At 37.3% G+C, this 144179-nt stretch overlaps 4 protein-coding genes across 12 annotated transcripts; 2 read left to right on the forward strand and 2 right to left on the reverse strand.

Moving 5' to 3' along the window:
- Nucleotides 1-15347: 15347 nt before the first annotated feature.
- On the reverse strand, nt 15348-54565 carry LOC136829462 (malonyl-CoA decarboxylase, mitochondrial-like). 5 transcript variants are annotated; one of them, XM_067088161.1, is made up of 12 exons: nt 53748-54106; nt 50809-50940; nt 44345-44609; nt 41634-41768; nt 38732-38887; nt 38273-38428; nt 31571-31769; nt 27457-27548; nt 23982-24126; nt 23282-23503; nt 22670-22775; nt 15348-16106 (listed from the first exon to the last, which is right to left on the reverse strand). In XM_067088161.1, the coding sequence occupies exons 2-12, from the start codon at nt 50838-50840 to the stop codon at nt 15896-15898; spliced, it is 1719 nt and encodes a 572-aa protein (XP_066944262.1). In that variant the 5' UTR covers nt 50841-50940; nt 53748-54106; the 3' UTR covers nt 15348-15895. The 5 variants fall into 5 exon arrangements, with proteins under 5 accessions (XP_066944262.1, XP_066944263.1, XP_066944260.1 ...); XM_067088162.1 differs by lacking the exons at nt 50809-50940; nt 53748-54106 and adding an exon at nt 54305-54565; XM_067088159.1 differs by lacking the exon at nt 50809-50940 and having other exon boundaries at nt 53748-54309.
- Nucleotides 54566-61982: 7417 nt separating this feature from the next.
- LOC136829465 (pentatricopeptide repeat-containing protein 1, mitochondrial) lies at nt 61983-88794 on the reverse strand. Of its 3 annotated transcripts, none has more exons than XM_067088170.1 (11): nt 88678-88794; nt 80634-81487; nt 80218-80355; nt 79777-79951; nt 74262-74410; nt 67146-67603; nt 66601-66724; nt 65633-65737; nt 65263-65393; nt 64865-65039; nt 61983-64666 (listed from the first exon to the last, which is right to left on the reverse strand). In XM_067088170.1, the coding sequence occupies exons 2-11, from the start codon at nt 81465-81467 to the stop codon at nt 64511-64513; spliced, it is 2445 nt and encodes an 814-aa protein (XP_066944271.1). In that variant the 5' UTR covers nt 81468-81487; nt 88678-88794; the 3' UTR covers nt 61983-64510. The 3 variants fall into 3 exon arrangements, with proteins under 3 accessions (XP_066944271.1, XP_066944273.1, XP_066944272.1); XM_067088172.1 differs by having other exon boundaries at nt 88693-88792; XM_067088171.1 differs by lacking the exon at nt 88678-88794 and adding an exon at nt 88092-88415.
- Nucleotides 88795-92346: 3552 nt separating this feature from the next.
- Gas41 (YEATS domain-containing protein 4 Gas41) lies at nt 92347-100233 on the forward strand. Of its 2 annotated transcripts, none has more exons than XM_067088166.1 (6): nt 92347-92649; nt 93931-94090; nt 95101-95244; nt 96507-96644; nt 96869-97067; nt 98507-100233. In XM_067088166.1, exons 2-6 carry the CDS (start codon nt 93935-93937, stop codon nt 98683-98685), a joined length of 816 nt encoding a protein of 271 aa, XP_066944267.1. In that variant the 5' UTR covers nt 92347-92649; nt 93931-93934; the 3' UTR covers nt 98686-100233. The 2 variants fall into 2 exon arrangements, with proteins under 2 accessions (XP_066944267.1, XP_066944268.1); XM_067088167.1 differs by having other exon boundaries at nt 92370-92653.
- Nucleotides 100234-109909: 9676 nt separating this feature from the next.
- On the forward strand, nt 109910-120765 carry LOC136829464 (RNA-binding protein squid-like). Of its 2 annotated transcripts, none has more exons than XM_067088169.1 (6): nt 109910-110341; nt 114938-114978; nt 116049-116176; nt 116303-116756; nt 118421-118519; nt 119961-120765. In XM_067088169.1, the coding sequence occupies exons 1-6, from the start codon at nt 110172-110174 to the stop codon at nt 120026-120028; spliced, it is 960 nt and encodes a 319-aa protein (XP_066944270.1). In that variant the 5' UTR covers nt 109910-110171; the 3' UTR covers nt 120029-120765. The 2 variants fall into 2 exon arrangements, with proteins under 2 accessions (XP_066944270.1, XP_066944269.1); XM_067088168.1 differs by having other exon boundaries at nt 118421-118517; nt 119948-120222.
- The last annotated feature ends 23414 nt before the right edge of the window (nt 120766-144179 follow it).

Consider the following 144179-nt stretch of genomic DNA (forward strand, 5'->3'; position numbering starts at 1 on the left):
AATCACTACAATTGTTAAAATGTGAAATTAAATCAAGTATGCAGTGTTAAATTATTAAGAAACACTTAAGATGCTAAGTGAATAAATGTTAAGTCACCCCTATATAAAACGTGAAAAACCAAGAGATTTTAAGCACAAAAAGCATCAAATTCAAAAAGAATTAAATAATTCAAATGACACTAAGACACTAAGAACACACTATTACACAAAACATGAAAATGAAATGTAATTTATATTTACTAAAGCAAAAGTCCCTTAATATATTGACCCATATTATAGCATGGTATAAATTTGTAAAATTCACTTTACCTTACACAAGCTTTCACAATGTAGAGATGTTGTTCACAAAGTATACAATAGGCGCTGTTACCAAACACTGTTATAATTCTGTATAAATTTCACAATCAATCACTAGAGTGGCCAATATAACAACAATGTACATTACTGTAAAAAAAATTCTGTTAGATGGATCTAAGAGAGAGAGAGAGAGAGAGAGAGAGAGAGAGAGAGAGAGAGAGAGAGAGAGAGAGAGAGAGAGAGAGAGAGACTCTCCTTTTAAATCTATAACACCCGGTTATCGGTCTCACAATGAAAAGGAAATTTATCCTCAGTCAAAACAAGACTCCCATACATTATTCTAGCAAAAAAGGATGATGTCACTAACAGAGCAAAACGTTTGGGGCAAAACTGACGCGATCAATACAATACATGAACAGTGTTTGAATGACGTAATAGCTATGTGCTTTTGTGCAATAACCTCTTGATCATAAAACAGAACAATACATGTAACATTGTGAAATCATTCGTCTTCTTCTTGCATGAGACAAAATCTTACGTGACTCGACGCCCAACTGTTATCGCTTGTCATGCTCAAGAAGGTACCAAAAAAACCACATGAGAGATACCCACTATACTAGCATCACAAAGAATGCAATAGTGGGGAATACAGAAGTAACCAGAAAGGCCTCCGACCCAAGGCACCTATGGTTGCTAGAGGCACTCTTAATACAGCAGGAGAAGCCCTTATTAAATATTACTCAAGAGGTGTTCCTCCTGCATAACAGCATTAGGTGGTCTATTGCTCATGTAAATGATAGACCAGCGCCAGACACCGTGAGAAGCGGCAATTCTGAACGAGAGGGAGAGACTCACAATAATGTCCGAGGTTCTGCGAGCCGCCTGGCGACCAATCAGAATAATTGCCGGGTAATACCAGAGAATGACGTCTCACACCGACCCCACGGCTCAGCAAGGCTGCAGCAGAGAGACCATCAACGATAAATATTTGGCTTATTACAAGGAAATCTTGCCAGCCAATTAGCAGCGCGAATTTTCCTCCTCAGCCAATCAACGGTCAGCCTGCATTCAACCCTTTACTGACCATCTCACATTTAACGACCAAGACACCATGAATGACAGTTTACTCCTGTCTTTCGGCGTGATCATGCTCCATGGAAAATGAACTCTCGATTTCAGTAACCACCATAATGTATTCGATAACTGATGTAGTGTATTCATCTGAAATATAACTACCTAAGTTTGCAACCTTCTTTACTCTCCAAGAATGGAAGCATCGGCGTATTACTGGCAGAATGCAGTAACCCAGAAAAATCAATTATCTCAAAAATTGAGAAAACTATACAAACTGAATGCTTCTGATGCAGCTATCACCTTCAACACCACATGTTTAAAAGAGGGTCCACTACCTATTTATAATAATAATAATAATAATAATAATAATAATAATAATAATAATAATAATAATAATAATAATAATAATAATAATAATAATAATAATAAAAATAATAATAATAAAAATAATAATAATAATTAGTTTCATTATAGTACTACTGAAGTTCAGTAATAATAGAGATAAACTTACCAGAAACAGGTATTTACTGATGATAAAAATTAATTTATGAGAAAAAATTACAATAACGAATATGCTGTTGAAAAAAAGAGAGCTGTGTGTTTCAGGTGTATCTGGTAAGAAATTCGAGGATAATTAGAAGTGTTGGAATCCAAAGAACACAGGACTCCAGTAGTGGTCAGATCCTCAAGGGACAGGTTACAGCCTAGATGTAGACTCAGAAATACCAACATAGCAAGGTTATGAGGAATAATAGTGATAGTAATAATAATAACAGGAGACTCTGTAATTATTGTATATTGTTCAACAGTATTACTGTAATTTTCCTGCATTTTTCATTTTAAAGTTTAGCCAATATGATTATTATGAACATTTAATCTTATTAATAACCTTTTCAGTTGTCATTTATGATACCTCCCATTTCACAGCAGAATCTCATTGAAGCATGTGTACATTACAGGTACTTCTTGGAAGATTGTGAAAATGACACACGCACTTACCTAGAGCCTATGACTATTATTTGTTCAGACGAAGTTGGAGCTCTCGCAAAAGATGCATCAGAGATTATAAGCCCCAGTTCAGACTCCCCATGTCTGTCGCCACCACTAAATAGTCCCCCACCTGTTAGCCCCCCTCCAGCGATTACAACTAAGCCGGATTCAAAAATGTGATATTGGGCTAAGTCTTAAAGATAGAACTGTGTTATGTATATAAGTGAATGTAGTTTTTGTTATGCAGCAGAGTAATTGTTGCTAATGTTATATGTATAGAGCTCTATGGACAGTCAGTCCAAGGCACTATATCAAACTGTGATGTATCAAATCCTCATGTACAGAATACCTGACCTTTAGCTAGTCAGTTTTGGCTGTAGATAATTATTGAAAGATTGTTGATATAAACAGTTGTTGGAACGCACACAGAAACAAGGGTTGAATTGAAATGCAAGCCAGTGGTTGTAAAACTGATGTGCATGCAAGCTGATATTAGAAGGTTGTGCAGCATTGTACAAAAATTCAGACCATGCAAGCTATTTATTAAAGTAAGTTATTAAATATGGGAAGAGCTATTATTATTTTTAAGTCTGTCTTGACAATAAATGATGGGCATCATCAATGCCCTAGTTTAATGTACAGTATTTTAAGTTTTGCACAGTAGAAAGTTTGACATTCTTGTCATTTATGCAATAAAAGTGGAATGTTAGCTGTATTCATGCTCAGTCATGATGTTGATCTTTCATTGTCCTCTTTAGTTGCCAAATATCTTTTTAAAGTAACATTTTAGACTCCTTCGCAAGGAACAAAGTAAAAAAAAATATGGTGGCTTTCCATATTGTGTTCCCCCTTATTGACCCTTTGTGTACTGATATTATATATATATATATATATATATATATATATATATATATATATATATATATATATATATATATATGTAATACTGGAAATGTGGATCTTAACCCTTGAAGTTTTATTTATTTATTTATTTTTAGTGTGGTGGGTCCAAAATTCGTGTAGTAAAACACATGCTGGCTTACCCCCGTATAAACTTAGAGGTAATTTTCTTATTTTGGTTGCTATAAATTTTTTTGTTTTTAAGAGACTGCTTATGTTGGTTTCATTTTTTAGCCAAATAATTGTACTTTATTTTGGTATCATTAAAAGGAAAAACAATGCTAATCAGTCAGTCACCTATGCTAAGTGTTTTTATGAGTGAAAACGGGATCTAACTTTCTTTTTTTGGTAGATTCCCATATCAGTAATTTTGTAAAAACAGAGCTACATTGGTAGACATACGGAACGTGAAAATGCACCTAGTTCAGTTAACATTAGCTGGGTAACGTATGAATTCAAAAGTTTACCAGATTAATTATAGTCAACAATGCAAAGATTTGTATCACTACTATAAAACACCGTGTGTCATTACCATTTTACAGATTGTTTTTTCTGTTTTTCCATTTCGTAGATGTTTGTTTTGAAGTTAAAATCCTTTTAGAATCATAAAAGCATTAACATAATTTTTTGGCTAAACAATATAGAAAACACGGGGCGTCGTGTTTAGTACCACCCCCTCTATGATGAAAGAAAAGAAATAAACAAAAGATGGTACATTTCTCGTTGTCTCGGTAAATTTCTTTAATTATCTCATCTTACTGCATTACATACATCTTATATTTTTTTGACAATTGTTGTGAATTAATTATTTTCATTGGAGAACTGCAATGAATCACTATTTTTCATTTGGCAACTTTATGATTTACGTTTTTTGTTGGGCTATTGTTATGAATTAAATTTTTTCGACAGAGAATTGTTATGAATTACTTTTCTTTGGCTGGGCAATTGTTTATGAATTACTTTTTTGGGCAACTGTCATGAATTACGTTATCTACTGGGAAACTGTTGTGAATTATATTTTTCATTGGGCAATTTTTATGCATTACTTTTTTCATTGGGTAATTGTTATGAGTTACATTTCTTTTCTTGGACAATTGTTATGAATTACATTTTTTGTTGGGCAATTGTTATGAATTACATTTGCCATTGGGGCAATTGTTAGGAATTACATTTTTTTCGTTTTGTTCGTCATTTGTTATGAATTACATTTGGGGGCAATTATTATGAATTATATTGTTTGTTGGGCAATTGTTATGAATTACATTTTTTCAATAGGCAAATGTTATGAATTATATTTTTTGTTGGGCTATTGTTGTGAATTATCTTTTCTGGTTGGGCAATGATGACGAATTACATTTTTCCATTGAAGAATTGTTATGGATTACATTTTTTACACTGTGGCTGGTCAATTGTTATGAATTATTTTATCGGCTTCGTTGGAAAATTATAAGGAATTATATTTTTGGGGCAATTGTCATGAATTACATTCCTTAAAATGGGGCAACTGTTATGAAGAACATTTCTCGCTGGGCAGTTGTTATGAATTATATTCTTTTTGGCTGGACATTTGTTATGGATTATATTTTTCATCCTCGCGTATTGTATGAACCCATCACAACTTAGGACGGGAAGATTTGTGGTTCTGATATCTTATCGCGTTTCTGAGAAGACTGGTTATCGTGTAAGACAACATAGATTCTCAGGTGTTATGGAGAGAGAGAGAGAGAGAGAGAGAGAGAGAGAGAGAGAGAGAGAGAGAGAGAGAGAGAGATGTTTCAGAAATAGACTACATTTTAGCGACATTTTCTTTGACTGATCAATGAAAAATTATTTTGAATGGACTGGGATTCAGCCTTGATTCGACGTGTATAAAGAATGAACATGATATATATATATATATATATATATATATATATATATATATATATATATATATATATATATATATATATATATATATATATATATATATATATATATATACAGGGTGTATAAAGAATGAACATGATATATATATATATATATATATATATATATATATATATATATATATATATATATATATATATATATATATATATACACACAATTATTCCTATGTTTTACTTATGCATGAGTGGAATCTATTTGTGGCATTGCGTCAAAGCTGTTACAGTCGGTCTCCCGTTTTCTTTTATTTATTTATTTATCTTTTTTCTTTTGCTTTACACTGATATTTTATTTTATCATTCGCACTGCTTTTTAGGTCAGTGTGTGTGTTTAAAGTTCGATCATTTAATTAACCTCAATAGAAAACCACTTCTTATCTAATCAATATGCAATGCAAACATTGATTACAGGTTATTTTTAAAAGCACCAGTGACTACAGAACACAGAACAGAAAGCCAAAATCGTTACCTACCAAATAAACTATTAAAATACTCTTGACGAATTAAATCAAATTTAATCAGGAACATAGACAGTCTTGAACTGATGAAACGAGAAACCTCATTAAAGGAGAGAAATGAATCTCATGTAAAAGACGAGAAACCTCATTAAAGGAGAGAAATGAATCTCATGTAAAAGCAATTACGAATCACTCAGGAGGTAATTAGCCTACCGCAGGAACTACGGTATACTTAACAAAAGGTTGGAGTTAAAGATTCCACATTGCTTTTATTAATTTGTTAATTTATTTATATATTTTTTTTAATATTAATCTCTTCTTTCTGTGTTTCCTGTTACTTTCTGTTATTTCTTTCAAATGATCGCCATATTCTTCGGAAGCTTGAATTTCAAGTCAATGGCCCCTGTGGGCTTGTTCCATACGAATAAGGTTCATCTTCTGAATAATAATAATAATAATAATAATAATAATAATAATAATAATAATAATAATAATAATAATAATAATAATAATATTTACAGATACCTTACTCATTATCATAAAAAAAATTAAGGTGACGTTTGAGAGAATAAAGTTTCTTAAATATAATCAATATATCATGGTCAGATCAGTTCATTTTCTTGCCAACAGACGACGAGTTCAAATATTCAGATATTCCTTGAGGCCAAGGTTTAACGTAATACAGTTCAAAGAACGGCGCGGTTAATTCATGGCTGGCTTCTCCAAGTCAAAACCATTGGTCTACGTAGGATTACTTCCACAATGATGAGAAAATCAATACCTTAATGACGCAGAAAGAATGATAATTGAAGAACCTAAGATTAAAATGTCCTATATAAAAGAATCATCCAGCGAACATTTGAAATGAACTTTAACCATTAACCCGAGACTCTTCCCATGCATTTGTAACATTGCTCTGGATATTACTTTGTGGACTGTAAGGACTTACCTCAGAATAGTTCAAGCCTCATTCGAAGATGCTGGGTCGTCGGTTCTGTTCGAATGTTATCCTGATTATGATAGTGGAACATCACTTTACAACGCCTCTCCCGTGGCCTCTGAAGCAAAGTTCAAAAAATGATATTTTGGAGTCTCAATATGTAACGGTGAGTATGTTGCTATTGTATGGGAATGTGGCTGTCATTAAGGAATCTAACATATCCCTAAAACCCATAAACTTTATATACCTATAATTTCATGACTTATCTAAATGTGATATCCTATAACACAATGAAGGTTTTGAATCTTGAAGAACATAAGTAATTTCGGTAAATATAAAGGAGACAGCCGCAAGAAATATCGCTTATTAATATAACTTTTGGGTTAAAAAATATAGACTAGGGTGTATGTAATGCAGTACAGATGAGATCATTTAAGAAATTTACCGAGACAACGAGAAATGTACCATCTTTTGTTTATTTCTTTCCTTTCATCCAAGAGGGGGTGGTAATAAACACGGCGCCCCGTGTTTTCTATATTGCTTAGCCAAAAAATTATGTTAATGCTTTTATGATTCTAAAGGGGTTTTAACTTCAAAGCAAACGTCTACGAAATGGAAAAACAGAAAAAACAATCTGCAAAATGGTAATGAAACACGGTGTTTTATAGTAATGATACAAATCTTTGCATTGTTGACTATAATTAATCTGGTAAACTTTTGAACTCATACGTTATCCAGCTAATGTTAAATGAACTAGGTGCATTTTCCCGTACCGTATGTCTACCAATGTAGCTCTGTTTTTACAAAATTACTAATATGGGAATCTACCAAAAAAGAAAGCTAGATCCCGTTTTCACTCATAACAACACTTTAGCATAGGTGACTGATTTAACGATCGTATCGCCGAATACTTTTGTTTTTGCCTATTCACTGCGATCGTTGTAATGCGACCTACCTTTGCCAAATTACACGTAGCAAGTAGGGATTGCTGATCATCAGGGAAGAACGCTTAGAACAACTAACAGTCCAATTCTCATTTTCAGCAATTCGCATCTTCTTGCAAATCAGCTTTAAAATTATGATCATGTGCTTATTCAACACAGTTAATAAAAAAAATATACACTATTTAAATATCAATGGCATATTTTGTGATCTTAGTCATTTCTATGTTGCTTTTCTTTGCAGTTTTCCAAATTCCCAGTAACTAGCCAACTAACTAGTCAGCAGTTGAAGTTTAAACCACTAATTTGAATTTATACATAAACACCTGAACTATACCGTAACATAAGTAGCAAAAGATGTCCTGTTACCTGTGGCTCTTAAACATTCATGTATGAGTGATCACCTACTTGTTACATAAACAATCCTGAAATGTTTATTGACACTGCATAGGTAATCTCGATTACTCTCCGCTTCTGACAGGAATGGCTGGACAAAGATGGCCCGCTAACTTGGATCATCAGCTCTTTCATCAGAGGTTGCTACCCAACAATCTTTTATGAAGGGAAGTCAACTGCAGCAGCAAATAAGCTCAGAGAAGCACTGTTTCCTGAACCAGTCAGGGTAGGCATCTATCCTCTTTCATTCCAGGAAGTAAATCTTACTGTCTTCTTCTTCTTCTTTAACGTGCTTTTTTTCCCATTTTTGTAGTACTGTAGCACAAAAAAAAAAAAAACACTATGCCTAAGTATACGGTGCCCAACATCCCCTCCTCTTATTGTAGAGGGCATCCGCACTGGCATTGTGATAGCCGAATCATCATGGACGCCACATTTAGTTGGCTGGGCCATAGCGTCTGCACCAAGGCCCTCCACAATCTGCGCTGCTAGTTTTCATGCTCCTGGCAATTTCAGGTTTTATTTTCTTCTTCAGTTATCCTGCTTCCCAGACAACAAGAGTGGTCTCCAAGTTATATTATAGTTGCGATAGCACTGCCCTCGGAGCATCAGTTGATGTACCAATTCTAGATTATGAATTTTCCTTGAATGGCGTACCTGCCGTTTCATTTTACTACCCGCTTTTCAGACTGCTTTAAGACGTTCTGGTATTTTCTGTTATTGGTGTCCCTGCTGTTGAATGTATCGTTGATTCCATCTTGAATAGTTTCATTTCATTTTGCACAAATGAATACAAATAACTGATCCCAGACCCTAAAGACTCTAATGAAAAGATATGAAAGGCGCTTGCTATATCAGAAAACAGGCAATTAATCCCTCTTTGATCAGTCAGTTTGAATGTTATTTGACTCTGAAGAAGACATTCGCAAACGATGGTTTGCGTCTGTTGGAGAGCAAATTCAGTCCACAAGAGGAATACAAATGTTCTATAAGAATCAAAAGTAAAGATGCTCAATAATGCAAAATATCTAAAATAATGTGCACAGTGACCTGTTCTGCAAAAGTGTTAACATTCACCAGCAGGCTGAAACCTGCTAGTCAGGCAATGGATTTACCTTTAGGAGTTACCGGCACAAAGTACTGATAAATTTCAAAAATTACTATCTTCTGAATAAAAGTACCGTAACTCGGAACATTGTGCTGGCATACATAATACATAAATATTTTTTGGTAATTATACTTTTTGGGGTCTTGATAAGGTGTACAAGTAATAAAAAAATTCAAAATTTAAACACGCTTTTATTAAAATGCACTAAAAAGTAAAAAAAAAATAATAATTTTTTGAGACACACCAGGATTTTCTCACAGTTAGTCATGTCTACAAAAATAAAAGCGTAGGCACCAAGCATGGAAGGAAATGCTACAAGAAAAATATTTTTTATTTCTTGTAGCATTTCCTTCCATGTTTGGCACCCACACTTTTATTTTTGTAGACATGATTAACTGTAAGAAAATCTCGGTTTGCTTGGAAAAATAATTTTGTACTTTTTAGTCGATTTTAACAAAGGCATTTAATTTTTTATCTTTTATTTTATACTTTATACTTTTGACAGAAATCGCAACTGATTTTTTATTGTAGCTAACGAAATTGATATCCTGTCGAGCTAAAGAACGTTTGAAAAATCCGTAGAATTATTAACTAATTCTACCGAGTCAAACAAGGTATGAAAAATCTGAAGAGTTTCATACAAATACTGAGATGCTGGGAGAGATCACTGCAGGGTCACTAGAGGTCACTGCTGACCTACTGATCATGTATGGTTGTAGTGTCACCAGGATTGAGCAACCATGCAAAATTTCAAGTCCATTGGAAGAAGGGAACAAGTTGAAAACTGAGTTACAAGATTTGACCCAGACAAAAAAGCAAGCTAAATAAAGGCGTATAAAATAAGATATGTTTATGTCGAAGAAACCTTAGCCTTAAATTTTTATGTCGAAGAAACCTTAGCCTTAAATAATCTTCCATACTTTATTTTGGAGGACATAGCTATGTACACAATTAGCAGAAATGCAGTCTGATAATCCCATTACATTTAATGGTAGAAGAACTACAGTACATCTCTCACCTAATCATCAGTATGAATCTTTGAGCCATTTCTGTATGCACACACTCCTTCCCAAGCTTTCTTCTTATGCCCATTTTCATTAATTTCATCAGGTTAGTTTCCCTCCTCCTTTTCTGCTATGAGTTGCTTTCTCGTGTGCATTTTCTTCCTTATCATTGTTAACTACGAAAGGGCATGGAGAATCCTGCTCTGAATTCTTCATCGTGGACTGGATCTTATAAATTCGTCAAAATTGAAGTATTAGTATTTTATTCAGAAACTTGACAGAGAAAATGCCATCGCAAGTTCCCTTGTAAACGGAACCTTACTGTTTTCTTCATTGCCTCACAATGTCTACCGCTTGGCTACTAGAAAAGAAGATACTATGAGACCAGTTATTAAAACTGTCTTCTTTCTGGGATTCATATTTGTTGAATGTAACACTCAGAATTCTGAAAAGCTACATTTATGCTACTGACTCTGCTATTTCCCTCTGCCGAAATTTCTTTGTCACCCATTCACCTCCGAATGATCCTGTTTCCAACAACATAGTCCTCTGGTTAAAGAAGCTCCTAAAAGTATTGTTTTGTACAAGACAAGAAATCACCGTCTCACAAGTTAGAATTCATGAAGTTTGTGCCATGACTGCATATACACTTGTCAACTACAATACTGTACATGGTTTGGCCTAGTAAAGCATGCATAGTTGAGAATGCCAGTCTGTCTTCTCTTACCACAGGGATGCCTCCCATAAATATTCAGTTGGTTCTCCTTTGACCAAGGTGGCCACTTTTATCCATTTCGAAATGAAACCCTTCCAACAGTGTCCTTTCTAAGTGATCATCTATACATTATTCCTGTTAATTGAATAGATAATTTGTTCTTTTTTGACCAGTCAGTCAGCTTCTGGATCCGATCTATCAAGCCATTAGAGCCTGAGACACAACGTAAACTCTGGGTGATCTCATAGGAAACTTCATGCCTGTGGTATTACCTTAATCTGAGAGCACTGAATACTGTACTTCAATCATCTTCCCGTCTAAGTAGATATTCAGCTACCTACAGGAATGGTTGGTTTGATAAGATCACATGATAATTTTTTATTTAAAAAAAAACACATACACCACTGCATAAAAGTAGGGTCCACTCTCACTTCTTCCATTCAAACTGGGAGCATACACTGTACCTTTATTTGAAGAACATACAATTTAGGTTGAAAGCCAAGCGCTGGGACCTATGAGGTCATTCAGGGCTGAAAAGAAAATTCAGTAAAAGCTTATAAAGGTGTAATGGGAGGAAAACCTCACAGCTGCACTTTGAAACAAGTGTTAGAAGAGGGTGGAAAGTAAGAATATGAATGGAGGTACAGTAAAATGAATGAAAGGGGTTGCAGCTAGCGGTTGAAGAGACGATGCAAAGTAATAAACAATGCCTACAGTCCACCGCGCTTGGGTTGCACTGACGGTTGATGAGAGATGTAGGGGATATTACCCCTATTTTGAGGGTTCTCTAATCTTCTCTTGTAACAGGATTTGCTTATTTTAGTAACCTGTATACTGTACACAATATCACACTTCAAACCAAATTGTAAATCATCTAAGGCAATGGTTTGTATGTAAAAAACAAGCTTATTTTGAAAATTGTTATTTCTAGTAGCTGGAAGTTGAATGAATTGAATCCCACTTGTACTGTTCTTATGTTTACAGATGTATTTGCTAACCAATGAAATCCTATCTAGACAGTCTACATGGAAGAGGTCTGAATGTGATGTGTACATCTTCCTCCTCAGCAATGGAGAGGCCCTCATGGAACATGCATCAGTGAATCATATTCGAGCAGTTCCATACAATGAGGGATATTATCCACCAGCATTATGGAATTACAAAGGATATTACATTGTTTTTCTCCTCAAGGCTGATAATGCACTGCAAATTGCTATGAACGTGGTAACACTTTATAATTTCAAAAAGACTGAAAACCTATTGCTGCTGCAACCAAGCAGAAAGTATCTTTTAGCTTTCACACATTCTCTATATTCGGTTAGTACAGGTTTGACATTGCTTGACTTTTGGTCACACAAAAAGTTTTACAGAGGACAAAATTTATTTCCCAAAAAACTTGATGACCTAAAAGGTGCAGAACTTACAGTGGCTACATTTGAGCATCCACCAAGTGTTGTTTATGTCTATGATGAAAATAACAACCTTCGCAGTAGGATTGGAGTTGACATGCAAATAATACATGGTCTTGCCAAAACAAAAAATTTTACAGTAAATTTTAAAGAGGTTAGTTCTGTTGAAAAATGGGGATTTAAATATCCCAATGGATCTTGGGATGGCTTAATGGGGGAAGTCATTAAAGAAACAGCTGACATTAGTGTTTGTAATGTCTTTAATGAACATTTCCGATGGAATGATGTTGATTTTTCATACCCCTATAATTTTATGCCAGGATGCTTTATTGCACCTTCCCCTAAACCCTTGGTAAACTGGCTTTCACCAGCACTTCCTTTCACCTGGGACACTTGGGTATCAATTGGAGTTTCACTGATAGTTGGTGGCATTCTACTTGCTCTCATATCAGCATTAAGTATAAATAAAGAATCCTCAGAATTCAAAAGCCTGACTTACAATTACCTTTACATTCTCACTTCATTCACAATGCGTTCTGTGACCATCATCCCGTCATACGATCCAACACGTATTTATGCTGGGTTTGTGTGGTTGTTCTCTCTGATTATCTCCACAGGTTACTCTGCCAATCTAGTAGCTTTTCTTTCTGTTACTAAAACTACAAGTCCAATCGATACTTTGAGTCAACTGGCAAGCAGTGGGCTGCGATTTGGAGCACATTCCTTTTGGAAAACACAGTTTTCAGGTTCAAGTGACCCAGCAGTTAAATATATTTTTGAAAATCTAGAGACTGATTTAGATATTCATACATTATTTGAAGAAGTTGACAAAGGGAAATTTGCCTTAGTGGAAAACAAACAATACCTTGAAGTCAACAGAGATGCCAGGTTCACATATGGTGACAAAGCAACAATTCGTATTGTGGGAGAATGTCTTATCCCGTACAGCATTAGTTTAATTCTTCCCAAAAACTCACCACTTACACCAAATTTGGCTACTGATCTCCTGCATTTATTCGAGTCGGGAATGATTAAGAAGTGGCAGAAGGATGTGGTTACACTTTACCGCAAGCAGTTTGAGGAAAAGCGCAAATTAAAAGCCTCACTTGTTGTTTCTGGTACTAAAGCTCTCAGTCTTGATCACCTTCAGGGAGTCTTCTACATAACTGGTGTTGGATATATAGTAAGTGCCATATTATTGTTCTTTGAACAAATTTTCAAACCAACCACACAAAACCCAGTGACAATGACAGAAAACTAGTAAACTATGGACTTGTGCATTTTTTATGATTTACATCTGAATAACCAAGTAATACCTACAGTACATCCAAGAGTTCCCCACCAACAAATGAAGACCTACGGATTGTCCAAGATATTTGAGGCTTTAATGAGCTAATAAAATATATAAGATTTTACCCCTTTTTTTGGGCATTTGGAAAAATTTTTGACTGATCTGAATCACTACTGCAATACATCATGACATATGAAAATACTTTTCTTTAATTGCACAAGTCATATCCGAGTTTTTGAAAAACGTAAAACACCATCCAAGGCAGCATCTGCTAGATGCTTAAACACAGTACCCATAAAAGTGCTTAATAAATAATCAAGCATTATTGTTTTCTAAAATAAAAAAGACCTGTGCTTATGTTGTTTCTCTAGGATTTTTAATAATGGAAGTACAGTACTATAATGAACTTGTACGTTGAGAAACTTTTTTTTTTACCTTTACAGCACAGCCTTGTAACTGATGTTATCTTAGCATAACTAATAAAGCATTGATATTAATGTTTTCTGTTGTTCTCCTTTTATATTGTGTGTGGGATACTCTTACCAGTCTTTACATTCCAGCGGTATTACAACTACTAAGATCATTAATTACACATATTTTTCTTGCACAAAAATGGCTCAAAATTGTCAATGAAAACAGTACAAATTATAATAAAATCACTACCCTCTGTTGCTCTGCAAATACTCTTTCAGCAGTCTGGAAACCCAGGAGGAGAAATTTTGACCAACACTAAGTCTAAATAATACTACAGTACAGTACTTGACAATCTAACACAATGTAATTTTGCCTGGAGTCTCTCCTCTAATGCAATTCCAAAGCCTAGACATATTATGAGAGGGTTAACCATGCAGTCAAAAGTCCTGCCATATGACTACCAAACATCAATGAAACTTGCAACAACTTTATCTAGTGCAAGTGGCAATAGGTCAAAACAATGCTAAAAACTACACAAACTAACCTAATGAAATTAAATCTTGAAGGGAATAAGTTGAAGAGGTAGGGAAAGAGAAGGCTGTCTAATGCAATGTAAGTGACAAAAATGCTGCTTAAATGGGAGAGGCATTAATTGTTGTTAGCAGACAATTCAATATACAAGTAATGAGTATAAAACTGAGTAATTGAGCACTCCTGTGAAATGGAAAAAACTAGATCATGCCCAGCTTTTTTCAGGTAGACGTTTATTAATTTTTATCTATGTGTTTACTATTTTTCTCTGTACTTTTATAACACATATGGGCATTGTTGTGTGGAATTTTTCTTCATAGTTCAGTTACCTTACAAGTTTGTTTTGTATTAATGCTTATTCAATCTGAATTACAACAATGACGAAAAAATATATGTACTTGATTCTGAAATTGGAAATTTATCATACTTTTTCAGGCACAAAAATGTTAATCTCCATTATGTTTTTAAAAACTATTAGTAACTACAAAAAGTAAAGAAATATTCATAATCACATAATGTCAGTGCATTCTGACCATATATTGGTACTGTTTTTCTTTTAATGATACCAAAATAAAGTAAAATTATTTGGCTTAAAAATGAAACCAACATAAGCAGTCTCTTAAAAACAAAAAATTTACAGCAACCAAAAATAAGAAAATTACTTCCAAGTTTATATGGGGGTAAGCCAGCATGTGTTTTACCACACCAATTTTGGACCCACCACAAAAAAAAAAAGAATATATAAAACTTCAAGGGTTAAGATCCACATTTCTAGTATTGCAAAAAATATATATATACTGTATATATATAACCAATACACAAAGGGTCAATAAGGGAGAATACAATATGGAAAACCACCATATTTTTTTTTACTTTGTTCCTTGTGAAGGAGTCTAAAATGTTACTTTAAAAAGATATTTGGCAACTAAAGAGGACAATGAAAGATCAACATCATGACTGAGCATGAATACAGCTAACATTCCACTTTTATTGCATAAATGACAAGAATGTCAAACTTTCTACTGTGCAAAACTTAAAATACTGTACATTAAACTAGGGCATTGATGATGCCCATCATTTATTGTCAAGACAGACTTAAAAATAATAATAGCTCTTCCCATATTTAATAGCTTACTTTAATAAATAGCTTGCATGGTCTGAATTTTTGTACAATGCTGCACAACCTTCTAATATCAGCTTGCATGCACATCAGTTTTACAACCACTGGCTTGCATTTTAATTCAACCCTTGTTTCTGTGTGCGTTCCAACAACTGTTTACATCAACAATCTTTCAATAATTATCTACAGCCAAAATTGACTAGCTAAAGGTCAGGTATTCTGTACATGAGGATTTGAGACATCACAGTTTGATATAGTGCCTTGGACTGTCCATAGAGCTCTATACATATAACATTAGCAACAATTACTCTGCTGCATAACAAAAACTACATTCACTTATATACATAACACAGTTCTATCTTTAAGACTTAGCCCAATATCACATTTTTGAATCCGGCGTAATTGTAATCACTGGAGGGGGGCTAACAGGTGGGGGACTATTTAGTGGTGGCGACAGACATGGGGAGTCTGAACTTGGGCTTATAACCTCTGATGCATCTTTTGCGAGAGCTCCAACTTCGTCTGAACAAATAATAGTCATAGACTCCAGGTAAGTGCGTGTGTTATTTTCACAATCTTCTAAGAAGTACCTGTAATGTACACGTGCTTCAATGAGATTCTGCTGTGTAATGAGAGGTATCAAAAATGACAACTGAAAAAGTTATTAATAAGATTAAATGTTCACAATAATCATACTGGCTAAACTTTAAAATGAAAAAAGCAGGAAAATTACAGTAATACTATCGAACAATATACAATAATTACATGGTCTCCTGTTATTATTATTATTATCACTATTATTATTATTATTATTTATTCATCATAACCTTGCTAAGTTGGTATTTCTGAGTCTACATCTAGGCTGTAACATGTCCCTTGAGGATCTGACCACTCGAGTCCTGTGTTCTTTGGATTCCAACACTCCTAATTATCCTTGAATTTCTTACCAGATACACCTCAAACACACAGCTCTTTTTTTTTCAACAGCATATTCCTTATTGTAATTTTGTCTCATAAATTAATCTTTATCATCATTAAATACCTGTTTCTTGTAAGTTTATTTCTATTATTACTAAACTTCAATATTACTACAATGAAACTAATTATTATTATTATTATTATTATTATTATTATTATTATTATTATTATCATTATTATAAGTGGACCCTCTTTTAAACATGTGGTGTTGAAGGTGACAGCTGCATTCAGTTTGTATAGAGTTTTCTCAGATTTTCTGAAAACTGATTTTTCTGGGTTACTGCATTCTGCCAGTAATACGCCGATGTTTTCATTCTTGGAGACGAAAGCAGGTTGCAAACTTAGGTAGTTAAATTTCAGATGAATACACTATATCAGTTATGGAGTACAGTATGGTGGTTGGGTACTGAAATCGAGAGTTCATTTTCCGTGGAGTTGTCCTTCTTCAGTGTTGATTGAGGCCATGTTTCACTCAAGCTCCACTGAGCATGATCATGTCAAAAGACAGGAGTAAACTGTCATTTATGGTGAGTCTTGCTCATTATATGTGAGATGGTCAGTAAGGGGTTGAATGTAAGCTGACTGTTGATTGGCTGAGGAGGAAAATTTGCACTGCTGATTGGCTGGCAAGATTTCCTTGTAAGCCAAATATTTATCGTTGATGGTCTCTCTCTTGCAGCTTTGCTGAGCAGTGGGGTTGGTGTGTGATATTCTCTGGTATTACCCGGCAATTATTCTGATTGGTCACCAGGTGGCTCGCAGAATCTCGGACATCATTGTGGGTCTCTCGTTCAGAGTTGTCACTTCTCACAGTGTCTGGCACTGGTCTATCAGTTACACAAGCTATAGGCCACCTAATGCTGGTATGTAGGAGGAACACCTCTTGAGTAATATTTAATATGGGCTTCTCCTCCTGTATTAAGAGTGCTTCTAGCAACCATAGGTGCCTTGGGTCGGAGGAATTTCTGATTACCTCTAATCCCCACTATCGCATTCTTTGTGATGCTAGTATGGTGTGTATCTCTCATGCAGTTTTTTACGGCACCTTCTTGAGCATGACAAGAGAAGGAAGGGGAGCTAGCTACTGTTACAGAACTAAACCATGTAGCTTAAAGAGCTGCATTCTAGGAATGTGCAGCAGAGCATTTCTAATTCATTCTTGTCCTTGGCCTGTACAAGTATGTCATCAAGAGTCACTCGGGCCCTCCTTGAAATATACACAAAGATGGGCCCTTTCTCCACTCATAAAGGCCACCAGTACAGGCAAAAAGATGGTGTTGCGATGGGTTGCCTTTAGGCATGCTTTTCACCAACTTTCATATGGGCACAGTAGAGGACTGGGTTTTTTCCCACATACATAAACGGCGCATATATGCATGTTATATTGACGACACATTTGTGCAGTAGAAGTAGAAATGCTCTGCTGCAAATTCCTAGAATGCAGCTCTTTAAACTACATGATTGAGTTCTGTAACAATGGCCAGCTCCTCTTCCTTGATGTCCTTGTCTGCAACCAATGACGGCCTGAAGACCTCCGTTTACACAAAGAGGACAAACCTCGGCCTCTGCCTTAACGGAGATAGTAAATTTCCTCCAAGATACAAGAACACCACCATAAAAGCCTTCATAAGAAGGGCTTTAATGCACTGCTCTTGGCAAGGCACGCACCAAGAATTAGACCGTATCGCTCAAGTACTTCTAGTAATGGATATTTCAATAAACAAGTCAAGAAAGAAATGAGTACAGCACTGGATTGGCGGCACAACAACCGCGAGCAGCTGCAGCCTGATCCTCAAGAAGTGTTAGATTTTACCATAAGGCGAGGATGCGCTCTAAGTACAATACCTGGGAGACGAATGTACCATTAAGAAGATCATCACAGACAACATTTTCACCACCGACATTGACACGCTGCTGGACCTCCCCATTTATCATCAACACAGCCACACAAGAAACCTGATTATGAAGAACTCAGCCCAACTAACGAGAGATCCTCTTACACAGACTAATGTGGTATACCAACTCAAATGCCCAATCCGTATATGTCCTGGCTCCTATATTGGTATGAACACCATGAAACTGGCAAAGAGGATCTCTTGTCATGTTCAAGAAGGTGCCATAAACAACATGAGTGATGCCCATCATACTGGCATCACAAGGAATGCATTAGTGGGGAATACAGAAGTAATCAGAAAGGCCCCTGGCCCAAGGCGCTCTTACTACAGCAGAAGCCCTTATTAACCCTTAACCCTTAAGGAACGGGCTAAATATATATTAAACATACCCCCCGACTGGGCAAACTTTAAGGCTGGCCAAATTAAGAAAAATACACTTCAATGGAAAGAGGAAGATATGCAAATGCACAAGGTGTAAGAAAAAAATTCAAAAAATTTTTCCCTACCTTCCATGGGAAGTTGAAAGTGACTATTTACAACCCTATGTGGGGCCTCTTTTACAAGAGACTCGTAAAAATACGCTAATTTTACAAAGTTAAACATGTTTTTTTAATGATTTATTTTTATTTTATTTTGTAAAATTATCATTACAACTCACACAATGTCATAACAGATACGAACTAAATTCTGTAACAAATTCTGAGTATATTTGTTGTAAAATATTTACAAGATTTACTGACATGGGGGAGATGCCGTAACTTTTTGTGAGGTATACATGATTTTTAAAATATTTCTTGGCACTTTTCTTTGCAAAATTACAATTATAGCTGACATACTATCAAAAAAGATAAGAACTAAAACCAACAGCAATCCCTGGGTATACTTATGAGCATATAAATAAGAAGACAGCATGGGACAGAAAGGGGCAGTACATTCCCCCATCAAGTCTCAAGGCACGCTGATCCCCCTCTCTCCTGTGCTGAGCTACTACAGTTGCCATAAGTCGTTTATGGACCACTGAAGTGATATCAACATCTTTCCCGCTAAATTCATCCATATCATATGATGAGTAATATTAATACTCATATATAAGTTAGCCCATCCATCACTTAAAACCTGTAGTAGATATTAATATGATTATGCTTGTCCATTAAGGGTTAAGGGATGGGCTAAATACACTGTATATATTAAGCACACCCCCACACCGGGCAAACTTTGAGGTTGGCCAATTTAGGAGAAAAAAAAAAAAAAAAAAAAACTTCAATGGAAAGAGGAAGATATGCAAATGCACATGGTGTATGAAAAAATCTTGAAAATTTTCTGGACCCTCCACAGGAAGTTGAAAGTGAATATTTACAACTCTGTGCAGGGCCTCTTTTCCAAGACACTCGTAAAAATATGCTAATTTTACAGTTTTACATGTTTTTTCTAATAATTTATTTCATTTTATTTTGTAAAATTATAATTACATCTCACACAATACCATAACAGATAAGAACTAAAATCAGTAACAAATTCTGAGTATATTTATTATAAAATATTTACTAGATTTACTGAGATATGGAGATGCAGTAACTTTTCGTGAGGGGTACATTTTTTTCTAATATTACTTTGCAAAATTACAATTATAGATGACATATTATCATAAAAGATAAGAACTAAAAGCTACAGCAATCTCTGTGTATATTTATGAGCAAATATAGGCAATCCCCAGTTATCGGCAGGGGTTCCGTTCCCGACGGCATGACGATAACTGAAAACCGGCAATAACAATGCTGATCCCTGGTTGTCAGCACTGATTACCAGGATCAGCATTGCTGTTAAGTTGGGATCGGCCCCGATAACCAGAGATTGGCGCATATCGGTGCCGAAAATCCAGTTATCCTCGTCGCTAGACAAGCACCATAAAACCAGATCGCTGATAACCAGGGACTGCCCGTAAATAAAAAGATGTCATGGGCTAGAGAGGGGCAATATATTCCCCCATCAAGTCTCAAGGCACACTGATCCCCCTCTGTCCTGTGCTGAGTTATGATCATGCCCATCCATTACAGGTTAAATACCACTCAAGAGGTGTTCCTCCTACATACTAGCATTAGGCAGACCATTGCTCATGTAACTGATAGACTGGCACCAGACACCATGAGAAGCAACAGTCCCAAATGAGAAACCCACAATAATGTCCAAGATTCTGCTAGCCGCCAAATGACCAATCAGAATAATCACTGGGTAATACCAGAGAATGACGTCACACACCAACCCCACTGGTCAGCAAGGCTGCAGCAGCAAGACCATCAATGATAAGTTTTTGGCTTACAAGGTAATCTCACCAGCCACGGAAGATGAACTCTCGATTTCAGTAACCATTGTACTCTGTAACTGATAAGTGTACTCGTCTGAAATAAAATTACCTAAGTTTGCAACCTGCTTTCCTCCCCAAGAAAGAAAAACATCAGTGAATTACTGGCAGAATGCGGTAACCCAGAAAAATCAATCATCAGAAAAATTGAGAAAAGTCTATACAAACTGAATGCTGCTGATGCAGCTATCACATTCAACACCACATTATTATTATTATTATATACAGTAATCACACTTTTTCTCATCAGATCTTCATGAAATTTGGCAGAATAGTACTCTATGCTTCCCATATTATTTAGCCCAAATAGTTATTACATAGGCATATGTTATCATTACCATTATTATAAATACAGTATCCAACAGAATTGCATCTTGGCAGACTATGGATCCTGACACTGTAAGCGAGCAGTGTGCACAAGTTCTTGGGGGCTCAGGTACAAAAGGCACTAATGTAGGTTTCCTTTTAAATAGAGGCTTTGAAACTTTTCCAAGCATGGTACATTTTAGGAGCAGTCAGATTAATAATCACCATGATTACTATAAACAGGCATACCGGTAGTTTTCTTATATCCCTTGCTGTAAATTTATGTTTTGCACTATAATGCTTAATACAAGGTCAAATTGAAGCCGAATATTTTCACGTTATTGAAGTACATACACAAATTGGAAAACAACAAACGTAAAAGGTCAAAATGATGATTAGAATTAGCCAGAAATTTTATACAGATGACATCATTGGATGTCATTGGAATCTCAATGGTTGAGAGTACGATGAATTCAACTGATGTTAAATGGTATCTTGATAGGTTGATCAACTTCTTTTATATATCAACAAATGTTTCTGGCACTGTTCCAGGACATAAAATGGATCACAAGTAAAATGATGAGGTTTAGACATTGCATGGACCCCCCCTTATTTAAAGGATATGAATGGTCCTCCTTGTTTTCTTAATATTCAAACTTTGACCCAAGTACCTGGTTCATCTCACTTTTAGATATTCATCAGCCACAACAAACACACTGTATGTATCACTACACATCACTAATACATAGACCTATAACATTAAATTCTCAGCCTCAAGAAAACTCACTGGAAGCGTCCACAAAATACAAATGTATATGTGAAAGAAAAAACAGAGCCAAGAAAAGATAAATATAAAGAAATCAAAATCAACACAACATAAGTAGATAAATGAAAAAGAATATTTAGAAGATGAACACTGAATAAAATACATTTCAAAACTCCAAAAGTAAACAGATCAAAATGGTGGAGCCGGTCAAGAACACCTGGAAAAAGTAACATCAAAGACAGTCACATAATCCGGGTGGGAACAATAATGATGGGTTAACAATTCCAAACTAAAAAGAAAGCAGTAAGTAAGATTAATATCTGATGGTTAACAATCTAAAAGTAAAAAGAAAACTAGGGAGAAAGGAAATCATTAAGAACGTAATTGTTTGATAATCATTTGCAACTTTTTTTTTTCTAAATACTGTCAAACACCTGACAACATCAAAACAAAGCCAAAACTTGCATCTGAGAATATCAAGAAGGGGATCTCCTACTCAAACTGAAAAACTGTGGTTAAAAGGATATAGAATAGTCCACATTGTGAAAACTTGTTCATGTGGCCCTTGTCTAGCATGCAGCTAAAAGTGACACCCAGAATGACCAAGCAGCTACAGCAACAACTCTGACAGTTCCATTAACTATGCACAATATTAGAACTGAATTTGGAGCACCCCACCTATCTTGAGAAAGTATGAAATCATTTTAAAAAGTTAATTATTTCACAAAAAATCTGTAAGAGGCTGATCTCTACAAACAACCATAAGATAAATCGATATCTCCCTACAACCACAGAGTGCATAATAAACAACTGCTAAAATAGGTATGTTATTCTAAATATGATACTAACCTGTAATTCACCATAATACCACAGGAATTACTAAGGCCACGAGGAGAACGGTCAGCTAACCAATTGATGCGCCACAGAACAGCCCCGTTCTTCAAGTGGAAATTTGCTGAAAAGACCAGTCATCAGAATACTTTTTACTCAGTACTTCAAATTATGCTAATTAAATATTGAATTTCCTTATTTGGAACATGTCAAATTTCTGGAAAAATATGTATGCAATACTTTCACTATAATTTTTTAATTTCATACTGGATTTTAATTATGTGTTGTTAATTTCCTTCCTAGCCTGCATATCCACTAAAACTATATACAGTAGTTATGATAAGGCGTGAACATGGTACCCTGCTTTGAACTTAACTGCACAAATGAATAGATTTCCTTTGAAGAATAGCAAGATGCCACAGACATTATTGAGATGCATGATGCAAAAAAACTCAAAGAAAATGATAAGAGCTAAATTGGTAAACAAACAGTAAATCACAAATCTTGGCAATACGAAAATCCCTTTCAAAATTGTTTTAGGATTCCTCATAAAAAAATGGACTAATCCACAAGTTCTCTGGTTAGTGTGCCAATAAAATATGGTACTCATATCAGCCTCATTTTACTCACCAACACTGTCTAATGCGTACGACCGTCTTTTTTCTCTATAAAGATAGTATGCACATAATCTCATAAGAGGTGTTTCTAGGCCACTGACGAGGTCACTATCATCTATCCAACCATTTGTTGTAAAAAGCTTCTTTAAGCGGTCATACACTTCAGACTCCGAATTAACCTCCAGAAAAATCTGAAGTGCATTAACTTCTGTTGCTGTGAATACCCGAAGGTCTCCTGGAATCATAAATGCCATGAATATACATCAATTACCTAGTTTGGTCAGCATCGTGAAACCTCAAGATCATTTACAACTTTCCAATACCAACATCGTTGGTCGAAAGTAATAACTTAGCCCAGTGAATGGAGACTACTTTGAATAAACACCTCCTTCTTCATAAAGTTTTAGTATTTATATTCAAGAACTGCATTTCAAAATGTTAGTGCTCTTAAAATTATTATTAATGTTTAAAGAAGACAGCACTGCACACCACTAAAGAGCAACAATAAACAACCTTAAAGTCCTTGTGCAGTTCAAAAATCTACCTATAAAATCATTAAATTTTATGAAAACTGTATATCAGTAATTCTTTAAGTTTGGTAGCTCCTGTTATAAAACCTAAATTTAAATTTCTTCAGCATGCCAAGGTAACAAACTTTCAACTTTCTTGATGTGAAATTTGGCAGTCATCATACTACATGGCAATAAGCTTACCTCTTTGTGCTCTTGCAAGCATTCCAGTGAGCCATTTTGCAAAACCAGGAATTGGGGATAGAGTAGAAAATTTGGTCATATATGGGAACTCGGCCTTTAGTTCTCTAACTACTCGCTTTATGAGGTAATTTCCAAGCTCTATTCCCTGAAAAGGAAGAATAAGTGACATAAAATACCAGATCAAAATTATATTCTTCACAATATGACCTTTAACATACATAGACTTTTTGTCTATTCATCTCATCAATATTCACAGTCCAAAGTTACTGCATGACACATTGTAACAGTACTAAATCCCATATGCCATGCCACTTTGGACCCACCTATAAGGCTTTGTCTATTACTTTTGCTGTTTTCACTACCAGTCAAATCTTTTGCTGTTTTCACTACCAGTCAAACTCCTGAAAACATTCCCTGCCCTAGTTTCAGCCTAACTCAAGAAAAAATCCTTTGAGAAAACCATAGGAATGTTGGGAAACTTGGCAGTGGTTTGACTAAATTACCTTACACCCTGTGATAATAAAAATATTTTCTTACTAAAATTCTCTTTGCTGATACTCAGCCACCCAGTGACACTATCCCTGTCCATTTCAAAATTTATCACTGCAATTTATGCAGTAATTCCATTCCTGTTACTAGCATAGCAACTACTCAGTGATCTGGTTAAACTATCTAATAATACAATAATGTCAAATATATATAATAACCATGAATCATACAACAGTGACCGAGGACAAAATTTGTCAGAAAATTCTTCCAAACTGTCTATATTCTTTGCTCTAATCATTATTTTTAACCATCCATACTTCAACACTGGCTACATTGCACTTACCACATATTACAAGAAATGGTAACATTTTACACACACTGATGTGGTAGATAATGAAAACCTCTCATGGCTATTTGTACGGAATAAATCAAAATTCAATATATGTCCTGATTTCCACAAAAATGCAGCCAATATTTCTTATACAGAACCTGTAATAGATTTTCTTTAACGCTACTATTTCTACAAAATTTCTTCAACTTTTAAGAGTTCTCATAATTCTCTTGCATCCGTACCTTCGTCCAGTGCCTATATATTACCAATTCCATCCTCCAAATAACTATGGTATTTGGAAAGTCATATGGAAGTTGAGAGCTTTAGACTATTCAGAGCAAGCCATCATGTGGTTATCTCCTAATTTCCTGTGGATTGATTATTATTTGTTAAGCATTTTATCAGCAAGCTCATGATCTCAGTGACTTGGGGTTAAGAAAGGCAATACAGTAATGTTATTTTAAAGAACCATTCAAAATCACCTTTCTTTTACTCACTAGTGTAACTGCTTTTTTAAAGATATATTTGTTTACAAGCGAATGCCCTTTCAGGCTTGATTCATGTGAAGAAGAAGAAGAAGAAGAAGAAGAAGAAGAAGAAGAAGAAGAAGAAGAAGAAGAAGAAGAAGAAGAAGAAGAAGAAGAAGAAGATTCTTGTGTATAAATTGTTTTCTTGTAAATATTTACATATTACTTGAATCTTGAGTACTTCCTAACTGTGACCCTTTTTCAAGAGATGTGAAGGTGGTCAGGCTAGTTCAAGGCCCAACAATCTTCTGGAACTACTTCTCCCTGTGCTGTCATTTATATAATGGCTGTCCTGGTTTCTATTCTCTTGAGAGTTGTTAATCCCCGCCTCGGTCTGATATCCTGACCTGATGGTCAGTGGGATTAACCCTTGTGGTGCGTGGGTGGTCACCATCGGCCTGTTGGGCGGGACACCTAACCTCCAGGTCAGACGGGTCGATCTTAGCTTCTTTTAATGTTAAAGCTCAGTTTATGGGATCTTCTGAGGTAAATCCTTTGTTTCCTACTATCACTTTAATCTCTCTGATGAGTGCCCCTTCCACTACCCTCCTATGACTGATGTTATTGCTTTTGTATATAAGCCTACTGTTTTTAAAATCCATCCTATGGTCCTTTTCCCAATGCCTAGCTATAGCACTCCCCTGTGAGTTGAGCTGTACTGCCCTTCTGTGTTCTTGGATTCTAGTCCTTATTCCCCTACCTGTTTCACCTACATATTTGTCTCCACAATTGTTGCAATTAATTATGTATACCCCCCTATATCATCTGCATTACCGTCTTCTCCTTCCAATTTATTTTTACATACTTTGTTTTTAACGGTGCTGTCAAAGGTCTACACAAATTTATATTTAATTTCTTTCATTTTTTATGTAATTTGTTTCATTTTAGGCATATAAGGGAGGGCAACTATTTTCTTGTTTTCTGTATTCTGCATTTTCCCTGTAAAAAATCCTCCTAGCTTTGTTGAGTGCCCTTTTTCTGAACCATTCCGGGTATGCTAATGTATCAAAGCTTTTATCAATGGGTTTCTCTTTCCATCTTCAGAAGAAAACTGAAAGAAGTTTTTGTTTGGTTAATAATAATATTAATAACAACAACAACAACAACAACAACAACAATAATAATAATAATAATAATAATAATAATAATAATAATAATAATAATAATAATAATAATAATAATAATCAAAACACATAAAGGTTAACAAATTTAGTGTGGGGTTCCGGGTTGCATCCTGCCTGCTTAGGAGTCCATTGCTTTTCTCACTATGTGCACTGCTTCTAGCAGCACACTCTTCTGCATCTAGTTTTTCCAGTATTTAGTGATGATCATGCTTCCACATCATTCACAGTGTTGGCAAGGACATACAAGGTCCCAAATTTCAAACTACTTTGCATCAAAGTATACAGTCAAAACTGTAGCATCCAGCTTATGTGATGGTATAGGGGTAGCGGTGGTTTATATTTCCTTCCACAGAGTACAACTATAATGGTGTGAGGTAAGCTAATGTTTTAGAGAATGAACTGGTTCCCTATAAGGCACTATTAGGTATGCGAGCCTTTATGCAAGATGGAGCACCTTGCCACCAATCACAAGACACCAATGAGGTATTAAAGGAACAAGATATCCAAAGGTTAGAATAGCCTGGCAATTCACCGTACTTAAATCCTATGGAAAGTTCCTGGGCTTACACGAAATCACGACTGAATGCCATGGAAGGAGAAAAAACATGTGCCCAAGTTAATGGATGCTATTCAGAGGTCTTCATTTAAAGTTTGATGACCAATATTTCAAAGACTTGTCTCATTCTATACCAAAAAGAATAAAAGAAGTACTTGAAAATCATGGAGAAATGTCATAATATTGAATAATGTAAACTGCAGGAGCAAACTCTGTTCTTTTTATTTCCATATTCTAATAACAATAATCTGATTTTATTCCTATCACGTTGGTGTTAAAAGTTTTCTTGTGGTGACTGTATGTACATAAACACCTTTGCTCATACAAAACCTGTGCTGATACACCCTACTACTGTGTGTCATAGAGGACAATCTTAAATTACTGTGATAACAAGGATTCCATTATATTCCCTATCAAAAAAAATTTCTTTCTGGAACTCACGACTTACCTGGAGACCTTTCTGTGTTGAGGTGATTGAGTAAAAGATAGCAGTGTTAATAGAGGACGGATCTTCACTATTCTTGCTCATACTGTGTTCATCTGCAAGGATATACAAAACAACTTGTTCAGAAGGTACAAAACAATAAACATTTATTTTCTTTTACATTAGAATAGAGCATACTCTCATTCTACAGATGCACAGTAATGGCCCTTCTCTCCAAAACAAGCAATGTTACATATTATTTTCATAACCTAATACTACAGCTATCAAACATTACTACTCATGGTGTACAAAGCTTATACCGTCTACCAATCCTCTCCTCACCACACCTCTATAATTTCAAGTTTGAAAGCCAAATGCTTACCAGATGGCAGGGGAAGCAGTATTCTCCTGCTAGGAAAGCTACAAGTCCTTACACACAACACTGTGTTCATCAGGATGTGAGAAAAGTAGCATCGATAGGATGATACTTTGAATACACATAGTAGATTTGTATGAAAGCAATTATTTTTCTATAAATACAGTATACTTAAATTTGTTTCACAACAAATTTACTACTAAATTTATGAGGGATGGATTGTGTTGCTAAAGAAAACCCTAACCTGACTGAGACCTGTAAGATCTGCCTGTGAGTACCTAGAATTGATACATATATCAGAGGCCATAGCTCCAAAGGATAAATGGGGAGTTAAGCTCAAGAGTTAAACACAGCAATATTTGACGAAAATCAAGTGGTCTCAATTTGAAAACTCCGAGTTAACCTGAGTCCTTTTGCTTAAGACCTGTCAGAGAATCATGTAAAAAAAAAAAAGAGGCTGGTGTTGCCAAGGGTACTCCTAGGAGTGATTTATGAAATGAGGGATGAATATGAGTCAAAACTAGAGCTTTTAAAATTGTCTGAAATTTAATTTTCAATTTTATTCAATAATACAGGAATGCAGCTTCACTTCAAGAATGCTTGTTCAATGGAGTCTTACTACTGTCATTGCTAGCTATGTTGAATTAGTTCTATGGCATTTATTTCCTCTTCACAATATTTTTGTAAGCAAAGATTTCTTCAATAAGGTTTCCTTCTACTTTCTTTTGCCTTGAAGAAACCATTAATTTCCTTAGTTTTTGACTGTTATGACCACTTTCTCAAAAATATATCTAACACAACTTTTGTCAGGCAGCATGTTTGCAGTTCTTAAAAATATAGCTACTACATCATTTATCAGAGGCAGCATGTTCTTCTGCAGTTTCCATAATTGTATGTAACACATTTTGTCGAAGGCAGCATGTTTTCTTTTGGTTAACATACTTACAAAAATTTCAAGGTCTACATACTCCTGGCTTGACTTTTGTTTTGTTTTGGCAAGATGTATTTATGTGGCCATATGCTTGACAATGAAAACTTGTCAAGGGAATGGAATATATAGCCTGCCTTTAACCTTGTGCCATGCTGCTGGTACTGTCTCAAGGAGCCCGAACCTGACAACATTTTGGCTTTTAAATTCTTTTAGCACTTTTTTTCTAAAAAAAACTATTAATTCTTTAGAGTAAATGGTACCTGTACTAAGACAAGGTTTTATGAGGTTTACAGTAGCTTTGTTACCACTCACTGTCTCTACGTCTTTTAATCTATTGCTGTCAGATGATGATTTTACCTCTGTAGTACCTAAAACAGTGCCAACCTAAAACCTTGAGGCAAAACTGATGCTTCTATAGCTCCTTTGCTTCCCCTTTTCAATTTTTCCTCTTCCTTCCAATCCCCAACAGGTTTGAACTTGGCAAGGTATAAAAGGGCCATTATTGCTAGTAATGAGCCTCCTGTTTTATCTAGCATTATACTATCTTCAGATGTGCATCAAGTTGTCAACTGTGCCAGGGTAACATCATGTTGCCCTTCAGTACTAGGTCAATTTCTGAATTTCCCATCTAAAAATACATCTGCTTGAAAAAGTTTAAATGATACCACATATACTTTTCATGAACTTCAATTCTCTATCAATGACAAATTAAGCACTGATAGGGGTCATAACAATTACTATCAAAATGTCCCCTGCATACCCTTGCCCAAACAGATGGCAACAACTATATCTAGGTGAATCCAGTATGGGCTACACATGTCTGATGAGACTAAGAGCATTACATAATAAAAATCTGCCCTCTAATTATCCTGGTGAGCAAACCAGACAGAATGTTGAGAACAATCCTTCCCCCTAAAATTCACAGGCCAGTTACTTGTGGTAATCCTGCCTTTAGGATACCAATATTACAAGCACATATTGATACCTCTCAGATCTAAAAAGTAGAAAGTGGTTGATAAGAATACTGTACCACATTTCCTGCTCTTGGCTTCAAAACTAAACTTCAATCCCAACAATGGCATTCATTCTTGATAATCAAGACTCTGGAAAGAGGGAGTATGTAGGTAAGCAAGGGACAAAATAATTTACATGTGTAATAGGGGGGCCAACTCTACAGCTCAACTAAGAAATAATTAAATAAGATGAACAGCAATACAGTATGTACCCCATAATCGTGGGGGTTAGGGACTACAACCACCCTCGTTAAGAAAGAATTCGCGTTAAGTTGGTATCCCCCTCTACAAATGCTTATAACTGCCTATTTTAATAGCTCAAACACCAAATATACCTGAAACTATCATCCTAAAACCCTTTCAATATAATTTCAAAGTCATCTTACAACCTTACCCTTAAAAATATATTGCTTATAGCTATGTGAGAAAACTATACTCAAGTTCCACCTATATTCAAGCACAGCCATTTTCTCTCATATAATAATACAGTACACATGGATTCTGTGAGTGAAATAAAGTTTTATTAAAGGATGTGTATACTGAGAGAGAGAGAGAGAGAGAGAGAGAGAGAGAGAGAGAGAGAGAGAGAGAGAGAGAGAGAGAGAGAGAGAGCTGATATTATGTTTACATCAGTAAAAATAAATACAAATGTTGGTACGATCTTTTTTTTATACATATTACAATGATAATATAGATCAATATAATACAGTATAAATGGATTCTGTGGGTGAAATGTTTTATTGATATTTTGCTGTGCATTTTCATTAAAGGATATGCATACTGAGAGAGAGAGAGAGAGAGAGAGAGAGAGAGAGAGAGAGAGAGAGAGAGAGAGAGAGAGAGAGAGAGAGAGAGAGAGAGAGAAACTGATATTGTTTACATCAGTAAAACAAATACAAATGTCGATACGATTGGTGTTTTATACATATTACGATGATAATAGATCAATATAATAATGCAGTACAAATGGATTCTGTAAGTAAAATAACATTTTATTGATATTTTGATGTGTTTTTTTATTAAGGATATGTATGTATATTGTGAGAGAGAGAGAGAGAGAGAGAGAGAGAGAGAGAGAGAGAGAGAGAGAGAGAGAGAGAGAGAGAGAGAGAGAGAGAGGTTGAACTGAGGTGTTTACATTGGTAAGATGTTTTGTGATGTTGCAGGATTTTATTTTAGCATTTTATTGATCATTTTGCTGCGTTTACATTAATATTAACATCTGAAAATTAGTAAATAATTTTTTATCATAAAAAATGTATTTAGTCATGAAAATAAAATGAAAATACAGTAATTAGTGAATATTGCTCTACAAAAAAATTCGTGAATTAGTAAATTTTCCGCGATATATTTAAAGATAAGTTCCACAGAAAAACTTGCGATTAACTGAAGGCGCGATTGCTGATCCACCATCCAGCGGGGACCCACTGTATAGTGAAACACTAATAAAATTAGAAATAATAACAACAAAGATGGAAAGAAAAGTGCTGGCTACCAGCTAAACCAAAACCAAGGAGACAAGGCCAGGTGAGACTACATAAGAAAGGGAAAGCCACCAGGCATCAAACCTAGCTACTAGCTCCCATGCATTCCCCTCAATCATTGAAAGTCCTTAGCTCTATCTATCAGTGTTTATCGAAGACAAGTAATGATAACACTCTGTACACTATCACTTAAGCACAAAATATTCTTTAAGGGAAGTTTTTACTTGCATACTATTCAAGGAAAAAAATCTTAGCTACAATGAGCTGTAGACACAGCCACAAGATTTTATGAAATGTTCAGAAACAGAAGAATATGAAGACAATACAAACTCACCAAATGAAGAACTTTTTGAGCCCTGTAATATATTTTTCATAGATCTGCAAATTTCATCGGTGAGGTAAATATGTAAGACAACTAATGGTTCATCTGGCATACAGGAATGTGTGAATATAAAGCACCTTCTGTATGGCCCTACACGACGCTTCAAATCAGCCCAGTTGCGTACTGGATGAACTGCCTCATACTCCGAAACCTGCCATAAAAAAAAATTGATTAAAATAACAGTAAGGCATATACACTCATGAAAACTATAAAAAACATTAAGAAATGAAAATTTTAGTAACTGTAGAAAGATTTTGTCAGAGAAAGAAAAGGTTCTACGGTCAACAGTGACACTTGAACCACAGCAATAAAAAAATCTAATTTCTACAAACAGCCTTTTATATAATGTACTGAATATTTTAAAGACTTTTTAGTGTGAAAGAAAGGAGATGCACAGCTGAATGATATGAGTAGAAAGGGTTAGAGTAAGTTTGAGAACGCTTGTGGAAATAACTATTGAGGATGTTAAAAGGGCAATGACGAGGTTATAGGATGGAAAGACACCAGTGATGTAATTACTGGTGAGACAATGCGTTACAGTGGTGAAAGCATGACTGTGGTTGAAAAAGGTATGTAAGGTATACCTGGATGAAGGAAACATGATATTTTCATAATATAATTAATTTCACATATTGTATACTTACCTAGTAATTACATAGCTAACGTTTCTACTTCAGCAGCAGCCTTTTTAAAAATTCGCGGTAGCGACTCTATTGTTTTGTGTAGGTGACGAGCCCCACCCACTATCAAGTAACACGAGAAACAACCTGGACAATAAGCTCACTTTGTTTGTGCCCTTATGTCCATAAGAGGGGAGGAGGGCAGGCTCCAATTCTGTAATACTTGGTAAGTATATATGAAACTTAATTTTATTATGAAAATATAATTTTCATATAAGTAACTTACCAAATAATTACATAGCTGAATCCCACATTAAATGAAGGTGGGATACATGGGCATATTCTAATCCAAAACATTAAAGCATGGTAATGACTTTGAAATAGAAAATTTGGCCACTGTTGTTTCCTTACCTGATAAGATAGCTACCGCAGGTGTATACTGCCTCTTGTTGGTGCTCAGCTTAACCTGTAGTGGGGTGGCGGTTGAGCAGTGGCGCCTCTACTTCAGTGGGAGCTTTGCAGTGGAGGATAGCCTGATGGCCAGCAAAGCATACAAAAGTGCCCTTGCCCTGGGTGCAGTATCAAATTAAAAACAACCAGATAATGCCACATCAACCCATCCACTAGGACTGGTCAGTACCCCATGCCAGGCCACTGATAACAGTCCCAAGGTGCTGCAATTATCAAACACTGTTTCCACTTCCTTTAAATAGTGAAACACAAAAATAGATTTGCACTTCCAGTAGGTAGACTGAAGAATGGAAGATACGGATATATTGTGCCCGAAAGCTAAATGAGTAGATACTGCTCTGACATCATGACCTTCCACTTTAAAAGTAAGCAAAATGTCCTCCTGAATCCATGAAATGTGCCTCAGAAATTAAGTCCCTCAGGAAGAATGAAAATGCATTCCTAGTTAGAGGAAGAGAGGGGTTCTTAACTGAACACCAGAGGTTACTGGATGGACCCCTCATCTTTTCAGCCCTGATCAGGTAATACCTCAGAGCTCTGACAGGACAAAGTACGCTCTCTTCTTCCTCGGAGCCAAGGATGTCCATTAAGTTCTTAATGGTAAAAGAACGTGGCCAGGGCTTGGACGGGTCCTATTTCTTGGCTAAAAAAAAACCTAGGGTAAAGAAGCAAAGTGTGTCTCCTCGGGAAAAACCTACCCTTTTAACGATGGCTTGAATTTCACTAATACGTTTAGCAGGCTAAAGCAACAAGGATGAGTATCTTACATGTGAGGTTCCTCAGAGAGGTGGAATGAACAGGTTCAAAAGCAGGACCTGTCAGACACTTCAATACTACGTCCAGGTTCCAAGAGACCAGATCGTCCTTCCTCTGCTTGGACATATCAAAGGACTTGATGAGGTCAGTAAGATCCGAGTTTGACAATAGATCCAGGCCTCTATGTTTAAAAACTGAGCTATGCTTTAATGGTGGAAGAAGACAAATTTCTGGAGCTCTTCAAATATCAGAGGAAATCAGCAATCTGTGATATAGATGTCTCAGAATAAGAGACATTATGGTTGGTGCACCATCGACAGAAGACTGCCCACTTAGCCTGGTAGACGAGGCTAGAAGAGTTATGCCTGCATCGTGCAATAGCCTCTGCAGCTCCCCTTGAAAAGCCTTTTGGTCTGACAAGGTTGCTGACAGTCTGAAGCCTGTCAGAGCAAAAGCGGACAACCCTTGGTGATGTCTCCTTAAGTGGGGCTGTTTGAGTAAACGCAGCTTTTGGGGAAGAAGTCTCGGAAAATCCACCAATAGCCGTAGAATGACCGGGAACCACGCCTTCAAGGGCCAAAACGGGGCTATGAGGGTCATAGTTATGTAGTGATGAAGCTCTTCGTTGGATGAGTCGGTAGAACTGTGGACTGGCACTCACTGGGCCAGAGTTCGAGTCCCCGGCCGGCTGATGAAGAGTTAGAGGAATTTATTTCTGGTGATAGAAATTCATTTCTCGCTATAATGTGGTTCGGATTCCACAATAAGCTGTAGGTCCCGTTGCTAAGTAACCAATTGGTTCTTAGCCATGTAAAATAAGTCTAATCCTTCGGGCCAGCCCTAGGAGAGCTGTTAATCAGCTCAGTGGTCTGGTAAAACTAAGGTATACTTAATTTAAGTAGTGAGGAGTTTGAAATTTGTTTATCACCTCCCTGACCATGCTGAAGGGTGGAAAGGCGTAAAGATCCAGATTGGACCAGTTGGACCAGTCTTCCAGCATGGCGTCTATTGCCCATGCAAGAGGGTCCAGGGCTGGAGTGCAAAAGAGAGGAAGGTGATGGTTCCTGGAGGTGGCAAACAGGTCTAATGTTGGCCTACACCACAGTTTCCAAAGACCCAGACAGACCAAGGTATCCAGAGTTCATTCAGTAGGAAGGACCTGCTTCTGATGGCTTAGCTCGTCTGCCAAAACATTTAATTTCTCTGGATAAACCGGGTGACCAGTTACTTGATTTTGATCCGCCCACAGAAGTAGATCTCTTGCTGCCTGGTAGAGAGAGAAGGAATGAGTGCCGCCTCGTTTCTGGATATAGGCTAAGGCCGTGGTATTGTCCGCATGCACTACTACTGTCTTGTTGTGGACTATGTTCAAAAGATATACAGAAGGCCTAGATGAACCACCTTCAGTCTCTGACATTTATCTGTAGACTTTGTTGCTCTGGGGTCCATGTACAGTCCTGGATACGTCCTGATTCTCCAGTAAGGCTCTCCAGCCTATGTCCAAGGCATCTAATTACAAGTCTAGGTCAGGGCTCAGAGGTTGAAGGGACTTCCCTTCTAATAGTCTTTCTTCAGACAGCCACTGCAGGTCTGATTTTATATCAGGGGTGATCGGAAACATGTAGGAGTCCAGTTGTGTTTTCCTGCCCCAGTTGACCTTTAAAAAGAATTGAAGAACTCTCATGTGCAATCTGCCTAGCTTGACAAATGTCTCGATGGATGCTAAAGCCCCCAGAAGGCTCATCAACTGTTGAGCTGAGCAGGACAAGAGGGCTAGAAAACTGGACTGTCTGAAGGCAGCTGGAAATTCTCTTGGGAGACAGAAAAGCCTGAAAAGTCAGAGAGCTAAGAGCCATCCCCAAATAAAGAATCTCTTGCGACCGGGTTAACTGGGACTTCTGGAAATTGATGAGAAGACCCAGTTCCTGGGTGAGGAGAAGAATTTTGTGCAAGCACTTTTCCTTTGACAGGGATCGAAGTAGCCAGTCATCCAAATACAGACTGTTGTTAGTCCATATTAGATGGAGCCATTTTGTGAGAGCAGTAAGGGCTTGGGTGAACACTTGAGGGCTGCTGCTGGAGTGGAGAGGTCATTTTAGGAGCAAAGGAAGTCAAATCCTCATTTTAGGAGCAAAGGAAGTCAAATCCTTGGGACATTTGGAGGATTGTGCCAACAAATCCTGCATCGACTTCTTTTGCAAATCAGACGCAATTTCCGTAACCGTGTCTTGAGGGAAGAGGTGGTGTTGGTCCAGAGGCGAAAAAAACAGAGCCGACTTCTGTGTTTGTGTGACAGAAAAAGAAAAAGGAGAGGCAAGATCTAGAGAGCCATCCCTAATGGCCATGTCCATGCAGGACAGGACTCCCAGCCAGTCTGAGGCGATATCTGACGATAATTCTTGAAAATCTTCAATCTTCTTGGCCAATGTAGCTGAAAGCCAATCTCCAATCTCCTTTAGAGCCTTCTTGGAAGATGAAGAACGTACCATCTTGGGGAGCCTAGTCCTGTCATCCAGATGAGACCTCAACAAAAAAGTTGAGGCAGGCGAGGCCAGGGCAGCTGGGGCGAAAAAGCGGGGAAAATTTGCCAACAGTTACTGCAGAAGAGCTGCATAGACAGACGGAGAGGAAGGTTCTTGATTGACCTCCTCCTCTGCTGAGGAGACCGGAGACAGGGTAGCATCAAGAGAAGTCTTGAAAGCAGAGGGAGCTTTCTTCGGCAAGCTCATAATCTCAGCCAATTGTTGCTTAATGGGAGCCCACGAAGGTTTGTCTTGAACTAAAGGTGAAGGCGACAGAGACCGTGGTCCCTAAGCAGACTGAAGAGTAGCAACATGTCTGGGAGCGGGCACTTGGCACTCAGAGGCAGGTAATGGGTACTGAAGAGTTGGCGCCGGGTGCTCAGGTGGTGCTGAGTGTTCAGAAAGTGGCACCGAGTGCTTGAGAGGAGCAAGGTGTTGAGACACTGACGTGGAGCACCTGAGAGAGTTCGAAGGTGGTTGGGGGCCAGGTGAAGATGCTCAGCAGTTGGGTGCTCAGGATAGAAAGCCTCTGGACTGTCCCATGTTGAAAGTAGAGGATGCTGGACCTGGGCAGGGACAGAAGGGTCCACAGTGTAACTACAAGAAGGCTGTGGGTTGAAAAGCTAGTCTTCTTAAACTGCTTAACAGGAAGTGGATCAGAACAGTGACCAACATCACCTGAATGGTGCTTAAGAGGATGTGATGAATCTAGGCATTGTTTGAAGCGCCTCCTGTCCACACTGGAATCGTCAGAACTTGAAGACAATTGATGGACATCCAATGAGACTCCTTTCCAATGGCAGTCTGCCGATACCTGGGATTGTGCAACAGGCTCGACTGAGGGGGTGACTACCCATGGGCAAACCCCACCAGCCTCCACTGGACTTCCGGTAGTCTTCTCCCAGGTTCAGGGGAGCAGGACAGTGACCTTCATCGAGGAGAACCAGTGGGACGAGTAGCCACCTCCTCCACTTGCACAACACTGTCACTCATCAATTTTTCGTCGAACACTTTGTCCATCATTAATTTCAGTGACACTCCTAATTCTGCCACTGTGTTCACTATAAGATTAATCTTCTGATCAAACCTAGATTCTAAACTGGTAATGGTATTAGGGTTGGAAGCAAGGGAGCCAGGCACAGGAGTAGGCGGATGAACAGTGGGAGCGCCAGTATTAGGAGAAAAAGCAGGAATAGGAGTAGAAGGAACAGCAGGAATAGCTTCTAAACTAGGTTTAGAGGTGGTTTCTAAGCTAAGTGATCGTTTCTCGGCTCTAAAAGCCGCTTTCCTCTTCCTATCCCTTTCTAACTTATCCAAGTGAGATCTATGTACTTTCCACTGTTTCTCACAACAATCAGAACATCCATTACATGTTTGCTCCCTGCTACATTCTTGCCCTTTACATTTGCTGCAAATCAAATGCAGATTGTACCAAGATTTTGTCAACCTAGTTTTACAACCTTCGCTGCAACAGCGATGACTAGAAGATCTAGAATCTGGCATGACTCTAACTAGGAACCTGATCCAAAAAAACTAATACGCTGACAGAAGCTCTGAAAGCTACCAAAATAAAGTAATAATACTTCACCAAAATCCAGCAAATACAAGTGAAAACCATGAAATAAGCTGCTGCAAGAAGCAACGATGCATACATCAGAGCCAGCAGAAACAAAGTGAGCTTATTGGCCAGCTTGTTTCTCGTGTTCCTCGATAGTGAGTGGGGCTTCTCACCTAGACAAAACAATAGAATCGCTACCGTGAATTTTTAAAAAGGCTGCCACACAAGTAGAAGCGTTAGCTATGTAATTACTTGGCAAGTTATTTATAAGAAACTTGTGGTTTACCCAAGCCAATAGATCACACCTTTGACCAGAGTCCATTAAGCAGAACTTATGTGGAAAAAGGGTAGGGGATTATTATGTATATAAGAAGAATTAAAACCTCCAAACCACAGTTCACCTACACTTTCAAGAATGAGGATAGTGAATCCCCAAGGTCTTAGGCTATATCTGAGAACAATATACAGTCATCAAAAAAAGTTATACAAAAAACAATGAGGTCAATTCAACAATAAATTAAATTATTAGCAGCGGTTTAACTAGATCTGTTATCACTTGAGACTAAGGCATTAACATGACTGGAAGAGTGTAAAAGTGGGGTGAACTTCCAAAGTAAAGGCTTTCCTCATCCTTCTGGAACTAAAAGTTTTCCCTGTGAACTTTAGTTGGTCTTCCCTTGGCATACAGAAGTTACAGTTCTAGGGTGAATGAATAATTTATATCTACCTTTTGCAACATACTGCATGATGACTCCCAAGTGATCCGCTGTACATCTAAAAGCCCAACAGTGAACCAAAGTGACAGCAGATCTCGAAGAGTAGCATCCAAAGTTTTAAGAACAGCAGAGTTTGTCGGATCAGATGTCTTCGTATAAAGAGTACTCTGAAAAATATTTTCCATTCAATATACTGTACAGGTACTTCATTCAATTCTAGGGCTACAATCTTTTGCCAGGCATAATAAGTCACCAGTAACAAATAAATACCAATGTAATTATACACTGAAGAACAGATAAGGGATCTAATAGGCAGAAATAAAAAATAATGTAAAGTAAAAAGCTGAGCCTAAATAAACATTTAAATAAGCTAAATAACTCTGATGACGCAGTATATATGTTACAATTGAATGACAAAGAAAAAATACTATACAAACAACAGGTCTATACAGAAGACTAAAAATGCTAACAAGTAAATCTTGACGCATATCTACTAAGAATTTGACTCCCCCAGAGAGTCGTGAAACTTGAGAGGCAACCCAGTAGTGAGGAGGCTGTAATGCCTGCCGTAGACGGTCTTCCCAACGCATGACGTGAGCCTCTGCATCTGGACTTCCGTTTTCAAACTTGGAAGAAATAAAAGAATGGTTAAATATTATGTTGTTCTGTTAATCACTCTGAAAAAAAGGTTATCATGATTCTGCCTTCAAGATCTTATTAATTAGCCAGTTTTTTAATCTTAAAAAATTACCTAAATGCCATATATTTTTTATAGAAACTTCCTGCTTCTACTGGACCTTTATTGCCAATTTAGGGCACACAAACCAAGAGCCAAATTCCTGATTAAATGAGAGAACCAAATAGTTAATAAGGGTTGAGATATATGCCATTAATAATGGATGGGAGAAAGGTAAACATAAAAGGTTTGTATACAATTAGTAAATTGTTTTCCAACTTCTTATCATATTCACACACATTATAAACTTTTTACTTTCATTACAGTCTAATGGCTACCAGGAGATCAGAATTCATTAGTAATTACTGTAGTACGAGTAGACCATCAATTTTCCGGTATTCGCTGGTTCGGAACCAATTTTACAATTTAAACTTCAAAATGCCCTTCAAAACTAGTTTACTCGGTGGCCAACAGATGGCGCTGAATGTTCCAGCACTCATTCTTTTTGTTTACTTTGTTAGTGCTGGTTGTGATTGTCAAATATTGTTACATTATTCACTAATTTTGCTTATATTTTTGGTAAATCTTAAGAAAAAGGATTTGGTAAGAATTGCTATAAATAAGCATACAGTATACAGTGGAACCTCGGTTTTCGTACCTAATCCGTTCCAGAAAGTCTGACGAAAACTGAATCGTACAAAAACTGAAGCAAAAATTCCCATAAGAAATACAGTAACGTAAATCCCATTAATCAATTCCAGACACCCAAAAATATTAACAAAAAATACATTTTTTACATAATAATTATAGTTTTACATAAAGAAAGCAATGAGAAATAAATATAAATGACTAATGAAATGGATAAATGAACATTTAACATAACTTTTACCTTTATTGAAGACTCTTGCTGGCGTATGGAAGACGGCGAGGAAGGGAGAGGGAGGAGGAGAGGTTATTGTTTGGAAAGGGATCCCCCTTCCCTAAGGACTTCAGGTATCAAGATCGGCCACCCAGATGCCACTTTCAAACTTTGCTACGAGTTCTTTCTTGAATTCAATCGCGTTTCTCATCTTTATCGAAAAGCTGGCACTTGGAACTTTCTTTGGCCCCTGGAGGCTTATTTAGTTAGTTATAAATGATTTGTTTAACCAGACCTCTGAACTCTTAGAAGTTGCAATCAATCAAAAAGCACAAGAAACAATGGATTACAGGCAGTCCCCAGTTATTGGAGGGGGTTCCGATCCGACAGCGTGACGATAAGCGAAAATCGCCGATAACCTAAAATCAATAATTTTCAGTTATTGGTGCCTCTGCTAGGTATGTATCCAAGTGCCAAAAAACCAGATCACGGATAACCAGGGACTGCCTGTATTACAAAGTTTGGGATGAACGCACGGGGTAATGCTCACTCAACGAGAAACAAAGGCAGACTGGGTCACAAACGCTTGAGATGCTTTGTGAAGCACGCGGTCAGCTGGACAAGTTTGGGATGGAGCATTTTCAAATGTACGATAACCAAGCGGATGTACAAAAACTGGGGCACAATTTTGACGGAAACTGAATTGTACGAAAACCAGGGCATTCCAAAACCGAGGTTTGACTGCATTGTACATTATTATCAATAGAGAACGTCTTGCTCAATCACATGATATAAGTCTACCATTGAGCAAACGATTACACTTCATCTAAAATCCATGTTATATGTCACATGTAAAAATGACAGCATACAATAGTGGTCAATTTTCCATAAAAAATGGGCATGGACAGATGCATGAAAACTAGTACATAGAAGCTAATTATTCAAAAGATGCACCCCTACATAGATTGTGTTATTTAATCTTTTATACCTATATTTCATTTAATTATTTAATTTATATTTAATATTTGTTTAATGTGTGTTGACAAGAGGGGAACCATCGTTGGTCCAGAAAATTGAAAATCAGGCATGGCCTACGAACCAAGGGCGCCAGAGAAGTGATGGTCTACCTGTACCAATAATTCAATTCTGATCTCCAGCCATTTTTTGTACTGTTTCTGTAGAGTTCTACATAACTTTACTAGTGACAATTTCCTGTTCCAACTACTTGTGTAATGACAGACAAAGGATTACATTATTGCATTATGCTAGAGACAGTGTTAAAACCAACAAAACTAAATAATGTGAGCTCAGTTCCTCACAGAGGGTTACTCTTGATGGGAAAGGTGTCATTCACCCTCTAATTACTCATTTAATCAACAACTGGGTACTTGGTTTGTCCATCCCAATTGGGTATTTAAGCTTTGATAGAAGTAAGAGATTTGTAATTCACATGAACATATTTCTTCCTGTATTGTGTACAACATCCTACCATAGTAAGATAATGCTATCAGAATTTTTCTTGCAATCTTACACCTGAAGTCCATTGATGGAGATGATGAAACTAAAAGGTTACGGTACTGATTCTAAATACTGCCATATATTTCATTCAACTTTTCAATACTTAAGTTCTAATACAGGCAAATAATAGCTAAAATACATTCTAGCAATTAATCAAGACAACACTGACATCTCTTCAATTAGTTTTAGTTCCTGTAAAGTAAAACAAAGAAAACCACAAAATAGTGCAAATTTAGCCGAAACTCAAGCTTGAAAGCTACACAGCCACTATGCAGCCTAATCTACTAAATATGTTAGGGAAAATAGGTGGTTGACATACCTCTGGATTATGTTTAATTAGCTCTTGAACAGCTTTATGATCTATTGATAAAGACGTAGCCATGTGGATTAGAAATTCTGAACGCTCTTCTGTGCCCAACTGGGTATAATAGTAGCACATGTCTCGCATATCTTCCTGTAATATATGGAAAGATACTTTTGATACTTGACAACAAGGTATTCATTAAATTTATCCCATTTGAGCATTTCCAGTGACAATAAGGGCTTAAAACTGGCACTGGAACCAAATATATTCAAAGTAAATACAGTAACAGTAACAATCAATCTTTAACTACTACTAACAAATAGGGACTATGAATATATATTACCATTTTTACTGAGGGGGAGGATCAATTCACAATGTTAGAATAAGGAACAAAAAAACAAAATTACTGTAGTGCTCCTTTCTCTTATTGAAAAGAGGGAACAAATTATTAACCACTCCACAGATGGTCCTGATTATAATGACCATGCACCTAACACCTGTCTGTTTCTTTACCTCAAACCTCTCTTAATATTCCTAAAAAAGTTCTTCCCCATCACGAATCATCATGCAACAGTCTATTTCTCTTGCTTCAACCTTCACCTCTCTCTAATTGATTCCCTTCACACAGCGTCAACTATAGAACCCAACAAGTTCCCAGCAAGCTCGCATTTGAGCCTTTGTCCTGGATTTGCAGTGAATTTGAAATAAGACCCTATTAAATCCATGGAGAAGAGAGCATAATTTGGGAACAGTCTAATAAGAAAAACTATCCCATGCATGATGATTAACTGCTAGTTTTGGCACAGATGGCACGAGTTACACAACTTACGTCTTAAACATTCTAATCATACGGTATTATTTTGAACAAGTAGCTTAAGATAAGTGCATCAGCTATTTGTTAAATGATTTTTTTCAACACATACCTTTTCATATACTGTATTCAGTGGCTTGATCAACTAGGTTTAAGAGAATGAATGTATATTTCTGATTTCATCTCTTAATATGATAAACTGTAATTGATCATTTTTGTTTACATTATCACAATAATACAATAATTCAAAGAAGTTTATTAGAAGTTCATAATATCAAGGTATAAGATTCAGTGTCTTGCAAGACTTCAGTGTTGTAGCAACAGCATGGGATGTTGCAAGTAGAAGGGATCAGTTTGCCTTGATAATTAACTTTTACTATTACGGCAAGTTATATTTCATTATGATGTACTAAGAGTGGGTAGTGAACAGGTGGAAAGATGATGAGTACAGCACTGGAAATTCTTTCTGATAAAAACCACAAAACAAGAGTTTGTGATTTGCTTCGCAAGACACCAAACATTCATTAAGCAGAGAATAGGGACATGTGAAGAAGGCTAAAATGTTTAAAAATGACAAAAAGGCTTTGTGCAGTACAGAAAAAACCTATTTCGAACATGCAGCCCCTAGGCCAATAAGGTTACTGCCAGTTCAGCAGGTGGAGCAAAAAGAACTCGGGATCAATCAACGATGCAAAAGTCTGTCAGCCATAGATCCTTTAGGAGTGCTTATCAACTGCAAACTTCATGATAACAAACTTCAAAAAATATATAAAAAGCTTCTTGAAATAGCTCACAAAGATCTTTTTGGCAATGATACCCACCTGCCACCCTTGAGGGCCTGTTTCCCCTTGAAGTGAGATCTTTGTATTAAGATATACTGTACTAGACTACAATCATCCTGAATTCATGCCTTTGACTGAAGATTTCCAGTAGTATTGTACAGTATGGAAAGAGCTTGTTAAAAGCAACTGTGCTTCAAGCAACCCAGAAGAACTGCCCACTGACACTTTTCTTGGTCAGATGTTCCTCTATTGGAGTGATTTACTGATTGATTAACTTGGCCTCAAGTCACATCATTTCTGTTAGGTTGTTATTCTTGCTTGTTTGGGCATGGGAAACAGCAGTATGAAGGTAACTCTCCATCACTGGTTGGCCTTAATGTGGGAAGGTAGAATGAACAGTAATTAATCATCATTTATCATAGTATAGTATCTCTTCCTGAGAAAAATGTGATTTTTTTCAAAAACAAAATACGGCACACTCTTCCATGCAAACCCTCAACATATAATTATCGTACATTTGTGGTCTTCACATATCCCAAACACTTCATCCCTGATGAAAAAACAAACTGTCTGCCCACTGCCAACACTAAATATGGGCCTCACAAATTCTGAGGTCCCACGTAGCATGGAGCCTTACATTTCATGTAGTCTGAACAATTAGCTGCAAGATAATACAACAGGATGAGGAAGCAGGAACTCTAACTTTACGTAAGTGGTCTGTATGAATAAATGAATTATTTCTAAAAAATATTTGTTTCACAACAAACCTATTACAGGTAATAATTTATTATACCAAATTACAATTTAGATGGGAAGGACTGATCTGCTCAAAAACCCAAGATATGGCTGACTGGGATAAGGATTCATCTAAAAACTCCTGGGAGTCAGATAATCAATAGACCCAAGGATTTTTAGGAAAAAAAAAATTACTTATATCTGTGGAGATGGAGCCCTTAGAATCCCATTCTCTGTATCACTATCTTAAACAACACATTTGTCACGCTGATGTTTTGGCCGATACCCTACCTTCTACAACAGAAGCCTACAACTTCACATATGAAAGCTACCCATGAAAAATACAATACACTTTCACAAATCTACTCAAAGGAATATATATAAAAAATTTAACTCACGTCGATGGTAAGTACACTATTTTTTGATCCTCGTTTTGATACAGCACGTTCCAGGGCATCCTTCGTTGCTTGTAAAAGGCCAGAAGGTGAACTCAGTGGTGGTGGAGAAGATGGTGGTGACGGCATTGGAGACGGGAGAGGTGAAGGAGTAAAGGGACGATCCTTACTCAGTGAAAAACTTGATGCACTCAAGGAGAAGGGAGTGATTGTAACCCCTTTTCGAACTATAGGGATTGGAGCTGTCATTGTTCTGTCTCTAGGACTCCTGAAATAATACAAAAGAAATGGAATTTTTTTGTTAAAAACACCTCTATTTAACCTGCAAAAAAAAAAAAAGGGTTAATTACCATGCAAACTGCACACTTAATACTACTTCAGACAGCAGTTCTTTTTATTAATCTATTTCCTAATAGTAAAATCATACTAAATTATTGGACTACTTAAATTTGCTAGACTACTTAAGTAAGCATGTGAAGAGTGACTTATTTTTAATGATATAGTTCTAAGAATGAAAGAAATATTCATTACTATATTTACATAAATAATACTAAAGTACTTACTAAAGCTACTATCAAACTATGTATTCATGTGCTCTATAACTAAATAATGATAATTTCAAAGTTGGGTAGCTCCTCAACTTACTAGATGCTTCAGAGTATAGCTTATACTTGAGCATTCAAGATACTGTAATTTCTTATCATTAGCAACCTAAAATATACATTATACTTATCATTCCGTTCAAGATATTTATCCACAAAATACATTTTACGTTTAAAAAGTTTAGAGTAAAAAACCATCCTAATAATGTATATGGAGAGTGAGTCTTAAAGTTGAGGGGCTAATTATTATCTTGTAACTATTTGGCATGCAGTTAAAAATGGATTAAAACTGTTATCTACCACACATTGTTAGTCAGCTTCCAAGAGGATAAAGACAGGAAAGTACTGTTATGAAGACTATGTCTTTTTTTATATACTATACCAGAAAAAAAAGACACCAAGTTATTCATCACCATGAAGTTCCCTAAAGGGAATCTACCCAAGCAAACTTGGTACCTGTAATAGGTAATAAAGAAGCCATGGTTCTAACCACTAGAGAAGCATAAGGCAGTTTTAAAATTGGCCTACTCACGTGGAAAACTTTCCAGGCAAATATATTAGTCTGATATATTCATCACGTGTGTCTACAGAGCCAAGCACCTACAGACTACACAGGCTATAATCACCCATTATAGTATTCTCATCGCTTGTTTCTGTCACAAGGTTAAAGCTTACTCTTTACATTTATGTACTATATAGTACCTGTCGCCAGACATAGCAGGAAATTAAAAATCTCTAGGTAATAAGGTGACCCTACTGGTGCTAAGAAATACTTTCCTAGTGGTACTGGCTTAAATTCCTAAAAGACCTGCCATTAATTCTACTCACAAATATTCAAGGTCAATGGTAATCTTCCCCATTGGAACATCCCTTAGTCTCTAGCTATCTGTATATCAAAGTTGAGGCATATGCTCCATGAAGCACATGCTTCTATCTTAAGGGGATCGGCTGCCTAAAAAACCCAAAGAATATGAAACATATTCGATTTGCTGAAAAAAATTCTAAGGCTTCGTAGAGCATTTAAGAATGTGTCCACGAAGTATTATGCTAAAATTCGCCTTACTTTTCTAGTTATGGCCTCAAATGTAACAATAACTCTATACCCACAAAACACCAGTAGCGCAAATGATTTAGTCTGGTATAGTTTTTGTGATATATGTTACGAAAACTTCCTTTGAAATGAAATATATAATGTCAATAATATCCTAATTGGCACCTTCTTAGTTATTCCTAGACAAGACAAAGCACGCATCGTCATGAGGCTCAGCGCGTGGCCACTGGCCAACAGTTGCCTATAAACTTGCACTTAAAAAGGTGACGTTTTTTCACGCTCGCTAGCCTTGACTGAACTCTGTGTTTTCTGCGGTGTTTTTAGTTTTTCACCATGCCTAAAAGGTCCAAGACTTCACTTCATGCCTCTAGAATGCGGAAAAGCCAAGTGGATAAGCACATCGAAGAAGCAGAACAGAGAATTCAGGAAACTAGTGCCATAGAGGGGAATGAAGCGATGACGAGAGAGAGGCCTGCCGCGCAGCAAATGGCGCACGCTATGATCTCTGCTGACCAGACACCAACCACATCCACCCCTAATTGTCCCTTTATTCGTTCATCACTGCTAAAGGGCAAAGATATTTTAGAAGAAGAAAGCAGTAGATCGGAGGCTGATATTATCAACGATAGTGAAAATAAAATGATAATAATAAGTGAAGCAAGACTTGAAAAATTACTTGAATCACGAATACCGAATTGTGGATGCAAAGTAATTCCGAGGATCCATTTGGCAAGGGATGGATTTGAGACACTAGTAAAAAAGATATGTCCTAAATGCAGAGGGGAAATTATTTCAGAACCCGCAAAATGCCCACCGATTTCTACAGAAGGAAGGAATGCTCCAATTTACAAAACCAATGTGGCAGTAATCTATCATTCTTTGTTGGAAGATTATGGATTCGCGGGACTGAAGAGATTACAAGGAACGCTTGGTATAAAACCAATGGGAAATAGCAAGTATTCACGCCATCTTAGATATCTTTATGATAAAATGAATACATATTTTCAGATGAAACAAGAGAAAATCTTTGAAAATATACGAACATACTACAGGAAATATATGGGAATTGTATCTGATGAAAATGGAATACTCAATATTGACGTATCCTACGATGGGACATGGATGAAAAGAGGCCATGTTTCTAATGTAGGTATGGGAGTCATAATAGAAGTGTGCACAGGATATGTGATAGACTTTGAAGTGATGAACAAAGTTTGCAAAGCATGTGCTGCTAAAACGACTGAACTAAAAGAAATGAAAATAACAGAAGAAGATTTCAACGTGTGGAGAACCCTTCATGATGAAGATTGTAATATAAACTATGAAGGTACATCAGGAGGGATGGAAACAGAAGGCGTCATAAGGATGTTCTCAAGGTCGCAAGATTTGGGATTCCGCTACGCCGCCTTTGTTGGAGACGGAGATTCCAGCGCTTATAATAGTGTTTTAGCAATGAACGGTGGAAATGGACCGTATGAAAATTTAAAAGTGGCGAAAGTAGAATGCATCAACCATGTAAAGAAAAGAATGACTAACAGAATGAAGAGACTAAGAGAAGATGAAAAAGAAGAGAGAGTAACAAGAACTGGAAAAAGAAGAAAAATTTGGAACAGAGCACACAAGACTAAGTTTGCTGGAGCACAAAGAGTAAAGTTTGTAACACAAACAACTGTGCTTGACCATAACTTTGGATACAGAAACGCAACACTCTTCCAAGAATTTGGCATATCTTCTGCTCTTCAACGAAGCCTAGAACTTCAAGATAAAGAAAGAAGAAGATTGAGTGCCAGAAAGAAGAAATTCCCAGAAAGAAAGAAAATACACAAGAAAATTCAAGAATATGAAGCTGGAGGATTTTAAATAACCACATAACCTGGCGACAATGAGTAGCGTAGGCAACTATGATACCCTAGAGTAATACCTTATGACAAGATCAGACAAGGGGGGACCAGGAGCCTAAAATTTATAATAATGTGTCTTAGGCACAAAGATAATCAATTAATATTCCTATTCATAATAATTTTGCATTAATACTCAAAAATAAAAACTAAAACCATAAAATTAATGGTAACACAGTCTTTTACCTTTTTTTATGTACCTAAAACTTTGAAGGCCCGTTTCTCAAAACATAAGTTTTTCACCTTCAAAATGTATCTCCTCCCTTAGTATTGGACCAATCTAAATGAAATTTCATATATAATATGGGGAAACATGGTAGATTAAAAAGAAAACGGGGATTTTTAATATTTTGAGTTTCTGATTTTTGGCAATTTTTTTCTGTAATTTTTCCTGGAAAATTTCATAAAATAAAAAAAATTCATATCTCGAAAAATAATTGAAAAATCAAAAATCCCCGGCTTTATATCGAAGGTCCATATGTGTTCTATACGTGGTTCAAATCTCATCCCTTAAAACCAAAAAGCAAAGGAGGAGATGCATTTTGAAAATGGCCAATTTCGGCCGAAAAATGCTCTGGCGTCACAAAACCTAAGGTCACTGAACAAAAGTTTTTTCCCCAGAAGTTCCACACAATATCCTTTAACAAACCCCCTATATATCAACAACCTGTCGTTAAAAAAGTCGGAAACCAGCCGATCCCCTTAAACTTCCCTTCTATGATGTTTTACTCAGAATTTACATTTTACTTCTATTAATCTTTACTTCATATTCAACAAATTTTACGAACTTTATTTCTTTCTTCAACCACTTTGAGTCATAAGTTTCAACTGTGAACATAACAAAGAGAGGCATTCTCCTATTTTCTTGTAAACCTGATGGAAACAGCTATTCAGCAAGTCCCAAGCCTCTCCAGATAACTATGATGGGCTTGCAATAATGCTGTCTACTTTCATAAATATGGAGCAACAAAGATCTAACAATGATATTTAAATATTTCTATGGATGAATATACTGTATATGAATGAAAATGTTCATTATGTTGACATCAAAAAGTGCCAAGAGGACCTGCACTGCCTGCAACACATCCTTAGAATTGGTGACTATTGGCTTAAAAGTGTGGGAACTAAACTTCCTAATTCGTAAGAGTTCATGATTTGTCTGATGTTAGCAAGTGACAGCCATACTGCCTCATCTATTGAGTTCTGATTTGGATACTTTACTATAAATATCTGCTGTCAATCTATGAAACTTTTGCATTTTTAACTGGTAAAATATGCTAGAAATTTCCCAAGGAACTCATCTGAGGAGTTACTGTTACTCTTCTTGCTCTACATATCCAATAATTTCTTCATTATTAACTATATATAGTTCTCACAAAGCTCATGACAGCTTTTACAGTACCAGAATTTCAAAGAAGGTATACTGTCGCATTAAATCAGGATAAGAAGAGCTTGGACTCACTCAATAACAGCGATCAATATTATAAAGTGAGTATCCTCTAACAAAAGAACCACTCAAGATGGATTACAGCGCAACTGAGTTTTCTGTACAGTGCATACTGCTGTGTGAGCTGTGACCCATGCAACTTTCAGCCAAGGCCAGGTGGTGGCCAGTCCTATAGTGTTACCACTCACAATCATGGCTAACTTTAACCTTAAATAAAGTAAAAACTACTGAGGCTAGAGGGCTGCAATTTGGTGTCTGATGATTGGAGGGTGGATGATCAACATACCAATTTGTAGCCCTCTAGCCTCAGTAGTTTTCAAGATCTGAGGGCAGACAGAAAAAGTGTAGACAGAAAAAGTGCAGACGGACAGACAAAGTCATCTCAATAGTTTTCTTTTACAGAAAACTAAAAATGGATTCAGAGGGCATCTATAAAAGGACAAGAAAATGCCTTTAAGCACGATGACAAAATGTTTGGAAAACACCAGAAGAACAGTGGTAGCAAAACTAAGTTCAATTAAGGTGAATGGCATGAGTAGTGCCAAAACATCAAAATAAAGAAATTAAAATATTCTTTGATGTTCATCTAAAAATTTGCTTGAATAAAAACAAAATAATATGAGCAACTTTCACAAAAGATAACACATAAACTTCCATTTCTAAACTGAGTGAGGCACTGGTAAAAATAAGCACTGAACTGGGGACAATTCTTCACTCGCAATATTACGCCACTGCAAAATGCCAAAGCTCTCTCAAGAGACGTAACTCCCCAAAAAATAATGTCACTTGAATGAAGTCTTTCAAATGGCAAGAGTGGGTCAAAATGGAGAAATTACAATAATCACATACACTTTGCATTGATGTGAACCATAACTACCAAACAGCTCTCCCCAACAACAACAATGGTGGTCCCATGGATGTGATTATCTCCTGGACAACATGAACTCAACAGATAATAACCAAGAATCAGAGTACAAGATACATAGATGCCAAGCACCGCATGCCTTAATATTATGATGACATTCACTCTATCATTAAAGTGGGAGTACTGATCCGGAGGAAGTTAAATATTATACACGCATACACCCACAACATACATATATGGCCAAGTCAAATGACATGCATGGCTAGCTACCTAAAATGAAAAGAAAGCCAAGCAATTACTAACTTGTAAAAACATGCAATCAAGGAACTCAACACTGTCACAGTATCTGAAATTCATCTGTCCAACACAAAAGAAGAGTAAATATAAGTAAAACAAACTACTGTAACACCAAGAACATCAACAGCAAGATAAATCAGTCCAACAATTTGGGGAATATGCTCACAAACACATACACAAGATGAAATGAAGCTAACATCCAGGAGTATAATAAAAAAATGTGAATGCTTAAAGTGACAAAAACACAACATAGGTCAGATCAGTACTCAGGGGTCAGTTAGTAATACCCAAAAGGCAGGTCAATTACCCCTCTCCCTGAGGCATGGGGACATTCCCCATAAGGGACAACTAGCTGATGAATAAACACCAAAATTTTAGATCCATAACAGCAACTGTGAAGATATTAGGCTCTAGATTTATCATACTTTCCCACTGAGAGCTGAAAGACCAAATGCCAAGATAAAAATCTGCATCAGAAGTTGTAAAAGATGACACTCTTGCATGCAAGTATTGTATGTCACTATACCTAACATAGGTGTTGTCATAAGCGAAATGTATGGGAAACTTCACACCTGTAATTCTAAACACAAAGCATTTATGAGTTTCCAAGTTCTTTTGACTCGAAGTAACAGCTACTGAAGGACAAATGCCTAAATTTAAAGGACTTGCAACAGAGGATACATTAATTGGCATATTAGCATCAAAACTCTATACTGTACAGAGAGATTTTTAACATACATACTATGTACCTTTGCATCCCATGCCAAAACTACGTTAGGTTACAAAAGTTTCTTACAAATCATGTTCAAAGTTTGGCAATATTCTAACTGTTGCATTGTATGTTTTATGGAGACATCTTTACTTTGCAAAAGTATCCATGAAATTAGTGTCAACTGAGAGATTTAGTGAATTATGTTGATTTTTCACAAAAAGTATACAGGTATCAAACTCTGAACATGAGTTATAGTTAATTATGAACTTTTTTATTTTGCATTTTTTTAAATGTTAAACTGTTTTAGTATGAAGTCTATTCCAAGTCAGTAACAGGAATGTGAAACAAACTTAGAAATGGAGATGAACAAAAATAAGCATGAATATAATAAAGAGACAATAACTATCATACAAAACAAAGAATAATAATTAGTTATCAAACAAGGAAATTATTAGCAATATGACAAAATAACTGAAAAGAAATCAACAACCAATGAACTATACAGTACTAGTTAGTTTTTTATGTTCTTCTGAACTTTCTCTCTCTCTCTCTCTCTCAAATCATTACCCCATGACTTCTGCAAAAACCTAGTGTGTGCAAAAAATTCACCCTAATACACAAGAGCAAAAGGATTATCTATTACTATTAAACCTCATAATACATTTAAGCTATATAACAACGATGAAACCAGAATTATGAAAGTTCAACACTTCCTTCTGATACACTAATATAAAACCCTGACCTGAAACTGGAATGATCATTGTCTTTACAAAAGAGAGCTTAGCTAAAATCACCAATACATAAGATCAAATGCTAGGTTTGCTTAATTAAATTCACTAATGGAGAGAGAGAGAGAGAGAGAGAATTCCATTTTCTCTATTTATTACTGTACTTCATTGTAATTACTTATAACAAACATATGTCAACATAAATAAAATAATGCAGAAATGAGACAGTAAGTATCAGACTGCCAAAATCATTGATACTGTAAATCAGTCATTCCTTTATCAGCTCACCACTGATCCTGCTGTCAATTACGCCTGAGATTTCATTAGCTCAACCCAGCCACCTGCTGAACAAAAAATGAGCGCTAGGGGAAGCTACAATGTAATCAATATTTCATGTGGAAAACTTAAGTCAGTAAGGACTGAAAATAATAGGTGTAGCTATGTGTGTGCATGTGTCTATGCACGAGTGTGTTTTCCACATTAGTGCAGGCATGTTCAACATCCTTGCAACTGGTCTCATGACAGCTTAGTTCTTTCTAAAGTGTTTTGTTGCTGATTATAGAAATGAATGTATTTTTCAAATAGCTTTGCCTATCTTGAGGTTCATGCATTTTTTAGCATTCCTGTTTGCACAGTTCAATCAGTTTCTGGGTAAAACTTAAGATTACTACTGCAGCCTAGTTCCCGCCAGTCGCCAACTACAATACTATGTATATGTCTTTGATTTGTGGTTATGATATTGACTGTCTTTTGTTTATGTTTTTTTGCTCATCTCAAGGTACCGATACTAAACACAGAGCCCATTTTGCATGTAAACTGGAGTTACTGAATCAGTGGGGCGCAGTAGTAGTCGTCTATTTTACCCACTTTTTGTTTTCCCTACCATAAAAAACTTTAGTTGTTTCCCACTGAATTCCCCCAGTGAGGAAACACAAAATCAACTCATTAACAACAACACTAGGCTAAAGATCGGTAATGCATAAAAAATGAAACAGCAGTCAGGAAAATACACAGGTTGTACTTGGCAAGAAATTAAAATATCGTTGTACTGTAATAACATTATGAAGGTCAAAATTCCTTGAATCTTACCCAAAATCAAATGAAAATCTGGTAAAATTTTACAAGTTGCCAATAAGACTCCAGCCAGCCATTTTTGCACAAAAAACCATTTTGAGTTTTTCATGCAAAAATGACTAGGAAATAATAGGGCACTAAAAGAACCTTAAAATACCAATATAACTTCACCTACGGGTGTTGACTGGTTACAATTTTGCCGTATTAGCTATGGAGGGGAGGGGTTATAAGTCATAAATTTTCTAATTTTTTTATTTGTCATTTGCACATAGTGTTTATGGGGTTCAAAATAATGAGAATGAAGAGCTCTTTTCAAAAATGTAAGTTACAATTTCATTGTGTGTATTGGCAACTTATAAAATAATACCGAAAATCTTTCCACTCTGACTGACAGTCCTGACTGTTCCTGGTAATTTATCCATAATTCACTGATAATGGACCCCAGGGTTAGCCTACAGTAACCTGAATTAAGTTAGATAGGCCTTGGGTACCCTTGGATGGATTGGGTTAGGTTACGACTGATAGGCTTGAGCACAATTCAAGACCCTAAGAATAAAAATAAGAAAACGAATCTCTTCTGGGATTTTCCTTAATCTTAATCTTGAAGTCTCGGCCAAACGATGCCCAGAACTGCCCATAGCCAAGGCCAATGAAATCCTGGCGCTATGATAAAGTCTGCCCAGAGGCAGGTCTAAGACAGGGTTAACACTAGCTGACACAGAATTGACTAACCTTGAAACCGTACAAACAGAATGGAGATTAACTTTGTGAACAAGCGGTCCTGCGCCTAGAGACGTCGTGGCAGTGAAATCTTCTCCTCCTGAGGGTCGTAGGCCTATGCAGATCCTAGGTCTATAAGTTTTCCAGTCTATAAATAACTTTACGCCCCTTGGAAGAATCCTCACTGACGTGCCATAGCAAGTATTCATACTCTATTTGGGTGCAAACTACGCAAGCAAAGAACAATGTGAGTGTCCCAAAAAATCACACCTGTGTTTTTCATGAGAAAAAAAGGAAAACGAGACACTACGCCGTTAATGGGCGCAGTTTGTAAAGAATGAACTTCGACTCGGTGCCACACTCGACTCGACAAGGGATCGGGACGAAGGGCAGACCACCAAAACATAAACAAACATTGGGCGGCCCGGCCCTTCAACTAACGACCCATTGAGTCGACTGACCACCATATTACTATTCTCTTTCGAGGTCGACGGAGGCACAATTGGTCTTTGAAGAAAAGATTCAGGTTGATCAACGTCGTTTGCCTATGGCTGGAAACCAGAGCTTACCTGGCACAGGATAGACGTCCTGGGACTCATCTCTTATAGATATGCTTTGGTGACTGGTTTTTCTCCTCGCTTTTTCAATTCCATTTGTATTTTGTTCAACCACTTGTGTGTTAATATCAAAATCGAATAGATAATTAAAACTTCTTAAATATTATTTCAAAATTAACAATGACTATGCAATTTCAGTTGAATTTATATATATCGAAAAATTAATCAAATAAACATGGCAAGAGATCGTAGGTCGTTGCTATGAAACTTATTGTGTGGCAGGTAGCAATTATATTTGAGGTGCTTTACTCGATAGAGTTGATCGCTTATTAGTTTTCACAGACGTATACCTGCAAGATATACACGTACGTATAATGAGTTGTATATTTGAGGGCACGTATGGTAATCTACCTTGTGCTAATATAATAAACAATAATAGACAAAATCATAAACATCAGCAGAGGACGGAGATGATTATAGCAGTATCAATTCCAATAAAGATCCGTATTATAATTATGATCATCTCTTTTCACTCTAGAAATGGGTGACCATTTTATACCAACAGCACATAAACAATCTTTATGGCATTTATCCTTACATTAGTGCGAGAAAAATCACAGCTCCTTTAAAGCAACTTCCCTTTCTTTGTGTCCCAGAAATACCCCTTTAAATGACTATGATCTGCACAAGATTTTTTAAACTTAGATTTATTAACTTTAAACCATCTATGTAGTCTCGACGTTCTTTGTCTATAATCATCCTATCCAGATGACAGCAGATTTTACCCTTCTGGGAAAACTATAGATTAATCTTTGTTTTCTTATGTGATCCGTTTTGTCATTCTTATCTCTACTTTGAAATATATATAGAATAAGTGCTCTTCCTTACTCTTATTCTTCGACACACTTAAGGTCCTATCTCTCTCCCATTGTCTGTCTTTCTGTGCTTTGGTTTCGTAATCGTCTTATGTGGATCATCATATGAGCCTCTGGCGGGATATAATTTGTTTTCTTCACATTTCTCGGAAACTGCTATTTAGGCAACACAGGAGAGTATGGCTTACTTTACAGCAATTTTAGTTTAGAGAGGAGAAAGAGTTAGCGATTTCAAATTAGACCTAATGCTTTGTAGAACAAAACCTCAAGGCATTTATTGAGACAAGCCATGTTATTAAGAACTGGGACCAGTTTTGCTTCTGATACATTGACAAACAATTAAAAGTTTATGCAAGTGAAGTTCACGGGAACAAATGGCAGCAGAAAAATATTTTTGTAGTACATTTGAAATTAGTGAAACCTTTCTAGAATAATGTTAAGGTATTTATCAAGGACATTATCTTTTCAAGAACAACAGCCTAATTACAAACAAAAAGTATACCATTATTTCATTTTGTAGGTTTAATTAAACACTTCTTCTTCAAATGATTTACTGTCTATGTGCAAAGTGACCATGATTTACGCTTGGGCAACTGTTCCTTCTCTGTGCTAGGAGACCTTAGTTTCTTAAAGGGATCAGATTTGTTAAGTCCCCGCTCAACGTGTTCTCTTTAATGAACATCCCGTTTTCTGCGGTGCCTTCACGTGCGACCTAGGGTCGGACGGACACAATATTATTATCATTATTATGAATTGTATATTTATTATCTGTTCATTTGACCTTGCACCATGTATATGTAACAGAGTATTTTCATGTCTAAGCAGTCATTGTTAATCATTATGTTTTCTGTATGTACCTGTCCTGTTTTTGTGGAGAAATAGTTTGACCTCAGGTCACATGTAAATTTTTGTACCCCCGGTCTGTGTGTTATACGCAGACGTCCGCACGCCGATTTTTATTTTTTTTATTAAGCTGGCCTTATGCCAGCACGGGCTCTTGCTCATAGAGCAGCCCGTAATTTGTTACTATGGGCTGCTCTATGAGCAAGAGCCCGTGCTGACATAAGGCCAGCTTAATAAAAAAAAAATCAATAAACCAATGTCAACAATCAACAATAGAAAAGCAATTGCAGTTTTTCTCAATCTAGAAAAAGCCTATGAACTAGCCAGCGCAGCCATCATCCTTGCAACCCTGGTGGACAAGAGAGTTAAGGGTAACCTGTTAGCATGGGCCAAAAGATATATGCAAAACAGACAAGCCAGAGTCACCTTCCAAGGTGCAAGCTCAGATTTTCTCAATTTAGAAAATGGAACACCACAGGGAGGAATGCTTAGCCCCTTCCTCTTCAATGTACCGATGGAAAATGTAGCCACAATCACCCTCCCAGAGGGAGTTGAAATTTTCATATATGCAGACGATGTTAAGTGAGCACAGACAGGTACAGATCCTACCAAAATATGCAAAATGCAGTAACACAAATTGAAAACAGCTGTACAGATCTAGGTCTAAAAATCAATACAGCAAAAACCAAAGCAATGGCAATTAAACATGATCTAAACCCAAACAAAATACAGCTCATGGGTGAACCCATTGAATGGGTAGAAAACTTTGTGTACCTGGGAGTAAATAACAAACAACTCTCTCCACGTAAAGAAAAAGAAATACTCAAGCAAAAAATCAAATGCAGGCACAGTGCCATGAGAAGAATCACCTCTCTAAAGCAAGGAGATGCCCTCAGAACTTTCTACATACAGACAATAAGGTCAATTGTTGAGTATGCAGCACCTGTCCTTACTAGCCTCACAAACACAGAACAAAAAAGCTTCGAGGTAATCCAGAACAATGCCCTAAGACTCATCACAGGTGCACCCATGTGGACTAACTTGTGTGTCTTGAGAAACGAGACAAATTCACAATCTCTAACTTATAGAATAGATCAGAGAAACATATCCATACTGCTAAAAACCTTGAAAGGTAACAGGAACTGCCCACTCAAGAGAGAAATCAAGAAAAACATTGAACTTCACAAGGAACTAGACCCCCCTGAGACATATGCTGGCAACCTCCTAGCAGCTTTAAGGAGAGTAGAAATGCAAAATCACGCTGCCACAATCAATGAAGACATGCCAATCACAGAGTACAAAGAACAAGCACCCTGGGAGCCTGAACTGTTCAAAACAAACTTTACAATCCTCCCTGCAAGCAAAGAAGCATGCATTGCTCAACAGCTAAGGCTAGCAGCCCAAGAGGCAATCAGGAAAACTGCAGCCACAAATGAATATTTTACGAATGGATCAGTAGATCTCAGCATCCCGGCAGCAGCAGCTGGGGTCCATTCAACAACCCTCAAAGGATGCTGGAGGCTCTCTGACAATGCCTCCACTCTACAAACTGAACTAATTGCCACCGCAAAAGCTCTGGAAGACTCTCAGCACAGGCAGGGAAACACAACAATTCATACTGACTTGAACGGAGCAATACAGGCTATAACAAAAGAAAAAGCAAAAGAAAACATCAGACTTCTATCAAGCATATGGGCAATTGCAAGCCTCCATCAGAACAGAAACAGGCAAATAACACTAAACTGGATTCCAAGCCATGTAAGAATCCAAGGAAACAAAGAAGCAGATTCTTTAGCAAAAAGTGGGTTACTACACCGCAACATTAGCATCAAAATCACTCCCTCGCTCACACAACTGAAAAACAAGGCAGCAGCACACTGCCAACTGCAGGAAGAAAGCAAAGTTAGAAGAGCTGTTTTCGGTGGCTCAAAAACCGCCAAATGGTATATGGACACCATACACCTAAAACCACACAATATAACCAAAGACACGTCACGGGTCCTAGCAGTCATAATCCATCGGCTAAGGATAGGATACCAATGCACATGGCAAAGAATAGTAGACAACCCCCAACCACGCAAGCACTGTGAAACAATCCCTGAAGAACCCCTGGAACACTACCTTCTTGACTGTACAGAGACAGAACAGTTAAGAACAAGATATGAAGGAAATGAAAGAACAACTACCCAAATAACAAAGCACATAATGGCAAACATTCATGAATTTGCAGGCTTCCTATGCTCCTACCCACCACCGCAGTAACTCTAAAGAATCCTTACCTTTACTCACGCGCTCTCCTTCCCAATTCCTAAAACAGACACAACAGACCTGACCCCTACTTTAAACCAGACAACAAAACAAAAACCATTCCATCTCATCTCTAACTGCTGACTCTTTAGAAATCAGTCTCTCCCCTATCAAAATCACCTTTTATCCACCACAATCAACACCCAACAAATGCACAAAACACACACACACAAAAGAATTAGGACCAGACAAGGAATATGGCTTTAGATCATCATGAGCTAGCATACTAGATACCTGGGCCTACTACTCAAATTCTTCTTTTTCCCCATCTGTTGGCCTCTCCCACTAGCCAACACTCACTGCTATCATACTTTTGTCCACATCTGGTACCTTAGGGTTCAAAGAGGTTGCAACCTTGCCTGTTAAATCTTTCCACTTCAAAATCACTCTCACCAAATCACTTTCATGCATCATAATAAAGTTTTCATCTAACCTACCATCTCACAGACTACTCATCAACACAGAGTTATGGGCTGCTCTAGGAGCAGCAGCCCCTGCTGGCACAAGACCAGCTAAATCTGAAACAACAACAACAACGATCAATAAACCATTACGGGCTGCTCTGGGAGCAAGAGCCCGTGCTGGCACAAGGCCAGCTAAATCTGAAACAACAATAAACCAGCAGTACTTGTCTTCCTGCTCATTATTTCGCACCTCTCTCACAGATTAACTTCTTGACACCTTCATTATATACCTAGTGTGTCAATAGTGGAGTGGAGATCTCCTTACCGAGCGTGTGACCTTGGGCAGTCACTTTGAAATTCCCGATACAGCATAACAATACTATAGTGCGTAGGAAAAGAACTAAAGTGGCACGTTACTCCTCCACCCGCCCGCCCGCCAACCTCTCATTTAATTATTATAAGAATGCATCTCATTTTATTACAGGTAAGTTAGTCATTATTTTGCAATACATTTTGGAGCATTGTTACGAAATCTGTCAAGTAGCAGGAAAAGTATTGCATTATAATTTGTGTATATCTCAATTACTGGAAAACATCTTGTACGAGCCATCGACAGAAAAAGCTGACAGTCATCTCTTTCTATTTAAAGTTTTGGAACAATACAGAGAAATGTTAAAGGAAGGCTACCTTAAGAAAGTAATTTTGAATAATTTGGAATAACATTGTTCTTCAAAAAAAGGACAAAACAGGAAAAATGGCCTCCAAATCAATAGGCTAAGCCTCGCGCTTGCTTGATTTATGACAGGCAGAAGTTCAGTACCAAGCGCTTTCGCGTTTATTAGCATCGTCTGGGCACAAATGAGACACAGATGAAAAGAAAATTACAAAGCAAACTTCTACGCCTTTTCTGTGAATTTTCCGAGCCTCGTTCTATCCTAGATTGTCCTTCTGTTTTTTACCCTTTGACAATTAACAATCTGGCATTCTTGCTCTTTTTGTTTACTTTGTAACCTTCTTTTCATCTATGTCTCATTTGTGCCCAGACAATGCATTAATAAATGTGAAAGTGCATCTGTTTTTTAAGCAAGATTAATGATGTTGCTATTGCAAAACTGAAGTCGCCATTGCACTTATGCTCCACAATAATACGCTGAAAAAATAAGACATAGACAGAGAAACCATATCTGCTGCTAACAAGACATTAAATGACTAGCACAAAAATTATGGGTAAATAAATTTCAGTATGATTTGCCTAGCTGTGAAATGTTATTCTGATTTCTCCTGAAGGATAAGAAGCTATACAACCTACCATCAAAAAGATTATGAACAAAAAAAAAAATCGTAGGGCACGCTAAGTGCTTATTTAATCTATGTTGCCTCTTTTGATTAATTATTGTTTTAGCTTGAAATTAGGATAATAAAATTTAACATATTTTATAGCAGTAGTTAGGTTACCAACAAGTCATGAGAAATTATCTTGGACCCTTCCCACCCTAAAGGATTATCCTTAGTTTTCTGACCATGCCCATACATTAGTCTTTTGAAAGTAAACTTCCCCTGTACTCTGTAAATAAAAAGATTTCAGTTTATTTTTTATTTTACTGAAGCTCCTACTTAAAGTAAATTCTCAGTTATGAAAATGTTACCAAGAGCTTTAAAAAACATAAATTACTAATGGAATTCATACATAACAGAAGCAGTAGAGTATAAGTTGCTGATAAGTTCTTAAGTTTATGGAGTATGCATTAAGCAAGGACATCTTTAGGTGCCAGTCAAAGAAACCAAATAGATCATATTGACATAAATCAAAAGAAAAAAGCAATCTAAGGCGAGGTCAGGAGCTATGGATTACCAAATATTTTAGTGACCTCCATCTTGTCATTAGCACACTGAAGTTTAAATTATAATGATGAACATCAAGAATGATTTGCAGATGAATGTTGAAATACATTCGCAGTTCTAGAAACAATATCATAATTACAAATCAGACATAAACAAAAACAAAAGCGAACAGTAATAAATATTGCAGTTGGTGACTGGCAGGAGTTAGTTAGTTATAAATGATTTGTTGAACCAGACCTCTGAACTCTTTTAAGGTTCTTCTTGGCCTAGCAGGAACTAAGCTGTGGTGGTAGTCTTAAGTTTTTAAATTTTTTATTAAAGCAGTCATTTAAATCTATCAAATATTACTTTCATTTCCAGTTTTCCTTTTTCCCTATTCATTTTCTGCTCGTCATCTTCTCCTGCTCCCATAATTCTTATTTCATCACGAACCTTGGCAAATTTTGTTTAATCTTTAATTCTTGTTTGTTCAAAGTCAGAAGTTATTCCACCAGGGATGATTTTCTAAGTACTGTACACTAGTTAGTAATATACTAATTACCTGGTAAACCTGGGTATCACTGTTAGACTTTTTATGAACCAGATTCTCAAATGTAGGTAAATTCCAACAGGTAAAATATAAGCAGGTTATAACATCAACATATAAGACAAAACTAACATTTAGGCTCAGGAAAAACAATAGTATATAATCAAATGTGTTGTACAAGGAACATGTACAGCCTGAACAATGTGATACAGAAATGCACATGAGAATGAAAAAACAAAGGTAGAATAAAATATGACTAACAGGAAAACGAACTATTGTAAAACCGTAAGAACATGCAGAGAATTTGAGGAAGAACTAACTTATCCCTTAAAAGTTACACTCGCTAATCAACCAAAGCAACACCTTGGATATTTCATGATAAATAAAACAGACAATATCAGTCATGGGTTGGTGTGGAACAACTAATCTTTTTGAATGATGAAAACCCATGGAATTCATAAAAATAAGGTAGTTGCAGTGCTCATCAGCTTCCATTATACTGAGCAATACATCACCTAAAGGTTAGGTGATGGCAATTTGGATCAAAATAAGTTATTTCTCGATTGTAATAGGATTTCATGCCAACACACCCATATGAACTATGAGAGTGGGTCTACAATCATGAATAAATCAATGTTTTTTACATTACTTTAGGCCACATCAGCAAGCATTGTTAGTGAGGCGAATAACTTTTGACAACTGACTTACAATGACCTCTCAAGTCATTGGAGTGAGAGTTGCAAAGTAGTCCAAACAGCTTACCTATAAATACTGAACAATGGAACAATTTTCACCCTGACTCCTTATCTATGAATTACTGCTAGAAAGTTCACTTAAAAGAAACTCCTTCTATCTCTATTCCTCTCTCATACAGGTTAAATGATACTTGATGCTTATAAAAACTAATATATTTACATTATAAAAGTCAACAGAAGATATGTACATACCAAGGATAATAAACTGAGGACACTATCGAAGGACTGAAAAATACAATTCATAATGTGAAAAATGTTCTATCCTTTGCTGATTATTATTAACTCAAACGAAAATTCATGTGAAAATTTGCATTACCTCGACTTTCTGGGACTAGAATATTCCTGGTTGCATTTCTTCTTGTTTGTAAATTTCACAAAGTAAAATGACCCCAGTAATTTCCTTATAAACTACAAATTAGTGTTCCCAATAAAACCTCTTGGAGATAAGTTTCAATAAAAATGTTTCTGAAGAACATCAAGGGATGCCAACAGACTATTTCCATCTAAGATTTGATCACCATACACTTTTTTCCCTTTATAGCGAATGGCACCAGGAGGGTAGAACCTTCTGGTTCTTGGTTATCTCTGTGGATGAGTCTGCTGGCCCAATGCCCTCTTTTTGACTTGGGCTGATTCTGGTACCCATTCTCAGCTAGGATGACTGGTGGGTAAAAGGCTGAGATTCAAACATGGAGCTTGCAAACACAAGCTCAGTGCTTTATCACAAAACTACGGCACCCCCTCATCAGCCTACTGCTGGAAAATTATGGAACTGGGTTCACATACTTCTATAACCCTGATTATCCACATCAGGGGTTTATCCTATGTAAATATTTGTTTCATTACAAACCTTATTAATCACAACTGTATACTGTACAGTATAGTCATACTTACAGGTGCATGAGTCTTGTAGAGCCTCAGGTGTGTTTGAACCAATAACCTTAATTTTCATGAGCTCACAGTGTTGTAAAAACGTATTTGCTTTATTGAAGATTTTTGTCCAGTGATTGTAAATAATTTTTCCTTATTCCTCCATATTAACCATCAATGCTTTCACATTTTTCCAATTACTGTTTGATGGGGTTTCTCAGTAACTATGACTGATGCAGGGAGATTTAATGTATTCATAAATATCACATTTTCAGGAGATTTGATGTTTTCATAAACCACATTGTCATAGAACCAATTTTTACAATAAACCTTTACGTGCTAACAATGTAATAAGTGACGATGTAACCATGCTCCAGCTTGCGTGTGAGTGCCTTCCAGGGAATGCTTCCTGTTCCTTTATATCCTCCTTTAACGGGGTCATTCACCTCCCCCATAGCAGCAGAAGACATTACTAAGCATCCACCAGTTTTGCTCTCCCCATGCTTGATCAAAACTCTCACCAACTGAAGCAGACACAAGGAGGCAATTTCTCCAGGTTATTATTGCCATGTACAACCAATAGGAAAGTGTTCTTGGAAGCATTAGTGTTCTTGGCTAAAGAAAGAAACAAGTAATGCAGGACACAGTCTCTTACTGGCTGCAGCAGGTAGTCTTGAAAGCCTACAGGGATGTGACGGAAACTGAAGCTGAACCAGTAAGTGTTCAAGCTCAAAAAGTCATAACACTCTCTACTTCTCTACTTCTGTTGCTATTATCCATAACCTGGAACTGTCTTGTACTCAATGAGAAGATACCTAGTGATGCCAGTCTACCTTTGCTTGTTTTTATTTAGATATTGCACATACATTGTTAGACTTGTATGATGTTTACAAGCATTCACAAGCATACTGGGACATAGTTGTATAACAATCAGAACTGATAGTTTTGACAGGCCATATTTTACCTGTGAAGGGGGAAGTCTGGCATCCATTATCTTCCATTTGATCTCATTTCACAATTCTCTCTCATTTATAGCACAGTGCTGAGACATAGACTGCCGAGGTTGTTTGTATAACAATCAGAACTAATAGTTATGACAGGCCATGTTTTACCTGTGAAGGGGGAAGTCTGGCATCCATCGTCTTCCATTCAATCTCATTTCACAATTCTCTCTCATTTATAGCACAGTGCTGAGACATAGACTGCTGAGGTTGTTGGCCTCTGCATCTTATGTTAATTATAAAGACAGTATACTTTTTTTCCTAAACTGAAAGAATCTTTCCTAATATAAATGTCTTTCTTTACACAACATAGGGAAAATCCAATTACCTATCAGATATGGTTGCTGCGTTACGCAGACTGCAAGTTCTCTTCTGAATCCTTCAGATATGCACAGAAACCCAGGGATAATCAGCAACTAACCCTCAACCTAGCTGGTAATTCACAAAAATTTTTTCATATAAATCCACTAATCAGATTACAAGTGCCCTCCACGCACCCAACAAATATTACTGTCTTATACATAAGGTTCTGAAAAGTGAGTTTACTGTCTGAAACACACCTGAGGAGCCAGGGCGCAAATGTGCAGTCTTACTCCTCTTGGCCAGACAAAAGACTTGTGAGCCTTGGAATCTGAGAGGATTGTGATAGAGGCATATACAAGACTAATGGCTTTGTATGGAAAAACTTACATGATACAAAAATATAGCATTCTTTGCTATGACAAACAACTGACAATCAGGATTATCATCATGCCAATCAGTTACCTACTTTAACAATTTCACAAAACAAAAATGCTACATGTTTACTTTGGCATAATTATACTGGGCCCAGGGATGATCATCAGACTGGAAATCAGACTTTCTTAACCAGTTTTTATATTCATACAAAAAAATCTTTATATAGTCCAACTTCTTTTTCTCTTCTGCTGTAAGTTCTCTTTTACCAGTCTCCTGTAAAAATAAAAACACTTTATATACATTAAAATAAATGCATATCTTACTATAACTTCAAAACAAAGTTCATGTCAAATAAAATACCTGTAGTAAGCAAATAGCAACTTGAAATTAATAAAATAGTACAAGATTACAGTTTCTGGTGCAAATCCCATATATCTAACACAAAAAAATTCTTGGTATAATGCTACTAACCATTTTCAACATAGTTTCCCGAGCCTTAGCTCTTGCCTTTTCTAACCAAGACAGAAGATTTTCATCAGGCAAAACACTTCTAGAATGCATCTCCCTTAGTAATTCATGAGTGTAGTAATAATTTTCTTTCACCACGCTGTTTTTCACCAAGATTGTCATTATCTCTAAATTTGGTCTGTAATGAAACACAAATAAAAAAGATTAAGGGTACCTTGACATGACAACAATCATAATATATCATGAACATAATACAGTAGTAATATTCATGAATTTTTATACAATGAACATCACTACAAAAATGTGAAACTGAATTACAGTAATGTATCACCATTAAAATTTTAAAAGTGGCATATAAACTACAAAAAGACAGGAAAATTCACATATTTTCCATTACAAACCTAAATCCAGCTTTATCCATGTTTTCCAGAAACTCTGCAGCACTGGCCACTGTTTTACAACTTAAAGCTAGGCATCCAAATGTTATGAGGTCAGGCAGTAATCCATGTTCCTGCATCAAATCTAGCACATCCTGAGAGGCAAAATAAAAATAAAGTATGTATGTTCATGACCCATGAAAGTTTAACAATTTATGATTTCAGATTTGAATATCATTCAGATTTGAATATCATAAGTTTTAAAAAAATTTCTACTTTGAGAGAAGGTGATGCCAACATATGTCAATGGTTTGTACTTACTTAATGTAAAATCTGATGACTTACTACAGACAAAAATCACTTTGATTAGAATGTCACCATCTGATTACTATACCTTTGCTGCATTGCTATCTCCACGATAGCAACGTTTACGTATGAGCATGTTGCAAAACTGAGTATCTGGTGATAATCCCACATTCTTCATTGACTGCAGTAATGACTGGAAGAAAATGTTAAAAATCACAAAATGCTGTACAAAATACTTCTAAAGAATGAAAAATTATTACTAACTTATAATGTGCCCATAACAGAAGTTTCTTCATAGTCACTTTGCAGCACATTACAGTAACAACTGCAAAACTATAACAACTCAGCTCCAGGCCACATAAAAGACATGTTATTTAAATTAACATAGAACAAGCCCTCAGGGGCCACTGACTTGAAATTCAAGCTTCCAAAGAATATGGTGTTTATTTGAAAGAGATAACAGAATGTAATAGGAAATGCTGAAGAGAACAGTTATTACAAAAGAAAATGATGATGGCTTTGGAGTGCTATGTCCAGTAAAAGAAAAAAAATACTCCTTCCAAACATATACTTATCTTCATTGAAAAATAAGGTAGCCACTAACTGGAAACAATTACCCTTATGGTTGAAACATGTTTACCTTTTTGGTCAATACCTATACTTCACACTGATGAGGAGGCTAACAAAATAAATACTTGCTATTGGCAAGTGACCAATGCAAATAATCCGAGCTAGTAGCTTATTAGTCACTTATATTAGTTTTGAATGACCATCCTGGTTTGCTAGGTATTAAGTTCACTTCATACACTGTGGCATGCATACTTTTACGAATACATATGCAGATATGCTTTACCATTACTCAGCAGTAAAGCTGAAAGAAGGTAATGCTTTTGTTCACATCTGTTGATTATATATAGTAGCATTAAGCTTACTGTGTAAGAAAAGTATATTAACAGTAATTCTGTACTGCATAAACTTCATGAATTTCAAAAGCTACAAAATGTTATTTACTTTCACAAAATGAATTTTTACACAATTGACAAAGATTTACCATACCTCTTCTGCTCCAGTACTGGGAGGGAGAGAATTCAGGAGTTGTGTGAAAGTCCTCAGATCTGGAACAACTTTGTCCTTCACCATTTGTGCAATCAAGCCAGCAGGACCCCCAACTAAAGCTAGCCTGTGATAATAATAAAGAAGATGCTAAGAAGTTTCAGCAGCCCTATGAGGGTTAAGATTGTTGACACAATACCTGTATTGTGGTTGTATTACTCAGTAATAAACAGAAAAGGTTATGACAAAAACAATTAAAATTAATTTTCATGTGGCTGGCCAGATGAATTTGTACTTACTGGGATGAGGGCTGAATTTTGTCCTATTGGATTGAAATTTATGAAAACTTTGTAAGTGCTGAAAATATGTAAGATGCTGACAAAATATTTTAAGGGATTCATGTCCAAGAGTTTACCTTTTGCTAAAGCAGCCAAGTGAATAACAAATACCTGTGGCCCTGAACTTAGAAACTGAGGTTTTAAGAGCTTTACCACTGCCCCAATATGCCTTCACTTTATCTTCACTGCTTTATAAAATTAGCAACTAACCTATCTTCCCGTTGATCAAGTGATGACAGTCCCACGGCAGACCCCACAGTCAGTTTTCTTCCCAGTAAATTTGGTAATGCTGGGACTTCTGAATTACTGCTGGAGTGTTTCCCGGTGCTTTTTAAATATTTACTTTCTGAGAGAACTTCAACTAGACTGGCTGTAGTTTGAGGACTTCTGTGAACCTCTTCAGTAGTACCACTGCTGGTTGTAACTTCATTTGTTTCTTGTTTTGGCTTTAATTCTTCTTTTTCTCCTATGCTTTCTCTTGAATTCCTTTCCTTTATTATTTCTTTCTGACTCATGGCTTTACCGGTATATTGTGAATAGAAATTGCCCTCAAGAAGCTGTGAAGTTAATTCTGGATGGCCTGCTTTGCAATCACTAATACAACGTACTAGTAAATTATAAGTATAAATATTTGGACGTAAACGCAGCTCGCGCATCTTTCTCCAAACCTGCAAAGAAAAATAACACTACAAATTAAAAATGACCAAAAGGAAAGAAGTTGAAATTTTCAGCAAAAAATTAATCTTAGCTTTTCAGAAGCAAACAAATGTCAGCTATGGATAATTTACGTAAAATAAATCCACCTTTGTGAATAAACTTGTTGACAGTTATGACTCATGACATAAGCTGCAACCCAGGATGCCTTGCAATATCTGGCTCCCTCAGACTTTGGTCATTACTGGCCATGTCAACATCCTTAACCTGGTATGGAATGGAATATAAAATTTAAACCAAAGGCCAAGCGCTGGAACCTATGAGGTCATTCAGTGCTGAAAGGGAAATTATGAATACAAAGGATTTAAAGGTGTAACTGGAGGAAAGCCCCACAGTTGCACTATGAAACAATTGTTAGGAGAGGGTGGAAAGTAAAATGGAAGAAAAAAAACATGAACTTTGGATTCAGTGAATTAATCTGTCTGCAAGGACGTTCAGCTTGCCCTAAATGAAGCAGGCCACAACGCTGGTACTGTTGTCTTGCGCCCAAAAGAGGAAGTCCTTGGTTGCACTGTAAAGTGAAAAGGAATGTGTCTCTCCCTGGTTCCTTATGTAGGCCAGTGCGCCCATGCTGTCCGAATGGACCGCGAATGTCCTGTTGAAGGTTTCTGCTGTGAAGGACTGAAGTGCTAGATATATCGCCTTCAGCTCCTTCACCTTTCGGCCGGAGACCCCATCAGGGAAACTTCTATGTCACTGAGTAGAGGCCCCCCAACCCAGAACTGTTGCATCTGAATACAACATTAGGTTGGGGCTCAGCGGAAATAGCAACTTTCCTGTTGAGAATCTGTCCTCTACCAGCCACCATCGAAGGTCCTCCTTGATTTCGGGAGTGATGGGGAAGACAAACAAGTCTGGGAAGTTCTTCCTGCACCAGCTGGCCCTGAGGAAGAACTGCAACACTCTGGTGTGTAATCTACCCAACGATACAAACTTCTCGATGGAAGACAGTGTTCCCAGGAGGCTTGTCCACTTGTTGGCCAAGCAAGATGGGTGAGTGATGAAGTATTGGACTTTCCTGAGGCACTTCTGGACTTTCCTGAGGCAGTTTTGGATTCTTCACTGGGACAGAAAAGTCCGAAAATCAGAGAATCTATCTTCATCCCCAAATAAAGAATCGAATGAGTGGGAGCTAGTTGGGATTTCTTGAAACTGATTAAAAGCACCAAATCCTGGGCAAGTTGGAGTGTCTTGTGACAGTCCTCCTTGCACTGGAGTCTTGAGGGGGGAGCGTAGGAGCCAGTCGTACAAATATAGACATACATTTATTCCCATTAGATGGAGCCACTTCACTAGAGGGGCAAGAGCATGGGTAAAAACTTGAGGGGCTGTGGAGAGGCCGAAGCACAGTGCCCGAAACTGGAAGAACCTGCCCTGGCATAAGAACCTCAGATACTTCCTGGAGTCCGGGTGTACTGGAACATGGAAGATTGCATCCTGCATATCGATTGTCACTATCCAGTCTCCCTGATGGATGGCTGACAGGGCTGATTGGTTCGTTTCCATTCTGAACTTTGTAGAGTAAACCCCCGTATTCGCGGTCTCACGATTCGCGGACTCACCTTTTCGTGGATTTCTCTATGGAACATATATATGCATTATTCGCTGAAAATTTGCCCATTCACGGTATTTTTCACTGAGAAATATTCACCAATTACTGTCTTTTCATCTCATTTTCATGACTAAATGCACTTTTTGTGATAAAACTATTAAAATACTCAGGTACCCACGTAGCGCTCGTTACAATAATTCGCCTTACGATAATTCAATTTTGCAATGGGGTGAGCAATTAATACCGATATGACAATATTGATAAAAAATATTTTTAAATTTCGTGCAGGCACAGGCAGCAGAGTACAATCAGGCAGTGAGAGAGACCATATTAAAATAGACCAACTTCTTTTCCTCCATCTCTTTATTTCACCTTCTAGTTAAAAAAGCAAGAGAATGATAAAAGAATTATTAGTAACGTTATACTCTTGCGTAAATGCGTATAGCCATAAACAAACGAACAAAAAACTTGTTCTGCTATCACTGAATCAGATAACAACAGCCATTTTGCTTGTATTTCAACCATCGTATGGTAGTAAACCATTATCATAGTTATAGTGCAAATGATGTTAAGTAGAATAGGACTGATATATTTTTACATTATATCCTTATTCGTTATGGATAAAAGATCGGCAAGGAAATATACTGCTAAATTCAAGCTGCAAGTTGTAGCTGAAGTTGAGAAAACAATGTTCAAGCTGCTAATGACTATAAATTATAGTGCAACGGCAACATGGATGAAACTCACCCATAATTAAAATTGGAGAGAAAGTATTTTAACCAAAACTACTGGGCATGAAAGAACACTACTGCTATTTTTACGCCGATAAACGATAAATACGTAAAGCTCATATTATCATGAAATCAAGTGAAAATAGTGAACGGAATCTTGATTTTTTTTACACAAAACAAACGGCCCCAAACAGCCAATGTCATCTATTACCAAAAAAAATAGCTAAATTAATTTCACAACGAGACTTATTTAAGTTATATTTCCCCCTAAGAACACTGTATAATGAAAAATAACCTTGCCCCATATAAATAAAGTATCTAGAGATTCATTTACGCTAACTAGAAGCAAGAAAAGTGCTCTGAACTGAATTAAATGTGGCGAAATAAACTTGCCGTGTAATCGATTTCCAAACCAAAACATTGATCGCTATGACCACAATTTATAACACAAAATCAATATAAGAATACATACAATATTATTGGATTCAGTGAATTAAGGCATAACATTTTAAAAGATGCATGGAAAAGATGCATATTCGTTATGTTGATGTTTGTATAATACGAAATGTGAATATAGAGTACAGTATAATGTAGTCTATGCTACCGTTTATGCATACAATATACCATACTGTAGGCTAAGTTAATTCTTGTTTGTTATTCAATTTCTCTTTGTATTGAATTATCATAGGTCACTCTGCATGAGCCTCCAGAATTAGCTGATATTAATAATTACCATACCTTATATGTATAGAGTATACTTTACAGTGTAGGCTAGACTACCATATATGTATACAGTACATGGTATTGAATACCCTAGTGTAGACTAAGCTGTATCCGAGATACGTTTTTTCCAACAAATGATGGGTTTTTTTAGAACCTAATCCCATTGTAAGTAGGATAATACCTGTATAAGTATTTTTAGTTTTTTTTGTGTTTTAACTATCAAAATAGGCAGTTCTAAGTGTTTTTAGAAGGGTTCCAAGTATTCACGGATTTTAGCTATTCACAGGGGGGTGTGGTACACATCCCCCACGAATACGGGGGATTTACTGTAGTTTGAATGAAGAACTCCCGATGACTTGGGAACAATGAGGAGGCAGTTGTAGAACCCTTCTGTGCTTAGACCTTCAACCACCTCCACAGCTTGCTTCTCGAGTAGGGCTGATACCTCTTGAGACAGGGCCAAAAACCTCTCCGCGCCTATTGAGTAGGCCGTCAAGTTGGTGGGTGAGGTCGCTAAGGGAGGTTTCTCCCTGAAAGGGATTACATAGCCCTCTTTCAACACTTTTAGAACCTAAGGTTCTATGCTCCTGGCCTTTCATCTGCTCCAAAAATGGAGGAGCCTTGCTCCCATAGGGACACGGCAGACAGAGTTCTCTCTTGCAAGGAGTGGGTTTGATAGAAGTTTTCTTGGAAGGTTGTACTGACCGGAGATTGGTCCATGGTCAGGATTGAAAGTGGCCTCTGCTTCCCCGAAAGGGCTGCTGAGGCAGAGGGGAGCCCATCCTAACAGCAATAGAAGTCGAAAGAGCTCGTGCTGGAATTCTAGTCCTCTTGGCGGACTGCACGAGGTCTTGAGTTGACTCTTTTGAAGTCTGGCCATCACTCGTTCCAGGGTTGCTTGAGGGAACAGACTAGTCTTATCTAACTGCACGAACAGGAAGAACGATTGCTGAGAGGGGGTGACCCCTTTAGTGGTGAATGAGCACCATAAGTCCCGCTTCTTCAAAACCTGTTGTGAAAATGGTTGCCAACTCATGGGCGCCATCTCTCACTGCTCTGTCGATACATGAAAGCACCCCTAACCAATCTGCAGCAAAGTTCTCCTGCAGAATGGCGTGACCCTCGATCTTTTTGGCCAAAGCTCCTACAGTCCAATCGAGGAAACTCAGGACCTCAAAAACCTTGAATACATCCTTGATGAGGTGATCTAACTCCTAAGCAGTGAACAAAATCCTAGCTGAGGAAAATGTCGAACGACATGTTGCATCGATGAGGCTGGAGATGTCCCCTTGAGAGGAGGCAGAAACACTCAAGGAAGGAACTTCCCCAGTGGAGTACGACATATACTTCTGTTGTGTTAACCGAGAACGGGGGCATACAAAACACTGCTTTGCCCACACCTCTCTTCTCCGACAACCAGCTGTTGATGGAGGCCACAGCTTTCCTAGAGGAAGAGGAAAACACCATCTGAGACAGCCTGGGAGTCCCTGCAGGTTGGCTCATCATGAAAGCAGAACCCAGAGAAGACAGTATCGCCGGAGAGAAGAAAGACAGGTAACATATTAAAAAGAACCTCAAAAGACCAAATAATTTGTTATCGGTTGTTCCTCATCCAAGGGTTCCTCCTCTGAGGAAATAGGCAACATAGGAGGGTCCGGAAGGTCCTGTGACATCAAAGCTGGCTTCTGAAGGAGGCTCAAAATGTTGTCCAACCGACATTGAATAGGTGCCAAAGGCGGGTTCTCAATAACAGGAGAAATCGCACCTGTCATGCTAGATACTGGTTGTCCTACCTGGGGCACCGAACGCTTGACGGCAGGTGGAAGCGCTTCAATGGAAGCACTCACAAAAATGGGACACTTGGAGACTGAACGCTCACATACTGAATGATCGGAAACTGGACACTTAAGAGATGAGAAGTGTTTCATGGACACTGGACGCTCAGACCTTGGAGTTCGGACACGGGAAGCTCATGCAATGGGCGCTCGAACACTGGGCACCCATACACTGAACGCTCATACACCGGGTGCTCGAACTCTGGGCGCTCGGACAATGGGCACTCACGCACTGGATGCTCAGACATTGGGTGCTCATATGATGGGCGCTCAGACACTGGGCACTCGGAAACTGAACGCTCATACACTGGTCGCTTGGACACTAGACGCTCATACGTAGGACTGTCATACTCTGGGTGCTTGGACACTGGGCCCTCAGACTTTTGGTGCTCTGTGGACACTGAAGGAACATGAGGAGCTTAACTAGGAGACTCCCAAAAACTGCACGATGGGAGCGGACTGTGCGCCCTCTCCATAGCTCTCTTACGGACAGGAGGCGAGTCAACTTCAACTGAGGAGCCAGGACTTTTCAATGGCCTCGATACACTAGAATAGTGCCGACTGTGCTTTTTGGCCCCGTTAGAGTCCGAGTTGCCTGACGACAAAGTATGCACATCCAAGCAGACGCCTTTCCAGTGGCAGTCCATTGAGTCCTGGGACTTACCACAGACCACAGGCTTGGCTGAGGAAGCGACTACCCATGGGCAAACCCTGTCACCCTCCCTTGGGCTGCCAGTTTGCTTTCTCTCCAGTGAACATGGGGAGCTTGGCAGAGACCCTGGTCTAAGAGCGTTGGTGGGACAAGCTGCCACCCCCTCTACTAACACTGCACTTGACCCAACACCAACACTGTTAAATCAGGACTCTACCTGAATTCCCAATCTGGGAAACGGTATTAACCAACAGATCAGACTTATGATCTACATGCACTTCTAGGCTAGCAATGGCATTGGGGTTGGAAGAATGGGAGCCAGGGATCGGAATAACTGGAAAAGTCGGAGGACTGGAGATAGGACTCACAGGTCTTGAAGGGACAGGCAAATCAGCAACATCTACTTTTGGAGAATTATCCTGACTAGCAGAAGCTCTAGCTTCAGCCCTAGCGGTTGCCTTCCTCAGTCTGTCACGTTGAAGTTTTTCCAAATGAGAATTAAAAATCTTCCACTTTTCTTTATCCCAGTCTTTACATTTGTCATAATTAAGGTCTGGCAAGCAAATTTGCTCTCTACAAGAACAACAAATGGTGTGGCTGTCATATTTAGCTGACGTGAGTCTGGTCCTGCAGCCTTTACTGCAGTACCTAACACTAGACAAGCTAAAGTCTGACATAATAAGCCAAAAACAAAGTCAAAATAGGAAAAGTCACAGTTGGAAAAGACCTGAATATGAGCTAAGCTAATTAAGATTAGCGCGCTACCAAAAACACAAAATACTTCACCAAATGAAGAAAATATCAAAACCAACCAGTAAAAAACAAACCCAAAGAGCTGCTCAACAACCGGCAGAAACGAACTGGGCTCTTTAGCTGTGTTGTACCTATTCTTCCCCGAAAGTGGGTGGGGCAAGCGACCTATGCCCAAAACAAAAGAGAGCTACAGCGATTTTTAAATTTTGAGCTGCTGCGTAAAGTAGTAGAAACTAATAGCTATGTAATCATTTGGTATGTTACTTATATAAAAATATACTATATCTGATTAAACTTTCTAGAATCTACATATATTATCAAAATTACTAAAACAAGCTTCCCTTATCAGAGGAAAACAAATCTCACCATCAAAGCATGTCTAAATCCTGTTTCCTGATCAGATATACAAGCTTGCAACATGAAACTTATGGTCTCTGTATCCACTACTAGGCCCTGATCAAGCATTTCATCCACAATCAAAAATGCAGTCTTAATGTCACCACATCTTCCGAAAGCTGTTGGAAATTATTGCAAATTCAATACAGTACAATGAAGAGGAAATCTATCATAACCTAAAAATGAATCTCTAGAATATGACTAGATCAAAGAATGTTTCACAGTGGCTTCATTGCTTATAACAATAAACTTGAAATTACTGAACACTATAGTATTATATCATGGTTTCACATAAGAAAAATAGATATTTTAATCACTTGTTTCATAGATACAGTATATGAATATTACTTATGATGAATACCTTAATTTCCAGTCTAGACAGAGACTAAGGTTTGAATAATCATTTGAAACATCCATGGAGGTGGTTAAGAACATAAGCAGAAAATGCCTACAGCATTAGCTGCTTCATACAGACATTAAAGGTTAATCAGCAGAGCAATGTAACCCCAATAACATTTTACCATTCACCTCTACCATTTGCTTCTTGTGCTCTTCCTTTACAATTTTATGTCATTCCATCTATTCACTACTTTCTTGGTCTTCCTCTCTCCTCTCACCCTTTTAGTTTTTATTCTACTACATATCTTATATGACCAATTCACATTCAACACCCAATCCATACTTCACTTCCATAGTGGAGAGGTGGATAAATCCTTTCATATATTCCCACCTTGGCTTCCACATACACTTAGTTTTTCCCAAATTTCTCTCATAACATGCTGCCGTATTTCACCTATTATGTAAACTTTTTCAAACTCACTAGTTTCTACCATTCCTTTGTATATCTCTGTTAACTCTGTTCAGAATACTTGTGCATGATGTTGCACTCTGTGCTTGTCATTTGTTTGTTTGCTTATGCTTATGTTGTGACAGGGGACGGAGCGAAGTGTCAAGATGGAGAAGCTTGGTCATTCAGATCTCCAAGAAATTAAAGTTTTATTTTTACGTCTGCCTTTGATTTCTCCTGCAACACTGATTTACACAATCAACAAACGGTAGCAGAGAGTGGTTGTGGCAGGAAGGATGGGTAGTTTCACCAAATGTGGCGGGCGGCTGGTGTTGTCAGTTTTTGGCGCGGATAAAGGTTATGAGCTGGAAACAAGACCTGAAAGCATGACAGCTTGTCACAATATTGAGAAAAAGGAACAAACTATGGTTGTTGCCCTGTTTTTCCCAGAAGGAGGTAAGGTGAGGAGCAAGATTTTCAAGGAAGTGAATATTGAAGAGTTGACAGACGAAGATGGAATGAAAGTTTTGCTTCAACACTTGGACAAGTGGTACAGGAAAGATGAGATTTCAGCAATGTATGAAGCATGGACAGGGCTTGACAGCTACAAAAATGAAAAGGAACATACAATGCAGAAGGATATTTTAGAATTTGTGAAGAGAAGTGCAGTTCTGGAGAGGTACAAAGTGAGTATACCAAAATGTATCTTAGCATTTAAGCTACTAGACAATGCAAGGCTTGAGTTTAAAGGCAAACAAATAGTGTTGACAGCAGCGTCATTTATGAAATAGATAAGATGTTTGAGTCCATGCAGCAAGCCCTTAGGAAATTTTTTGGAAGTCAAGAATTGTCATTGGGTGCAGTGTCAAGCAGGAGTGAGAGTGAGACCCCTGCTGTGGTGATAAAATCTGAACCAGTATTTAGCACAGAGGAGGTAAATGCCATTACACGTGGAAAAGGGCATGGTAGGTTTAGAGGTAGAAGAAGAGGAAGCAGAGCAAACAGAAGTGAAATAAACAGGCAGACAAACTTGGTTGACATATATGGTAATGCTGGAAAATGTTGTGTTGATCAGAGTACCATCTATTTCCAGGCATGTCCAAAAAATGTGTATGCAAGTAGTGTAAGGGAGGAAGAGTTATATTCTATAATTGAAAACCTTAAAATGATGTCAGTGTTGATAACAGAATCTATTAATTATGCTATCCTGGACACAGCCTGCAGTTCTACAGTGTGTGGGTGACTGGTTAAAAGCATACACAGTCTTTACCAGATGAGGAAAAAATGAGAATAGAAGAGGAGAAAAGTGAAACAACATTTAAGTTTGGTGATGGTAATGTGTATAAGTCAATGATGACAGTAAAATTTCCAGTGAACATTATAGGTGACAGAACAAGTGTGACAGCAGATGTGGTGAAATGCTCTATTCCCCTTTTATTTAGCAAAAATCAATGAAGAGAGCACAAATGAAATTGGACTTAGAAAATGCAAAAATCCACGGAAAAAAGTTGAAACTGAGGTGCACTTCTTCAGGGACACTTTTACCTTCCACTAAGGGATGAGAAAGAAGACTGAAAGAAAACAGAAGAAATAATGATGACCTTGGGAGATAATGAAAAGGAAAAGATGAGATAGAAAAATTGCACCAACAATTCGGTCTCCCACATCTAAGAGACTGATTCAGCTGTTGAAGGATGCTGGTGTTAAGGACAAAATGTATTTCATGTATGCTGAAGAAGTGTCCGATAGCTGTGAGATATGCTTGAAATAAAAGAAAACACCATCAAGACCTAGAGGAGTATAAAAAAAGGGATATATATTTTCTGCATATGGTGGAAATGGCAACAAGGTTCTCAAAATCTTGTGTGACAAGAAGTAAAGAACCCAAGGAGATAATTGAGAAAATTATGGAGATATGGTTGGGAACTTTGTTTGGGAACCCCTGTGAAATTCTTGTGTGATAATGGTGGGGAGTTTACCAACAACACGCTTCTGGAAATGTGTGAGAACTTGAACATTCAAGTGATGCATACAGCAGCATATTCTCCCTTCAGTAATGGCCTGTGTGAGAGTAATCAAGCAGTTATAGACGAAATGGTGACAAAAAAGATGGCAAAACAGTGATTTTGAAATATGGTTCAAATATTTTAAGATCACATGAAACACATTCAGGGGATACCATACAGTTTTGATAGAAACACTGAAGAAGAGAGATATGCACTGCTTGATATGTTGAGGCATCAAAGAGAAAAAGATGAAATGGACAACAGCAAGAAGAAGGAGATAGAAGCAGTTATAAATCTGGTGGAAAATGAAAAAAATGAGGAAGAAAAAGAGAACCACACCAAAGTTGAGGACACTTCATCTGAAGACAATTTAACAATCAAGGGTATTCCAAAGATTGGACAGAGAGTAAGATTCCTGCTGAAAGAGTTTGATGAATGGCAGACAGTAAGTGTTCACAGCTGTGCTGGAAAATCTACTGAAAATATAGTAGTTGGAGGAATATTGAACAAAAAGATGGACATATAACAGCCACTGACTGGGGCAGAGATGTAGAAAAACTGAGTACCAGTTTTAGAGGATGGAGTAAAGGAACCCAGTGAAATAGTAATGGCTTGTGAAAACACGGAAAGTCAGAAACTTGATATGCAAAACAAGAACTAAAAACCTGGAAGAATTTTGGTGTATATGTGAAAATTCCTAACATAGGTCAAAAAGCATTTTCAGTTTGATGGGTGGTAACAGAAAAGGAAAACAGTGATAGGAAAAAAAAAAAAAAATGAAGCACGGCTAGTTGTCAGAGGTTTTGAAGGAAAAGAAGTAACCCAGATTCTCCCACTGTTAGCAAGGAAGCGTTGAGGTCCTTTGTTGGTATATGATCTTCCAAAAGGTGGGCAGTGAATTCAATTGATATTAAGGCAGCATTCCTACAGAGTGAATGGTTTGAGCGTTAAGTGTATCTTATACCACCTGTTGAAGCTGGCTGTGATGATAATGTGATAAGGAAATAAAAAAAAAATGTGTACATGGTCTTAATGATGCTGCTAGAACATGTTATCTCACAATGAAGACTTTCCTGTTGAAGATGGGATATAATCAGGTGAAAACTGACCCTGCAGCATTCTACTAGTATTGTGAAGGAGAATTGTGCAGCATGTTTTTGATGCATGTAGATGATTTCTTGTGGGGAGGAACAAAGAGATATGAAAATGTAGTCATTTCCCAAATCAGAAATTATTTTCAAGTAATCATTTTCAAGTTAGGGAGCAAAGTAATGCTATGTTCAGATACATTGGCCTGGATATTGTACAGAATGAGCATGATGTCACACTTCACCAAAATGGATATTGTAAATTTCTGGAACCTATAAATGTAAGTGCTGAGTGAGGATTAAATAAGAACACAAAGTGTGATGAAGAAGAAATGAGAACTTAAGGAGTCAAGTAGGCCAACTAAGATGGTTATATACTACATAATTCAAGACCTGACTTGTCATATGATGTATTGAAACTTAGCTGCAAAATAGACAACCCTACTGTAAAGATCTGATTGAGGTAAACAAATGACTAAGAAAAGCCTGTACCTTTGAGAGGTGTATGTACTCCCCAGGACTGGGTGACAGTTTTAACTGGCTGTGTACAGTGATGCTTCTTATGCCAGTCTCCCTAATGAGTTTAGTAGTGCTGGGGGGTTTGTAATTTTCCTAGTGGGTGAAAATGGCAGTAGTTGTCCTTTATACTGGGAGTCAAAAAAAATAAGAAGGATTGGAAAAAGCACTCTTGCAGCAGAAACACTAGCAGCTGCTGAGGCACTGGATATGGCCGCAATATGTCCCAAATATTGTATAATGGAAAGACAAATCTGCCTGTGGAACTTTAGTGGATAACCTTTCACTTTATGAGAATGTGTACTCAGTTAAAAATGTTTCAGAAAAGAGATTGAGGATTGACATAGCTGTTCTCAAAGAACTGGTTCAGAATGGAGAGTTTAAGATATTTTGGTTAGACTCAAAAGCACAGTTGGCTGATGTGTTGACAAAAAAGAGGGTAAATTCTTTGAGAATAGCTAAAGTATTTTAGAGTGGATCCCTGAAATCTTACACAGATTTTATAAATAGATAATTAAATTTTTTTTGTGTCGTGTAATGTTTAATACTTTGAAAGTAGATTTCTTTTCTTTCCTTTTAAAAGAGAGGGAATATGTTAACTCTGTTCAGAGTACTTGTGCATGATGTGCTTCGCGCTCATCACTTGTTTAAGTTGTGAAGGGGGAAGGAGTAAAGGGTCAAGATGTAGGCACTTGGTTGTTCGGATCTCCAAGAAATAAAATTTTTATTTTTAGGTCTGCCTTTGATTTCTCCTGCTACACTGGTCTACATGATCAACAATCTCAAATCAGTAAGGTAACATGTGCAAACACCAGCCACTCCACGTTCCAATTAACTTTTATGTTTATTAAATAAGATCCCATCAATTTACTGAACATACTTAATTCCTAGTCCCTCTGACAGCACACATAAAAAGTTTGCAGCATATGCTAAAAGGGAGTCGATAGTGGCAGAGGGTTTTAAGGGCTAATAGCTTTAAGATGGTACAATAAATCTGTATCCATCAAAACAATATAAGTTTATAACCATAAAACAAAATTAATATATTTTAAACTTTCTATAATTAATATAAAAATAAAGAATAAAACCTTTAATCATGGCATGTGATATGGTCTGATTGAGAGTGTACTGCTTGTCCTGCAGCTGTTTTCGAAGCTTGTGAGCACGTAGTAAACCATCTGTAGTTGGCCAAGGAGAATTAGCACAAGCATTGAACAGCCCAGTGTAAGTAACAGGTTGAGGCTTTAAACCCCTCTTCTTCATCTGAAGGAGAAAATGAATAACTGTTAAAATACTAATGAGAAAACATTCCAAAAGATAACATAATGGATACCAGTTAATAAGATTTCTGCCTCACCTTTGAAGATGAGTTTATGTACTGTAAACTCACTTTGTATATTATTCAGTCTTTTATGAGCTTGAGCCTGTCTTGCATATTACAAACCACATATTCGGCAAGAGAGTATCCGGTACATTAAATTCCAGAAACAAATTAGCAATATCAGTGAAATCACTGTCATACTGTATACCTGATTATAGAGTTTGAAAGCCATTTTTGTGTAACCTGCTCTTCCACAAGCATTAATCAGTACTTGATAGCAGTAGGCATCTGGCTTAGCATTGACAGCTGGCATCTCTTCCTTCAGTATCTTAAGAGCATCTGCAAGCTAAGAGAATATATGGGTAACTTATTAAACATTATCATACTTTTGCAAAAGTATTTCATTCTATATTGGAGTATGCTTTTACAAAAAATTCCTTTGCCTAGTAAATGACATTATGACAACTGTTCGCATAAAAGGAAGTACCGTATGCTTAAAGAACAATAATACTCTACATAAATTTACTCAAATACCAGTCTCAAGGAAGAACAATAATACTGTACATAAATTTACTCAAATACCAGTCTCAAGGAACTACTGTGGTAAAGAGCTACATTACTAACCCTTTTTTCCTTACAAAGTTTCTTCATCTGGTTTCCATAATAAACAGGACTATGTCTCCTTTCAAGCTGGGCTTCTTCATACTTCATCTGCATCTCATCTCCTTCATCACCTGATTCATCCTCATAGAGGTCTTTTGGTGGGGAAAGTGTACCAAATGGTTCATCCGCCAAATCTCGTGTAAACGATACTGCTTCTGTTTCTGTGCTCTGATGATGCATGCCTAGTCCTTTCTTCCCATCATTAAAAGTCTTTGTCCTGGTTTGTGGCTTAGGCAAGTAATAGTGAAACTCATCTTCATCATCATCTTCAACTAAATTTTGAGATAATCTCCGTATTTTTTCATTTAAATTTTGAGATAATCTCTGTATTTTTTCATTTTCCGAGCTCTTAAAGCCATGCCACTTTTCAAATGAATCTTTATGTTTGAAATTTTCGTGGTGGTCTGAACCTGGAGTAAACACATCATGTTCATCACTACCTTCAGACGTCGAATTTTTCACCCAAGCATTCCTTGAAGAAGACTTTGGAAATCTTCCCCCTTGGTTGAACTCTAATGTTGAATCTGGCCCTGCTTCTGCTTGTTTGAACTGTCCTTGCCCCTTATGGTTAAGAGGCAGATTTCTAGTAATAGATTCATCACTTATTTTCTTTTTTTCATAGAATTCTGACTTGGGATCTGATGACAATAAACCAAAGAAAGGCTCCTCACTCTCAGTTGAATCAGCATGCCTTGATGACAAGGAAATCTCTTTGTACAAAGGGGTTTTGCTTAAAGCACATGCAACATGTCTCAGTGACTTACACCATCGAATGTTTCCTTTGACAACATACATTCTGGAGTCTTTCAAAAATCCTGTAATGAAATAATAATTATTATCAAAACTAGCTAGGCATGATTAAAATAATAAAGCAGAGTGATAACTTAATATTTTAGTTCCTAATTATTTCAAAATAATAGGATGTTCTGTAAAATACAAACCTTTACAAAGATGAAATTCCCAATTTATAATTCCTCCACTTTCAGTAAAAGAAGGCACCGTATATAAAAGAAAAATTACTTAGGTCAGTACCAATACATTGTGTACCTGATATGACAGATACTGCATAACAATTCTGTATTGTACATGTTTAGCACCTAAAGCAAGATCATCTAGGCTACTGTACAAGCTTGAATTTCATGAAAACGGTGTTGCAAGAGAAAATTTTTCTCTGAGTCTGGAGTGATCAAGGTCTATCTTAACTTCCTTATGGCCTTGACTAAGTTTGCCTTGCTACTGACTGTACTGCTTGTTACACCTGCTCTTCCCATTATATATGTCTTGTTTGTGGCTCTTCAAGCTGTTCCTGTTGCCCCTGCTGCTCCTACTGGATTGGCTTCTTCAGCAGCCTTAGCCATGCCCTTGTTTACAGATCCTGTCCCTTCGCCTGTGGCTGCCACTTCCTCTGTTGGGACATCACTGCAGCTCAATATAAACCTAGTGTCCCAGCTGTTCATGCAATTCTGGTGACACCAGCTGCTCTTCTGGCATGTTTTATTAGCTGCCTCTTCTGTGCCTACTTAATTGTAACTGCCTGTGTAATGGCTGTCCCTCCTGTACCTGTGTCCTTCCTAGACCATTGCTTCTTCTGCTTTGCTGACTGCCTCTTCCAATGATGAGTCTCCACCTGGGATTTTCACTGATAAATGCCTCTCTCCATGAAACAAACATTCATAGAAAGAGTCATTTATCTGGACTGGGAATGGGACTAAAGAAAATCTGTGCCCTTAACCTGTGTACCTTTGAACCTAAAAAGTACACACAGAATATGCTCTTAGGCAATGCTAAGGGAGAGACAGTTAGGCTCCCTTGTACAATGTCGATTTTACTTTTATGATTATTGTTACGAACCGAGCTTTTCGGCCCTTAAGAAAAACACAGGATCTAGATGGAAATATTATTGGGGCTGCTCTGGCTAATCGACAGCTCGCACACACAAAGGAGGAGGAATAACAAAAATACAGGAGTTTGCTATAAAAATAGATTTATTAATATTAAAGTTAATAATCTTAAATAAAAAGGAAAGCCATAACAAAATGAGCCAGGTCCGGGCCACGAAACACAAAAATAAAGCAATATTACTTTATATCAAAAAGAAGTACCAGCAGCAGTCGATACAAAAAAAAAGCCATCTCCAGCGAAGTCCACCAACTAACGACAACAGGTCAGTATTATCACGACGTCCTGCTGCCGCCTCGCCAAAATACAAAGGACACGGGGCCACTGCACCGAGCCAAAACTGCCGACAGGGTCTCCACCTGCGGCCAACAAACAACCATCTTCGTTGGTGCGCTGCTCCAGCCTGGGCCCAAACAACGGCTGCCCAAGAAACGTCCTCAAAGTCGAACTGCTGCTGGTACTCAAAAGTCCTCTTCCCAAGAGAACAACCCGTTCGCTACTGCTGCCCGAACCTGACTAAAAGTTGGCGCCACGCCACCACAGACGCCAACAATCCTGTGAAAATAAGAGGGAGGGGAGAGGATTAGCCAAATAAATAAACAGGTAACTACCGTACCGCCCATAAAACAACCAAAGATCCTAACACCTTCCCCCCCGACAGAAAAAAAAAAAAATTACAATTTTTTTTTTTTTTCCAAAATAACCAACCTCCTCCTCCAATGTGGTGAAAACTCCGACAACCAGAGCAGAGCCAATCCTGTCACACGGTCGCCAATGTAACGAACCGAGCTTTTCGGCCCTTAAGAAAAACACAGGATCTAGATGGAAATATTATTGGGGCTGCTCTGGCTAATCGACAGCTCGCACACACAAAGGAGGAGGAATAACAAAAATACAGGAGTTTGCTATAAAAATAGATTTATTAATATTAAAGTTAATAATCTTAAATAAAAAGGAAAGCCATAACAAAATGAGCCAGGTCCGGTCTTCCACGAAACACAAAAATAAAGCAATATTACTTTATATCAAAAAGAAGTACCAGCAGCAGTCGATACAAAAAAAGCCATCTCCAGCGAAGTCCACCAACTAACGACAACAGGTCAAATTATCACGACGTCCTGCTGCCGTCTCGCCAAAATACAAAGGACACGGGGCCACTGCACCCGAGCCAAAACTGCCGACAGGGTCTCCACCTGCGGCCAACAAACAACCATCTTCGTTGGTGCGCTGCTCCAGCCTGGGCCCAAACAACGGCTGCCCAAGAAACGTCCTCAAAGTCGAACTGCTGCTGGTACTCAAAAGTCCTCTTCCCCAAGAGAACAACCCGTTCGCTACTGCTGCCCGAACCTGACTAAAAGTTGGCGCCACGCCACCACAGACGTCAACAATCCTGTGAAAATAAGAGGGGAGGGGAGAGGATTAGCCAAATAAATAAACAGGTAACTACCGTACCGCCCATAAAACAACCAAAGATCCTAACAATTATGGTGCTTTAGGTCAGGTTAGGATGGAGGAGGGGATCCAGGGGATAAGGGAGGAAAGACCCACGGCAGGTAAAGACCTAGTTAAGGTTATGTTAGGGTACATGACTATACTTCATGACTTTGTTTCAAACTCTAGGTCAGGTTAAGTGGGGGTTACCAGGTGAGGATCCTATGACATAGATAAGTTTAGGTATGGTTAGTATGTATCCCTATAACTATCCTTGCAACATTTTCATTGTTGCTGGTTGTTCCTCCCAAAACAGAAACTTTGCTGTCTCCAACACAAGCCTGCTGATATGAAAGTCTGCATAACTGAATTTGTTTTTGGTTTTCTCCCATCTGGTTTCCTCACTAGTTGCCGATTTCCCACTGGGATATCCATAACACAAGAACAAGTGGGGTTCATCAACTACAGTCGTTGGGAAAACATAAAATACAAGATACACAGTCTGAGAAAAGTATACCTGTAGTTCATGTATTTGACTCCCATGGAAATTTCTGCCACTGTAAGCTATGCTACTACCCACAAAAAAATATTTTGCTTAATTATAGGCTATTTGGCAAGAAAATGACATTCTTATGATAAAATTAAGTTTTATATACTGTACACTTACCCAGTAATTGCTTAGCTAAGAGTTTCTACTTGAGCGGCAGTTAGAATTCTGAATTCTGTGGTAGCGATTCTTTTGTTTTGTGTAGGTGACAATGCCCTCCCCACTTCTGGGGTATGAAAGAGGAACAACATTGCCAACACAGCAATTTGTTTATGCAAAAAAAGTCCATGTGCGGGGAGGAGGGTGGGTTCCATCCATAATTACTGGGTAAGTATATATAAAACTTAATTTTATCATAAAAATGTCATTTTTATGTACGTAACTTACCCAGTAATTACTTAGCTGATTCCACATTGAAAGGTGGAGGGAATCATGGACAAGGGCTTACGTTATAATTGATGAGATAATTGTTTTTCCTTACCTGGTGAGAGAGCTGCTTTGTCTTTAATTTCTCTTAGCCATGCTTTTTTGTCCGAATCATTTATCACTTCTACTTAACTGCATTCCTGTAATCGATTCAATTTTGCTAAAGTTGAACTCTTTCAGATACTCTTTTATTTGCAGAAACCAAGGTGGTTTCATATTGGTCTACAGTTATCTCATAAAGAAGCCTATTTCCACCACTCTTAAGTCTATGCATGCTCCAGATAAAATAATTTATTTTTCATAGACCTTGACTGGCAAGAAGAGGCCCCTGTTTCAGAGCTTAATGCCTGTCCTTTTTCCTTATTACTTAAACTACATCTAGCATCTACCTTTTATTTACTTACTTCAAATTACTGTACACTTTTCACCTAAACCTACTTGCCTATGTATGTTACTAAATTTACTTCCTTAACTTGTTACTAAATTTACTTCCTCAACCTATCTGTCTTAAACTATTTACACTTCTCCTACTGTCCAACTCCAAATTATTTACATTCTTAGAGATCCTATCATTTTTATTTACAGTGGCCTGGTTTTTTCTTTCAAAGCATTCTAGACCGCTAAAAGTTTTGTCTTAGTTTTAATTCTCCTTTACTCATACACCATCCTTCCTCTTTGTTTTCTTTTTTCTTGAATTCTGAGCTTAACATGCTGTTCCTCTCTCTCGTTAGCAGTCATGCCTGACAATATTAATATATTTTGCAAATTTCTTTCTCTGCATTCTTTAGTAGTCTAGCACTTTTTAAGATATTCCACTTTTCCATTCACTATAAATTTTGAGAGTAGTGGCCTTGATTTTGATCTTCATATCATTTCAAAATATTGTGTTCTTTCTTATTTCATTTGCAGAAAATCTCCCTGCAAGTTCCTTGATCCTTCTTCAGATTCTTTTCTTCGCCTCCCTTAGTTTCTGAAAAACTTAATATTATCAAATTTAATTTTCTCCTTTCTTTATCCTGTGCTTTTCTTATTTTTTCTGGTATTATTTTACAGTATCATTCTACTTTAAACATTATTGCATTCTGGATTGGAAGAAAATTTAAATGCACTTTGAACATTCCTGACATTTGTTTCATTAGAAAATAAGCACTTTCAATAAGGAGACCAGGGTAGATGTGAGGAATCCTAACGTTTTCTAAATGCTGTGTCCTGACCTAACCAGACCTTACCGTCCTAACCTAACTTAGGGCGCCATGCTCTGACCTGGCCAGGAGAGTTTCACCAACCCCCTTGACCACTCTCCCCAAGTAACACTGACTATCCCTGTCTCCTAGTCAGCCTACTGCCCCAAGGGGACCCAGTGGGAAAGCAAGAAACACAAAATGAGTGAAATACACGGACCTTAACCTCGTTGATAGTTCTCATTCTGATAAAGGTAAATTCATGGAAAGTTTTCAAACTATTATCACCCATTACGGTAAGGACCTGGTACATGCAGTCCCCGGGTTACAACAGGCTCGGCTTATGACGATCTTCATATATATTCATAAAAAATGATTTCCCGGGTTACAATGCATGTTCTGGGTTTATGAACCCACACCGAGGGAAGAAATATGGCTCCAAAAAGGGCAGAATGGTAAAAATTTGGAGGTTTTCTTACAATTTTTGAAGATATTTCTGGTTAAGACGATTATCAGCTTACGATGTGCCGTTGGAACGGAACCCCCATCATAAACCGGGGACTGCCTGTACTCTTAGGTTAGGTTAAGTTAGGTTTGGTTGGTTAACACAGAGGTTAACACAAAGGAAGGTATAACTAAGCGGTGTTAATTGGGAAATTGATTTTTCCTGTAGTATTTTGGTTGCTTATCAAGAATTTACTGTTATTTTTTGTGGTCGGCTATAATTAACCTGTAATTAACTCAGAAGTTGTACGCTGGCCATCCTGGAATGCTATCACTCATGCGCAGTGTTATAGAGGAGCTTTTGGTAAAAAGTGTAGTTTCCTGCTAGGTTATGTTAGGTTAGTATAGTTCCTTTTATAATGGGTTTCCTTAGCCAATCCCTTCTTAAACATATGGCACCCTGGTGACTTGCGCATGTGCGGAACTATTCCATAACAACATGGCAGTCAGGTCTATCTCCCAACGTTTCCAAAACCCCACATTCCCAAAGGGTCCCCAACCATGGTCGGCAGATATATAAGGTTAATAATAATTGATCGATAATAAACAGCACCACCCCTTCATCAGCAATACTAAAAGTATAGGTAATAGTCCGTGCAGAGCTTTTGCTTAGAAATACCTTCTATTTAGAGCATTATTGCATTTTGGACTTAGATATATTTTCCTTTGGGTATCTCTAAGGAAAATTATATTTCTAAGTCCAAAATGCAAGAATTCTCTAAATATTTTAAATTTCTAAGCAAAAGCTCTGCACCGAATCTTACCTTGGAAATTGATTTTTCCTATACTTTTAGTGTTGCTGATGAAGGAGGTGGTGCTGTTTATTGTCGGTCAATTATTATTAACCTCATATCTACCCAACATGGTTGGGGACCCTATGGGAATGCAGGGTTTTGGACACGGGAGAAAGAACAGACTGCCATGTTGTTGTTATGGAATGATTCCGTGCATACGCATGTCATCAGGGAGCCATATGTTTAAGAAGGGACTGGCTAAGGAAACCTATTATAAAGGAACTATACTAACCTAATGTACCCTTACCTAACGTAACCTTGCAGGTGGTGTTACTTAGTCAGAGGGGGCTCTGACCCCCCGAATGCCCCAGTGAAGAAAACTCCACTTTTTATCAAAAGCTCCCCTATAACACTGCACATGCGCTATAACATTCCAGGCTGGCCAGCATACAATTTCTGAGGTTAATTGCAGATTAATAACAGTTGACCAACAAAAAATAAAAGCAAATTCTTGATGAGCAACCAAAATACTAGAGGAAAAGTCAATTTTAAAGGAAATACCTAACGCAGAGCTAATGCTTAGTTCTACCATTCTTTTTTCTGTCATCCTTAGCCTAATGTCATTTACTGTTTTTTTATATATTTCTCTAGCATGTTTTTCTAGCACCTCGCTGTTCTCTAGTCAGTTTTTGAGCACCTTGTTTTCCTCCTTAAGTTGTTTTGGTCTCCTCCTTTTCCTCCTTAAGTTGTTTTGGTCTCCTCCTTAAGTTAATCCTACCCATCTGGTCAAGACTGGTACGACATCCTCCACAGAACCATTTTACGATACCCACTGCTTCCTGTATGCCATCATACTGCTCATCTGTGATGTTTTTGCAACTTGAATTTAATTGAATTGAATACAGAATTTAGGCCAAAGGCCACGCACTGGGAGCTATGAGGTCATTCAGCGCTGAAACGGAAACTTTGGGTAGAAAGGTTTCAAAGGTGTAACATGAGGAAAACCTCGCAGTTGCACTATGAACCAACTGTCAGGAGAGGGTGAAGAGTACGATGAAGAAAGAGAATATTAAAGGAGCTACAGTAAAAGGAACGAAAGGGGTTGCAGCTTGGGGCCGAAGGTACGCTGCAAAGAACTTTAAGTAATGCCTACAGTGTGCACTGACGGCGCTAACCCCCTACGGGAGTTTTCGCAACTAGTATGAAACCATTCATTACATAATGTTACATTGACTGCCTTTTGTTGCTTATTTACTTCCTTCCTACTGGGGGCACGGGCTTACCGGAATTTGACGAACCCCAGATGTGGACCACGAGTTACTTAATACAAGCACAGCACATAGGGAAAAATAGCTAAGACAAGTCCAAAAAGAGTCGGGTTTTTAGAGCTGTAGTAGTGGTATAGTAGTAGTAGTAGGTGGGTCATGTCTTTAAAACCACTCCCTTGCTCGTTTTATTCCTTCTTTGTGTTTGATTTTTTTTGTCTCTGTAATCTTTTATAAATTCTTTCCTATTTTCAATTTCTCCGCTCAGCAGATCTGTAGATAAAAGTATATTAGCTATCAATTCCTCTTTAGTCTCCTGACATGGCTGCTGCACAAAACTATATCTATTTCTAATCTCACTATACGCCGGTCAGTAGAGTAGAAGAATTAGCATTTGTAAACTTAAAGGCTTTCCTACAAAACGGATCTCCTCGTTATAGCATGCTTTTGATTGTACTGTTTAGGTTTAATTTTTATGTGTTATCATAAGCTTGATAAATTCCTCACTATTTCAATTTCTTCTCTAGGTTTTTTTTTTACGAAAATTAGAATGGCAGTCTTAATTCATCTTTATCCTCTTGATATTATACAAGGTGCAAAAGAAACGAGCAGGACAAGTTTACTGCTGATTTATTGGCGACCCAGGCGGTTTATATAGCGGCAAACTGACGTCAAGCCGCGGAACACAATGGGAATGTATTCTCTAGACCTTGATGGGAACAAGGGTGACCTGAGGTCGATAATACTTAACAATAAATACAGTGAACGAATACATTTTGAATCATACAAATGGACAGAAACGGAGTTGAATACAATCTAATGCCTGTGGACGAAGAATACATGATATACAAATTGGAGACAGGTAAATAATTATATACATAATTCAAATGATTGGATCGGCGTGACAGGTGTGACGAGTTGTAGAGGCAAAGAAAATGGGACGTCACCATAGAAAATTCGTACAGCAGAGACTTTACAATATAGCGCTGCACGAAACTTAATCTTTTCCAGTCATTTATTTCTATGTTTTTAATCTAGCCGTACTTATAAACAGTAATTTTTTAATATCGTCATACAAGGTTTCTCCTTTTATACTATTTTTAAATTACTTGTATATTTACAAGGTTGGCTTCTCGGTTAGTTTTCTTGTCTGTGCCCTCTTCCCCCGGTTGCTTATAATGTCTTTCAATCACCTTTGTCTAAGTTACTCAGGCTTATATTCAGGTATAAGTCTTTCGTGAATTCTTTATTTTGCGAAATATGAGGTGCCATTTTAATTTCATACTGGTAATGATAATCTCATATAATCTCAAAGAGGGGATTCCTTGTTACAGTTGAGAGTTTTCATCATTCATATTTCTCAGCATCGATCTGCATTATTGTAAACTTTATCTGTTATTTTGTTAATTTTATTATTTCCATTGTATACTTAAATGTAGGCAATGATGATATTGTCTGGTAGCGTATAGATATTCTGCTACAGGTGGCCTTACAAGATAAATATTACTGACCAATATTCAGGTACTGTCAAAACCATTGAATGTCTAGGGGCTAGGTTGAAAGGTTGTTCAATTGTATTGACACAATCTAAGTTGACAATAACAAATCTCTCGTTTGAGGGTGGTACTGACAATAAACATAACTTTTCACCTTACCACTGCAACGACAACATGTCTGGAGCTAACCGAAGTTTCAAGGAATCAGAGAGGGATTTTACAAGAGAATGGATTTGCATATATAAGGGGATGCCATCCCTCTGGAAGGTGAAAGCAGAAGAGTACAAAAACAGAAATAAGAAACGGGAGACTATGCAATATTGCTGGGGAAATACATGGAGATATGCCCAAATGCTACCCTACAAGATGTAAAGGAGCTTAATTCACTGAGGACAAACTTTAGGAAAGAACTAAAGAAAATAAGGGAATCAAAGAAGTTTGGCGCAGGCTCTGGTGAAGTCTGTGAATCGACATTATATTAATTTCAGGAAATGTTATTTCTATAAGACCAGGAAAGTCCTGCACAGTCGATTAATACTATAAATGATAATGAGGATTCTGACTTCACAAATGCATCATGATTATATAGCAAGGATTCTGACTCGCAAATACATCATGGTTATATAGTAAGGATTCTGACTTTATAATTTATGATTATATAGCAAGGATTCTGAATTTATAATTCATCATGATTATATAGCAAAGATTCTGACTTCACAGTTTATAATTATATAGCAACGATTCTGACTTCATAATTTATTATTATATAGCAAGGATTCTGACTTTATAATTCATCATGATTATTAATGATTAAAAAGCCACAATAATATAATTGATAAATTGTATATTTTAAGACACAAAAATATACAAAAAGGGGGATAAAAACGAGGAGCTTTCGACCGTTTGCGCAACGGTTGGCTGAAGAGGACCGTTGCGCAAACGGTCGAAAGCTCCCTCGTTTTTATCCTCTTTTTTGTATATTTTTGTGTCTTAAAATATACAATTTATCAATTGTATTATTGTGGCTTTTTAATCATTATTTTCGATCACAATATAGTGATGCTCCACAATCATGATTATTATATAGCAATTATATAATTGTTGTTTTGATGCAATGAAAACATGCAAAATGCAACGAAATATAACAAAAGTAATACATATATACATCAAAGAATATCAAAAACTGAAAAACTACATCTTAAGTCTGTTAACAGATTTTCGTGGGTATATTAATTTCTCTTCTTGCACCATTTCTTCATCCAGCGACGCTTCCTCTGATTTTTCTTCTTTAAGCACAACGTCAAGGCTACTATAATAGAAGCAATACCTAATGCAGACATGTTATTTCTGTGAAGGCTAGTAGAAAACTAGACGAAATTGAATGGTCTGAGGGCAAAAGACTGATTCTTGTTACGGGTTCTTTTCAAGTACTCAGTAGCACTAAGAAGTGTAATTAACCATTAAAACGACTTGCTTTATAAGAAAGCCGAGAAATCTGTAATAATTCCACAAGACAAACAGAAGACCAATATAGCAGTGCAGAAGAAATTGGTCAAACATACAATTTTAGCTAAATTATAAAAAAAATTCTTCAACGAGCATCAACAAAATTGCAGAACTGAAAAAAAAAGTGAGAATATTTGGGTATATGAAGGGTTGTATCATCAACTGTGACGATGGGCAGCATTGTTTTTATGAAACTGGACGAGACACCAGCCGAATATCACGAAAATTGAAACAGTAAAAATTCAAAGTCATATATTATATATGTCAACCAAACAGAGTATAGAGATATAAGATCATCAAAGAGCCCAGTATATTAACATACAATATTGCCTATGATGATTTATTCATAAGTGGAACTAAAATGTATAGAGATATAAAATTTCGGCATAAAGAATGCATATGCTTTGCCGACTTATGAATAAGTATACATGCAAGCATCACAATAAAAGTAAGACTTCGGTATGTTAACGTGTTCTTCCGTGAAAGAATTATGCTTCCTAAATAAACAAAAAATTAAATTCCCCTTAGGAACCTACCCACCTGTTACACCAAGAATTCTGTTTTAAAATTGTGAAAGAAAGTATTATTTTAAAAAATTTTACGGTTTTCCGGTGATTATTGTGTAAAAATATCATCACCACCATTGCATCCAACTTATGTCACACAAAGGGCCTCTGTTGAGCTCCTCTAGGTCTGCGCCTTGCTCCAGGAGTCACGCTGACGCTATCACGTCGTGTTACTGTTCTCGATAGTACAGCAGTATAAACATAAAAATGACTGAAAATTATGAAAAAATATGACTTTTAAGGTTCGTGAAAGTAGAAAATGTTGATAGAAATCAACTTGCGTAAGAACTGAGTGATGAAAGCCAGCGAAGAATCACAAATATTATTGCTAGCTTATACGAATTGACAGTCTAGTCAAGAGAGCCGTTACGGAGCATACCCTGACTTGATACTACTATAGTGACTCGGCAAGCGGCTTCTCTGTAGGTTGTCATGAAAATTATTTGTATCTTATTGTTTTATTGACAAGGTATTCTTTAATCAAACATTATTGGGACCGTGTCATTACCATGTATATGAAATAACCCATTTTTAAAAATAGTAACCATGTGCGTTAGGCTAGGCAGGCCTAGTCTGGGGAGGTTGGGTTAGGCTGTGTGTTACTAATATTTCTTTCAGACTTTTGAAGGTTATAAACAACACAATCGAATAGATTAAGTTGTAATCCTACAGTTTAGGGGTCCAAATTCACTGCTCCCTTGTGTGTGTTTCTCTAAGTTTTCTCTGCTATTTTTAATTTTTTTCGACAGATCTGCGAACAGAAGTATATTTACTAAAAAAATGAGCAGTTTGTCTGCTTACAGAAGCAGAGACTGTACAAAAAACAAAAGGAATAAAGTCTGCACCTCACGCGAGTAGTGTAGTGTGCCCGCAACTGTGTTTCTGGACACTGTGGAGTGGTGCTTAGGAACCATATAGGAACCTGGCATGGGCTCTTGCTCTTCAGCAGCCACTTTTTGGTAAATCTGAAGAAATCAGTAAGTTATCTGCTTACAGAAGCAGAGATTTATGATTTTCTCAAAATTCCAGAGTTCAGAATCCCCTAAGGCATGTTTTTGATTATTTATGTTTCTCTTTATTCCCTTTGTTTTATTACAACCTCTGTTTCTGTAAGCAGATAAAGTGCTAATTTTTTCATTGTTTTCCATGATTCAATAAATATTTGATAAATCTGTGTGCTGATTTTGACTTTATGCAATGCAGTGAATTTGGATCCCTAAACTGTAGGATTGCCGATTAAGTTAGGGTATTTAGATTGCTTATTATATCGAGAATGTCCAGCTTAGGGTAGGTAACGTATTCAGATTTGATGTCAGAGATGCCAGAATTACTTAGTCCTACCAATTGAATGACTAAAGGTTATTTAACCCCCAAGGATATTCCAGATTATTTCAATATTATTGGTATTATTTTACTTTAAACCATTATTTGATACTTGGGTTTTTATGCTGTGATCTTGCTCCTTTACATGATTAGGAACTCATGCCCAAATCTAGCCTATCGCAAATTTACCGTTAAAAAGATAGTATTTGCCACATTTTGTACTGAAGACAGCATTCATAGGGTGGTGCTGGTGTTAAGTTAAGACTTTTATAGAGAAAAAAAAAACAAACAGAACAGTTCCATAGGAAAATTATATTTTTTTTAGTCCAAATGTGATAGGCTAATGGTTTAAAAAAAAATTTTACTATATGATCCTGCAGAACTATGGCACAAGCACAGCTACACCAGCCACCACAGCAGCAACTGCATCCTCCCCAGCAACAGCAGCCACCTCAATTACAGTTGCAGTCGCAGCCACCACAGCAGCCAAAAATTCAGCCAGCGACAGACTTTGGACCAGATAGCGGAGGAAGAATAAAGGTAGGCTGTGACAGTATTTTTACTATTAAAGTCTATGGATCATGGTATAACTGAAGACTACTAGGCTACTGAGCCCCTCTGTTTCGGTAACTACCAGTTTGCATTCAAAATAGGTGCCGTGTTTGGTACCAGCCCCTTGGGGATGAACAAAAAACATAAATATAAACAAAAGGTGGTAAATGTTTTGGTCGGCAACTGGCAGGAACCTGGCCGTGGTTGTAGTCTTCAGTTTTACCCAGACCAGGTCCAGTTTTGTGACAAGGAAAATATGGTTCATACATTCCTCTTGTTTTTTTAACTTTATTTGTGCATTGCATGTGCATTGTTGAGTTTATGTACAATCCTTTGTTTTTGGTAGTTTGTAGAACTGTATCATTCATATATACTGTATATATATATATATATATATATATATATATATATATATATATATATATATATATATATATATATATATATATATATATATATATATAAAAGACAAAATCACGGAAGGAAAGAGAAACACTGGTGTGCTGCGAGGCCTTTCGACTGTCATCCTTACTGCTAAGTACAAGACAACAGTCGAAAGGCCTTGCGGCACTCCAGTGTTTCTCTTTCCTTCGTGGATTTTAAAGACAATCCTCTAAGTAAAAGACGACAGTCAAAAGGCCTCGCAGCACTCCAGTGTTTCTCTTTCCTTCGTGGATTTTGTCTTTATATATTCATCACATTCCATATCTTTGTGATTCAGTTATATATATATACATACAGGCAGTTCCTGGTTATCGGCGGGGATTCTGTTCTAAGAGTGTAATGATAACTGAAAATCGCTGCTAACCGGTAAGTGGAAATCGGCGATTTTCAACTCCGAAAATTGCAGATTTTTGGTGCTAAACAAGCCCCATAAAACTGGATCGCCGTTAACTGGGGACTGCCTGTATATACATATGTGTGTGTGTGCGTGTGTGTACTGTATATAGTTATGTGTTTATGTATATACATATAGTTCATGATGGTATATTTTCCAGGGACTAACTATTGTTAAACCACTTGTTTATGGAAATGTAGCACGCTATTTTGGCAAGAAGAGGGAAGAAGATGGCCATACTCATGAATGGACTGTTTATGTTAAGCCCTATAACAATGAAGACATGTCTACTTACGTCAAGAAGGTAAAATAATTGTCTTTTCTGTTTAAGTCTCTTTGAGATTGACCTTTGAAAATAAATTTGGCCATATATTAGGTTTTGTGAGAGCTGAGTTTTAATTTAAGATGCCTCTTGGTGGATGTTTATACAAAAGATGATTGAATGGATGTACTGTACATTTTTAAGGGTAATAATTCATTCCAAGCAGTGATGAACAGAACCAGAGCAAAGTTTCAAATACTGGGAAGAAGAAAAATAGCGGACTTATCTTGAATAGTGTGATTACTCCAAGAGAACTACTGAGTAATCTTAATATCCAAATTGTTGATGACAGTGGGATGTTGAATTTCCATTTTATGGATCAATAGAGACATGGAAGGAAAAAAAAAGAGACAATTAAATAGGTTGAAACAGTTTTGAAACTATGGAACTTCACAAAATTTTGGGAATCCAATATGGATAAGTTCTCAAAATCAGATTTTCTAAGTAAAGAAAAATTCATAGTTGAGGTTGAGCAACAGAGAAAGGTTGCAATGTGAAGATAAATGAGGTGGAAGGTTGAATCATTGGCATAAACATGAACAGATGTAGGCTAAAGGACAAGAAAGTGATGGCTTCACCTGTTACCTGCTCTTTTTATCTGTTAGGTTATGTAGCAGATTGAGTTCAAGAACACTGTAACATTTCTGTTAGAGAGGGGTTATCTAAAGGACCTGCAAGTTAATTTAGGATCAGGATTACTTTAAACTCTTAGAACTTTTGTGTCTTTCATCTAGTTTTAGTCCTCAGTTTGTGTTTAGTTCTCCATAAGTATTGTGCCTAAATATAGTTTAAGAATATCCAAACAGCTACCTAGGGAGAGTGCTGTAGTTGAGTGTAACCAGGTTTATAAACTGTGTTGTAGGGAATATCATATCTCTCAGAATTCTTTTATCTGTAGAATGGTTGATCATGTTAATACAAGTAGCAGTTTAAAAACCAAGAGTTTTTCATTAGAATTGCCCATGTTCAAAATAATATTTCTACAAAATCCATAATCTTTGCATATATTGTTGAATACAAGTTTTGATCAGAGTACTGGATCTTGTATCGGCTCAAAAGTAGGAAAATTCTAAGCAGTGTTAAATTAAACAGTCAAGATACTGTAGGTATATCTTATGATACAAAGGTTGATTTAGAATGAGATGCATTTAAAAAAAAATGTCAATTGGTTAATCTTATGAGATGCGGATATAAACTAGTAGAAAGTTTAATGAAATTTTTTTAATCAAATTTGTTCCTTTCAGATTCACTTTAAATTGCACGAAAGTTATGCCGATCAAAATAGAGTACTGACTGAACCACCTTATGAAGTTACAGAGACAGGATGGGGTGAATTTGAAATTGTGATCAAAATTTTCTTTCATGATCCAAATGAGAGACCGGTAAGTAATTATTCTGTACATTGGAATGCTGAATTTTTTTATCAAAATGGTTGATACTTTAGATCAGATCATAGTATTAACAATATATGCCTTATTTTTCTTATTTGTGCTGTTGTCCAAGTGGTAGAAAACTATTTTGCAAAATTTCTATTTGTCTCTGTCAAGTTGTTTTTAGATTTACGAAAGGAAGTGACAAACTGTGTATCTACGCGTATGGATTTCAGGTAAAAATCTATCACATATTGAAGTTATTCCAGTCAGCACCAGGAACAACGCCTCCTGTCGTACCAACAGATCTTAAAAAGCCTTTGGTCTCAGAGTTTTATGAAGAATTAATCTTTCAAGACCCTTCAGCCATGATGCGGCAGTTGTTGACAAACACAAGACAACTTACCTTGGGTGAATACAAGCATGACACAGATTGTAAGTGTATCTTTTATGTAATTTTTGATACAGTACTGATCAAAACCTATATCAAACCCATCATTCATATGCAGCCACATGCATTGTCCCTGATTATACCATATCCTACAGCTTTCTGTCCAACAAACAGATCCGAAGATCCATAGTGCATGCACTGCCTGGAGTGTTAGGGACCTATCAGTCACTTGATTTAGTTTCTCATGTGTCTTGTCAAGCTGGTTACAGTTACTCAGTAAGAAGTGTAAAAAACAACTTTGCAAGTGAAATGTAAAAGTTTAAAAGTAAATCTGGCAACTCTAATAACAAATGCAGTAAAAGACATTTCATGTTTGCCCATCATGGAATGTCACAGTTTATGCCAGATTTTTGTTTATAAATGTAAGTTCATTCTGATGTATATCCATTGGTTAAGTATCTAATTCTGTCATAAGTCATTGGGTGTCCATGATAATAATAATAATAATAATAATAATAATAATAATAATAATAATAATACTGTACTTATAATGAAATCAGTTGCCCATGAAAAAAAAATATTGCAAATGTTTTGTGAATACTGGGACCAGTTACTGTATATTGTTGAAGTATCTAATTGACCCTTTCAGAATCTGATGGCATAAAAGTACTGTCACTTTACAAAATCTCAGCATTCCCTGAGCTTCTTCAGGAAGCTCTAGAGGAGGGCTCTACAGTCAAACATGAGTTCTTGGGTTCCCCAGCTAATCTGGGGAAGAGACTCATTCTTCAGAACAGTGTCCTCTGGATTTCCATGAGAAACACCAAGGGACCCTCTAATGGATCGGGGACCCCAAGTTCCATCCTGTATCCTCAGACAAGGGTCTTTCTAAAATGGTTTTGACTTGGTTTAATATTAAAAAAAAGACACACTACTCTGCTCATGCATCCTGAGATGTCTTGAATACTTATACATTCCCACTACTTATCCATTCCCGCAGCCATTCTATCACCAGAAAGTTAGGTTGAAATTGGAGGCAACTCCAAGTCACTGGAGCCAAAGAAATCCAAATATTCTTAGGACAGATTGTGGAATGGATCTAGCACTTTTAAGGAATTGCAAAAAGTATGAACTGAGTTATGTACATTTTTACAATATTTATAGCAAATCAAATTAGAGGGAATTTTCCTAAGATTCCAGTGGGAGCTTTGGTCCTTTGCACAGGAGCCCAGAGGCCACAGTCCTAAAGAATTGGTTTCTTCATGGGCTTAGCTGAGGGTTCTTCCTCCAAGTCCTTTTAGAGTACAGGAAGAACTACATTGGGAAAGCAGCGACATACCATCCTTTTGTTTTCAGAATCTAAAAGAGTTAAAGGCCTATCTTGTTTTTTTAGTATAAATCTATACTCCGAATTTTGAGACTCATTGAATATAATTATATATTTATCACATTATGGACCTGATAATATTCTAATTTTTTCCAGTTGAAGAGAAAAAGGACAAAACCCTGAAAAACCTTATCAACGCTAAAGAGAAGATATCTGCAGAAATTGTGGATTTACGGGAGAAGATCAAACTTGCAAAAGATACGATCGCAAAGTTCAAAGATGAAATCAATAAGTGTCAAACAGAGATGGCTATTGATGTATCAGGCTTATCTTGAATCTTCATATTAATGTAATTATAAGGTAGATCTACCAGACCATAATGAACTGGAATTGTTTACACAGACGACAAAAAGATAGTTGTAATTAATTGCAGCTTGGTGGGAATTCAAAACTTATACACGGTAAGCTTAAGAGAGGTGATGATTCTTACTGTTTCCTCAGGGGATTTTTGTGCAAGCCTTGTCATTGTTGCTGTTAAGAGTTAAAACAGTCATACTGTATGCTTTCTTTAGCATCATAACTTTTTTCGTGAAACTAGAACTTTTATTTAGAGGGAACTATTTGCTTTTTGTCTATTTTTGTATCTTTTATGTGCAATGGATTCTACCTAGAGTTTGTAAAAGCAAGAATTTGTCACATTTTGTAGCATTCAGTATGAAATTAGATGTGAAAGAAGATTATAGTATATTTATTTGCACACATGCAATATTTCATAGTTCAGAAAATGTGAATAGAGAGAAGCAGCTGTAATCTGCAAAATGTTAATGGTACTGTGTTCATGAGACTAATAATGAACAATAATTACATAATTTTATATTTTCTCAGTTAAGTACTTAAAATAGTTGTATGTATAAAATACAATAATATGAAGTTGTGTGTCAGAACAGAAATTGATGTCTGTCAAGGTTAATATAAAGTTTGCTGTAGAGTATTTTATTATTAATAAAATTTGATGCCTCTTACATAACAAAGTTATGTATACTTAAGATTGCTGAGAAAATTGTTGTTCAACTAGGTAGTTATGTAATACTTTTATTATTTCAACTTCATTTTTTGCAGTTTAAACAAGCTAAATTAATGAGTCAAATACTGCATTAATTACAGATTGTTGCACCTGTAGCATTTTACATTCTTAATCCCTTTTGAATTTCCGAATATCTTCCTGTTCTATGGTTTAATAATACCCCAGCTATAAGTTAATAACTTCCTCAAGAAAATCCTATTGCGATAGTTTATACTTTTCAAGAAATTGTCGAATCTCTAGGAACGAACATGTGTAATGTTTACGTTATACTCTTCATCAGCAGAGGATGTGGGTGCTTTTCCTTTTGAGATTATATGTCTCAGCTCTGTTGAAGGTTTGACCAGGATAAAGGACAAATTAGACTTCAGGGGCTAAAACCAAGAAAAATTGAATCCTTAAATATTGTTGCCTCATTTTAATTTTTGTTGTTTTCTGATGCAATCAGGAGCTTTGAAGTTTTGGCAGATTTGTTACTGTAATTGTGGTAACAAATTTATCACCACAAATATCAGACATTAAGATAACAGAAGTGTGAAGTCTTTGATAATTTTATAGCTGCGTTATCACTTTCATTAAAATGAAGTAAGTAGGAAGTTATAAAGTATTTACGTTTATATTAATTTGGTTAATGCACAGAACTATTTGTAATTTTTATACAGTACGTGCACCTTTTTCTATAATACAGTACAGTATATGCATTTTCATCATGCTTTTTATAGAAACATACTCATAACCAAGCCTACACTTTTTGTACTATTTATGTTGTAATTTTTTATAGAATAAAAATTCCAGAATTGAGGCTGTCGACAATTATTGTTCCTAATGTTTGGAAAGACTGGAAGTCACATTTGGCATAAAACTCATTTTAGCAGTATCAAGAAATTCATTGTATGTATTCACTTCAACTTATCATAATGTGTAGAGTGAATTATTTCTTTAACACATTCAAAGAGCAACTCGTGCATTGTAAAGAATCTTCATATTCTTCAGAAAGCTAAAATTTTCCTGCAAGTTGAAAACTTAATATTGCCTTTCAGTGAAGCTGTAGCTGTCAGCTTCTTACGTGAAGTCTTATCCACATACTCTAGCAGGACGATGTTCCCAGTTAATTCATGGTCATAAACCTTCAGTCATGAGTAAATAAATAAATAAATAAACAGGAATTTGAAGCAATGCATGACTTACATCTGTAACTTCAAAAAGAACAAGTCCAATACACTATTTAACCTGTGTATCCCTGTAATGGGGTAGTGTCCTCAGTGCACCTCACATGGCGTACTGTAGGCATTACCCTGTGGGGGGATAGTGCCGCCAGTGCACCTTAGGCAGTGCACTGTAGGCATTACTTGCAATTCCTTTCAGCATCTCTTCGGCCCCTAGCTGCAACCCCTTTCATTCCTTTTACTGTATCTCCGTTCATATTCTCTGTCTTCCATCTTTCTACCCACCCTCTCATAACAATTGTTTCGTACTGCAACTCCTAGGTTTTCCTCCTGTTACACCTTACAAACCTTTCTACTTTCAATTTACGTTTTAGCGCTGAATGACCTCGTAGGTCCCTGCCCTATGCCTTTGGCCTAAATTCTATATTCCATTTAACCCGTGTATTCACGGTCTATTGCCACCAGCCATTTTATCTGCAAAACGAAAAACTATGGTTTTCGTTTAGTAATTTAGGAAAATATATTCTTTCTTGTACATTGAAAAATATTCATATTCGCAGTTGCCTTAGAAATGCTACTGAATACAGATACAATTTTAAAAGAAAATCAACGGTTACACAGATAAAAACAAACCGCTGTGTGGTGGCATCTGGCAGTCCGCGGTTATTGAGATAGCTTTGGCGCCCCGACGTCTTCGTTCGCCCACAAAAAAATTGAAAAGAAAAAAAATTGGTATGTTCGCCATCTTAAGCCTTTGCTTACCGCGACGTTAGGGAGACACTGGTGGTCTCAATAATCTGATTTCCTACGGTAAAGACGCTTTAAATGATTGCAGGTCACGACGTCAAAGAATCAGCTGAACGAGATAGATTTTGTAAATTAAGAACCAAACTTTACTCTCAAACGTAACGTTTGTTTACTGAATGTCTGGTTCTCATGGAGTGTAATTCTTGGCATCTCAGTATCTCCAAAGAATGTTGCTCACCACTCAGCAATACAACATTCTATTACAGTACTATCAAGTTACGATAGTCAGAAAGTCAGTAACTGACCAACCGACTTGAAGTACAGATGCACCCAAATTACCTTTTAAGATACGAGCATTCTGATGGAGGATGCAACTTTATGGTAAGTTTCATCTCTCTCTCTCTCTCTCTCTCTCTCTCTCAGAATTTTGTTAAATGACGCCAGAAAGTAAGGGATGAAGAATCAAATGCATATTCCTTGAAAATGTATTCAGATTCAACTGGCAACAAGGGAACAGGGATCTTTGACAAAATAAGGTAAATTAAGGAAGCATAAATGAAGAAGAATGTCAATATTGTGTATGTATAAAGTGACGGGAATGTTTTCGCCTGAAATGTATGAGACAATACAAGAGTTGATAGGGAATGGGCGGTGGTTGTTTTGATGAGGAAGACTATATATATATATATATATATATATATATATATATATATATATATATATATATATATATATATATATATATATATATTTATTTATTTATTTATAAATACAGTACGTCAAGTTCTTGTGAAATTAGGTTATATGAAAAACTGAAGAGCATAAGTCTTCACGAAATATACAGTAATTTTAAGGATACCAATTGCTGGAATTATTTTTGCGCGATTACTCATTTTTAGTGATGAAAGGTGATTTCGTGCAAGATTAGGCCTATGCAAATCGGAGCGCTGATAAGGGGATTTCAATAGGGAATCAGTATGTCATGTGTACAGTAACGTATTAATAACTACGAAGATACATCATGTCATTGCCCCTCTTTCATTATCCAAGTATTTTGCATCTCTTCAAGGATTCCAAGGAGAGGAGCACGTTTTGGGAATGCTAATGACCATATATAAATTCATGTACTATCTTTCACTCACGAATATCTTGCATCGCTCGTACATTTAAGTCATGATGACTAAAGCTGAAGATGTGGAATTTTTTGTACATAAGATGTCCATTCTGGATATGGGTGCGGACAGGATGAATTTAGCTGGGGTTTGTACTTTTTTTATACTCCACCTGTGGAATAATATACAGTATATATATATATATATATATATATATATATATATATATATATATATATATATATATATATATATATATATATATATATATATATATATATATATATATGTGTGTGTGTGTGTGTGTGTGTGTGTGTGTGTGTGTGTGTGTGTGTGTGTACATATAGTCTATTCTGACGAGGGGTGGCTTCTGAGAAAAAGCAACACGACAGTTTGTCACTTTCATGTTTTAACTGCTGGAGCGTGGATGAAGACCATGTGCAATATGTAACCATATACCGTAGAAAATATTACGTCTATTTTTTTTTTTTTTTTTTTAGATAACCGATTTCGATTTATATTATGCTGTTGCTTTTTATCTTCATTTTTCGCAAGCGAAAATAAAAGAAAGACGAAACTGATATGTGACTGCCACTGACCATCTTGAAATTTTGGCAATTAAGTCAAGTACTGGGACACTCTCAGTCATTTATTAGTCGTTTATTATTATTATCATCATTATTATTTTGTAACAGCAGTAGTCGTGGACACAGGACGTGGAAACGAACGAAGATTAAAAACCAGTACACATTATTGTTTGCATCGTTGGTCGATAACAAAAATACACTATACAGGAAATTGGCGCCATAATACCTCAAACACTAGTCGTGATTGATATTGTGATCTGTAGGTTCAGGAAACAAGCGACATAAGAATAGTGTCTTTCATGTTTCTTTTGGACTTGTTGATGTCTTGACTTTGGTGGATACTATCATAATTCAATGAGATCTGTGCCCTGTGCATTATTACAGTTCATTAGATATACACACAAAAGTCAGCCATTTACAGGAACGAAAGTTATCTGAGGTTAGAGTGAAAGCGGTGGTCAATGAAAGTGAACAAATCACAGGTTTCGTTTTGCGATCAGCAGATCCTAGTACTATGTATAGCTAGTCTTAGCTCATGTCAGAACTTTCCGTTACGCTATTGCAGTATGCCCGACACTGAAATAATCTTTTTAAAATACAGCCATGTCCAGAATCCAAATCTTCTTTACTTCGTGGAAACACGAGGAGTGGGTCAAGGAACAGAGAGAGAGACCTGGCATACAAAATGGATCTTCTTCGGTATGATGCATGAATTTTTAATGCCAGGGGAGAATTACTCGACCTGACTAGGTATCTTTTCTGTTTACAATTTTCGCATTGCTGTAAACTGAATCTAAAATTCTATCCAGTTTTTAGACATGATGAAAAATACAATTCCAGGCCGTGGTGACGGTTAAAGCCTATGTTTTGCTCTATTACAGGAAAACCCAGCAACAGAGAACTGAAGTCAATGTGCATACATTCGACGAGATGTTGTAATAATTTTTATTCATAGATAAACAATAGAACCAAATTAATTAATCAATGTTCCACATAATCATTCCACCGAGAGCTATAGTATGAGATGTGATACCTCTGATGACAATGAGTTCAAACCGGAAATTGAGCGGCAAAAACGACAAAACCAACGCCCGTCGAAACAAAGCCACCTGTATCCGCCCCCAACAGCAGCACTTTTATAAAGTGGATACGGGTTGAAAATAAATAACAAGCATTGCTTTTGTCACCCTTGTGCTCGTTAGAGTTTACAATGTATCACACTACAAACGAGACTTGTGGAGAATTGGTAAGCTTAAAGTTGCTGGTAGCCTTCGAATTAATCTGAAATGGTTCATTAAATGGTGTATAGTCGGTGGAAAGTGAGCCCGATCTCCAGTAAAACCAAGTGTTGCTGGTTAGCCTATTCCTGACTATACTTTCATTCCATGGCTAGGCCCAGGAGAGAAGGTGGATGGATGTAGTTTCACTTCACTTTGGTTTTATGCACAGCCCTCTGCAGGGATAATTCCGTCTCTGGCGGGCCCTTGTACGTTTTCAAAATAAGGTGCTTCTTATATTTTATAATTGTCTTTCGGTGTTTTCTCGTCAGTATCGTAGCTCCTGCAGAATAGGAGAGTCTTTAGTTCTTTTTTTTTTTAATTTGCTTTCTTCTTATTAAATTGCATAGAAGATTATTAGTCAAAGCCATGATCCGTACTATTTTTCACCTTTGACGTATATTCTTTATATACTGTGCACTTATTACCATCATACGTTTTATGTTTAGTATCACTATGACCTTTCTTTACACAATTTTTACACTTGAAGATGTAGCTAGCACATTCATTTGATTTGTGATTTTCACCACATCTAGGGCAGGCTTGGCCATTCTGCAATTTGCTGCGCTGTGACCAAATTCCTGACCTTTATAGCATTGATAGGGCATGTAACAGTCGAATACTTTGCAACGGCTATACAGTGTTTTTGACCGAGCCAGGTGGAGAAAAGCTGTCAGAAACATCGACCCCACATAGAAGTGGGAAAAGGTGAAGAGAAAGAAGACTGTCATTCTATGGCTCACTGAGGCCAGGTAACATGCACCCAATGACTGAATCTTGGTAAAGAAAAAAAAAGAGCATTTGTTGGTGTTGCCGGCTCCCATCCGTATAACAATGTATTATGTAAATAGACCATAGTATTTATGGATTCTTTAATGTTATATGTAGAACTGGGTTATCTCGGAGACCGTACAGTTACAATTGCTAATGCCGTTTTCCCCATAACATGGTCTGTGCTATAAAACTCATTTTCTTGAAGGTATGATTAAGGGCACTTTTCATACTCATATTTATATTTGTTTTATTAACTACACTATGCCTTATTCTGCTAGTACCTACTTTTTTTTACGCAAGCCGCATTTTCATTTTAGTCCTATGACAAAGGTTAATATAAAATAGTAGCAGAGAAACGCCGATTTTACAAAAACATAAGTGCCAATTCACTTTTGCCTTCTTGTGAAGAAGGCAGCTCTACGATAGATAGGCTAAATGGCGCGTCTTTCTTTTGTAAACCCCGTCTGATGGTTCTAAGATTTGTTGTAGCAGCCGTTCACTTTTTAGTCATTTTCGTCTTTCTTTGCTCTGAGGTAGAGGCAGCTTCACTTATGAAGCCATTAGAGCCAAAATCCCTATTGTATTCATTTGGGCATGGCGCCTCTTTTACTGTTATAAATGGATATGTGTGCCTTTTTTTGGTCAGTAACATTTCTCTACTAGCTGAGGCTAACACATATTTTTAGGCACCAGTGCTTTATAATTCTTTATTTCATTGGAAGTACCTCTGCCACAAGAATACTTTCCTCCTTTTTTCCATATATATATATATATATATATATATATATATATATATATATATATATATATATATATATACTGTATATATATACAATATATATATATATATATATATATATATATATATATATATATATATATATATATAAAAACTGTATACATATATATCTGTTTGTGAGTTTCGGTCCTGTAGCGGAGGCTTAATCCCAATTCTACGGCATCAGTTTTATGATACTTTAGCAATATTTCGGTCAAGGATCTCTGCTGCAGCTGAATAATTTGTCTCATTTTTGCTAATACAATTTTTTCCTTTGGCGGTCCTCATATCTGTAACAGATTGCTTCACTTTTTAAAGCATTCAGGGCACGGCCATTTTACACTCTTTTGAGGGAGGCACTTTAGTTATTGATATATTTTGGCACAGTTTAAGCAATATCCTTCCTCTCCTGATCATTCATATGTATTTGAAAACGATTTAGTTCCTTCAAAAATCTGTTTATGTCCATTTTTGCAGAGACGCTCATATTAGGTTATAAGAGCCTTTTGGTAGAATAATTTATCCAAGTTCTCACACGTAATTTACGCATCTCTTATGCTCTTGTTGCTGCAAGTGACGCCCTCCCCCCATCCCTACCCTACACCAACCACTTTCCCCATGAACATGATGTTTCTCAAAAGAATAAAACTCTGGTATGACGAGAAGCTGTTTACAAGTCCAAAAAATACGATTTTACTTGATCATGTACTGAAGCAACCACAGTTCAACTTGATATGTTAATTATATGATTTAAGAAATTATGATGTATTTGTAATGTGACTACAGGCAAGCTAACGCGTGAAGGAAAAAGAGGGGGCATAGCCAAGAAGAGAGAGACACAGCTAACTCTTCTAAGAAGAAGGTTTTTTGAAAGCAGGGGAAAATGAGACAGGGACAGAAATCCGGAGCTTGGAAACAAGAATAAGAGAGATTTAAAGCAACAGTAACTAAGTAACCACAACAATCCTTAGAAAAAGAGTACTTTACTGAAGAAACAGTAAAACTTAGAATAAAGGAGGCAGCAGCCATATAAATAGTGAATGGACCTACACAGAGCCACGTCCTTCATAGTTAAGCTCCACTGGGTATCTCTTAAAGCAAGAACAGAATATAAAATACGTGTTTTGATCTACATCAGCTATGCGCTATATTAAGCCCAGCTACAGGTAGGAGAGCAGATTTAACACAGACTGGCGTAGCTATGATATAAAAACAAAGTACTGGATGAGGAACTTTTGAGCGCACAGCGCACGAACTGTTGACCAGTCTGCCACAAGAACGTGAGAGAAGTGACAACTTGATAATGTTCTAGAAGAAACGATAGACATCTTCTAAAAGCAACTTTGAAACAGAGGAAGTTATTCAAGAGTGCCGTAAATCATGACTGATAAACGGGAACCCGTTCCCCAGAACCGTTTCCCCACAGGTGACTAAATGAGGGTCGACAGGAAAGCCTCATGAAGTAAAAAAGAAAGTGAAAAGATTTGATGAAATGTCTTTGATTCAGACACATCGAGATAAGAGGCAAAATGAAATATGGATAAAGAGTGGAGTTTTACGGTATTCAGTAAGCCAGTAAAGCAGAAAATTGAATTTATTGTTTAAAATATGTTATTACACCAAGGCAAGTTTGAAATGATTAACAATTCAACTTGTTGATAGTTACAGAGGTTGGATTTCGCTCTAGTCAAAACCAATAGAACAGCTTGGTGGCAAAGTAGACATAAGTCTAGTCAGAAACTGTCCTTGGTCTACAGTATAGGATCCACTCTTACATATACTCACAAGATCACAGTTGACAGATAAAGAAAGAGTGAGTTGGATGTGAGTGTAAATAACAGAGGATGGCTGAGTCGCCATGAAGAAGACTTGTTGAGTGAAATTATTAGTGCAGGAGTGGCTAGTTTCAACTGAGAAGGGAACAGAACCCTGAGAAACACCGCTATATATGGGCTTAAGGAGCATTACCTTGAAAAAGACTGGTTAATAAATTGCTAGAAATAAGTGTACAGAGGAAATGAGCAAATCCACATAACGACGAGCTTTGGCTGATTGAGCCGTACGCTAAAATATAACCAAGTGCTCAAGGGGTATCAAACGCGAGAATTGAATGGTCTCAGAGACTGGGTACACAAAATAACTCAGCTTTCCAAGAACAGGAAAGGGAATTCATTTGCCGTAAGTAAGAGTTCAATAAGAATTATGTTAGCAATGGGTAGAGGGGGCACACAAGATTCTTTGTTATATGGCTTCTTTTCCTCCTGTGGATTTTATACTAATCAATGGCGTACTGACGCCAATCTCCATTATCTTAGGCGTAACAATCAGGTGCAGTATCTTATCCATTATATAAGGAAGGAGAGAGAGAGAGAGAGAGAGAGAGAGAGAGAGAGAGAGAGAGAGAGAGAGAGAGAGAGAGAGAGAGAGAGAGAGAGGCGTCCTACAGCATCTACTGGGAAGCCTTCGAGGGTACGATTACATAACTTCAACCAGACTGTATCTGGCAGAGTAGTCTCACTGGTTTACAAGATATATTTCACGTTATAGTTAGATTAAGCTCGCTATAAGCCAGCACAACCTCTTGCCCATGAATGAGTTAGTATTCATTACTTATTCTTAACTTTAACCGTGAGGTGGAAATGAGTTACAATGACACGTGAATTTTGCCCCATGAGACTGAGAACAGTAAAAAAATTAAATTCGTTACCAAAACTGATTAATTTTAATGCAAAGAAGACATGTTACGAGGACATAGAGAGAGAGAGAGAGAGAGAGAGAGAGAGAGAGAGAGAGAGAGAGAGAGAGAGAGAGAGAGAGAGAGGTGGGGGTGGCCGTATCCTTGTAGTACTACTGAATAATAGATAAATTTCAGCTTTCTCTGTCGCTCCGAAGATGTATAAATACCTAAAATGTTACAGACGAGGAATTTCCATATATGCCAGCACGGAGCCATGTGGTGAAGAGCTTAAAGGAATAAGGGAACTAGTGTGGACCTCCTCACTGTTCATCCAACTTGCATGGCGGTTGCAGAAATATCTATGAACGACTACTCTTAAATAAAATGTAAGTTTTTTCTCGTGACCCACATTTCCCAAATCATTTACAGCTAGCAGTAGCCGCCAGTGACGCTGGGTAAGAAGTATCCGGCGTGCCTACCATATGGTGGCAGCCATGCCGCCGTACATTAGATCCCTAGACATTATGCTGTTGGTACCGGATCCTATAAGTACGCAAACGAAATGAAGTATATGTCTTTGGTTAGCCATAGAAAAAAATGCAGTCTTAAGAGCTGAAACAAGCCAACGAATATACGAAGGCTTTAAAGGTCAGATATAAATCCTTTGATGAAAGAACAGCCAATTGTTCAAAACACGCTGGAGTGACACGAGTACGGTCGTGGTGTTTGTATTTTATTCAGCTATATTCTCTTGAATGGCTTTAGAGTTGTCAATAAATTCCTGTTTTTCATGTAGGACCACACAAAAGTCGAAGACTGGTACGGTTATTTAGACACACACGTATAGCTGTTTGTGTGTGTGACTGTGTTAAAGATAAGAAAGAGAATGATCTTGTAGATACGACATGCATGAGTCTAAGATCAGTGAAGTTTCCCCTTCACATACAAAGAAAAGCTACCATTAATGGATATTTTCTCCAGTTTCCTACAAGAATTTATCAGTTTTTATTTCTCATATATAATTATTACAATTATATAGAAAAGAACTTGTCTAGATAATGCAATAACAGAAATGCCCTGCCATCTGGCATGAAACATTACTTTACCGTGCTAGTCCCAGCTTTTGTTCTAGAAATAAAAGCCAGGCAAATCTGTCAGCTCGACCACTGCTCAGATAGTTTTGCACATGGCTGTCCTGTAATATAGCAGCTGTGTGGACTCGAGTACCAGCATATACGCAAAGGCCGAAAATAATCAATAAGCTTCCAGCAGGAAACGCCGGGTGATCTGCTACACAGCGTCCCTTAATAGTACGCATGCGCAGAGAAGAGGCTCCCCCGCTAGTCGTTCCTCTCCATTCATTGGTCAGAAAATTACGATAAGTTCAGGGGGAGTAAGAGTAAAGGAGGGTTTCCATTGGCTGGCAGCGTCAAACTGCGTTTTGATTGGAGGAGAAGGGCAGTGAGTAAATGTGAGTCAACCGAGAGGAGAGGCCGGGAGTGTGAGTGTTGCTCGGCCACAGCCACGCTGACTTTACGGGAGGGCAGGTCATAGCATCCGTTGTTGTTAGATTATTTTTCATTTTCCTTCCCTCTCATCCCTCAAACGGATTTCTCATCCTAATGGCTGAACAGGAGATGGAACAGCAAGACTTCACCGAGGACTACAGCGGTGGCGACTTTCAAGAAAACGGAGGAGGAGGCGCCAACGAAAAACCGGATTCCGGAGAAGGAAAGGCGAGCGATGTCCAAGACAGCGGCGCGGCGGACGCACCCGGCAGGGATGACGATAGGTATTGGATGGTGTCATTCTCTTGCTTTTCGTCTCTTCCTATTTCACTTCCTAACACTTCTTTCTTTCTTATCCTGGTTTCCTTTCGTTAGCAGTGTAGTAACCCCCCGTTCCTCCCCATTTAATTGCACTCCATGTACTTTTACTTTTTCGTTTTCAATGTATAAATTGGGCGGCGTAACTTCAGATGGGCCTCGAGTGGCGTCCATTTTCTTCAACCCCCAACACCTCCCCTCCCCATCAATATACCACGTCAAACCGACCGTACCACCTCTTTGCTTTTTAAGTTTTATTTTCTCTTAATACAACATTTATTGCTACTATGCCTTCCTCATAACACTTATTTAAGTTTTTAAGTTGACGCCAGGAGTTTTTTCATGTACCGTTCCAGCAGTAAATAGCGATGCTCGGTTGACATCCGTTACATGTTGGGGGTTTTCGACACGTGCGATACATATACATATATATATATATATATATTATAATTTTTTTTTTGTACCTTACGATTCATTTTACTGTACGGTGGGGCATCACCCAAGATATGTCAGTTCGGTGGCCGTCTCCCGATGAAACTGGATTTCATAAATCAGATAGTCTGTCGAAGGGGTTCTTGGCTAACCCTACCGGGTAGCATTCGTTCATAGCTCCCATTGATATTAATGAGACATGCTCAACCGTTATGCCAGCAGCTTTTGTGGTTCTAACCAGCATTTAGGGCCAGAATACAGTGGTAGGCTGTAGGCCTAACAGACTTATGCCCAAAAAGGATAGTCCAAAGTTGTCAAGAAAGCGTAGGCTTGGCTTTGCGTATGCAACATTGTCCTGACCGATTGCAGTAATGGTGCATGTGATAGGCCATCCCCTTTTTGATGGGTTTTTCATGGTTTGAAAGACACCATGGAACTGTGCCTACAGCCTACATGTACTACCTCAGGCAAAGCTAGGCAAAAATTTCTGGTTAACTTTTGACATTCTGCCTTGGGCCAGGTGTAGCCGTGTAAGCCGATCATTACCCGGTTATATTTTTGTAATGCTTTGATATAACAGATTTTACTTTATATAATTTTGATTCCATGCAAAATACCCTGTAGCACTTTTTGCCAAAGGGTTGTTGGGAGTTATTCCTGATTTTCATATAGCCTTTGTTTGCTCACTAGCAATGCAGGATGACAAGTTAGCCTAAAGCTATCCTATTGCCCTAGGGCCATGGGTTTTCGGCACTCCAAAAAAAAAAAAAAAAAAAATTGGGTGCAAGCGTGCTGGTGGACCAAATTTATTACCTTCAGCTGGCTGGGCCTTATAGTAGGCTTCAGTAATGAATCAAGTTAGAGCACTGATTGATTTCTGTGTAGAACTAACAGATGTTTTGCACGTGCACAATACAGATGGTTGAAATTTGCCATGCTTTAAAGTCAAGGTGTAACCTGGTTTTATCTTTAAAGAAAAATCAAACTTAGAAGTTAAACGTCATGCATTACAAAACCTTGGTAGTATTGCAGGACAGTACCACAATAGTTACAAATACCCTGCCCATAAGGTCTTCTCTTCCCTTGTGTATGGCATACACGTTGCCAAGGTTATGTCTGCCATACGAAGAACTAGAGTTCAAAAATTAGGATTGTACGCAGTAGACATATAATAGACCTTTTACCTATAAATGACCATGTGTTTTGTAAAGGCATTCTAATACATGAAAATTTGAAAAGATGTGATCATCCAATAGCAATCATATCCTTTTTTGAGGGGTGCCAGATGTACTTTGTGTAGGGAGCATGTATGTGGTAAGAAATTAACGATCACTTATCTATTTTTTGGATAATTTTTTTTGTGGTCAGCAAAGTGTAATTGATATTCTAAAAAGGCCTCAATGCAGTATAAGTTTTCAAAGGCTGTTGGTAATAGCTTAATATCACTGTGAGAGCCTATTGTAATAATCAACAGAGAATTCTAAACAGGCATGCAACTGTTACTCAGTTATGATTGATTGGGTTGTAGACAAAAAATTTTTATGCTTTGTTCTGAAACTAGGTAGGATGTAACCAAGGGTAAGCTCTAATAAATTTTTAGCTACAGGAGAGTGCAGAGGGGTTTCATACCCATCTCATTTTTTTCTTGGTTAGTGGCATCAAATAACAGATGAAAAGTCAATATGGATCCCCGCCACAGCCTATAGGTTGAACGTGTTATTGTGCTGGATGATTGCACTCGTTTAAATGCTTTGTGGGAAACACATGGTCATAAACTATCCTTGGTATTTCCAAATCCTTTGAGTAGCTGGGTGCATCATTTTTTGAGATACTCCTGGCTACGTGTGATACAGACTGACACTGAAATCCAGTTCATTGGTTAGTGGCCACAGATAAGCATTGAGCTTGAGTTTTGCTCTACTGATTTTGTGTGCCTTTGCTGCCACCATCATAATTCACAAAGAAACTAAACCATTATCTGGTTGAATTTCTCATTTAAATAGGCTAGCATGAGAATATATTGATAATTATGTATTGCATTAATCTTGCTTTTCTGAGTGAAGTGTTTGCGTTTGTATTCCTAGGGTTTTTGTGCAGTTTTCCTTGCTATCGTGTAATCGTAAAAATGCTAGCCAAGATGGCATTTTTTCATGGGTCTTTAAATGTTTTGTACGATTGTCCTAGGTTGCTTAAATGTGGTAATATTTTGTCTTCCTTAAACCTTAAGATTTTTTAAATGTAAGATCATGTGACGAATCGGAGTTACTTGGTAGCAAAGCGTTTTCAATGTGCATGTCAGTCCCCCCTGCTATGAAAAATTTCATTATGTTGCCTATGAGCTATGGTTGACAGTGGTGCGCTCAGTAAAGTAGTCAGTCCCCCTCACTCCTGTGCTTAGACTCTCCTTTATACAATTTAGCTAGGACATCTTTTTTATTGTGTACATTAATTTACTAAATATCCTGTACTGTCCATGTTCAGAGGTTTTTCCCATTTGCTATAGTAAGAGAAATTGTATGAATGGCTATTTTACATAGCTGGTGAATGCCAAGGGTGTAAAGTTACTGAATTGATATCGACAGGTAATGCTGGATATTTGTGTCGAGGTCAATGGTCAATGAGCCACTTGAAGTTGTAACTTAGGTTTATTTCTGTTGGAGTCCTGCCTTGATCACCTCGTGAAACTTGCCTCAGGGGAATGGTATACTTTACTGTACTTCTTTTCTTGTAATATAAGTTGTTAGAGTAGAGGTATGTGAAATTTTGTTGAACAGCGATGTACATTTGCCTTTACTGTAAGTTTGTTCAGGATTTCCCAGATTTCAGTGCATTTCTTCAGCATATTGAATTCAATGACCATTGCGTGTGTGAAAGTGCCTTTGGGATGATACTGTGCATTAAATGCCTTTTGGTTTAGTTTTTAAGGTTAAGAACTTGAAGACCCTCATTCATACATTTCTTTAGATTTATGAAATGGTATATCCTCTGAACAATCTTAATTTTTATCCTTTTGTTTTACTGGTAGTTTTTCTTTTCTATTAAATATGCAGTACTAATTTGAATATTAAAGAAAGTTGGTAAAGTAAAACACTTTGGTAAAGTGGGAAAGTGATTTTTATGTATTTGTAGTTATTGGTCATTTTGTTTTACTGTTCAGCATATAATACTATTTTAAAGCCCTTATGCATCTGGGAAGTTATTGATTTGTTTGAAGGCTGTCTTTTAAATGCTGAATTCATATTAACTGAATTGCTTTGAAGAGTTGATATGGACATACTTTGAAACAGATAGTTCTTAAACAAAGTAAAGTGACTTCAAAGATGTATTTTGTTTTTTATTCTGAAAGGAGGATTTCCAAATTTTGCTTTTTCTTTTGTTTTGGATGCAAATCACTTTCCTCCTCGTCAAATTAATCTGCCTGAAAGCTGCCCAGTTGCTGTCTTCAAATCATCATGAAGGTATAACGTAAGCCGGGCACCAATGGGCACCTTGCGTCTTGATCCAGCTGTATGTTCTCTCTGAATTGCCTAATGGTAACGTAACGAGGTAGCGTAAAAGAGGTAACGTAACGTCTCTAGGGAAGGTTGTGGTGGTGCTTTCCACCCCTATGGACTAACAAGAGACTCCTCTTTTCTCTAGGTGGCCGCTACTTCGGGAAGAATGTTGCCCTCTTGTAGTGCACGGCGACGACGACAGGGTATTTATCTTGTTCCTTGTGGTCCAAACATCTTTTTTAAGCAAAGGTTACCTCTCCTGCCCTGTTTCCAATTTAATAAGGTCAACTGTCGTTCTAGGCGAATGTCTTTTTATTTGCGGTATTAGCACTAGAAGCATTTTCATCACAGTTGTAATTTTTATTCCCCTAACGTTTTTATTTGTGGTTGTGTTGCCCAGACTATTTTCAGAGTTAAAAATATCTAAGGACAGGGCAGTTGTAATATTGCCAAGTATCTTGTCTGTCCTGCTGAAGTGGGTTAATGATTTGCATTGCTGCCTTCCTAAACTTCACGCTGTAAGTGTCTCACACCCTAAGGTAAAGTACATTCACTCAGTCAATTCACTCTTTTCTTTCTCTCTCCCTCCCCCTTCAATGCAATTGTCAAGGAACTTACACCAGTCCTCTATTTCAGGAAACTCTTTGTTGGTGGACTTAGTTGGGAAACGACAGAAAGTAAGTGTAATTGTTATGCATTTCTTAGGTTTAGGATGAATAATGGGTGGGGGATCACATAATTCAGAGCATAATGTAACTTCCATAAACAGTATAGTAAGCCGTCAACTTGTTAAACCTCTTTGTCAGCTTTATTTTAAATATTTCTATTTTTTACTACTTTTTGGAAGGTTTAACTCCTGAAGCAGTTAGAAAGTTCTTGGAATGTATATACACAGTTGCCAGTATAATGGTCCTCTGTCTGTAGACAGTTTCACACAAGGTAACAAGTATAGTCTAGGTATAGTGGAATTTTAGTTTTTAAGATATACTGTTGTAGAAGTTTATAAAATATTAACAAGCAGTTGTTGTAAGTTTCATGGAGTATTTCATTGTATAGTACTTCCAGAACCAAGCACTTTAGTGTTAGGTGTGGTTTTATTATGAGAATTTGAGTTTAATATCTCATTAGCAGTAGTGAAATTGTTTGGAGAAATGAAGTCATTTGATTGATTCATGTAGCTTTGGTGATAGCCGTTTTCTTTGCATTGTAGAATTAGGTTTGTATAAACTGTTCACTAGAATGTATTCTGTATACTTATTGAGCCAGTATGCTTCAGCTCTTGGTAGAGAATTTTTATTTATAAGTTTCTCATAAGATTTAAAATGGTTTCTGAATAATTCTGTTCATTTAGTAGTAAATCTCAATAGGAATAATCAAAGTCCTTTGCTATGCTAGTGGTGGGACTGAAAAGTAATTTTGGAGACAAATGAAGAGGAATGCAGTTAGCTTTTAAAAAACTAGTGCAATTGACAGGTTTTGAAAATTTCCTTCAATAAAATAGAATCATTACCCCATGGCCTTCAGTGAAGATAACATGGTGGCTTAGGGAGGTATATTTTTCTTATGACATACTTAATTACTGAAGATCATAATCAAATGTTTAAGGGTACTGTTGGCTCATACGTGTGAGAAATATTTTCAGGGAACGCTTGTTTAAGCTATTTATTACTTGAGAGTGGTGAAGTGATAGTGAATATTTTTTACCAAATACCCTTTGTATCCTTTTTGATGTTGATATTTATTTCAGCTGAACTCCGAGAACATTTCAAAAAATATGGCGATATTGAAAGCATAAATGTCAAAACAGACCCAAACACAGGCCGTTCGAGAGGGTTTGCGTTTATTGTTTTTAGCACATCCGAAGCCGTAGATAAGGTGAGTTTTGTTAATATTGTATGGTTATGATATTGACTGTACACATGATTAAGAGACTAGTGCCTTCTAAGCTTGTAATCTTCAATAATTGTGTATTCAAGCTTGCTAACAACAGTTTTGTTTTAGGTTATAGATGCCGGTGATCACGTTATAAATGGAAAGAAAGTAGATCCCAAGAAAGCAAAAGCACGCCATGGTAAAATCTTCGTTGGTGGTCTCAAACCAGAATTATCAGACGACGACATAAAATCCTTCTTTGGACAGTTTGGTAACATTATCGAAGTTGAAATGCCTTTCGACAAACAAAAGAACCAGCGCAAAGGTTTCTGCTTCATCACATTTGACCAGGAAGCCGTAGTGACAGATCTCCTCAAGACCCCAAAACAGTCCATTAATGGTCATGATGTAGATGTCAAGAAAGCCACTCCAAAGCCAGACTCCATGATGCGAGGAGGAATGCGTGGAGGCATGAGAGGGCGCGGCGGAATGAGAGGACGTGGCAGAGGATGGGGACAAGGCTGGAACCAAGGCGGCTATGGGGGTTACAATCAAGGAGGTTACGGTGGATATGGTGGCTATGGTGAGTTTTGAGCTGTTTGGTTGCAAATGAATGGTCTTATTTGAATTAAATGTATTTTAAGATTGAAATACATTGTAAATATTAGTCAGGTTTTGCATAGTTTTCAAAGATGACTTGTGAAGCCTTAGAACTGTATTGTTGGTTTCAAACACTTCATTTTGCAAAGGTGGCAGCACTTACATTATAATTCCATTTTGCAAAGATTCCACCACTTAATGCTTGTTCTAGTTTGTGATGTTCATCAAATGAACTGGATTTACCATGTCTCCATGAATTTGTTGCAGTATATCAAGATTATGTGCCCTTTTTTTGTCCAACTAGAATCTGGCAGTACAGTCCTTTCTGTATGTGCACTCGATTGATGCATGTGTACATGAATATACCATGGCTAAGCAAGTACATCTCAACACTAAGAATGTTGAAGTTTTTCTATGCAAACTGACCTGAACTATTTTTGTGAATGTCATAAGGGACTTAAATGGTCTGAGTAATCAGTTCACTCTTAGATGCACGATTTAAGTCTTATTGTGGTTCTCATTTTAGGTCTTCATTAGAGTTGATACTTTGGTATTACAGGGTGGTAGAGTGACCATCCTGTTATGTGTCTGTTGTTTATATATTATTTTTGGTACCAGAGGCTGATGGTTTTTATCTCTAGTTTCATAATTAGAGGTTGGGTACTCAGGATTATTTGAGATTACTAAGACTAATTAATTTTGAGTTAAGTGAGGAAGATGTGTAAATATGACAGTGTGTTCATAAATTGCTTGGTCTGCCTTAGGATAGTAATATAACTTTTGTCATGTACAGTTATTAGTATTATGGTCCAACTAGGCCACAAGTTAATTTCTAAACATGCAGGCACTAACAATTAGGAAGAATTTCAAGGGGGTCCAAAGGGATACTATAAAAACCAAGTACTGGTTTATATTGTCACATCAGCCCTGCTGTGGTGGCCTACCTCTGTAAAGGGAAGAATGTCCTCAACAGTTTGTCCCTGTTAAAACCATTCTTCACACTGTTGGTTAGAGGTAGCAGAGTACTGTTATTTTGTTATTACCTCTTGCTTGCTATACTAGTGAACAATGTAAGATACAGGAAAGAGACACTGATGTTAGTTTACTATGCAAACTTTAAAATAAAAGAAGTTGAAATACTGTACTACTTTGAATAGCCCACGTGATACAATCTCTGTATGTATGGAATGTAAAGTAACATTCAACACTTGAATTTTCTGGTGTCCAAAATGTAATTGACAACCAGTGTCCTAAGATGTGGAAACTAACTTGACAAGAAATTTGATAAACTTTCCATCATTTTCAATGAACCAAAGTACAAGATATTTAAAAACCAGTGGTCTAAATTTTAACTGATGGAAGACAAATCCTTTGGGCCTCCCCTGGTATAGCTAAATGAATTAGCTTAGTGGTGTGGTCAAACTACTTGATATCAGTAAGCCATTTCAAATGAAAACGGGAGTTTGCTGATGTGATAAGTAAGTGTTACATGTAATTGTCCTGTAAATGTAGAATCTAATATTTCTTTTGAATTCATTGGTCAATAATCACATATATTCTGATATTCAAGTAGTCTTATGCACTTGAACAGTGACTTTCAAATATAGGTTAGTGTATTTTGTCAACTGATGGTTGCACTTACTTTAGGTGGCTATGATTATGGCGGCTACGGTGGATATGGTGGTTATGGTGATTATGGATATGGTTATGACAACTACGGGTATGGCTATGGATCTGGTAATTATGGTAAGTATCAGGCTCGTGTTTGTATTCAGCAGTTGAGTGCATGTGTACAATCTTTTTGTGGGGTAGTTTTGTTTCCATAATTTTCAGACTTAATGATACAATCGTTATTATGCAGTTGTTGGTAGGTGGTAATGAAACTATACAATCATTATTATGCAGTTGTTGGTAGGTGGTAATGAGAAGTTACAAGGTCAGAGTATAAATACAAAATGTATCCTGGGTATGGTTATGTTTGTATGACTTTAATTTAGGAAAGTTTTTTAACATTTTAGGGGGAGCGTTATTGTAAGTGTATTTTTGTGCACTTCTGTAAGGCATAGGATCTAAATTAGGCGAGGGTTGCCATGTTCAAGAATTTCAGATAAGTACTACTTGTCATTAGCATCAGAGATACTTGTCATTGTCAAGTCAGCCAACCAATCTGTTTTAAATCAGTAGTACAGTATCATGGATTCTGATGCAAGGGTTTTTTTATATTAATATTTTTGTTCGTTTAAAGAGTGAAGTAGGATATTACCAAACCTTTTAAGCCCTTTTTGTTTAGGTGGAATGCTTGCCTTAAGCTTATTTGAAGCAGCTTTATGCTCATACTAGCTTTTTAGTTTGACCTATATGAAATGCAGTCTCTCAACTTGAGAGAGCAATACTGGGTTGGGTGAGCAGTCTGTTTTTGAAATACTTTATTGCAGAATGGACTCTTTAAAACATTTTTACAAGTACATAGTTTTTATTTTTTTTGTGCTAGGAGAGCAGGAAATCAAACTTGAAAATATTGTGCTTTTTGATTAATATTTAACCATGAATGATAGCCTTTTATTTTTTGATATTTTTTTTTGTTTAAGGTGCAGGTTGTTTCTTAGTAATGTAGTAATTGGAGGTAATTGAGGAGCACAGTTGATATGTTTTGGAGAATTTTATTGTCTTTATCACTGCCATAATGAACTGGGTGGGTGTTTTGTACATTTAAGGTAACATAAGATGATGTTAGTAGTGTAAGGTTGTTGTATCCTCTTTCTAAAGTTAATCTTTTATTCAAGTTTGATTTTTATTTCATGATAATTGGAAACTCAATCATGTGTAATTGTAGTTAATATTGCTGGGTCATTTATTAGTTGCTTAATATATTTTTTACTTTTAAGATGTCTTTACACAACAAAAAGATTACAAAGTAGGAAAATCAGTCACTTTATTTTCAATCACTTGCATGACAACTTTGAAAAAATTTATTCAAGTAAATTTATTTTGTGACCTAATTTGACACACTTTTATATAGATCCCTGCATGTTGACCCAATCTAGTTTTTAGTTCTCGATGTGATGTGTATAGTTAGTAGAGTCATCCCATTCATTTATAATCCAGTTTGTTAACATGCTGGGGTCAAACCTGTACTTTTAGTCGTTCACCGAGACTCATTATTTATGGCATTGTTGGCTCTTACCAGGCGGGCAAGGGTACGGCGGGGGGAAGAGCCAGCACGGGCGTCAGCAAGCGCGGCACCAACCGTACTGAAGGACGATACAGCTATAACGGTGCTTCCTGGAATGGGGGCATGTACTAGCACCTACCCTACTCACTCCTCCTCGTCAAATCTTCAACTACCTCTGGTTTCGTGGTTCCCTCGATGAACGTTGTGACAAGCCAGACTGGAAGATTTTTTTTCATTTTTGTGTTTTTATCATTTTCATTTTGGGTCCAGTTGCTGATGGTTAGTACATCGGCAGTATATTCGAAGGCTTCCATCCCTGGGATGCTTTTTCTATAATGAACCTGTAAATGTCGGGAGATGTGTAGGGGTTTGTTCCAGTGGAAGAATAGCCTTCGAAGTTTTGGTCTAACAGGAGGTATAACAAAGGCAATTAATTGTGTGCGAGCCAGCCGTGGGAACAGGTTGAGTGTCGTGGACTTTTTATAATAGTGGCACGCAGAGTTCCTGCTAGTGTTTCCCTCCCATCCTATTTTTCTTTTTGTATGACTTTGTTTTATTTTATTTTTTCCAACATTGCCATGATGTTCAGCATAAAAAGTTTTAGGCCCATTTAGTTTCCATCTTCAAAATTTGTCTATGCACATTGTTATAATGGCTGCCAGTGTTTCTTTATCATCATACCATTGATTTATATTTTTTGTACATTAAACCAATATACATAATTAGGATTAAGTATTGTTTTATTGAAGTACCTATGTAATAGGAATCTAGTACAAGGATTTATTGAAACTTGTATAAAAGAATAAAAGTGTATCTTCATTATTGTCTTGTATTTTACCATCCTATGGTGAATCAATGTAAGTACATGGCTTTATGAAGTGATTTATCTAATGAGACAGTTTGAAACTGATGAACGTTTGTTACTGTATCGTATGAAAGATTCCATTACTACTGACGTCTATTGGTTATAGTTTAGACAGTATGTTATAGCTTATAATGCCAGCAGCTTTTCGTAAAGTTGTGTGTGTTTCTTAATTGTGACAGAATTTCGTGATCCAGTTTCTTAAAATGTCCAGTTAACTGAAAAATAAGGACATAATTTTAGTGCTCTGTTTTTTTGTTTTGTTAGTATTCCCATGTCGCAGACTTGTCTTTGGTGTTTACTGTTTACACTGCCAATTCATTCGTTCCCCTTGTACGTGTATTTTGATCCTCGCTAAGTTTGGAGTATTTTATGAACCAACTAAACTCTGTACAGGTCTCTGAGTGAAACTGAGCAAAGGCTTGGTAAACTTTTAAGGTGACGAAAGGCGTAAACAATGTTTTCTACCGGTATAGGTAACTCGAACTACACGCATGTACAACAGCACATTATATAAAAAACGATATGATATCAAATATTTAACTAGTACTGGACTGGCCAAAATTTTCCTTCGCTCTTGACACCTATAATTGAGGGTGTCGTATGTTACTTAGACTGCTTACGTAAATCGCGACTTGTTAGGCAGAGTAGATGATCGGGTGTTAGAATTTTTAGATCTAGAGCGAGAATATATCTGCATATCTTAAGTGCCAGAGGGTTCTTTGTAATGCAGTTGTCATCTGTGTAGGTTATGAACATTATTTTAATGGGAGCAGATTCTTTGTCTGCAAAATCTTAGATGATGTCTAGGTTAACTGACGGCGAGCCTGTTGCAAACCAGCAATTGTATTGCCACTAGTTATACCATAGCACGGTCATTAAACCTGTCTAAAACGATAGGTCAAGCATGGTGAATTTAGACAGGTTTTCCTAATTCATTTATTAGGCATAACTGGACCCGAAAATTTTGCCAGTAGATAAAAATATATGCAAACATTTTTTTCTCAAGGTAATAGGGCTCAACCTACCAGTGGCAATTATTGAGAATTTGAGGATTACCTTTCATGTATCTGATATTTACGAAGAAAAACGTGTTCTCAAATAAGCAATGACCTGGTTGCTTTGCTAATACGTAGCTTGAACTCCCAAGTTAACGGATGCATTTGTTATTTGTTGAAAACGAACCAAACTGGATCAAATTTGCCTCGAGAAGGTATGCTGCTTCGTGTAATGACGGAACTTCCCGGTAGTTCAGTTTCCAGGAGTCAAACATTGTTATTGTTACTGTGTACAATTATCATTCATGCAAGGAGCTGTTAGATACTGGAAGTACTGGGCAAAGAAGATGCAGTAATAGTATGTGTATATTAAGGCCATGATTTTAATAGATTTAATTTTATAGACGATTAAGGTAACGAGTGAGGCTGTTGCCAAGTAACAAAATTAATGTAAAAAATTGTATTGGTCCTTCCTTCATGCTGTTGTTACTATTACGTATTGTTTTCTAGAGGCTTGGTGATTTAGAATTATGATGGCTGTAACTTGTTATTAAGAGGCACTGCTTTTATGAAGACTGAATTAAGGGTAGATGTTAAATTCCATTAAGATCAAACAATGAATTTGATCAGTGCACCTGGCACGGTGCAATGTGGCATTACTTCTGGTTCTTTGCAGCGTCCTTTCGGCCCTAGCTGCAACCCCTTTCATTCCTTTTACAGTATTTCCATCCATATTCTCTCTCTTCCTTCTTCTTTTCCACCCTCATCTAACAATTATTACATAGTGCAACTGCCAGGTTTTCCTGTTACACCTTTGTAACCTTTTACTCAATTTTCCTTTCAGTGCTGAATGACCTTATAGGTTCCAGCGCTTGGCCTTCGGACTAAATTGTACGTTCTATACACTTAATGAGTTCGACATTTATGCTCTCTCTCTCTCTCTCTCTCTCTCTCTCTCTCTCTCTCATAAATATAGTTCAACATTTTGCTGTGAAACCCTTCTTGAATCATGTTTGTTGAACGGAGGTGAAAAGACCCAGTGGGTTAGTTAACCTTGCCTGAGGTCATTTCGCGATTAGTGTAATGGCTTTAGTTCTTTTCGTAAGATCCCTATTCCTATAGGATTGATGCCATACTTTTTAATTTTCTTAATTTCAAATTATTCTGTTTTATACGAAATTACCTTGCGTTATTTTCCCCCTCTTACCGTTTAGGCTATTTGCATTTTTTCTTTGCCGTGTTCCTTTGGCTGTTCCGAGATAATATTAACCAGGAATACCGGGGGTGGGGGCAAAGATGGTTTGACGAGTGAAGCGAGCCTAACCTGCTGGATTTTTTTTTATTTTGGGCTTTTTTTATGTGCTTTTTGAAGCCACATAAGCAAGGTATTTCAGCAAAATAGGCGTACAAACAAACATTGTGTGATAAATACAGATTGATAGATAGATAGGTAGACAGACAGACAGATAGGTAGATAGACAGACAGATATAACTTAATGTGGGGACACATTTGAATTTCGGTAGGAATAATGGAAAACCCGCTGCTGATACTTCTTGGGGCTTGGGGGTGTGAGGGGCTAGTTGCCCTCCCCAGGCCTTCCCCCCCTCCCACCAAAATGACGCCCCTGCAGTAATACAATAAAGGTTCAGGCGAGTAATTCGCCAGCTAGAGCTTTTTCATCAAAGAGCCAGGTCTTAAAATAATAGGACCCAAGCTGCATCTACGTTTTAGTCACTCACAACCATTCAGGCTTCTTTCAGCCTTTCTGTCCTACACCTGTAGCTTGGAGCAACGTTTGGGGTTCTCCTTGTGCTTCATCACCTTTGTTTTCTGAATAGCCTCCGGAGCGGGGTAATGCCGTCGGTGCACCTGATGTGGTGCACTGCTGCCATTATTACAGCGTCCCTTCGGCCCCAAAGTGCAGTCTCTTCCATTCCTTTTACTGTGCCTCCATTCATATTCTCTTTCTTCCATCTGACTTTCACCATCTCTAACAGTTGTTTCATAGTGAAACTGCGAGGTTTTCCTCCCATTACACCTTTCAGACCTTCTTACTGTCAATTTCCCTTTCAGCACTGATGACCTTATAGGTCCCAGCGCTTGTCCTTTGGCCTAAATTCTTTATTCCAGTTCCGATCTTATTCCTTCTGAATAGCTGGAAGTGCTCTAAATTTGATAAATCACTTTGATTTCAATCAGTCCATCACCATTCCCAGTTAGATTTAACATATATTTTTACATTTCAAGTTTTTATTCCAAAACAGGTAAACTGTTGAAAAATGGTGGGTTTCAGCACACGCTGCAACTAGCTAAAATTTGCCTGTTCCTATCAGTGATATGCTATTGTTTCTTAAACTCATCATCTTCAGTAGGTAGCAGGCGATATGGAACAATGTATATAAAAATAACAGATCAACTCTTGAGTCTACTGTAGTTGGCGTTTTTATATTTGCATAAAATGCTTCGGCATTTTCAAGACTTTTTCAAATAGAAGCTTGGTCAAGTTTTCTAGCTTTGAGTAATGAAGAGGATAATTTAAAATATTATTCGGTACAACTGCAGAGTAAAAAAAAAAAAATCTTTCTTGAAATTAGATATAATTTGGTGAAGGACCTCGGCCTACCCATCTAGTAAAGGTTTTCCTGCTGACCTTCATTCCTAGAAACATTCCTACAAATGTATCGTTCAAGTATCTTTTAAAATCATGTTTTCTCAGCATATCGTACACACATTTTTTCCTGGTATTTCACATTATGAAGTGGGAAGAAATAGGACGAGGTCCATGAATTTCCAGAGGTCATTGTTTGGGTCGAATCTAGGATAATCACATATGCAAGTCAGAGACGGTCGATGCCAGACCTCATGACTAGCTTGCTAGTTATTTTTTGAGTAACTCATGCATTCTTGCAACCGATCGTTTAGTTAAGTAAGAAATTATACATACAGGTATCAGTGAACTTCTCAAGAAAATCTTTGTGGTATGATAATACAACAGTATTTTATAAATAAAGTTTGTATGGCAATTGCTACATGGGACGCGTGAGGTGCCATCTACAAAAAGCGGTTTTATTTGCCATTTAAACTGTGCATTTCTCATCATCATTTAATTTACATAGCTACTCCAGTTACTAATTAATGTCTCATGCAACTCAGGCTTTTTGGCTTCTATATAAAACATGAAACAAATGTAGGACGATATATGGTAGTCGTCATCTCTTCTGGTGACTGGAAACCGATAGCCGGGAGGGTTGGTGCACCTGGTAATTAGAATTCCTAGGCAGGAACAAGAAGATAGAATCATTCCTTCTCAGTAGAGTCCTAATGGCAGATCTGTGAGAGGATAATATTATATCATTAGTAGGATGGCAGCGTTTAGTTTTTGTTTTTTGTCCCTGAATAATCAAAAGAGCTTGACTAAAGCACTGGGAAGTTTTGCTACTGGTACGCTACCGGATGTGATGAAATTCGACCAGTGTTGTGTGTTAGCCGGCAGGGCAGTAGTCTTCATGTTTCAATGATACTCTGAAAGCTGGTCAGCCAGTACTTCTGCAGAAGAAAACAACTCTTGTTAAAAAAAATATTTTCATAGATAATTACAATATAAAAGTTTCATAGACACAAGACTTTCTTTTCTGTCAAGGGACCTCCAGTGTCTTGAGAGGAACGTTGAACGTGTATAGTAGATATTTAATCTTATTACATTTTTAAGTCATATTGGTTTTCTTTTTATGTTATAAGTTTGGTGTTTTTGGTTAATTTTACATTTTAAGCATGAAAAATGGAAAATAACAAGGATAACTTTGCCTCTTTTCAATATGGTAGAGGCCAAAAGTGGTGTGCGGAAAAAAGGCTTGCTGTTAACTCCGCGTAGGTCCGCCCATTCACTGGCTGGCCAGGTAACGCAGGTGCTGTCGCGCCTTCGTGCTCAAATGTTCTTTAGTGAAACTTGGCCAGTGGAATGGTACAGAGGTTATGGGGTAGTTTCGCGCGTTCCCCGCTCTCGTAACTTGTGGTATTTTTAGAAGTCTAGTGAAAACAGTTCCAACAGACACATTCAAGATGAACATCCTAAAGCGCGGGATGGTTTTCGTCACCTTTTTCGGCTGTTGCTTTGCCATAGCCCTGATGGCGGCGGCGCTTAGTACGAAATTTTGGCTGGAAGCCGAAGCTATACAGATCCGGAGGATTCCGCCAGACAACACGCCCGTCATCCGGCCAAACTCCACTGGACACGTCAACTTTGGATTATTTAAAGGGAGGAAATCGCTTAACGTCGGATTCGGCCAAAGAATCAGTATATTTGAAGGTGAGTACTGGGAGCATATCACGATATTGCTTAAAAAATGGCTTCTTGGCTGGAGATTTCAATGCAGACGCTCATTTACTTTTGTGTTGTAGATAGGAAAGAAATTCTTTGACTTATGTGAATTAAAACTTTATGAATGTATGTGTTTATTTTTACTTTAAATTCGTTTGAAGACCTTTGACGCTGGTTCATGTCCGTGTAATGATTAGTGAATACACTCTTATGTCTATATTATGCACATCCACGTTCAACGCCGTTTGTATAAATTATTTTTTTTTTATTAATAATTGTTATTACTATGAGGACTCATTATTCTTATATAAACTAAAAGATCCGTGTACTTCCTAATAAAGCGCTCTAATATAAAAAAAACACACAAAATGTAAAAGTAAGATAGATATAATATGCCCAAGTAAAGTAATAATAAAAGATATAACAGAACAGCAGTTAAGGACATTATCAAGTTGTTGTCCCACGTAAGGCAATTAGGCCTCTTAGCCCATGGTGACCTACAAAGGCGAACTTGATTGTACGGGTCAATGCCATCCGCCTGGTTTGCGTCAGGACTGAAACAGTCTTTAAAAAGAGGAAAAAGGGAGGTTTGTGTTGCATATTGACCTTTTCGATACCAGTCCTCACGGTCGGCAAGGAAGGCAAATTTTTTGGGTTTACACACACACACACACACACACACACACACACACACACACATATATATATATATATATATAATTTATGTATATGTGTGTATTCTGTGATTGGAGAATAAATGATTCACGCACACGCACTGATATCAAATACGTACAAGAATGTCCGTGCGATAGCATACCGTTTCAACTTGTGGAATAAAGATTCTTAGCTACCAAAAGAAATCGATTTTCTCTGTTGGACAACATAATAGGAAAATTGTGGCTAGCGCTCTCTCTCTCTCTCTCTCTCTCTCTCTCTCTCTCTCTCTCTCTCTCTCTCTCTCTCTCTCTCTCTCTCTCTCTCTCTCTCAAGATGGGATGTTACGGTATCAGTGTTTCACAATTCTTTTTTTTTTTTCAATGGCGAATATATCAACAAGATCTTTTACATCGCAACTCATTATACCAGCCTTATCACTTGATCTAGGAGTGTCGATCAGGAGTGTGGTTTGAATATATGAATATATACTGAATTTGTTTCTTTTTCCTTAACGGGAACACCGTCTATAACAGATCTCAGAAACTGGTCTGTCATTTTTGTTCAATTCAAGTCATTATGCATGGAAGAGAAGGTGAGAGAAGTTCATGCCATTAATTTAGGCCTATTGTCATGTTCGTCAGTTGAGAAATCCTAGCAAGTAAAAGAACTTTGGAATATTTGGAGGTCCCGGTTACCGGTGATAACGACGACACAGTATATTAGTAGTCGGAATCGTAATGAGAAATTAACTGAGGATCCAAGAATATGTGCTCCAAAAAAAAGGTGTGTCTGTGAGTGTGCGTATGCTGGAATATTGTTATGATTACTATGATATTGAAAAGCTTGTATCCGTACTTAGGAGGTAATGTTTATATTAACGAATCTCTGTAATGCCTCGCTTTTTGTATATTATACACTTCTAGAAATATTGATCTAACAAGTTCTGTTTGTCTCATGGCAAGTTAGGCCTAACCGTAACTTATGCACGTTAGGGTAGCTTAGTCATAACTGTTCTTAGCGTATAATGCATTATATGTCTATTGTCACTCTTTCTTTGCAGATAAATCAAGCTTGGTCTATGTAGTACCAGTTTGAATCTTGTTAGATTGAATAGGCCTATTGTATAATGAGCTTGATTTTGTATGATTTTTCTTCTTATTCATAGACGAAGCACATGAATGATGGTATTAGGCAAATAAGAAAGATTTTTAATAAAAATGGAGGATATTGCATATTCGAAATAATTAAGGTTTAAACAAGATGAAAATATAAACGCACTCGTTCATAGCGACACAGACATCATACAGAGTACATTTTTTCACAGATATGAAAGACAGTTTCTAAAGAATTCTTAAGACTTTAGTGAAAGAATCGGTTATAGAGAGAGAGAGAGAGAGAGAGAGAGAGAGAGAGAGAGAGAGAGAGAGAGAGAGAGAGAGAATCACGAGTTCTCTTCACAACTGTCCACAGAATTACAAATCGATCGGTCCCAAAAGTGCTGTGGTTCTGAGTCATCATTTCGTGGATTAGGGAGACGATTTATTGATTAATCAGAGGAACTTTTCTCTTTTGTAGTGGAGGATTGCCATTTCCATCCTCCCCTCCTCCCCCTACTTTGTGCTCATTACCTCTTCTGTTCTTAACTTTTTCTATTCTTTGGAAGCAGTCGTATCAAAATGGTATGTTGATCATCCACCCTCCAATCATCAAACATACCAAATTGCAGGCCTCTAGCCTCCTCGGTAGTTTTTATTAGTTTTCTGTAAAAGAACACTATTGTGCCGGCCTTGTCTCTCCGTCCGCACTTTATTCTGTCTGCACTTTCATCAGACATACCAAATTGCAGCCCTCTGGCCTCAGTAGTTTTTATTTTATTTAAGGTTAAAGTTAGCCATAATTGTGCTTCTGACAACGATATAGGACAGGCCACCACCGGGCCGTGGTTAAAGTTTCATGGGCGGCGGCTCATACAGCATGATACCGAGACCACCGATTTTCGGTGGCCTTGATTATACGCTGTAGCGGCTGTATAGAAAACTCGATTACGCCGAAGAAACTTAGGCGCATTTTTTACTTATTGTATTTGATATGGATTAAGTATTGTATGTGACTTGTATCAAGTTTTTGTTGATCAGCAGTTTCTTGACGCTAACTTGCAACACGAAATATATATTTAAATCTCCAGCCCCTTGAACAGATTTATGTAGACGGTTAAATCATATCGCTTCAATTATTATTTGGATATAATTGGGTGATTTTTTAAGTGTGAAGAGACTGAACGACATAATACTACTGTGAATGGAGATATACACCTTTCCATTCTGAAGGTTTAAAACTGACTATCTGGCAACTCCCACTTTCTGTTGCGTCACTGCATCCCGGAGCTACGAAAAATATATTTTTAATTATTTAGCATCATGGCAAGACGAGAGTGAGGTAACTTATGGTGAGAAGTTTCCTCTTTGATCACAAACACGACGGCGGAAGTAGTTATATACGCCGGTTGTTTGTGGGGTCGGGAGTGAGGAGTAACCGAAACACCGCGATTTAAGCTCGCAAGACGCTATTTAAGGATTGATTAAGGAAGACGAGAAATCCGTATACATTTCTTAATAGACTAGACAGTTACCTGATGATTATCATCATCGTGGTGCCTTGATTACTAGACGTATTTTAATCAGTGGTGCATTTTTGAAAGCAGGGACGCAGAAATATTTAAATGCCAGAGCTTTGAACTGCAAAGGAAGTTGAAAAGACGGTTATTTGCTTTTATGAGCTCTCAATGAACGGCTTAGGCTTCCTGTGGCATAATGATGTGATGTTCTTTCATTTATTTCATATCATGATGCTCAAGGAACGACAAAACTACTACTAGTACTATAGATAATAACTTCCTTTTGCAACTGAAAGCTAGGTGAATGATAGACGAAAAAATGAGTTGAAAGTAAATTTATGTCTATGACAGACTGAAAGATTAGGAATAAGTCGAGAGAGAGAGAGAGAGAGAGAGAGAGAGAGAGAGAGAGAGAGAGAGAGAGAGAGAGAGAGAGAGAGAGAATTTCTCATCGTTCTTCGACATACACCATGCAATTCAGGTGTTATCCCTGACCTCCATATTGTTTAAAATGATGGTTTCACCACAGTATTTGAAATTTAACTTTTTTCTTTTCTGGTTTTTAAGTCGTGGCTTGAACCGACCTTCCCAAGAATCTGCCTCTTTCTTCTTGATGTAATGACGGGGAGATTCGAAGCGTTTCGGAACAATAAATGTTTTACTGTCTCAACCTGCTCATTTGAGAGGATTGATCGAATCCTCTTTCTTGGACACATCCTGTAGGCGATTACGTCAACAAATATTGGAACGTGGGAATTATGGCGGCCGTACTTTGTTTGCAGTACATTTTCATATATATATATATATATATATATATATATATATATATATATATATATATATATATATATATATATATATATATATACATACATACATTGTATATACTGTATGTATATATATATATATATATATATATATATATATATATATATATGTACAGTATATATACATACACACATTGTATATACTGTACATACACACACACACACACACACACACACACACACACATATATATATATATATATATATATATATATATATATATATATATATATATATATATATATATATATATAATGTGTGTGTGTGCTTATTAAAATATTTACAGATAAGACATTTCCGCCAGTAACGGTTGGCTCCAGAGAAAAAGCAAAGCAGGGGTCACCGAGACATTCATTCTTCATTGCATAATCACAGAGAAAACCCATGTACAAGAAAACCTCCATAACACTCACCTATTCATATATCTGTACAGGTCATATATTAATTAAATAAACATGGCCAGTTGAGACCTATGCGTCGATTAGGCCTACATCACATTGTGAGACTAACGCGCTGAATAGGCCTATGTCACATATTGTCAACTGCAGGAAACTTGCAAAACTAAAGTTGCGAAACTGTTGTTCATGTGTCCTTGATTCTGAAGGTACTTGTCGTAACAGGTGGTAATGGGGAAAGTGATTTTGTAACACTGTATGGGTATTAATACTTGAAAGACGGTCACCCATCGTCCGTCGTTAGTATGCGGGGCGCCAGAGGTTTCTCGCCGAAGGTGAGTGAAATGAGGTCTCGATACTTTCGGTGGAAAGTGAAGGTTTTTTGAGCTGGATGTTTCGTGTTTTTCGCATTTTTAGTAGTTGTTTAGTTTCTCTCTCTCTCTCTCTCTCTCTCTCTCTCTCTCTCTCTCTCTCTCTCTCTCTCTCTCTCTAGTCCCAGAACTGTACTTAATCGATATAAATTTGAAGGAATTGCCAAACAAAAAGGGAAAGGAAGGTTTTATTGTTTGCTAATGAGTGTAGGTAGTAATCTCTCTCTCTCTCTCTCTCTCTCTCTCTCTCTCTCTCTCTCTCTCTCTCTCATAAGGAATTGATGATTTGTTTGTTTTTAATTTTTTAGTAGCAGAAATGCACTTAAGCAGAAAATGAATTCGCAGTTGGCCAAATCAAAACCAACAAGGAAGACTTTTCTTTCGCTAATGGGAGAAGCTTATAAGCTCTCTCTCTCTCTCTCTCTCTCTCTCTCTCTCTCTCTCTCTCTCTCTCTCTCTCTCTCTCTCTCTCTCTCAAACCCTTAAAAGAACTGATATCTTGTTTGTCATAAAGAGATGAAAGTATATTCATAACAATTTTACAGTGCCCAATATTTCGATTTCCCTTATATTCTTGAAAGTGTTTCAGCAGAAGAAGAAGACCTTTGTCCACATCATCTGAGATCCTTCGACGCCGATGACTAATCTCCAGTTCCCTTGGAACGGTTTATATATCGACCACTGAAATCCGAGTGTTCCCACTTGTGTACCAGTTATAGGCTCTCTTTTTATACAGATTACGCAAGATATCTTCATATGCATTAACGCTGTGGTCCCGAGACTTTCGCTTTTCTCCAGAAAGATGTTATTAATTTGTTTGCCTTTCTGGACTTCACGTCTTTCAGGTAAACAGGAAAAATATTGTTTGTGTTTGAAAAGTAAGGATTAATCATGGTTGTGACTAATAGTGTGATAATAGTGTCATTCTGTATGATACTTATACAGTCTAATCGTGATGGTGTAGCACATAGCCTAGTTGTGCTACAGTAAATCCGTGGTGCTGATGAACATAATAGAATAGCATCAATAATTCTTATTGATTATTTTCATTTACTCCAAGGCTTTAGTTAACCTTTGTGTGTAGAATGCTTAAGGAATAATTTCATTTTTTGTTAGGTCAGTTAAGTATCCCATAATTTTACTTGAAAAGGAAGAAAAATAACGTAAAAAAACCTTTGGTCACATTTATTGGGTGATGATGTTCATTTCATTGAGAACTTCTGTGTATTTATGGTTTCATAAACCTAAATAAATGATAAATGTTAGAATTGTGAAATAATAAAGTACAGTATATGTCACAAGGATGATAAATATACTAAAAAAAATACGAACTCATGAGTAAATTGTAGAAATCTACCCAGAGGCGTAAAAGGACTTACCCAGATTTCACGCGGTGGAAAAAAAAAGTGAAAGGATCGTGATTTAAAATTCTGCTGCGCATGTAGTTGTGTTTTTAATTAGTCCCACCTACTGAGGGTAGGGGCGTTGGGGTTGCATCGTTCCCTTCGGGGAGGCGCTGGGTAGGATGCAGTCCCCAGGGGGAGGGTACCCCTGGAAGGGCGGCAAGAACGGTGGGGTGGACCCCACGCCATTGTCTGTCACGTCTGTCCTTTGTTTTTTCCGCAGTTGTGGGTTCATGTTTCTGTCAAGGCTGCGGCCCATCCCTTCTTTCTTCTTTCACTTATTGTTTTAATTATTAATATATAGTTTTTATATTGATGTTTACCTGTTCATTGTCATTTTTTTTTATCTGGATTAAAATATTCTTAAGTCTCGAATTACTTTTGTTTGTGGCTGCTTCTTCTTTTGGATCGTGGCCGGAAATTGGACGTCAGATTTCAGCTTACTTGTGCATTGCTTTTGAGAAAGCAGTGCGCACGTTTTTGTCATTGCATTCGTCTGTGTTAAATGGGAAGAATTGTTAAGGAAAGCTTAAGTACAGAGAGAGAGAGAGAGAGAGGAGAGAGAGATTGAAAATTCCCTAAGTAAAGGCAAAAGATTTTGCACTCCGTCGTTTCACTTTCCTCGTGATCATATATTCCGTATTTTATATCACGTTGTTATTCCTGTGATAAAAGTCATACGCATGCGCTCTCTCTCTCTCTCTCTCTCTCTCTCTCTCTCTCTCTCTCTCTCTCTCTCTCTCTCACACACACACACACACACACACACACACACACACACACACACATATATATATATATATATATATATATATATATATATATATATATATATATATATATATATATATATATATATAATGTAAACTTACAGGAATAACGTTTAATTTACTAGATGAGTATTATTATAATTTTTGTATACGTACTGGAACTTGGATTAAGGAAGTATGCTTATTGATTGCAAAGTATTTTTGGCGTAAACTTTACAACTTATGCAGATGAACCTGAGAGAAGCTAATATTCGGGACATGAAAACTTACCATTGCATAACCCCGAGAGAGAGAGAGAGAGAGAGAGAGAGAGAGAGAGAGAGAGAGAGAGAGAGAGAGAGAGAGAGATTAGTATGGACAAGATGTCTCGAACCCCGAACCGGTAGGCAGAGTAAAACCAGTCACGTGAACATTTTTACATTTTAACTACCACGAATGTCTTAATTGCTTACGATACCTCTCCCACGAGAATGATATAATTGGCCTCGCGGAATGAGTAACAAGAAGGTGACGCCAGCAGGAGGGTGATGACTGAGCTCGGGGTTACACTCCCTTGGCTATGCCCAAATAAGTCGGATGCCCTTTTCTGTCAAGGGATTCTCGTATAGCATTCTTATCGTGTGTACTTCATTGCTGGTACTAGGTCTAGTACAAGTTTACTTTGGTCGTTTATCGTTTGTGTGGAGATATGATTAAATAGGTTTTTTTTATCTTTTGGAGATTGTGAAATAATCAAAAGGTAAATACAGGAAGAATGATATCAGTGGCAATTGTTTGAAAGAAGCAATAGCAGTGTAAAGTGACAGGTGTGTACCGTGTGCAGTTGCAGTCAGATGTACATAACTGTGCGCGTGCATACTATCATTCGTAATTTTTCATTCAATAAAGATAGCATATTTCTTAGTATTATTGCACGTGCCCAAAATCTCATATGTTGTGTAAATCCCAGCTCTCTATCGTCTAAGGTATAAGATACGTCTCAGTTACAACATGGCGCCCTTTATTTGCAGAATTCGAAAAGAACGGTTCCTTCATGCCTCCGAACACCACATCATTTCCGTGATGCTTGCAAATGTCACGCAATTTCCCGTCACTTAGGACAAAGCACTGAATGGTTCTGTAGAAAGAGGGCTGGAAGGGATAAATGACCTAGATTTATTTCACGAGACTCACATCCTGCGATCCTTCCTTTCTTCATGAAAGGACTCTCGACCAAAGGAAATGGATTATGGAACTGCTTTGTGTCCATCCGGCGTGTGGTGTTGGTTAAATTCATTCCCACTGTAAAAGGAATGATGTGAGGACCAATGATACGTTGATAATTTCATTCGAAGTTGATGCATTTTATATCATAGATATTTGAGTGACGATAAATACTTCAATAAATTATTGCTGGTCTCCCTCGTCAAGGAACAGCTGCGGTTCTTGTTCACTAGGCCTACATGGAATCCTTATGCAGCAGGCGATAGCCGCTGCTAATCCTACTTGAACAGACGCTCTCTCTCTCTCTCTCTCTCTCTCTCTCTCTCTCTCTCTCTCTCTCTCTCTCTCTCTATAAGACAAAATTTACCGGAACGCGAAATTGGTTATATCCTTCCTCCGTGCGATGAAAGCACCGAGCAGGATGGAAAGGAAGGGAAAATTGCAGACGACACGAGAGCCTGAAAAGATAGGATGTGCAACCGTAGAGGAAACAAGAGGGGAAGTAGCGCCGTCTGCCTTTTTATCTTTAGGAGCTGGAGTGATTGGGGAACAGGGAGGGAAGGATGAGGAGGGGGGGGGGGCTGTGGAGGAGAAGAAGGAGGAGGGGTTGCATAATGATATTCTTCCGCTGTCAAGAGGTCTCTTCGATTAGCCTCCTTCGCTCGTGAAATTTTAAAGAGAGAGAGAGAGATGTAAAACTAAGCTCTGACACTGAAGAATTGAATTTTTGATTGGTGAAACTTCAAGTTTATTCTTCAGCACTTAACATCAAAAATAGATGCATGAAATTTTGGCGATTTTAGTGAGCGGGAATGGTCGACTCCCCTGAGGAAACTGTATAAACACACAAATATATATATATATATATATATATATATATATATATATATATATATATATATATACTATATATATATATATATATATATATATATATATATATATATATATATATATATATATATGCGAGAGAGCAGCTTGCGTTGGTTAAATCTTGAATTCTAAAAAGAATTCAACAGCGTGTGGTGATAATAGCAGAAGTTGCCGCTTATAACAAAAAGTGGCGAAAATATACATCACATCCCTTGATGTTATTTCATAAAAGTTGAGTATGTTGTATGTGGCGTTGGAGTAAGTTTGATAACAAATTATTGGATTGTGAGACTTGGTAACTCTGCAACCTCGTGCATCCAATCTTGACTTCTGTTGTTCCTGAGGGCGACGGCAGCGCTTTTTATCAATTTCCTGTACAAAAACAAACTTCAGATATTGGGCTGAACTACGAACCACTTTTTATTTGTATTGATGATTTAACCTTCACACGGTCAGCCATATAGATTCAGATGGTTTCCTTCGTGCATACCATGATTCGTATTAATAATTACATTTTCTTTTTCCTGCCGAGAGCGACGAGATTTGTTGAACGCCAACACCGGTATCCAGTGAATATGCCTCGTTGTCGAACTTCTCAGTTCCAGTCCTTTAATCCTCACACCGTGGACTGTTGAACAGTCTCCCTGAGGTTGACGTACTATTGGAACTTCAAAAGTTCTCCTGGTATTATAATAATTTACTTCATTTTTATCTCTGTTTTTATTAACTTGTTTATTTTTTTCTTAGATAAGTGATCTCTTCTTTCTGTATTTCCCATTTCCTTCTGTTACTTATTTCCAATGAACATCGTATTCTTCGGAAGCTTGAATTTCAAGCCAGTGGCCCCTATGGGCTTATTTCGTATGAAGTTTGTCTTCAGAATAGTAATAATAATAATTTCTACAAAAAGGTGAGACGTAGACGCATTATATAATTTAATTTCAGAACTGTTTCATAGGTTCGATTCCCGCGCGAAGTAGAACGATTCAGCACAGTACACTAGATCTATTTTGCATCTGTGCACTTGAATAATGTATCTGGTGGTTTGTTTACAATTAGATTGCAGCCAGAATGGGGAATGCAGAGGTGCCAGCAACCTCATCCCAGATTTACTGGAAATTAACATATGCTTAGAGCCATCTCCCTTCTATCTAAGGACCACCTTAGCGAGGTAGTGCCGTCAGTGCACCTCATGGGGTGTACTGTAGACATTACTTAAGGTTCTTTGCAGCGTCCCTTCGGCCCCTAGTTGCAACCCCCTTTCAACCCTTTTACTGTACCTCCATTCATATTATCTTTCTTCCATCTTGCTCTCCACCTTCTCCTAACAATTATTTCATAGTGCAACCGTGAGGTTTTCCTCCTGTTACAACTTTCAAATCTCCCTACTCTTAATTTCCTTTCCAGCGCTGAATGACTTCATAGGTCCCAGTGCTTGGCCTTTGGCCCAAACTCTATATTCCATTCCATTCCCTCTAAGGAATATATACATATGTATATTATATATAGCCTATATAGCCTGTGTGTGTGTGTGTACAGCAACCACCTGCTCACAAAAACACCTTCAGATAAAACTTGAAACACAGACCATTACCTTCATATATAAAAACTCGACAAAACTCACACGTGTGCTTTCACCCGCAAAGCAATTCCATGGTCCTCCGATGTTGCTCACGACTTCTATTGTTAACGAACTCCCGTGTAAGGAGAGGGAGACTATGAGTAGACTTCTACAACCCCCCCCCCATGGCCTCTCCCTACCTGCCTCTCTTCCTCCCTTCGCTTGCCTCCAATGCATTTTACGGTCTCTTGAGTATCCTTATTGGATTGTCTGCTTTAAGGTCAATGTAATTCTTATCGTGGGAAACTTATTTGAAGCTCGTTCGTGGTGATGTTATTAAGGATAGACCCTTAGTGATGTGAAGGTGATATGAAAGCTTACGATTATACTGCTATAGTACTATATTCTCTAGACCTGGGCTAGTAGTAACACCACGACTATCATCACTTAAACTACCGCTGTTCTTTTTATAATAAGGATTAAGGCACTTCTGAGATTAATAGTAATGACTCTGATAGTTAAAAGGTAAAAAAGAGATAATTCGGATGATAATAACTGCAGTAATGATGAAAATAAATTGTAATTCTCTGTGTGGGAGAGCACGTGCTTCCTGTTCGCGTTCACGCATCGAGAGCTTCTTCTTCCGATCACGATGTGCAAGTTCAAGTCTTGCTCTTCTGATCACGTCTTGACTCCTGATGGATTTATGCACAAACTAAGAAGAAGAAGAGGAGCGCGGAATTTTTATATTGCCTTTGTTCTGCTGGTGGTCTATTGACAGTCTTCTTAAGAGAATATTCTTTTAATATGTTTTTCTATATTGATCAATGTTGTTTTAGTGTGTTTTTAAGTATGTTGTTGTGGGAGGAAAATTTCCAGTTTCGAATTCTATCATTGTTTCGACTTTTAGTTTTCCGTGTATGTTGTGAGCATATACTTTGTATACACGTGGTCTAAATAGAGGTATGTATACGTCTATGCATATCGTAATGAAATGAATATTTTTCATCATTTTCTGTTATATTTCACCGCATTACAAGACTTCATGGTACAGAAGCAGTACAAATAATTCAGACCTTCACAGATGAGAACTCCGGACTTGAGAATAACGGATTGTTTTATCAGTTATTCAAGATTTTCCTGAGTTGTATCATATTAACGGTAATACTACTTTGTCACTGATTCCTATATTTATATCTTTTTGCATGTCTTTGAATTTAATGTTTTAATTTGCCCAGCTTTTAGTTTTCTGTAAAAGAAAACTATTGTGCAGGCTTTGTCTGCCCGTCCGCACTTTTTTCTGTTCGCACTTTTCCTGTCCGCTCTCAGATCTTAAAAACTACTGAGGCTAGAGGGCTGCAGATTTCATTTAAGGTTAAAGTTATTCATAATCGTGCGTCTGGCAACGATACAGGACACGCCACCACCGGGCCATGCTTAAAGTTTCATGGGCCGCGGCTCATACATCATCATAATATCGAGACCACCGAAAGATAGATCTATTTTCGGTGGCCTTGATTATACGCTGTACGGAAAACTTGATTGCGCCGAAGAAACTTTGGCGCATTTTTTATTCGTTATTATTGTTAATATTCCTGAAACATATAGTCGTGATGCATGTTGATGTAATTAATCATCTGTCGCACATGAACGATACCGAAGAAAAGAAGTTGTCTTTTTGCCTGATGACACCTTTCTAAAGGACAGAGCACTTCATTTATATGTCTATGTCTGTGCACCTCATAAATTATTTATGGATGGGTGTGTTCACATTATGTATGCACGTATGTGTGCGCTTGTTCTTACGCCTTTCTTCTGACAGGGAAGCACATCGGTTTTGGCAGATGTTCCAACAAAAGCAAGTCGATATGTGGCCAGACATCCCATGTGCGCACGTCTTGTAAACAGACCAAACAACTTTCACCCACGATTTGCAGCTTATGGGGCAAAGAAGTGAAGCTTTTGTCTGTGCCCACTGAGAAAAGAAAGAGGGGGAAGAGAGAGAAAGAGAGAGAGAGATGTGAAGGCGCGGTGCCCTTGGGAGAGCTTTGTAAGAGGAACCTACTAAATTTGATACGGGTAATGGAAAGTGATTGGATGGATGGAGAATTACGTGCTATGGTACCAACCGGGAGGAGGGCAGAAAGATAGTATTTCGCTAGGGAGGATTTTTTTTTTACAGTAGGCTTAAAGAAATGACGTGCACTACGATAGATAATTCAGGTTCCTTTCACAAATGAAGAAAGGGCATTATTAGTAGGAAAACATTATCAAGAGTACGTTCTGGATATCTTTAACGAATGATATAACTGAAATACTGAAGTCTGTAATAGCAAGATGCCCAAGCAACACGCCACTATAATTTCTCTCACAGCATAATACCTCAAATAAAGTAGGCGGGGCAGAACTCGGGGCGTTCTGTCACCACAACTAAATATAAAGTGTGCCCAAGAGCGAACCTGGTCTGCTGTATAGGATCCAAAACCAGGACTCGATTTTTTCTAAGTCTGCATATTTAGCAAAACGAGTCTACGTACTGTAGCAAATCGCTTTTCGGTGCGAGTCTGGGTGGGTGGGAGCGAACAGCCAAACCGGTTTTCAGAGTTATTGTTAGATCCAGTTCAGAATAGAGGGAATCGTCTGTGAATCAGACTGACCGGTTCCCTTACTCTTATTTTTTCTTCTCTTCTCCTCCAGTTTTTCTTCTCGCTTCTCTTTTAGCTACTTATTGTCTGGTTCCTATCGTCTTCTTTTTAGTGTGAAGAACCTTTCTGTTCTGTGTCTCGTGATTTATTTGTTTGGTTTTTTCCGTTTTCTTTACGTCGTGCTGTGTCTCTTGCGTTTTCTTTCTTTGAGCTGTCTTACCGTGTTATTTCTATTTTTTTCCTGAGCATTCTTCTTCCTCCCCCTCCTCCTCTTCCGCTCCTCTTTATTGTCAAACTTACTACTATCAGTCCTCTAGATCTCATTTTCCTCTTCCCTCTCCTCTTCTCCTCATTCTTGTTTTTCTTATAGTCGTATGCAGCTCTTGTCCTGCATACCTCCTACCCGGAGCATTTAATGAGAAAATATCTGACATCACAGAGTCAAAGAAGCCAGTTGACAGATTTTATCCTTACGATATGCATGCAGACTTTCAAGCGTCTCCTGCTTCGTCGTTTAATTTTTTTTTTTTCGAACATTATTCACTCTGTAGCCTTTGATGTACCTCCATTCCTGGTGACTTTCTGCCACCTTGCTGTCAAGGATATCTTGAGTGTTATTTCTTAGTACAACTGTGACGGTTTCTGCCAGTTTCAGCATTTGATCCTTGTGTATACTTCATCTCAATTATTATCCAGAGCTTTATCTTGTTGTCCAACCTCTCCAAACCTCGCCAACTTTTTTTCCCCCCACTGTCTTTAGGGCTGAATTGCTGAACGTGCCTCAGTGCTTGTGTTTACAGTGTAAATTTCAAGATTCACTTAGTATCCATGTACACACACACACTATATATATATATATATATATATATATATATATATAGATAGATAGATAGATAGATGGATATATAGATAGATAGATAAACAGTGTTCATCACACATTCTCTCTCTCTCTCTCTCTCTCTCTCTCTCTCTCTCTCTCTCTCTCTCGACCCGTAAGACAAGTGAACTTGGAGGAGGAGGAGGACGTGCAAGGCACATCACTGTAAGGAATGTCTGGAAAGGATGCCGGGCATATCTTATTTAAGGAATAGGATCAGGGCTTCAAACTCTGTAGAGCCATAAGGCCTTTAATGTGGTTTTTATGACTGCAGGCTGATGGTTTCATGTACTGTTGGTATTTCCCAACGACAGGACACTGCAGATGAAAATGATTACGCAACGAAATGGAGGAGAAACACGCCACTTCTCTCTCTCTCTCTCTCTCTCTCTCTCTCTTGTACATTTGAACTGTGAACTTACTTCATAGCTTACAAGGTCGGCCTATTTATTTTTTTTTTGTCAGTTTATTTCTTACAAGTACTCTCTCTCTCTCTCTCTCTCTCTCTCTCTCTCTCTCTCTCTCTCTCTCTCTCTCTCTCTCTCTCTCCTTACATTTGAACTGTGAACTTACTTCATAGCTTACAATATCGGCCTATTTATTTACTTCCTTGTTCATTTATTTCTTACAAGCTCGCTCTCTCTCTCTCTCTCTCTCTCTCTCTCTCTCTCTCTCTCTCTCTCTCTCTCTCTCTCTCTCTCTCTCTCTGAGGGGACAGAGCGGCAGGTAGTTTTTTTTTTTATCTACACCTGTACGTTTGAACTGTGAACTGCCTTCATAACTTCAAATGTTGGTCTATTTATTTACGGCAAGTTTGATTGAATTATTTTCACGTCAATTGATCTGTTATTTATTCATTTACTTGTTTATCCACCTATTATTATTTCTTATAAATAATATTCTGTACTACCTCAGATCTAAAATCGTTTGAGTATTATGACGAATTTTTTTTTCCTGTTGGCCCATGCAGAAGAAGGAGAGCAGAAGAGTTGACATTGACCAGAATCTGTAAAAATCTTGACATTTCTTCAAACAAGTTTACCTTTTTCTTCTTCTTTGTTTTTTTTGTCGAGATCCTAGGTACTGGTTTCTTCTCAATCTTTATCGAGTTTTTCTTATATATTTTTTTTTGTATTGTTTCACACCGGAGCGTGAGTAGGATGGTAACGGAGATTGTAGAGTACACATGTTAATCTTGCACTTCCTCTGCTCGGAACGTGGAATTTCAGTTTTCGTAACGGCATCCACGACCTCTTAGATGTACTTCTGTGCATCCACGTCAGCTTTTGTGAAATAGGCACACACACACACACACACACACACACATATATATATATATATATATATATATATATATATATATATATATATATATATATATATATATATACGTATGTATATATACACATGCATACATACATATTTATATATATGTATACATACCTATATATAGTGGGCTGGTAAAACTAAGGTATACTTTTTATATATACATATATATAATTATAATTATATTTATAGATATATGCATATTTGTGTGTGGACGCATGTATTTCTTAAGCCTTTTGTTGTACGTTTTGTTTTCATACAATTAGAAGAAAGACGATAACGCTGAAGGAGTCAGACTTCTTAAGTAGAATATGAGAGGAATTATAATTGCCTCATTGCTCTACTTAGTGGATCGTTGCCATTAAATGTAAAATTTATAAAAAGCTCTCTCTCTCTCTCTCTCTCTCTCTCTCTCTCTCTCTCTCTCTCTCTCTCTCTCTCTCTCTCTCTCTCTCTCTTATTAGTATCATAGACGATCAGTGTTCATCTCACTTATTGTTCCCGTCCCCAGTATCTAACATCAGTTGATCCAAACTTGATTACACTGAAAGAGACAGAATGCGTGCGAGAGCGCGCGAGACAAACACAAGCACGCACAGGGAAGGAAGAACATCACCCGGGGAACCACCTCCAAAACTGGTTTGTGTGACCAGCTCATATAAGTTCAAGAACAACAACAAAACGAGATTCAATTTGAACGTACAAAGGTGACAATAGACTTAACTCCTCTTCAGGTCGATCTCATCGCAGATAGGCCTATGTGGATGAAGATTCGCATTTGACCTGCAATTTTCTTTTCTCTGTTTTCTCTTGCCATGTCTCTTCTAATGCTAGTCCTAAATCGTCCCCCCCCTCCCCCTCTCTAACTTTCTCCCCCCGGCCCCAGACAGCCGCCCTTTCATTTCGGAAGCCCAGGTATGCAGCGCCGGGTCTCCCGTCCGGCATCGATGATTGAGGATCACCTTGGGCACGGTCACATGAGCCGACTCATGTGCTGACGTTAGGGGAAATTGCTTTGCTTGTTTGTCCTTCGTTCGATGGCGGGTGCTTATACTGCTGGCACACATGCGCGCGCACATATGTGTATATGTATGTGTACTATATATACACATATGTGTATATATAGTACAAAAACACCTTGTAGCCTCATTAAGATTTATATATCTACACACATAGGCCTAGTATGTGTATATGTGTTTAACAGCCCGCTGCGTAAACCGTAATATCTCCCATGATATTGCATACGCGTATGCATAGTATGCTTATGAAATTCAGTGATGAAAGGCGCATAATTTTCATTGGAAAATGGACCATTAAAATTCAAAATGCAATCATCCTTATTCAAAAGTTAGTTGTGAGATTCATACAACATCAGCTTCCATTTTTAGAGAGCGAATATTGCTAAGGTAAACTAGTTGTGACGTCATTGGTTACCCTGAGACCAAGAGATTTATATATCCCTTTCTAACGCCTGCCTTGTAAAGTTGAATCTCTCTCTCTCTCTCTCTCTCTCTCTCTCTCTCTCTCTCTCTCTCTCTCTCTCTCTCTCTCAATTAGAAAATCATTACTGTCTTAATCGGTGTTTTAACTTTCACGCTGAATTTGAAAACTTAAATTGTTATATATCGTAATATAATCTCACAAATGCAAAATTTATTCTTACTATTGAAAATGTGGAAATTTTAAGATTTAAAAATATTTCAAACATATTTAAGGTTTAAAAATATTTAATTTTATTCTGACTGCATCATCATCGTCGGTCGCCTTGAATGATCTTAAATTATTATGCATTGTACGTTTCCTATATGCATCCTCATGTGATGGTTACAAGACCCATCTGGAATCTATAAACTCCACTTTTACTTTTAACCGGGTGACTGATGCCAGTCACAAGACTTGCGAGGGAAAGATCCGCCCCAGTCTGCATTCTCTCTCATGTGACTGACTGATTGACTTTCTCCCGGTCATGAGAGCTGAGAGGCCAAATAGGGTCAGCATTACCTTCTCTTTAACACTGACTGAGGTGGATAGCCCTCTCTCTCTCTCTCTCTCTCTCTCTCTCTCTCTCTCTCTCTCAACTCAAATATGGAAACTTGGAAACATTACTGTTTTAAGCCAACCTGCCCCCCCCCTCTCTCTCTCTCTCTCAACTCAAATATGGAAACTTGGAAACATTACTGTTTTAAGCCAACCCGGCCCCCCCTCTCTCTCTCTCTCTCTCTCTCTCTCTGTTGAGAAGGAAACTTTACTGTTTTAAGCATCCCTCTCTCTCTCTCTCTCTCTCTGAAATATGGAAACTTGGAAACATTACTGTTTTAATCCCCCTCTCTCTCTCTCTCTCGCTTGAGAAGGAAACTTTACCGTTTTAAGCATCTCTCTCTCTCTCTCTCTCTCTCTCTCTCTCTCTCTCTCTCTCTCTCTCTCTCTCTCTGTCGCTTGAGAAGGAAACTTTACCGTTTTAAGCATCTCTCCCTCTCTCTCTCTCTCTCTCTGTTAGTTTTCCTTGAGAAAGGGCCCACGCCCGTGCCCCTAT

The sequence above is a fragment of the Macrobrachium rosenbergii genome, chromosome 44, assembly GCF_040412425.1.
Source record: "Macrobrachium rosenbergii isolate ZJJX-2024 chromosome 44, ASM4041242v1, whole genome shotgun sequence".
Lineage (NCBI taxonomy): Eukaryota > Metazoa > Arthropoda > Malacostraca > Decapoda > Palaemonidae > Macrobrachium > Macrobrachium rosenbergii.

Excerpts from the sequence above, each read along its gene's own strand:
- LOC136829462 (XM_067088159.1), bottom strand. The coding sequence starts at position 53,944 with ATGAATACTTGCTATGGCACGTCAGTGAGGATTCTTCCAAGGGGCGTA. Across the intron at positions 41,769-44,344 it reads ATAGTGTACTTACCATCGAC|GAAGATATGCGAGACATGTG; the intron begins GTGAGTTAAATT and ends CATATATTACAG. Across the intron at positions 38,888-41,633 it reads TAATTAAACATAATCCAGAG|TTTGAAAACGGAAGTCCAGA; the intron begins GTATGTCAACCA and ends ATTTCTTCCAAG.
- LOC136829465 (XM_067088170.1), bottom strand. The coding sequence starts at position 81,467 with ATGTATGTTGTCAAAGGAAACATTCGATGGTGTAAGTCACTGAGACAT. Across the intron at positions 79,952-80,217 it reads CTTTCAAACTCTATAATCAG|ATGAAGAAGAGGGGTTTAAA; the intron begins GTATACAGTATG and ends TTTCTCCTTCAG. Across the intron at positions 74,411-79,776 it reads ATCACATGCCATGATTAAAG|CTTTCGGAAGATGTGGTGAC; the intron begins GTTTTATTCTTT and ends AATTTCCAACAG.
- Gas41 (XM_067088166.1), top strand. The coding sequence starts at position 93,935 with ATGGCACAAGCACAGCTACACCAGCCACCACAGCAGCAACTGCATCCT. Across the intron at positions 94,091-95,100 it reads ATAGCGGAGGAAGAATAAAG|GGACTAACTATTGTTAAACC; the intron begins GTAGGCTGTGAC and ends TATATTTTCCAG. Across the intron at positions 95,245-96,506 it reads TGTCTACTTACGTCAAGAAG|ATTCACTTTAAATTGCACGA; the intron begins GTAAAATAATTG and ends TGTTCCTTTCAG.
- LOC136829464 (XM_067088168.1), top strand. The coding sequence starts at position 110,172 with ATGGCTGAACAGGAGATGGAACAGCAAGACTTCACCGAGGACTACAGC. Across the intron at positions 114,979-116,048 it reads TAGTTGGGAAACGACAGAAA|CTGAACTCCGAGAACATTTC; the intron begins GTAAGTGTAATT and ends TATTTATTTCAG. Across the intron at positions 116,757-118,420 it reads CGGTGGATATGGTGGCTATG|GTGGCTATGATTATGGCGGC; the intron begins GTGAGTTTTGAG and ends CACTTACTTTAG.